This window comes from Trichosurus vulpecula, chromosome 7 (genome assembly GCF_011100635.1).
Source record: "Trichosurus vulpecula isolate mTriVul1 chromosome 7, mTriVul1.pri, whole genome shotgun sequence".
In the NCBI taxonomy this organism is placed as follows: domain Eukaryota; kingdom Metazoa; phylum Chordata; class Mammalia; order Diprotodontia; family Phalangeridae; genus Trichosurus; species Trichosurus vulpecula.
The window spans coordinates 20,931,028-21,073,921 of NC_050579.1; the positions used below are offsets into that span (position 1 = coordinate 20,931,028).

Here is a 142,894-nt window from a genome sequence, read left to right on the forward strand (position 1 = left end):
AGATCCCTTCTCTGTAAAATTAGGGGGCTGGATTAGATGATCTCTGAGGTCTCTTCCAGTTCCCAGTCTCATGTGAACAAAGTAGTATTATCTGCATGCATTGGCATCTGTGGCCCAAACGGAGCCCATCTGGAAACACAGCTCTCCAGCCTGACTGAAGAGGTGTCCTCCCCTACTGCAGACCAAGCCAAAGTCATTTGTACTCCCCCATGACAATAAGGTGAGTACCCTCCAGCCTCCTGCACTGGAGGGGTACATAGGGGTACACAAAGCTGATCCCATGCACCAATGAAGCTCCAAGGATACCTGAAGCTTCCTGAGATATGGTTTGGACTAAGGTGGACCTATGGGACCCAGCACAGCCCAAAGCTGCCACATCAGGGTCTACCTCAGCCCCAGGGCTATCCCAAGTTTTAGGAATGTTTTGGAACCTGGGGAGGGGGTTGGAAAAACAAATAGTCTTCCTAGGGTGCACTATCCCCAACCAAAATTAAACAATTTCTGGATCCTCAAAGCTGTGAAGCCTCAGTGATCCCCAGATCCCAGTGAGATCCCAAATAGAGCTATAGGGTCCTGGTATCAGAAGAATAGGGTGGGATTAAACATTATCATTCGTCACTACAGTCCCCACCTTCTGGCCCTTGGATCCTGACCAATGAGAACCATGCCTTCATCAGGCCCAGAATGAAAGGTCTCCAGAAGCATCTCATCCCTTTATTCCCAGTTCCATTTATCCTTCTTTTCCCTACTCTCTTCCTTGGTTATCTCTGCTGGTCTGTGCTTCTTAAAGAAAGATGTCCACATTTTTAGAGCTATTAGGACTCCATACAGAGACCCTCCTGAGGTCCTCACTTAGACTGCTGCCTAGGGAGTAGCAAGCCTCCTTTATGGAGCAGATTCCTCTGAACATCAGTGAGCTCAGTCAGCTGAAGTAGGGTGTCAGCTGTATTATGAAAAGGGCCCTGGATCTGGCTCCAAACCAGGCCTCTGTTGCTCTGCTACAGACTGTCGCTTCCCCTCCCTGGGCTTCAGGGTTCCATCTGTAGATTAAAGAGTTGGACTCTACATTGTTTTTGTGATCAAAACCTTATGAAACAACCCCAAGGAAGGGCAGCGCAGACATTGTTATCTCGCTTTACAAATGAGGAAACTGAAGCTTGGAAAGGAAAACCTTGGAAAGGACTAAGGGTTGAAGCCAGGTTATTCCTGACTGACCGCATGACCAGCATGCTTTCTGCCCCACAAATTGCTTTTCAGGAGAAACGTCTATAATGTGAAATACAGGGAGACCTAGGGCATTTGGGATAGTTAAAACGCCTTATCTAAGAGACAGGACAGCACAGTGGGTAGAGTGCCAGCCTTGGAGACCTGAGTTCAGGTCCTGCCTTTGGCCCACACTGACTGTGTGACCCTGGACAAGTCACAATGACCTCTTAGGGACCCCCCCCACCAAAGCAATTCTCTAAGACTGTATGTTGCAGAATTGCAATTCTATTTGTAGAGAGAGATTGCCCACTGGGAGTTCTCTGTGCTAATGAAATCGGAGATCCAGTCAAAAACAGACCCAAACCAATCCCTTGCCAAAGCAGCCACCAGCTGCTCCACAATTATGGCCTTTCCGCACTTTCCAGATCTCAGATATCAAAGAGAGATGGACGTGTGGAAGTGGGGGGTAGGGCATGAGGATCTGCCATAAAGGACAGAGATCCCTCTGTGAAAGAACTTTTTCCCCCCTTTGGAGGGGGGCAGGCAAGGCAGTTGGAGTTAAGTGACTTGCCCAAGGTCACACAGCTAGTACGTGTGTCAAGTGTCTGAGGCTGGATTTGAAGTCAGGTCCTCCTGACTCCAGGGCGGGTGCTCTACTCACTGTGCCACCTAGCTGCTCCTGCAAAAGAACTTTCAAAAGGAGGCAGACACATTTGGGGACCATATTCCTTTATGGTTTCTGGATCGCATCTTCATCAAATCAGGAAGAGATACAGAGAAAACCATGACTCTCGGGGGCCTCTGGATTTCCTCCTGGGGCAAGCCTGCAGAGCCTCCAAGACATCCAGCAAGATGGCCAGAAGGCAAAGTGGATGTTCCTCTGTGGGGGCAGCCAGAGAGTATGAGCTGCTTGTGTTCAGCAAGGTTTCAACTCCCTTTAACTTTTAGATCAGGGCTTCTTTACCTTTTTGTGTGTCTCTGATCTCTTTGGTGTCTGGTGAAGCCTATGGAGCCCATCTCAAAGTAATGTTTTTAAATGGGTAAAATAAAATACATAGGATTGCAAAGGATGCCAGTTATGTTGAAATAGTGACCAAAATGTGGTTTTTTTAAGTTTATGGACCCCCAGGTTAAGAACACCTGCTTTAGACAGAGAATGTTTGGTAGCACTCATTGGAGAATTGGAAGCCAAGCCAGCAGAGGAATGAAAAATTGCCTGAGACATTGATGAGGACTCATCAATGAGAGAAAGGAGCCTAGGTGTTCCTGAGTGAAAAAACCACAGGTGATGAGTAGAGATTCAGACATTCGCCATCGTAGCACTGTCCATTTAGTGCTTCCAATGTGTGTTGGTCAAACTGAACTGATCCAACCATTTAGAGAGCAATCTGGAATTATGCCCCAAGAGTTACAAAACTGCGTGTGTCCTTTGACCCAGTATAGCACTACTAAGTCTGTTTCCCAAGGTGGCTAAGGAAAAAAGAAAAGAACCTGTGTGTTCTAAAATATAACAATATAAGCTCTCTTTGTGGTGGCAAAGAACTGGAAATGACGAGGATGCCCATCAACTGGGGAATGGCTGAACAAGTTGTGGCATAAGATTGTGATGGAATACTGCTACACTGTAAGAAATGATGATCCAGTTGGTTTTAGAAAAACGTGGAAAGATGCATGAAATAATGAAAAGTGAAATGAGAACCAAGAAAACATTGATACAGAAATGGTTTGAAGAACGCTTATAAATTATTCTGTGTATGATAGAGACTCGAATCAACTACAAAGGACTTATGAAAGAAGATGCCATCCACCTCTAGAGAAAGAACTGATAAATAGAAGTAGGCATAGTATGATTTTACACAAACACACATATATGAGCCTGTGTGTGTGTGCGTGTGTGTGTGTGTGTGTGTGTGTGTGTGTGTGTGAAATGGTAGCCTCTAGTATGGGATGGGGAGGGAAGGAGGAAAACAACTGAAACTTCAAATGTAACAAAAGAAATAAACTTTTAAAAAAGATATGTGATAATTTACCTTTGACTTCTCTTTGGAAAGCAAGATTGGGGAACCCCTATAGGTAGAGGCCAAACCAATTTCAATAAATTGTGATTTTTTCCCCCTTAATTATTTTCTTTTTTTTACTTAGTATTGTATTTGCCCCAGTTACAAGGGAAAACAGTTAACCTTCATTTTTAAAACTTTGCATTCCATATTCTCTCCTTTCCTTCCCCCTCCCGCCCCCCACCGCCACTAAGAAAGCAAGCAATTCGATGTAGGTTATACATCTGTAGTCATGAAAAACATTTCCGTAAGAGTCATGTTGTGAAAGAAAAACCCGACAAAAATAAAGTGAAAAAAAGTCTGCTTCCGTCTGTGTTCGGACTCCATCAGTTCTTTCTCTGGGGACGGAGAGCATTTGCCATCCCAAGTCCTTCAGAGTTGCCTGGACCCTTGTATTGCTGAGAAGAGCGCAGTCATTCACAGCTGATCATCCCCCAATGTTGCTGTTACTTTGGCCACGGTACATTTCACTTTGCGTTAGGCCGTGCAAGGCTTTCCAGGTTTCTCAGCTTCCTGCTCATCGTTTCTTATAGTACAATAGTATTTCAATATAATCACTGCTACAACTTACCTAGCCATTCCCCAATTGATAGGCATGCCCTCAATTTCTAATTCTTTGTCCCCAGAAAAGAGCTGCTATAAATATTTTTGTATATGTAAGTCCTTTTCCTTTTTGTTTTTTATCTCTTTTGGGATACAGACCTAGTATTGCTAGATCAAAGGGTACACATGGGTTTATAGCCCTTTGGACATAGTTCTAAATTGCGCTACAGAATGGTTGCATCAGTTCACAACTCCACCAACTATGTATTAATGTCTCATATTCCCCACATCCCTCCATTTGTCATTACCTTTGCTGTCCTAGGAGCCAATCTAACAGGTATAAGGTAGTACCTCAGAATTGCTTTAATTTGCATTTCTCCAATCAGTAGTGAGTTAAAGTATCTTTTCATGTGGCTATAGATAGCTTTGATTACTTCATCTGAAAACTAATCATATCTTTTGATCATTTATTAATTGGGGAATGGATCTTATTTTTATAAATTTGACTCAGTTCTCTATATGTTTGAGAAATGAGGCCTTTATCAGTGAAACTTGCTTCAAATTTTTTTTCACAATTACTATTGCCAACTGTATTTCCTATTCCCCGCCTTCTCTCCTTTCACCCTGTCCCTCTTCAAAAGTGTTTTGCTTCTAACTATCTCCTCCTCCAATATTTCCTCCCTTCTATCACCCTCCCCATCCCTTTCCCCTTCTACTTTCCTGTAGGGTAAGATAGATATCTGTACCCAATTGAGCATGTATGTTATTCCCTCTGACTGTTAAAAGTTACTATGGCGACAAGGAAGATCAAACTCTTTTAGGAGGTGATCAATGGATTCTTTCCATTTTTATATTACCCTCTAGGTCTAGAATATCAGGGCAGTTTTCCTTGATCATTTCTTGAAAGATAATGTCTAGGCTATTTTTTTTAATTGTGGCTTTCAGGTAGTCCAATAATTTTAAAATCTATTTTAATTTAAATTTATTTAAATCTCTTTATTAAATTATTAATGCAGTGGTTTGCCCCCAGGGTGGCGAGACATAGAAGGAGTCATAAGACTTGAGCTCAAGTTCCAGTTCGAGAAATCTATTCACTGTGTGATCCTGGCCAAGTCGCACAGGCTTCATCTCTCTGTGCCTGTTTCTTATCTGTAAAATGGAGTCTAGTCAAATCAGGTCAACAAACATTTACTGAGCACATTCTATGTGCTAGGCACTGAGTTAAATCCCTAGAGATACAAAGGAAGGCAAAAGACAGTCCCCACTCTCAAGGAGCTCACAACATGCAAACAGCCAATGTATAGACAAGCTGCTCTTCCAGGCATGTCTAGTCCTTCCTGATTTTAAGTACAATTCTATTCACTGTACCATGTAGCTGCCCATCCTGTATTCTTATGACCAGAGGAAAGGGAAGGTAGGCTGCTCAATTAGTCCAGTGTTGTTGATCAGCTGGTGAGTCAAACAATACACCCAAAAGCTCTTTTTAAAGCACCTGCTCTGTGCTAGACGCTGTTGTTATTGAGTTGTTTTAGTCATGCCCAACTCTCCATGACCCCATTTGGGGTTTTCTTGGCAAAGATGCTGGAGAGGTTTGCCATTTCCTTCTCCAGCTCATTTTACAGATGAAGAAACTGAGGCAAACAGGGTCACCCAGCTAGTAAGCAAATGAGGCCAGATTTGACCTCATGAAAATGAGTGTTTCTGGTGCTCCATCCACTGCGCCACTGCACTAGAATTAAGGGGAAGTGGGAAAGGCTTTGTTGTAGAAGGTGGGATTTTAGCTAGGATTTAAAGGAAGATGGAGAAGTCAAGCCACAGAGATGAGGAGGGGATTTTGGCACAAGGGAGAGCCAGTAAAAATGCACAAAGTTGGGAGGGATTGGAAGACTGGAAGGTGGGGGGGAGGTGGGAGGTTATGAAGGGCTTTGAAACCCAATGGAGAGATTTTATATTTGATCCTGGAAGCCATAGGGAGTCACTAAAGTTGATTGAATTTGGGATGGGGGTGCGGAGTGGGGGTGTAATTAGAGTGGACAGACCAGTGCTTGAGGAACATTGGGTTGAGCGGAGGAGGGACTGGAGGCAGGGAGGCCAAGCAGCAGGCTATTCCTGGTACAGGTGAGAGGTGATAAGGCCTGGACCGAGGCAGTGGGCACGAATGGGATATGTGAAGGTAGATAAGAATAGCACTTGCATGTCACAGGGGTGTTTGTAATAATGATGATGATGATAACGTGCTTTACGGTTTTCGTAGCATTTTACAAATATCCTCAGGTTTTACAGATCCCCCATTTTACAGATGCAGAAACTGAGGCAGAGAGAGAGGGTGACTTGCCCAGGGTGTAAGTGTCCCAGGTAGAATCTGGACGCAGGTCTTCCTCACTGCCGTTCCTGGGCCATTCACTGCCCTCTAATTGTCTCACGGGGCGGGGGGAGGGGTCATAGTTTCAGACCTGGTAGAGCCCTCTGAGGCTTTGCCCAAGTTATACAGGGAATGAGCGGCAGACTTGGGATTTGAATCCAGCTCCTCTGCCTCTAAATCCCGCGCTCCCTCCTTCCTCTGTCCGTGTATCTATGCCCGGCACATAGTAGGCGCCTAAGCAGCGCCCGCGCATTGATTCGGGGCAGGACGGAGCAGCGGCTTAGCCTGTGTTCGAGCCCGGCTTCAGACCCCGGCTGGCGGCCAGCCCCGGCCACAGCACCCGCCTCAGTCTTCTCCCGAGGCTCAGCCCGGCCGGAAAGCAGCGCATCTCTGCATCCCCGGCCACGGGCGGGCGGGGGACGGGGACGGGGACGGGGCAGCACGTGAGCCCCGCCTCCCCAGGCCCGGGCCCCGATTGGCCCAGGCAGCGGGGGTGGGGCCCGCCGAACTCGAGGCCCCGCCCCCTCCCATTGGCCGCCGGCAGCGGCGTGGACCCCGGAAGTGGACGGCGAGGACGGCTGCGGCGCCGGTGGCGGGAGCGGCAGCGGCGGCTGGAGAAGAGGGCGAGGGGCGCGGGGCTCGGCGGGGGCAGGGAGCGGCGGGGCCTTCATGGAGGGCCCCCCCGCCCCCTCGGTGGGCGCCTGCCTGCGGGACTGGGACGAGCTGCAGCGGGACTTCCAGAGCATCCAGGTGAGCGGCCGGGGCCCGCCCCTGCAGCCTATTGGCCGAGCCGGCCAGGTGCGGGCCCCGATTGGTCAGCGTAGGCTGCCCATCCCGAGGGTCGGGACCCTCTGGAGCTGCCCGCGGGCCTCGCCTAGCCGGGCGGAGAAAAGGGCTGGCTGCCGCGTGGAGGGAGGCGGTGGGAGCCCTGGTGGGAGTGAGGGAGAGAGCAGGGCAGCCCCGGACGACTTTCCGGCCGCCCCTGGCTGCAGAGGTCCGTCGGCCCCGCTTGAGTCCCCTGGTTTGACCGGTTAAGAACACCCAAGGTCTGTTGGGGGAACTGGCGTTCGGAATCCGAGTGCCTGCCCCTGGTGAAACCATATCATTTTACAGATGAAGAAACAGGCCCAGGGAGTGGGGGGTTGGGGGGACTCACACCGGAGTTCCACGAGCCGAGCCAGGACGTCTGACTTCCTCCTTCCATTCTCCCTGTGGAGCCCAGGGTTCCTGAGTCCCCACTCCACCCCCACCCTGTCCTTCCTGGCGTTTAAAGCCGTAGAATGCTCATCCGAGCTAGAAGGAACCACAGAAGTCTAGGGCCACCCTCCCGTGCCTTGTCCAGGGTCTCTCACACACGCCTGGGACCTTAATCTATAATCGAAAGGGTGGAAACAGGAAGGCAGGACAGCCCAGAGGAGTCGTCCATATGTGGCCATTGACCCCTATGGAGTGAGCCCTCCCGTGGGCTCCCACAGGCATTTCCAGATTGTGGCTGTTTGCTTGGAAAGCTGTCATTAAAAAGCAGGCATTTGTCAGCCTTCTGGAGGGGCTCGAGTGGGCGGCCCAACTCCATTGCCCTCCTTGGAAACTTTATGTCTGACACACTTGGGTGTCAGGAGCCTCTGGCCCATCCCACCTCCTGCTTTTCGGAGCTAACCGGCCCTACTGTGCCCCCCTGACCTGGCTGCTGGGCACCAAGCCAACCAGCCCATTGGCCAGCTAGACTACTGTGGGAGTTGGGCCAGAAGTCTGGGGAAGTGTCATCAGTGTGCCCCTTGACCCATCAGGCTGGTGGCCTTGCAACTGCTTTGAGCAGGCCAGTGGGCCTTACCCCCTGGGCTGCCAGGCCACGCACCAAAGGGTCTCCTGCCTTCCTGTCCACCTGCCTAGGCCAGCCACAGCCCAGATTCAATGGGAACTGGGGACTGAGTCGGCCACACCTGGAACCCTTGCTCAGCCTCCCTCTCCCCTGGCACTCTCTGAGTGTTCCTTGTCAGGGAGCTTTCAGTCCTGATTCCTGACCAAAATGTATGTGCTGGCATTTGGGGGTAGCTTTATCCAGAAACATGGAGGCTCTCCAGTTTGGGTAGTGGTTTTCTCTGGCCCACTACGGCCAGGACCCTGGAGAATTTGCTCACATTGACCATTTGCCAATCCCAAATCGAGAATCTCTTCTAAGAGTCCCACCCCCAAGGGCAAAGGGCCCCTCAGCAGGAACTTGGGTGAAGGTCACATACGGCCTGTGCCCAGGGTGCACTGAGGCTCAGCTTTGGATGTGCACTAATTGGTCCAAGGGCTGAAAGTTGGCAAACTTTAATCCACAAGGGCAGGGACCAGTGAAGGGAAGCTGGAATGTTTTGTTTCCCCCAGCTATCAGTTACTGCTCCAGCTTTCCCCATTACCTAAAAGCAGGAAGCCTCCGGGGGCACTAACCAGGTGTGATGGGAGGGGAGGGAGGCAGGCACTGGCTGAAGGTGAGCCTCCCCTGTCCACACCCTTTGTGGCCCAATAAGGCAACTACCCAGTTACTCACCATTGCAGATGAAGGGCCCGCTGGGCCCAGAGCCTTGTGTTAGCACTGGAAATGAGGCTTCATTTTCATCCTTAGGGAACTCCTGATGCGTTGAGGGAAGGCACGATCCCTGCCCTACCCTAATGCCAACTTCTGTCCCCTTAAGTCATTAGATATTTCGAATGGCCTTTTAAGGCAGAATATCCAGGGCCATCCTTGTTGCTGGGGAGGCTTGGGAGAGACCTGGCAGGGAGGGCCTCTAGCTCACTGATAGGAGGGACACATGGATGGGACTTCCTCTGGATCCCTGGGCCGGGGCGCAGGCAATGGGTGGAGCTGCCTCTTTGGAGGAGGTGGCCTGCTTGGCCAATGGGCTGGTTTCCATGTTACCCAGCACAGATACAGTAGGCCTTAGATGCAGGAGATGAGACAAGGCACAGAGGTTTGGGGACCTCTTGTGTTTATACCATCTGGAAGAGATGACTGGGGGGGATGCTCCTTCCACCTGCCTGGAGATTCCTTGCTTTATATGTGCCCTGATATTCTCTGTCCCTATACTCAGTGCCTCACCAAGGGAGTGGCAGGAGAAATCTCTGTTCTCCAAGAGTTAAATGAACATGGCCATGGGGAAGAAGGTAGAGCCTCCCTCAGAATGGCCTAGCTTCTTTTGTCATTTCCCCCTTACCTTCCCCTCAGGCAGCAGACCCACTCCAGGGCCCAGACTGAGCCAGTCATCCTGCCCCCAGCATGGCAGCCTCCTCTGCTGGCTGATGGGGATGGTATTTGGTGCTCTTCGGTGGGCATGGGGAGGGCCTGGAGGGCAGCCTAGCCAGGGCACCCCTGGGAGCCAGATGTCTGCAACTCCCTGGCTCCTCTCTTGGTGACTCCAGGCCCTCTGAGGGGCCTTCAGGAATCCTTCCTATTTCACCTTGGAAGTCCTCCCCCTTGGTCCCCAAGTCTTGTCCCCTGACTCAGCCCTGGCTTCTACCTTGCCCCCAGGAGACCCACCGAGAGTACCGCCTGCAGCTGGAGCAACTGACCAAGCTGCAAAGTAGCTGCTCCACCTCCATCGCCCGGCAGAAGAAGAAACTCAAGGAGCTGGCCTTGACCCTGAAGAAGTATGTGACTGTGGGGGGCTGGGTGGCACCAGCCCAGTTCCACTGCCCTCTCTGATCCAGGGGAGGCCCCAGGGCTGTTGCAGAGAACCCAGCCAGTCTGGGCTGGGCTCCACCTTAACCTAGAGGCAAGACAAGGAAGCCTGACCTCTGACTGGCTGCTCATCTGTAAAGTGGGGATTCCTGGCCTGGAAAGGAGACCGGCGGCCAGCGCTTTGAGAAACCTGAAGCCAGCTTTGCATGTCCCAGGCTGATCAGGGTGTCCTACCCTAGCAGCGGCAGCCCTTTGGGCCAGGAAGGGGTGGTGTGGAGGTGGGGGGAGAGTGACTGACTGCCAGGTTTGCTGAAACTCCTGCCTTTTCAGCCCCTGCTTTGGCCAGAGCTTCTCGGCAGCTGGGCCAAGCCCCCTTTTCCCCACTGTACCCTGCAGATGCAGAGGCTCCATCCCATCCGACAAGGAGGAAATGGTACAGGAGATAGAGAACCTTATCAAAGAGCGGCAGGGGGTCTTCTTTGACATGGAGGCGTATTTGCCCAAGAAAAATGGGTACGGAGATGGGGCCGGTGGGAGACGAGTCCCTTCTCTGCAGCCCTCCCTCTCTGGAGGCAGCAGCAGGAGGGGAGCCTTTGCCTTTCGCCTCTCCTTGTAACCCCACTCCATTCGGATCCCTAAAGTCAGGGCTGTGCTGGGGGTGGGGGAGGACCATAGCTGCCAAGGGCTCCCCCCTGGCCTGATGGGAGAGGATGGCTGCCACGCCCCAGAGGGCCCAAGGTTGGGAGGACAGAACCAGGGCCCCTCCTCACTCCCATCCCCCACGTCCCTCCTTCTAGGCTGTACCTGAGTCTTGTCCTGGGAAGCGTCAACGTCACACTCCTCAGCAAGCAGGCTAAGTAATCTTCCCCTTCCCCCGCCACCTAGCCCCATGTCCCTGTGGCCAGAGGGCGTCCAGAACCTTGGATTTCCCTGGCCTGCTCCCCATGTCCTTCTTGAGCTCGCCCCTTCTAGAAGGGAAGGCCCACAGGTTGTGGTGTCAGGAGAGTTGCAGTAGAACGCTGGCTCTGCTCCTCCTAGCTGTGTGACTTGTAGCCAGCCCCTTGCCCTCTCTGGGTCGCCTTGTTCTCCCACTTGAAATGAGGGGACTGAATCATGCTCCGCTCCAGCTCCTTCCCTGGGCCCACAGTCCCCTCCCCCAGCCCCCTGACATGGGTGTCTCAGCCTGGCCTCCTGCCTACAGGTTTGCCTACAAGGATGAGTATGAGAAGTTCAAGCTTTACCTCACCATCATCCTCATAGTCATCTCCTTCACCTGCCGCTTCCTCCTCAATTCTAGGTACCCCTTGGGGCGTACCAGGCCTGAATAGTGGGTGGCTGGGTGGGGACTCCTGGCCAGGCCTCCAGCCCAGGGCCTGATGAGCTTCCTCACATTTTCCTTCTTCTGTCCCTGCCACCCCAAGCTAGATTCCAGTTCCTCTTTCTCATCCTCAGGGTGACAGATGCAACCTTCAACTTCCTGTTGGTGTGGTACTATTGCACACTGACCATCCGGGAAAGCATCCTCATTAACAATGGGTCCCGGTGAGCCCCTCCCTCCACCCCCAGACACACCTTTGGCCTGGCCCTTGCCCTCCCCTCCCCTCTTCTCTCCTTCCTTCCCCTGCCCTCCCCTCCCATCCTTTGCCCTTCCCTCTCCTGCCTTCCCTCCGTTCCTCTCTCCCTCCTCCCCTTCCCTCCTTTCTCCTTTCCTCCCCTCTCTTTCCTTCCCCTGCCCTCCCCTCTCATCCTCTGCCCTTCCCTCTCCTGCCTTCCCTCCCCTCCCCTTCCCTCTTTTCTCCTCTCCTCCCCTCCCCTCTCCTGCCTTCCCCTGCCCTGCCCTCCCCTCCCATCCTCTGCCCTTCCCTCTCCTGCCTCCCCTCCCCTCCCCTTCTTTCTCTCCTCTCCCCTCCCCTTCCTTCCCCTGCCCTTCCCTTCCTCCCTTCCCTTCCCCTTCTTTCCTTCTCTCCTTTCCTCCCCTCCCTTCCCCTTTCCTCCCCTTCCTGGGTTGGTTACTGCATCTTTCTCTCCTCTGATGCCCCAGGTGGAATTCCATTAAGAGGTGGGTGGATGGGAGTGAGTAGCCTGTCCCTGTCTTCTCACCAAAGTCACCAGGAAGTGGTTGGAAGGATTTCCTTTCCCCCATGTTACTCTTTGGGAGAGGTGGGTGAGGGCGGAGGGTATGAGGGAAAGGAAGCTGAGCAGTCCTTCTACCCCCATGTCAGGATCAAAGGCTGGTGGGTGTTCCATCACTATGTCTCCACCTTCTTATCCGGAGTCATGCTGACGTGGTGAGCCCCCTCGGGATTTCCTACCTCCTTCCTGGGCCTTTCCCCAGAGCCACTGAATGTCAGAGCTAGAAGGCATCTGAGGTCATCTCATCCAGGGATCACATTGTATAGGGAAGGGTGGCAGATGGAGGGAAGAGGGGTGACTTTCACAGAGTCCCACAGCCAGGACTCAGACCCAGGTGTCCCCATCCCCAAGTCTAGTGCTCACATCGAGGACCTAGGGCCATGGGAGGAGGGAGGGGAGACGGCCCAGAACCGGGCCAGTCATTCTCTAGGTCATCCTCCTCCCCTGTTCTCTTCCTCTCAGGCCCGATGGACTCATGTACCAAAAGTTTCGAAACCAGTTCCTGTCCTTTTCTATGTACCAGAGTGAGTGTCTCAGACTGTGGCCAAGGACCTTCAGCACATGCCTCCCCAATCCCCCATCACTACCTCGGGGTAGAGTTGAGAATCTCTTTGCTACCTGCCCCCCTTGGGGAGTGCAGGGAGCCACGGGGGTGGGGTGAAGGATGGTGTCACTGTGCCTTCCTAAGTGCCAGGAGGAGGAGGCTTAGGAAGAGGATCCTAATTCCCCTCGGTAAGCACCTCTATAACAGGACTGCCTTCACTCTGGGCCTTCTTTGTCAGGCTTTGTACAGTTCCTTCAATACTACTACCAGAGTGGCTGTCTATACCGCCTGCGGGCCCTGGGTGAGAGGCATAACATGGACCTCACTGTGGGTGAGTGGAGCCTCTCCTTCCTTGCCCCCTCTTCTCCCACCAATCTCAGAGACCCCTGGATTGGCAGAGGGGCCTGGCTTTTGGCAGCCAGCACCCTTTGGGTGCTGCTGCTAACGCTGGGTCCTTTCTTTCTGCCAGAGGGCTTCCAGTCCTGGATGTGGAGGGGCCTCACCTTCCTCCTCCCCTTTCTCTTCTTTGGTCACGTGAGTCTGCAGGCCCTTTACCTTCCTCCCAGTCTCAGTCCCCCCTAGCTCTAAGTCCAAAGCAAAAAGCTGGGGACAGGTTTGGGACACCCCTCCTAAGGGGCAGGAGGCCGAGGGCAGGCCCAGCCTCAACACCATTTCTTCCTCTCTAGTTTTGGCAACTGTTTAATGCTGTGACCCTGTTCCAACTGGCCCGAGAGCCACAGTGTAAGGAGTGGCAGGTGAGTGCTGCCCGGGGAGGGGAGGAGGCCCTCCAGGGGCCACTCTACCCAACCAGAGGTGGCTGACGTCTGCCGTGCCTCCCTTTCTCCCTCCAGGTGCTCATGTGCGGCCTCCCTTTCCTCTTGCTCTTCCTTGGTAACTTCTTCACTACTCTACGGGTGGTTCACCAGAAGTTCCACAGCCAACATAGAAACAAGAAGGACTGAGCCTGGGGCCAGGCACAGGACAAGCTCTGCCCCAGTCCCCTGGTCTTGCCTTGAGCTGAGGTCATGGCAGTTGCCACCTTTTCCTTGCCCAGAAGAGTCCGTAACTGAGCCCCAAATGAGCCCAGGGCAGCCCTGCTCTCCCTCCTTCACTCCCCTACCCCCAGTCACCTGACCAAGCCAGTGAGCCACAGGGATGATGGAGCCTTGGGTAAGGGCAGGTACCCTACCTGCCTCCCCAGCTACACCAGACTGGGCCCCTCTGCCCATAGCCAGCTCCTGTCCTGAGCCTTGTGGGGTCCAAGGAAAGATTCTCTTATTATCCCTCGTCCTCAGTGTTCCAGATCTCCCACCTCCTACCCTCAGGCCCTTTGTGTGCCTTGGTGCTGAAGCAATAGGAGTCGAGAAGCATGGCCATAATAAAGGGATGGACTCGGGCTGGAGGCAGCTGGAGTGGAAGCCTTTTCATATTGGCCCCAGAAGGGCAGCCCCATGTTGGCAGTGCCCAAGGTGGGCCTGCTAGTCCCAATCGGCCAGGGACAGAGCAGAGATGCCCAGCACTCCAGGCCAAGGCAGCACCTATGGTCCTGGAGACAGACACTCTGGGCAGCTGGAGGGAAGGCCTGGGCTTCCCAGGGACTTGTTCTTGGTGTAGGACAACATCTCCCAAACTCCTGGGCTCAGTACATCAATGGAACCAATAGGGGGGCAGGGGAAGCAGCAGGGAAATGTTAGCTATTTTCACAGTGAACAAATCAACACAAGGATATTTGATTCAGTTTTCACATTTAATATTTTAGAGGAGGAACATCACTAACAAAGCCCTCTCATAACCCCTATTCACACCACAAGGAACAGCTGGGCTGCACGAGGTTCCACAGCTCAGTGCCAAAGCTGTTCACACAAGTAAAAGCTACTTCAAGGACAGATACAGAAAAAAACAATTTTATTCCAAGGGTCAAGGAGATCTCAAAATTATTTACACTCATTGGACATTCTGTGGTACACACCCAGAGTTCTCTTTCCAAAGCCTGGTTCTCAGCTGAGGCCAGGGCCAACAGGAAGGAAACTCGGGAAAGGAAGGAGGGCCTGGGAGCCATTGAGGCACTAGGATCGCCTGCATCGGGCACAGGCCCTGAGGCTGAGGCTGCCCCCACCCCTCTCCCCTCCTACACCTCCCCATTGACAAGCCTTGGTCTTTCAAGGCCTCGGGAAACAGGCCAAAGGCCTCTGGATTCTCAACCCACACAAAGAGGGAAGGAGGTGGGCACTTTGGGAGAGGGAGAGCAGTGGCCAGAGGCATCCTAGACTCAAAGTCACTGGGGTAGGGATCAGCCTAATCCCTTCCCTCCTCTTCCAAAAGGAAGGGGAACTGGGCTCCCTACTCTAAATCCCAGTGGTACTTGGGAGTTGAGGTAGAGGGCCACGGCCTGGGGCAGGAGGCAGGCTTTGCTCTGATCCCCACCCCCCCACCACATCCCCAAGAGCGCAGAAGCAGCCATGTTGCCCCCTGGGGCATACTAAACAGTGACCGTTAGCTAGGACTTGACAGCCAGTGGGCTGTGCTCCAGTGGTCCCCTCGGCCTTCCTGGTCAGGCTTACCACAAAAAATTGGCCCTTCACTCTCCCCCTCCCCCATGGTCAGGCCAAGTGGAAACAACCTAGTAAGAGTGAGAAGGCAGTAAGAAAAGGACTGATTACTCGGTACAACAGGTCTAGTGGTGGGCTGGGGTGGGAGGGGGTGGGCGGGGTGGGGGGCTGGGAGCAGTCCCTAGGCCTCCTCCTCCCCGCGGCCCTTCTCAGTCCCCAGCGAGGGGCGGGCGGATCCTAGCTCCAGACATCCAGGGAATAGCGCCCCTTAGCCATCAGTTTCTTGATGAAGTCCACAGCCTGTGACTGGTTCATGCCCCCGAACTCGGACACGATCTCGCAGAACACATTCTGTACGTCACGAGCCATGTTCCGGGCATCCCTGGTGGAGCGGAGGAAGGCGATACAGCCAGCGGCCCCGCCCTCCTCCGGCTCCGGCCCCGCCCCCTCCAGCCCGACCTCACCTCCGGCCCCGCCTACGTCTAGCTCCGGCCCCCCGCCCCCCCCACGCGCCGCACTCACCCGCACACATAGACATGCGCGTTGCCCTCCTGGATCAGTCGCCAAAGATGCTCCTTGTTCTGTTTCATCAGGTGCTGCACGTAAACCTGGCCAGGGGAGGGCGGGGTTGGGGCGCCGGCTCAGCCTCGCCTCCCCCTCCCTCCGGGCCTCGCTCCCGCCCCCATCCCTCTCTCCTTCCCCCGCGGCCCCACCTTGTGGTCCTGCTCCCGGGAGAAGGCCACGTTAAGCTGGGAGAGGACGCCATCCTTCTGGAACTGGGCCAGCTCTTCCCGGTACAAGTAATCCTCGTCCGAACGCCGGCAGCCGTAGTACAGAACGGTCTCGCCGACTTCCTTACCTGGGGGCACCAGAGCGGGGGGGCTGACCACAGGCCCCCCCCTCCCCCCCGCCACGACCCAGAGTGCTGCAGAGCCCGGTGGGCTGAGGACTGGCACCAGCCTAGCCCCCCGTGCCGGGGGAGGAGGGGGAGAAGCCTGCCTTACCCTGTTCTTTCAGCCAAGCCCGCTCTTGGATGAAGCCTACAAAGGGGGCGATGCCGGTGCCCGGCCCAATCATGATGACAGGCGTGGTGGGCTTGAAGGGCAGGCGGAACTGTGACTTTCGAACAAACATAGGCACTGTGGCCTTGTGCCCATTCTCCACGGCAGGCTCCTTGGCCTTGAGCCAGTTAGTGGCCACACCCTTGTTGATCCGGCCAGACTTGGTCTCGTACTCCACAACCACAGCACAGATGTGAACGGAGTTGGGGTGAACCTGGAGGGGCGGCAGGAAGAGAAGGGGCTGTCTGGGGAAGGGCAGAGACCTCCACCATTGCCTCCCAACGTGAGCCCCAAGCACACGGCTGCTTGCTGTCCTTCCAGCTCCCCAATTCTCCTGCTGAGACCCCTGCTCAAAGGACCAGACACCAACCCAAACAGCTTGAAATCCTTACCCTCGCCGTCGCCCTGCTCTCCCAGAGGCTGCTCCAAACCTTCCCTTCCCATCAGACCAACAGGCTACCCCATTCCCTGGCTAGGAATCGCTTTTTACTTTACTGAGGAAACTGAGGCCCTTCACCTTTTCTCCCTCCTGTCTAAGCCCTTGGCATCACCTCCCTCTCTTCTCCTTTTCCCCCAGTCTCTGAAATTGGGGAGACAGCACAGAATTCATTGTCTCTCCCCTCAAACCTACCCCTGCTCCCATCTCCCTTAATTCTGGGGAGGGCGCCACTCTTCTTGACATGCCCCCCCCACACACACACACAGAGCTCCCCCTCCCCATGTCTATTCAAACATTTTTCACACCCATCCCATCTCTGCCTCACAGAGCCAACCCCCTAAATTCAGAGCCTCTCCTCAGCCTCTTCTTGGGCCTCCCTGCCTCCAAGACATCCTCCATACCAGTGCCAGAAGAATCTTCCTTAGACTCCAGGCTAACCACATCCTCCCCTCCCTCTATGTTCCAGCGGCTCCCCTGTCCTTCAGTTTGGCCTTAAAAGCCCTTTGTCCCCTGGCCCAGCCATGTATTCCCTCCTTGTCTCCCCTCACAGACTCTGACGAACAGGGACTTCATAAAGCCTTTCCTGACTGCCCCACCCCGAGCACCCTCCCTCCCAAAGTGCCACCAGGTGAGACTGGATGGAGGGCCGGGAGAGCATGCCTCAGGCCCTGCCCCTGAGCAGTTCGCTTCATGGAGCTGGGGAGAAGGTACCAGTGTGCCTGGGAGTTCTCTGTCACAAGGAAATCACCCCTGATGTGGCGGGGGCAGCTTCACCTGCACCTGCATCCCCAGAGCCTGGGGACGGAAAGGGTCTGTCTTGCCCTGGGAGGTCAGCAGTCCCAGCGCTCTTGCCATCTTACTGTTAAGAAGCCAGAGGCAGTCAAGGGCTTCACCAGCCCAGATGCTAAGCAGCTTCGTGCCTGCCGACTCGGAGCCCCCCCCAGAGGGCTACCTCCCTCCCACCAAAACTCTCACTGAGGAGCTTCCGTCTCCCCACCCCCTCCAGACACGGACTGGATGCCTACGAGCTGGGCACTGGGCCAGGCCACCTTGAAGGGGCAAGAAAACGAAGCAGGAGGCTGTGGGGTGCAGGGTGAGAGGACAGCACTGGGGTATCTGCGCTTGTTAATCCCATTTTACAGATTCGGAAACTGAGGCTCAGAGACCAAAGGCTCTCCTGGGCTATCCGGAGAGGACTCCGGCTCTCGTCACTGAGCAGCACAGAGGACCCACTGCTGCCGGCAGGGTGGCCTTGGTCCAGTCCCTCGCACATCGGGCTGCCTTTGATCCGTCTCACACCCACCTTGGAGGAGGAGGCGATGGAGTAGTAGCGGGCCTGCAGGCGGGGCAGCAGCTCACACAGGTGGTCAATGGGGGGCCGCAGTGAGGGGGAGTCCTGAAGGATGGCCAGGATGTTCCTCCTGGCTTCCACCACCCAGCTCAGGTACAGCTCCTGTGGAGGGAAGGGAGAGGGGTCAGGAGCAAGGCTGCCGGCAGAGCCGAGGAAGCAGGGTCAGGCTGGGGGCCGGGGAGAGCTCACCTTGCCCTCGCCCGACGAGGACGCCATCTTGCGGAGCTGCTCCTGTTCGGCTGGCTCCCCCGCGTACTGCGCCAGCTCGTAGAGAACGTTGGTCCGGGGGGGATTGGTGATGTCCAGGTAGTAGGTGAGTGCTGTGCGGTAAGTGGTGGGGCAGGGGAACGGGTGCTTCTTGTTGGACTCCTCTGCAAGACACACAGACCCATGACTGGTGGACACCCAGCCAGGCCTGGGACCTGTCCCCTGCTGGCCTGATTGGGCTCAGGCTGCCAATGAAGGCACTCTTAAACACTTTCACACACACACACACACACACAGCCGTCGCACATACATACATATAAACACACATACACATATACACACATTTACACTATGCATATACTCACACACATGCATATTATATACAGACATACACATATGTGCTTACACTCAAACACACACATACATGTACTCACACACACATATTCACACAAACATGCACCCCCATGGCCTAGTCTCACACATATAAACATACATCTATGCACACATACATATACACACATGTACTCATATATGCACACACATACATATTATATTCACACACATACATATTATATGCTTACATATATACACACACACTCATACTCACACATACATATATACTTTGTATGTATACACACACACACACACACACAAACACACCCCAGGACCATGTCACAAAGCCCCATCTGGAATACTGAAGCTCCTAGCTTCCTCAGCCTTTGTGCTCCCAGGCCGGTCACTTCCACTCTTCTCCCTCGTCTCTCTCCTGGGGGTTTCTCAGGGCCTGAGACATCAGCCTCCACCTGCTTGGATGCAGCTGGCTAGGTTGGTGGCCTCTGGGACCAACCGATGCTTGAGCCAACCAGGAAAGGCTGCTTGGCAAAGCAGAAATGGAGGCTGGGTAAGTCTCTCTGTGACTCGAGGCAATCCTCTTCCATCTCTGGGCCTCAGTTACCTCTCTGATAAATTAGGGAGTCGGACTCCCAAAGAAGCTCTCCGGTCTAATGCTGGGCAGTTCTGGGGCTCCTAAGCTGGCCACACTAATTCCATGCTCTTCCCTCCTAACTTGCATGTGTGCTAGTAGATTATACGTAGGGAAAACTGCTTCTCTCAAGTGGAAAAAAATCCTTCTGCCTACATGGATGGCCCACACAAGGCAATCCTAAATGCTGTGTGTAGCTGGTGAGAACAAAGCCTTGAGGCATTTAGGGTTTCCTAAAAAAGGCAATAAAATGAACACCAAAGGGTGATGCGACACTGAGAATGTTACTTCATTGAGCAAACTGAGTTTGAGGAGAGATGTCTCAAAAAGACTCTCAAAAAGCCAAACTTATCCATCCAGAACAAAGGACCCATTGGCCCCTGCAGCCTTCAAATAGATTTGGCTGCTGAATCCTGGTTATTTCTGCTTTCCCAAACTGCCTGCAACCCAGTGGGAGGCCTTTTCAGCACAAGGACTAAACGACCTCCTCCATCCAGGAAGGGTGAGGAATAAGCAATGGGGACAAGGGCCCCTCTGCTCAGGATCCTGAGTGAAAAGGGAGATTTCTCTGGTGGGAGGGGAGGGAGGCATTAAGCAAGAATTTGGACGAAGCAGAGCAGGAACGAACATTTCCCAATTCCTGGGCAAGGGCTATCACAAGTGCTGATGCAGCCCTCTGTTTGGTTTTAGGGGTTGTGGATTCCCATGCCTGAGTTAAGTGCTACAATGGGATAGGGATGTTGTCCTGAGTTCAAATCCCTCCATGGACACTTACTAGCAGGGTGATCTCGACAAGTCACTTAACTTCTGATTGCTTCAGCTTCTATAGAATGAGGCTAGTACCTACCTCACAGAGTTGTTGTAAGGATTAAATGAGATAATATATAGAAAGCTCCTTGCCAACCTTAAGGAACTATAGAAATGTCAGTTATTTCTTTTTTCTTTTTTTGGAGGGGGGAAGGCAGGGCAATTGGGGTTAAGTGACTTGCCCAAGGTCACACGGCTAGTAAGTGTGTCAAGTGTCTGAGGCCGGATTTAAACTCAGGTCTTCCTGACTCTAGGGCCCAGTGTATTATGATTATCTCTTTGTCAAAAAGGAGTCATATTTAGACCTTTTTTTGCTCCTGAATGTAGATGCCCTGAAGATGAAGGCCAGACTTCACTGTGCACCACAAAGGAAAGAGAATCCTCCCCACCCTCCTTCCAACACATTCCTGCCTCCGACCACACAATCTCCCTGGCAGAACAATTTGTAAGATCACCCTAGGCTTTCTGCAGCTAGTCACACTCCAAGAGCCAATTTCACAACTGTTTGGTGGCACAGAACCAAGGAACAATTAAGGACAATGGTCTGAGAGGGCCAGGAAAGAAAGTGATGGAGAAAAGGCCAGAAGAGTGCAGGATGATCTTGCCCGCAAACTCTGCGTGGAGCTGGCCACTGCCTTGGGCTCACAGGGATCTGGTTGGGGGCTCTGGTTTCCTTAGAATTTGGCAAGTGACCTGGTAATCCAATAAGCCTATGGCAGACAGCACTGATTGCTCTGTGCAACCCAGGGAGCCACAAAACCAGAGATGTGAGATCTGAATGGGGCCTTAGAGACCATCCAGCCCCCTAATTTTCACCTCCCCTTCACAGAATCCCTGTAGGGTCCAGCTCAAGCACCACATTTCTTCCACATAAAACTTGCCCCAGCTAGCTGCCCCTCCTCTCCCATTTAACTATGCTGAATTGACTGGTGTTTAATCTCTACAGGTTAGTTCCTCTGGACAGAGCGTGAGCTCCCAGAGGGCAGGAGGCAGGTTTGTGTGGCTCAGTTTGGGGTTTGCCCCAGCCTGGCACTACGGGCGCTTACTAAGTGCTCGTTGACTGACCAACTGTCCCGCACGCCCTGCTGGAGGAGCTCTAGCTCAGAGCTTTCTTGGGCTGCTATTTCCTGACCTCTGGCTTCCAGCTGGCCCAACGCCCCGGCCCAGGCTCTCATAGAAAGGAGACAAGAGAGCCGAACCCCTGCCATGCCGGCTGCTGGAATGGGCAGACTCACCATCCAGGTTGTTCAGAGACATGACCACATCCAGGTCGGCACCCAGGATCTCTCCAAGCTGATTAACAAGTGAAGCATCATTGGCTGGGTACACAGCAACATGGTCCCCAGACTCGTACCTGGGGATGGAAAACAAAGCTGGAGCATCTAAGTACCACTCATTCATCTTTGCAGATGAGAAGCTGAGGCCCAGGGGCAATGACTTCCAAGGCCACACGGATGTAAGAACTCCGAGCCCAGCCATGTTTCCAAGGGGCATATCCAGGCTGCCTCTGTCAGCAGCAGGAGGGTGCACCGGCTCCAGAACTGATGTGGTCAGAAGGCCCAATGGGTGGGGTCTCCTACCTGATTTTGGAGTTTGAGATGTCTAACTCCAGGTGCATGAGGTGGCGCTCCCCTCCCTGGTTCAACTTCCGATTGGTGGTCACGGTAGCCAGGAATGGATTCTTGGCATCAAAAGGCCTGCAAGAGAGAGAACTCCATTGGCCCATCTGGGATTCAGGTGTCCCAAAGCACAATGACAAGGTGGGATGAAGCCAGGACATACACAGAAGCGCAGCCAATGGCAGCTAACAATCCCAACCTGCCCCGTTCTCTCTGGGCCTCCTCCAGGATGGCCCCAGCCATGGACCATAAATCCCACAAGACCTCTTGGGCCAGCAGAGTCACCTGCTGGGTTGCCTCCTCTCTTCTCCCTCTTAGTCGAGGAGGGCAGCTTGAGCTTACGTCGCCCCCTCAGTTTACAAGGCATCTTTCTCACAAACGCCTCTTTGGGAGACGAACAAATGAAGAGCCTCAAGTCCTCAGAGAAGCTTTCTTAGCCATAAGCACCCGGGTGGCAGCATCTGTCAGAGTCTGAGGCCCCATTCTTTCCTCTGCTCAGGCCATCCTGCTTTGGGGGAGGGGGTGGTTGGACAGAGGGTGGGCAGCCACAGGGCAGGGAGGGCCCAGGAAAAATGTGATTTCCACTCTTGCTACCAGGCCAAGTTTTCTTCCCTCTGTGGAAGTGAAATGGCGCAGTACACAGAGCGCTGGGCCAGGACTCAGGAAAACATCTGCCCTCAGACACTCAGGAGCGGTGTGACCCGGGGTCATGAAGTCCTTTGCCTCAGTTTTCTCAGCTGTGAAATGGGAATAATAGCCCCAACCTCCCAGGAGCCAATGAGATCCTGTTTTCGGGTGTTTAGCCCAGAGCCTCGCACATCCTGGGCTCTTAATAAATGCTTCCTTCCTTCCCTCCTTCCCCCTGCCCAGCACCCCAGATCCTCTCCGTGGAGCTCAGTTTAGATGGTAGAGCCTATCCCCGAAAAGAGCAAATCTACGAATTTCCCTTTTAGCTCATGGTGAAAGGCTTTCTCAAAGCCCAAATAAAATAATCACAGCACTGGGTACTCCACTGCAGTATCCCTTTCCTGATGAAACTGTGTGCTGCTCCTACTGGGTGATCACTAGGTGGCAGCAGCCACCACAGGACTCAGTCAGCAATACTGCTGAAGAGAAGGCCACGGGGAAGACCTTCAGTCAGGCTGCACCTCCGCACTGAACCCAGCTGCTCCCTGTTTGTTAGCTCCAAAGGTGATTGCAGGTCAGCTGCCTCTGCACACGTGCCGGCTCTGTGTCAGAGTCATTCAGCACAGACATGGAGTCCAAGGACCCGGGGAAGTTTTGGCAAATCAACCCTTTGATTAGGTTTTGATTAGGAATCCAACTCCCTTGACACAGACCTTTGCCCTTGGTATCATTTGCTGGACCCCAGTCAATGCCTTTAGGGACATAATTGTAGGCTTATGTAGCCTCCTGGACCTCACAACACAATCGCTATCGATGGGACCCTGAACCCGAGAGAGAAGGTAGAACAAGAAGGCCACGGGGCCGCCTGACTCACTGTTGCACTGGGCCGCTGGCCTGGGGTCAGGGTCCTGAACCAAACCCTCTAGATCCCTCTGATGAGCCTCCCTTCCCCCAGCTCCTGCTGCTTCCCATGAATCTCGGGACAGCCTGTGCTTGGGCTTCTCTCAGAGAGAGACACGTATGGACGAATGGGATCATCTCCAAAGGCAGAAGATAAAATGGTTTCAAAGCAAACACAGGCTGTTTAATCTCAACCAAGGCCTCAGTCTGGTTGGTGGCTAAGCGTTATTATCTTCTAGGATGTGGTCATATGTGCACATGTGCATGCACCAGCACACACATACAAACACACACATACACACACACACACCCCTCCCCTGTCCACCCCGGCGGGGGAGGGGGAGCATAGCCCCAGATAGGCATGCCCAAGGCAGGGCAGGTCCTAAAGGGCAGCCCCCCACTTCGACGTTGGCGACCCTGACTTACGGTTTCTGGTTCTCGTAGCTCTTCAGCCGGCCCATTTCCCCAGTGTACACTTTGTTCATGTTCTCGTCCGTGTGCACCACTAGCTCATACTGGCGAATACTGGAAGGCAGAATTGAACAAGTCAGGGAACCAGGACTCACTGCCCATACACTAACCCTGGTGGCTGAGGATCACAAAACAGAAGGTGGGGGCTGGGTGAGCCCACTAAGATTTTGGGGTCTACTCAAGGAGAAAGAGGATATTCCTCAAAAAAGGACTTCCCATGTGCAAAAAATGAATATGAAGAAACACAAAGTTGAAGGATGAGGACGTAAGGAACAATTGAAACCAGGGGGAATCAACAGGAGGCAGTTTCCTTTTGAGGTAAGACCAGGCTCAATGTAAAAGAAAAGGGAAGTAAAGTTTGATGTCGAGATATGGAGGAAATTATCACAACTATTTGAGGCCAAGAATAATTCCCCAACAGGTAAGTGTGCAGTGAACACGATCAGTTCTCAAAACAACTCCAAGTGATTAATAACTACATGAAAAAATGTTCTGAATCACAACCATCACGCCCACGATGTGGCAGCTGCCTAAGACCAGAATCTGCAGATGGGCACACGATTATCAACTGGTTCAATCATTCTGAAAAAATTCCAACACTGTCTAATTATGGGCAAGAAATGGAGCCAAGGTGGGCCTGTCAGATTGCACACAGTATGCCCAACACAGTCAATGCACTGACCAGCCAGAGCTTGTTTTTCCTTTGTTGCCAGGGCAGGCTCCCTTGGGAGGTGGGCATGGGGTGGGGGGAAGGGAAGGAGAAGAAGAATGTGATGTGAAAATAAAACCTGGGGGAAAATAAGGAGGGGGGCGGGTCATAGGATCTGGAGCCAAGGGAGCAGAGAGGTCTTCCAAGTCTGACCACTGATTTTGGAGAAGAGCAATCTGAAGCTCAGGTGAAGTGGCTTGCCCCAGATCACAGGTGATCACCAGCAGGGTGAGGATTTGAACCTAACTCTTCTCAACTGAGTGCTACTGCGTGCCAGGGCAGGCCCTGTGTGACAAAGCAAGTGTGTCCCAGGCAGGGAACAGCAGGAGATGAAGTTTGGCTAACTAGGCCTCTAAGCCCAGGGTGAGAGTCTGCATCTAAACCAAGGGGCATTCCACAGGAGGAGATGGCAGAAACAGTGCTTGAGGATGGTCAGTGCTGCCCTGGGGGAAGATCCTGAGAGCTGAGAGAGGCCCAAAGGAGGTGCCTGAAATCTCTGAGCCATAGGCCAGTACCCAGACACTTCACTCACTTCACTATAACCATGGCAAAGAAACACTTGCTTTCCAGCTGGTCCTCCCAGAGAAAGGGCAGTGGTCAATGGCCTAGAAGGCTCTTTTGGAAAGCCCCAGGCTCACCACTAAAGGGCCCTCCAAAACCTACATATGGGAGTAATTGCTTCAGAGGGTGACGAGACTGGGTCATGCAAGGGAAGGCCTTAGTCACAGGCTCTTTAGATTTCAACAGTTTCTCACGCTACCTGAATTTCAACACAGCTTTGTTCTTGTAGACAAAAGAGAGGCATGTGGACTGCAATAGTGAGAGGGATGTGGAGCTGGTGGGTGTGGTGACTAATAGATTAATACTAACAGGGAGAGAAGGCGTTAGTGGAGGGCCCCCAGGAAGCAGCCTTGGCAATATCCCAGCTCAATATCTTTACAAATTCACACTGGTTTTTCAGAAGGCAAAGCGGAAGAATAACTTCCATGTTGGATGACACAACATTAAAAAAAACCCCAAGAACTTGCAAGTGCTAGGAAGAGTGAACCCAAAGCAAGATGTTTGATAAGGTCACCTCTAATGTCTCACACGCACACAGTTAAAAAAATCAACTGCATAAACAGATTGGAAGGGAAAACCTTTTCCTATGTGTGGTTCATGTGAAAAAAGAGGTTTTAGGCAAATGCCATGATGCCATCTTGGGGTCTTATGATGGTGTTTTTGCTCATTGTGAGGCCCATAGGATCGATGACAGCCCCCGGCACAAAGGGGGAGTTTGTGGACTTTGTGGAGTCGGTGGAGCTGTCTGGCCAAGCAGAAAGGGTCAGGCCCAGGTTGGACCTGGTCAGTTAGCTAAGGTGGAAGGGAAGGAAGAGATACCACAGGGTTAAGTCCCCTATACCTCGCATTGGCCAGAGCACATCTTAAATGCTGGGAACTACATCTGAAGAAATGATGACAAAGTAGAGAGCGTCACAGCAGAAGGGGAGGAGCACTGTCTTAACGAGGGGCAGAAGAGAAGAGCGTTCCCTTCAAAGATTGGAAGATCTCATCAGAACTATGGGTGTTAATGGTAGACGCTGGGCAGGAAGGACCTCATGGAAATGAGAGCAGCCCTTCCCTGGGGGATGGCAGGTACTCTTGCCCTGGAGGTAATGGGGCGCTGGGAAGGGAGGGGATGTACTACATTCCATGAGGCTCCCAGGGGAGCAATTCGTTACCACCCCAGGGATGTGACCTGCTCAATGACAACGTGGCCTGAGGAAAGTATCTGGTTTCCTGTAAGGGCCATTATACGTTTGTACCTGGGACATTTTAAGAAGAGTACAGACCAGTGGCAAAAAGGCCCCTCAATAGGACTCCTGCGGGGGCCACACCCTCAGTCCTTCCCTAGGACACAATCTCATCCCATCAGATTCCCTGCTGCCAGACACTGGGCTGAGCAGAACCACAAAGCCCAGGTACAGTCGACTGCTGGAGTTACTGGGCTAGAGGGGACCAGAAGCCCAAAGTGTCACCAGGCTAAGTCTCAGTTCTGCCCAATGGCATCAGAGGACCAAGGACAGCCAGCTTCCCCATGGCTGGCTGAGGGTGACGGGCTTCCTCGTTCTCTCCAAAAGTACCTGTCCCAACTATCCCAAGCCCTCTTCCCCTTCTTGTTGTCCTGTCCTCTATGGCAGCTCACCACGCTCACCTGGACTCCTCACCAGTAGCTTCGACTCCAAAATGTTCACAAACAGCTGGCCAGAACTGCTCTCTCCAGGTGATAAAATCTTCCTCCAGGCTGTGAAAAGCCAAAGAATAAGCCAAATGTCATTGCCAAGGAGAAAGAGAGGAGAAAGACAGGGGAGGGGAGAGAGGGGGCAGGGGAAGGGAGGGAGAGAGAGAAAAATGAGGAGGGAATGGGGGGGGAAGGGAGGGAAACAGACAGACAGACACTCAGACACAGATGGGGAGGGGATGGGGAGAGAGAGAGAAGGGCCTTGGGGCTGGCAGGCTCTGCTCTACAAACAGGCATAAAACTAAGAACGCGTCCAAGTAGGACAGGGGAACCACATTTACTTTTGTTTTTAACAGAACAAAGAAAAATAACCCTTAGACAGTGACCCCAAGGCCCTGCTGTTCTCTTGTGAACAAGGACCAAAGGAAACAAACATGCAATGCTTGCATCCCAGCAGCCCAAAGAGCACTGCCCAGTTTGGGGGTTACTTCTGCAAAGCTGTAATGTCTGGCCATGGTCAGGGAGCCCCTGGCTCTCAGGAAGCCAAGAAAAAGGAAGAGTGAGAGGATGCCCTTAGGAGATAGAGAGGCGCCAAACAACAGTGAGGTTTTGGAGTGAATGTGGGAGAAATCACCCCGAAGGGCACAGAGGGACCCTCGGAACTTCGGAGGGAGTTAGCGCCCTGCGCTCCTCAAGGGGGCTCTTAGCTCTGCCAGGCCCAGGCCACAGGCCTCCCCAGGTGGGGTCTGGGCTTACTCACTTCCCATCGTCATCCCCTAACCCCACTTCAAATATCCGCTGAGCGCCCAGCTGCTCCAGCCGGCTGTCCACGTATTTCCCCATCGCATTGAAGTGTTCGTAGGTCTTGTTCCCTAGAGCGAACACCTGCAGAAAGAAAAAGCAGCAATAACACCGCATCCTGTGGCCATCTTGGTTTTGTGGGAAAAGACGGATGGAGTTGGGGGGGATGGGGAATTCAGAGTCCAGCTGGGAGAGGGATGCGATGGGTTTCCAATGTGATAAGACTCTTGGCTATTACATAACACATCCAAACTGATAAGACAAGGCTTTCATGCTAGAGGTGAAGCTTATGGAGGAGGGATTGAATCGTCACAGAGATCACTTCTGGTCCCACCCAAGCTGACCAGCAATCAAGGGTTAAAGGCAGGCCCCTGACACCCCTTTGCTGCCCCTCAGAGAAAAGCCAGTTCCTGATTTGCCTGGTATACCCTTCTGCCCCGCAGCTGTTCCCACTGTAAGTGAAGTGTCTGTTTCCTTGTGGCTCCAAACATGGCCCCCAGCAGTGGTCCTCCTTGACCCAGGGAACCCTCTCCTCTCGGGTCCAGTCTGTAAGCCCCCAGGACTCCCCACGAGGCTCCAAACCCTAGACGCCTGTACCCCTGCACAGCTTTGACTTATGCCCCGCAAGGGAGATGCAGGATGGGTTTCTATGAGAGGCTGCTCCAGGTGACCCCCAAGGCTCCCCAAGATCAGGACCCTGCATGTATACACGCTTCCTGTTGGCCTTCTCCTCCTACCGCACAGCCCTCTCCAGTGTCCCTCTCACACAGGTGGGGGTCACCTGAGGAGGATGTAGACCAGGTGTCACTCATCTCCCTTCCAGGTGTGGGCCTAGGCTTCAGGGGGGAGCTCAGAGCCCCTTCTGCCAACAGCAACACCAATGATTGCAGTGATGACAAGGGAATGACGGGTCATTATTTTCCAAACAGTGATGGACTCTGGCATCCCAGGTCATCTGCAGTGAGACAGCAGGGCCCTGCAGCCTAGGATTGGCACATTTAGCCAAGGGTCCCAGAGCACCTTGAATCCAGCCCACAAGCCCTCAGAGAATAGTGAAAATGAAGGGGGCGGGGGGACAACTTACCGCAAATTTGACACCAGAGAGATCAACATCTGTCTCTTGTAGCCAGTCATAGAAGTCCTGGGCATTGTCTGTGGGGTCCCCCTCCCCATAGGTGGCCATGCAGAACACTGCCAGGGCATTATCTATTTCCGGAAGGCTGCTCAAATCCGCCTGAGAAAAGAGGAAGGAGAGTCAGGGCCAGTGATGCAATAGCCAAGTGTCGGGGGGAGCTCTGCGTGCCTAGGAGAGCACAGCACTCACCCAGTCAACACCGAGTGACTAAGAGTTGAGAGAGTTAGGTAGTACATACCAAAACTTTTACATTCAAATGAATGATGTCCTTCAAAGGCCAGATGCTTACTCCAATGATGCTCAGTCCCCTCCTGGAACTTCTCCCATAGCCAGTTTTTGGTTCATACAAGAACGTCCATTTTTTATGGCTCTAATTTTTTTTTTTGGAGGGGGGAAGGCAATTGGGTTTCAGTGACTTGCCCAAAGTCATACAGCTAGTAAATGTCAATTGGCTGAGGCCGGATTTGAACTCAGGTCTTCCTGACTCCAGGGCCGGTTCTCTATACACTGCACCACCTAGCTGCCCCAAGAACATCCATTTTGAATTCAGGTTATCTGCCGACTGGGTTCAGCAGCAGACCTGGTTCTTCCTGATGTTGTAGCCGGAAACTTTGTTTTCTTTGAGTGACTCAGCTTGCCTCGTTGAGCTTCCCTGGACGCTGGGGCTTGCTCTTCCGGGGCAGGACCAGAGCTTCCTGTGTGATGAGTCGTGGGGCTGGCTGAGGGGAAGTATGTTAACGTGGTCTACGCTAGGGGAGGGGCCAAGTCAAGAACCAATTGGCCCTGGTCGTTCAGGCGGCGCTTGATGATGTCAAAAACTCTATAAGAGGGGAGAGGACGGCTTGAAGATCCTCCTTTCCTTTTCCGGTTGGAGCCAGAGACACCTACAGCCAAAGCTGAGCTGCCGGTAGCAGAGCTGACTAGAGGCTAGTGGGTAATCTTCTTACCGTAGAGGGGAAGCATGTATACGATTTTGCCTTATACCATCTCGCTTCTCTGTGGCCTCCTGGTTACTCTTATAAGGCGGACTTATTGGGCCTGGAAGCTTTTGATGAAAATATCAAAATGGGGACACTGGTTTGTGGGCTTGTTATTGTGGAGTGTAAATACATGCTTTAGTTCTCCTGCCTTCTGCCTAGAGAATTCTTTATATCCTGCGGTTCCGGACCTTTTAGGCACATATGAGATTCTCTTTGAAATCATAAATTCTGCCTTCCTAATATATTTGGCGACAAGGTGGATGGGATCGCTAGATATAAGATCTCTGTTCAGAAGCAGAAGAACTTCAGAGGAAGAGATGAATATCCCAGGGTGGGAGGATCCATTTTATTCCTCCTTAGCAAAGGAATTGGCTAAAAAAGCCGGACCCTGTGAAAACTGGGAACCAAGGCTACAGAAAGGAGATCCTAAGGATTTGGAAAGGTGTTTACAAGAGGTTGGGATTCAGTCAGGGGCATCACTATCTAGGCAAAGCTGGATAGTGTTATCAGCCTACCGGCTAGTATATGAAAGATTGAGATTAAGTGAAAGAGATGGGGGCACTCCTACCCCACAGCAAGAAGGGGAATCTCAGATAGCAGGAGAACAAATTGCTGCTCAAGAACCCACTGACTCAGATGAGAACTTTTCTATTAATGTGGCTAGGAGCAACAGGAGGCCAAATAAGCCAAGAGTGCATCCCAACTCAGCCCAGACCAAGCCTGATTGCCTGCTTCGTCCTTGCCATGGTGGCAGGGGAAGCGAGTGGGGGGAAAATGAGACAGTATTAGGGGCTGAGACAGAAAACGCTACTACGGTTCAGGACATCCCTCGCACAGAGAATGGGAGATGGTTAAATACTCAGACAAGCGTTCGTCCCGTAGAGAGGAGGAGGACAGAAACCCGAGGTGGCAATTTAGTTACGAGGGAATTTCAGGAAGATTTCTCACCACAAGAGGTCACAGATATTTTGAGAAGATTCAGCCAAAGAGTAGGAGAACCATTAATATCTTGGATGGTAAGGCTCAGTGATCAAGGGGCCGGTGGAATATTAGTAGATAAGAGGGACTGTATGAGATTCATAGATATCAGCCACGATCCTCTAGTTCAGCAAGCTTTTAGGGAACATCATCAGCGAGGAGATGATGCTAGCAGGACTACTCTGTTGGCATTAGCTGCTGCGGGATGCAATAAGAGATATACTAATGATTCTATGTGGCCCACTGAGCACAGACCCTGGTATTCACTTAAAGATTGTATCATGAGACTAAAGGAGGAGGTAATGAAGACTGCTATTATGACAGGAACTGCAGACAAATATTACAATGATCCCATAGGAATCCCTCATAGGAATTTAATAATTAGGACAGCTCCCCCTGCTTATAAACAACTAATTTTGAATCTGTTACTTGGGGAAGTAGGGAGCCATCTTACAGAGGTGATAAATAAGATTTTACAGTTACATGACTTAGGAGACTGGGGAAGGGACAGATCTCCTCGAGAGAGAAGGGTGAACAGCCAGCAAACTTGGTGCCAAAATGGAGTGACAAGAAAAGAAATGTTCACTGCTCTATTGAGAGCAGGGGTAGGTTTTGAAATGATAGATGGCATTCCAACCAATGAACTGTACGGGATGTACCGAGATAAAGGACTCGATAACAGGAGAGATAGGGAAATAAGAACTGCTCCTGCAAATGCTACAGATGGTGAACCTTTATACCCAAGTGAATCACATGCCAGGGAATACTAGGAAACAGGCCAGGCCCCAGCCCAAATTAAGGAAATACGTAAGCTGGATTGCAGACCTCACATTAACTTGACCATATATTGGAAAAATGGGTCAAGTACAGTAACTAGGGCATTGATAGACACTGGGGCCGAGGCTACCCTTATCTATGGGAATCCAGACAAATTCAGCCATGGAACTCCTATTACCATCACAGGACTAGGAGGGACTGAAATATCAGCCAGACAAGTTAAATTGATGATGAAAATTGGACAGTTGCCCAAGAAAGAATATAGTGTGGTTATTGTGCCTATTCCTGAATATATCATTGGAACAGACATTTTGAAGGGTATGACCTTAAATTTACCTGAAGGGAAATACCAATTTGCTGTGAGGAAAATAGGCATTAATGCAGTCTTAGTGGGGAAAATCAAGATGGATCCAATCACTTTGCCCGAACCTTCTGAAGTAATTACTTTGAGGCAATATCGTGTGCCAGGTGGGCAAGATGAAATTGCCAACACTATAAGAGAATGTGTTGAGGCAGGAGTGTTAGTCCCTACAACTACTCAATGGAACAACCCTGTCTGGCCAGTCCGAAAGTCAGATGGGACATGGAGGATGACAGTAGATTATAGACAGCTGAACAAAGTGACTCCTCCCTTGTATGATGCTGTTCCAGACACGGTTACTTTAATAGAGAGAATACAAAAACATGAAGGGACTTGGTATGCAGTTATTGATTTGGCCAATGCCTTCTTTACAATCCCAATAGACCCCAAGCAATGGAACCAGTTTGCTTTTACTTGGCAATGCCGACAGTATACATTTACACGCCTGCCACAAGGATATATTCATAGCCCAACTATTTGCCACAGGATTGTAGCTGAGCATTTGGATGAATTAAAGCTACCTGGTGTACAGCTTACACATTACATAGATGACATCATGATACAGGGAAAGAATATAAAAGAAGTGGAGGAGAGTTTAGCATTATTAACTGACCATATGAAAAGCAAAGGATGGGAAATCAACCCCGCAAAGGTTCAAGAGCCAGCTCAAACTGTAAAATTCTTGGGGATACAGTGGAATAGAGGACTGCGAGAAATTCTCCCACAAGCTCGACAAAAAATTCAGGATTTTCCCACCCCTACTAATAAGAAAGAGGCCCAAAAGTTCATAGGGCTATTTGGTTATTGGAGACACCACATCCCACATTTGGGACAAATTTTAAAACCCTTGTATAAAGTCACCAGAAAGAAATATGAATTCGATTGGGGCCTTGAACAAAGTAGAGCTTTTGAGGAAGCAAAGGCTGCTATACAATTAGCCCTGGACTTATGGCCTATGCAAAATGGGCCAGTGGAGTTACAAGTGACTGTACAAGATGACTATGCAAATTGGAGTCTGTGGCAAAAACAACAGAGCTGAAGTGTACCTTTAGGCTTTTGGTCAAGGAAACTGCCCTCATCTGGAGTGCAGTATACACCTTTTGAGAAGCAGCTGTTAGCTGCATATTGGGCTTTAGTAGAAACTGAGCAACTAACCCTGGCTCATGAAGTGATATTAAGGCCTGGAATTCCAATTATGACTTGGGTAATGAGTACCCCAGCTTCTCACAGAATTGGACATGCACAAGAGGCAAGCATAATCAAATGGAAGTGGTATATTCAGAATAGGTCCAGAGCAGGCAAAAGTGGAGTTTCGGCTTTACATGAATCGGTGGCGAACACTGGCACTGAGAGAAATGAAAAACCCCTTGAATGTAAGCAACAGATGGTGCCATCCTTAGTGAAATGGAATAATGGGTATGATGGACTAACTGTAGAACAGAAGAAACATGCTTGGTTTACTGACGGGACAGCAAAATACTTAGGACAGAAGAGACATGGGAAAGCAGTAGCCTATAACCCCTGTACTAGGCGAACTCTGGAAAGTTCTGGGATAGGGGGAAGTAGCCAATATGCTGAATTGATGGCAGTACATCAGGCCATCAGAATGGAGAAGGGAGGACAGTGTCATATATTTACTGATTCATGGGTGGTAGCTAATGGATTAGCTACTTGGATGCCTATATGGAGGAATCAGAATTGGGAGATTCATGGCAAACAAGTTTGGGGTAAAGAGTTATGGGAAAATATATGGGACATGTCTTTGGTTACGGAATTGTCAGTTTTTCATGTTGATGCTCACGCGACCCTGACCACACCAGAGCGTGAGTACAATGCACACGCAGATCAACTAGCAAAGATTGCCACTGAATGTATTGTCCCTACTCCAACTCCAACCGATGACTTAGCCTTAGTGAGATGGGTCCACCAGATCGCCGGCCATTTAGGGGTCCAGGCCACCCACCGATGGGCACAAGATCGAGGTATCAGTATCTCTCATGCGTTGTTAAAACAAATAACAGAGGGGTGTTGTATATGCCAATTAGAAAAAGAACGAACTCTTCCTAGGATAGTAACTGGAGAAATAGCAAGGGGAAAAGTTCCAGCCCAAATTTGGCAGATAGATTATATTGGCCCACTACCCCAGGATAAAGGATGTAAATATGTATGTACATGTGTTGACACCTATTCAGGTGTCCTAGTGGCTTGTCCTTATAAGGATGCAACTCAGAAAAACACCTGTAAAACCCTAGATATTTTAAGTTTATACTATGGAACCCCAATGCAGATTCAAAGTGACAATGGGTCACATTTCAAGGGCAAAGAAGTGAAAAGATATTGTGTGTTGAACAATATAGAATGGATATATCATATTCCATATTACCCACAAGCATCTGGGCTGATTGAAAGAATGAATGGATTGTTGAAAGAACAGCTGAGAAAATTAAGCTCTAATAATTCATATCGACATTGGAAGGATAATTTGTCTATTGCCTTACGTAATTTGCATAATAGGCCCTTAGGGGGGAGTACACCTCTAGCCAGAATGATGACCCCAAATTTGCAGATTAGAGAACAGCAAACACGTGAGATCCAAAATATTGAATTTTGGACTGTGAGGGAAGATGTCCCCCTACCATGTCCAGGAACACCTGGTTCGGCAGGATATGATTTACATTGTATAGAGAATTTTAGGTTGAATAGGAAAGAGATAAGAAAAACCCCTACTGGAGTATGTATGAGAATCCCCAAGAATCATTTTGGACAGATATTACCTAAACCAGGATTAGCAGCTCAAGGAGTACATGTATTGGCTGGAGTGATAGATTCGAATTATCAAAAAGAAATTGTTGTGACACTCCAGAATCTGGGTGAAAAACCTGTACAATTTGGTAGGAATGATAGGATAGTTCAAGTGATTATTATCCCCTGTGAAAAAATACCCTTTGTGAAAACTGACCCGCCTCCCAAAATAACTACTAGAGGGGCAAAAGGGGCTTGCTCCATTGATAGAATAAAGTTGGGAGCTAAGGTATGGGTAAAACGGAAGCCAGATGATATTCCAAAGGCTGCAGAAGTCATAGCCCATGGGAAGAACAACACTGTAACAGTTGTCTATTCAGGGGAAGATAATTACCAAATCGTGCCCCTGAACCATATATTTTACCGTGAATAGGGCTATAATATTAGATTCACAGACCCCACAGGTATGGCTGATGCTGGTAATTGACACAAGCCACTCAGAGGGAAGGTGACTTTGTGTGATTAACGGATGAAAGCTTGTACATCTGGGGAAAGTCTGGGAGGACAACCCTAGTCTATCTAGGATGGGATCCTCCTGGTTTCCCTTGTACATCTGAGGAAAGTCTGGGAGGACAATCCTAGTCTATCTAGGATGGGATCCTCCTGGTTTCCCTTGTACATCTGGGGAAAGGCTGGGAGGACAATCCTGGTCTCCATCTAGGGTGGGATCTTCTTGGCTTAGTTTCCTCATTGTGTTCCATTTAAAAAGAAACATTTCCCATCTGAGTTTGGCTCTGATATTGGATCTCTGCATAACTGAAATTTCAACTAAACTGGAGATGATTTTATTTAAAGGATAATAGCCCATACTTGCATACTCTTTTTGTTCTCTGTTTTAGTTAACCTTGTCGCTAGTTCTGTCTCCTGCAGGTTTAAGCACCCTGCAGTTTCCGGTGACTGCCTAAGCACGTAGCATTCTTGGAATTCCTGCCAGCTCGCTAAAGAACTGAACTCTGGAATTGGACTCTTTGGGGCAGGGACACCTCTACATCCAATTTCAGCAAGAAGAAGCTATGGAAAATGAGACCTTCACCCCTTACCCCAAGATTTTGAGCCCCAATTGTTTGAGGGGGGGATGATGATAGTGTTCTGTGTACTTATTTTGTGTTATCCTTGCTATATTGTTTTATTGTTATGATATTATTGATCCTATGTAATAGATACGAAGATCTAGGGGTGGACATTTGAATTATTAATATTTATTTTGGGATGATTGATTGAAGAGATTATCTGGCTGGGATCTAGGGGTGGATCACATTTGAATCGTAAACCAATATTTGGGAATGTCACTGAATGATATGTTTTGCTTTATTGTGAATGATGTTTTAGTTTCCTGCATAATTGGATCACAATGTTCTAGGATATATAATTTAATTTGAATTATGATTGGATTGTGCATCCTAGAACATTGTGAGGGGTGGAGTGTAGCCGGAATGCACTTTGTTTTCTTTGAGTGACTCAGCTTGCCTCGTTGAGCTTCCCTGGACGCTGGGGCTTGCTCTTCCGGGGCAGGACCAGAGCTTCCTGTGTGATGAGTCGTGGGGCTGGCTGAGGAGAAGTGTGTTAACGTGGTCTACGCTAGGGGAGGGGCCAAGTCAAGAACCAATTGGCCCTGGTCGTTCAGGCGGCGCTTGATGATGTCAAAAACTCTATAAGAGGGGAGAGGACGGCTTGAAGATCCTCCTTTCCTTTTCCGGTTGGAGCCAGAGACACCTACAGCCAAAGCTGAGCTGCCGGTAGCAGAGCTGACTAGAGGCTAGTGGGTAATCTTCTTACCGTAGAGGGGAAGCATGTATACGATTTTGCCTTATACCATCTCGCTTCTCTGTGGCCTCCTGGTTACTCTTATAAGGCGGACTTATTGGGCCTGGAAGCTTTTGATGAAAATATCAAAATGGGGACACTGGTTTGTGGGCTTGTTATTGTGGAGTGTAAATACATGCTTTAGTTCTCCTGCCTTCTGCCTAGAGAATTCCTTATATCCTGCGGTTCTGGAACTTTTAGGCACATATGAGATTCTCTTTGAAATCATAAATTCTGCCTTCCTAATATAGATGTCTGGCTCAAAATCTAAAAGACTGGCTTTCAAAGATACAAGCTGACCAGCACTGAGAATACTCAAAACAAGGTTCTAAGATCCGGGGTTCTTAACGGGGCAGTGTACCCAGAACAAGATCAGAGAACATACTTGTCCAGAGACACGCTGATCTGATACAGAGGACTTTCAACTCAAAATAGAGGGAGAGGAGAAAACTAGGCAGGTACAATGACCCACTCAGCCACTCAAGGGAGCAACAGAGGCATGTTCCACAAGATCAAGGGGCTTAGCAATGAGGAAAGAGGCAGAAATGACCCTCATGGCTTCAAGTGTCCATAGAAGAATGACTAACACTGGCACCGAACTCAGTGACTTGGAGAGGCAGAAAGGCTGCCAGGCCCTTGCAGGTGGGGATGCCTGAGCCTGTCTGGGAAAAGGGGATAGGCCCAAGGAGCAGCCCTGCATATCAGATAGAGGCTCTCTGCCGTGGAAATCTACAGAGGACAGGAAGCAAACACAGCAGAAAACTTGAGGAGAAGATCACGGGAAAGAGACCAGCCAGCCCAGAGAGCACTGGAGCTTGGGAGGAAGACAAAATTGGCCAGAGGCAGGTGGCAACTGCCTAGAAACTGCACCCATGACTCAGAATAATAGAGCCCTTTCAGGGATATAACATGCTTTTCCTGCTCAAAGTCCCTCTTTGCTAAAAGCAAAGCACCTGACAAACTTTCTGCCTCACCTTGCTGTTGGAATGGGTAGAGAGCCAGCCTCAGAGTCATGAAAACTTGGGTTCAAACCCTGTGTGACCCTGGGCAAGTCAGTGAACCCCCCAGAGCCCCAGGCAGCTCCCCAAGAGTGTGGGTTCAGAGAAGGTACCAATCTGCACTGATGGAGGGAACTTCCTCCCTTCTACACCAATACCATCACAGGCCCAGTCCTTCTCCACGAGCCCTGCCTAAGATAATTTCATCTTTCAGAAGGCTTAGGAAGCAGAAGTGCCATTTGGGATGATGGTGCCCGTCTCTTTAGAGCCCGGGACACTTTAGAAGGATGCAGTGGGCACAGTCTCAAGAGAACCCTAGACTTTAGGAAAGTGAATTCCATAGATTCCAGGAAGGTCCAAGATCCCATGATCTGAAACTTTTAAAGATCATCCAAAGCACCTCAACAGCCATGGGAAGCATCTGCGAATGAAACCCTGCTGATCAAGCAGCAAATGATCTTTTTAAGGAAGAAAGGAGAAGGCGCCAAATGATGTGGCTGCAAGGAGAGCATCTTCAGAAACCCAGCTTTGGTCTGATTTGATTTTTTAATAATTTGACCTCTTTCTTTTCGGTTCCACATTCTCTCTTTCCCTGTCTCCTTCCCTTCCCAGTAAGAAGGCAAAAAATACAATCCCCAAATCAGGCAAAACATTTCCATGTTAGCCATGTTGCCAAAAAAAAAAAAAAGGCAAGAAAAATAAATAAAGAAAAAAAAATCTGCTCCCATTTGCACTCAGAGTCCATCAGCTCTCTCTCTGGAGGTGGATAGAATTTTTCATCATGGGTCCTTTGGAATTATCGTGGATCACTGTGTTGACCCGTTACTAAGATCTTTCACAGCTGCTTATTGTTACAACATTGCTGTTACTATGTAGGTTATTCTCTTGGTTCTGCTTACTTCACTCTTTATCATATAAATCTTGGCAGGTTTTTCTGAAACCACCCTCCCTTCATCATTTTTTATAGCACAATGGTATTCCATGACAATCATCTACCACAATTTGTTCTCCAATTAATGGACAGGCATCCACTCAGTTTACAATTTTTTGCCACCACAAAAAGAGTTGTTAAAAGTATTTTTGTACATACAGGTCAGTTAGGTGGCTCAGCAAATCCTGCCTCAGACACCTACTAGTCATGTGACCGTGGGCAAGTCACCTAACCTTTGTTTGCCTTAATCCACTAGAGAAGGAATGGATAGCACTGATCCACAGGGCCATGAAAAGTTGGACATGACTGAACAACACCAGGAGTCCTTTTTCTTTTTCTTTGATCTCTTGGGGAAACCCAGATTTTAAAGAGGACAATAGGGAAGGTAACAGGATTTTTTTGTTTTTAAAGAATGCCATGGTCCTCTAAGAACAGGTAAGAATATTCTAAAGAGTATTATGAACTGAGCACTAACAACAAAAATGAGCTTTTGTGACCCACGTTTTGAGCAAGAGAAAACAGGGCAAGAGAGAAATGAAGGAAATGCACAACAGCTATTTTAAGTGTATGGGATAAAAAAATAATGGAGAGAGGGAAGTGGTACTAGCAACATTTATTTGGTTTCTGCTTTTTTCTAGTAAGGAGAACAATCTTCAGAATAGGAGGTTTAAAATAAAAATGGTCAGGTGACTACAGGGTTGGCAAAATAACACTTAGCTGCCCTCAATTAATCTGAGTCACCAAGCCTGAAAGAAGAAGACCCCATGAGTGCTACAGGAAGATCGGACATGTGTGCTGCTATGCTACTGGTGACCTCTCAGGAAGCACGAAGAATAAGAAGTGACCCAAGGAAGAGAAATGGGTGCGTGTCATGCCAGTTTTCAAAGAGAAGGAGGTACACCCTTAAAGCTATATGCCAGTGAACCTTGAGTAAATTCCTAACAGAATTCCAGGACTGCTTGAGGCTATGATTGGAGAGCATTTAGAATGGAGAGTGGTGATCACTGTGAGTCAGCGTGGCTCCCATAAGAACAAGTCATACCAGACCAACCTCATTTCCCTTTTTGACGATACATCAGAAAAATCCTGCAGATCCTATTTGGTTTAATTTCAGAAAAGTCTGCCAAAGTTTAGATTGGACAAAGTTTAGATTTTTGATTGTTATCCCTACTCCAGGGTAAACGGCTAGGTACCGAACAGTTACAGGGACTGTGAACCAATTAAACCATGATACCCAAAGAATGCCATCAATGTCCACCTCAAAGGAAATCTCCCCAGGAGAAAAATAATGAGCAGAAAGGAGAAGGGGCCAATACTTTACATGCAAGCACAAAAGGCATACATTAATTAAATGTATGGATAATATAAAACTGGTGTCATAAAATAAAACACTAGTTGACAGAACAAAGATTTTAAAAGATCTCAACAGGCTAGAATTATAAACCAAACCTACCAATTTTAAATATTATAGGGACAAGGTCATCTTACTCCATTGCCAAGAGCTGTTGCTGTTGGGAAAAAGAAAATATGTTCTCAAAGAGAAAGAAGACAGGAGCGACCCTCTTTTGGTAAGGAAGAGATATTGCTGATGCCTATTATCTCAGCTGGGTCTCCCATTGGGATTGGCAGTTAAAAGGGACCTTTTATTCATTCAAGTACTTATTCAGTACTTACTGTATGTCTAGCTCTAAGCTGGGGACCTAAAATCCCTCAAGAGAGTTTCTGCTTAACAGATTTCAGAAAAACCTGGAAAGACTGACATGAATTGGTGCTGAGTAAAGTGAGCACACTGCACACAGGAACAGCAGTACTGTTCGATGACCAACTTTGATAGACTTAGTTCTTCTCAGCAATGATTTAAGACAATTCCAAAAGATTCACAACGAAAAATGCTATCCATGTCCAGAGAAAGAACGAAGGAGTCTGAATGCAGATCAAAGCACACTATTTTCACTTTGTTTTGTTTTTTGTTTTTTCTTTCTCGTGGTCTTCCCTTTTGTTCTGATTCTTCTTTCACAACATGACTAATGTGGAAATATATTTAATGTGATTGTACATAGCCTATATCAGATTGCATGCTGTCTTGGGGAGGGAGGAGGGAAGAGAGGGAGAAAAAATTTAGAACTCAAAATCTTATAAAAGTGAATATTGAAAACTAGAAATAAATTTAATTTTAAAAAAAGAGAAAGCCTCTGCCTTTGAGGAGTTTAAAATTGAGTTGAGGAGCAGTAAGGAAATTATTCTGCTAGGACAGAGTATCTGTGCTGGGTAGTCAGGGTACACAGGGCCAGCAGAGTGGGGTAGGCTAAGGAAGTTAGATTTGCCCCTGGGAGTAGGTGGGAGCCTCTTCAGGTTTCTGGGCAGGGGAAGGCACGTGATCAGAAGTGTGTGTCTGAAACATTCACCCGGCAACAAAGAGTCTTTAGATTCCACATGCACCCTGGCCCAGCACTACATAAATCTGAATAAGTTACAGCGACTGAATGTGATGGAATACTATTGTGCCATAAGAAGTGATGAAAGGGATGGTTTCCGAGAAAACTGGGAAGACTTGTATGCACTGATGTAGAGTGAGGAGAGCAGAACCAGGGAAACAATTTATACAATAACAGGAAGCTCAAGACAAAAGCTTTGAAAGATTTCAGAACTAGAGTATAAATGCAGACTGAAGTTTTGGCCTGTGTCTTCTTTCACAGCATGAGTAATATGGAAATACATTTTGTCTGACTGCACATGAATAACCAATATCAAATTGCTTGCCTTCTCAATGAACTGGGAGGGGAGGAAGAGAGAGGGAATTTGGAACTCAAAATTTTTAAAAATGAAGGTTAAAAGTTTTTACATGTAGTTGAAAAACTGCTAAAAAGAAAGAAAGATTTCAGAACTCTGTCAATCACCAGTCATGATTCCAGAATGCTGATGATGAAGAACGTCTCCAACCTCTGGCCAGAAGGGATATGAACTCAAGATTCAGAATAACGAATCCATTTTGGGGCATGGCTAATGTGGGAATTTGTTTTGGTTGGTCATGCATGTTTGTTACAAAGGCCACAATGGGGGCCCATGTTATTATCCCTCCCTTCTCCCCTTTCCCCCCCAAAAAGAGAACAGAAGGAATCACAGTTGTAAGAGGACAGTTTTGAAATTTACAGATGAATTGATCATGTACTTAAAGAAAAACAAACTGTACATAAGAGAATCAGGTTCCTGAACAAGCTTCTTCTGCTCCAGTGTATATGGAAATTTGATTTGCTGTTTGTTAAGTTCAAAATCAACTGAAAATAAAAGCTGAACCTGGCACATCTCCTATTGTGGGCAGGGCCAAGGGTCAGGAGCCCACGTGGCGTTCAGGGTTCAGATCACGGCTGTGACTCTCTGGCCCTCAGGCCTTCCCCGTAAAGGGCAGGTTTGGGGCCTCCTGGCTCTCACAGCACAGCCATGTCCTCTACCTCCTCCTGTATAGACTCAGGTTCTACCTTCTCAGCAGCTTTCCTCCCACTCTCAAGTCAAAGCATCAGTGCAACTACTTCCTGCATCCCCATGGACTGGGAGCGGGACATCTCAACACTCCTGCCTCAACCGTACTGGAAACCTCCACAGAGGCCACAGACATTGATGACTCTCCTTGGTTTCCTCGGTTGCAGTCATTGAGCAAAGTGCCATCCTGGCCACTTCCTGAGCTCTTGCAGCATGGAGGATGCCAAAACCCAGGGACTGAAGGGTGACAGGGATGCTTCTTTTGGCCTAACAGTGCAACTCTGATCCCTTGAGGACAAGAAGGGAAAAACACTCGATCTTGAGTCTTGCTAGCACTACAGGGATTTGTCCTTCATGTTCTCATGACTGAGAGAGGTTGTAAACTAAAAAGGAAAACAATTATAAGCCCCTCCTTCTGTTTCTTAGTCTCACGGCTGTTCTCACTCAGACCTTAGCATGCAAGGCTCCTCTGTTTGTTTTCCAAGGAATTCTGTAATGCATTAAAGATGCCTCTGAAGGCAAGGCAGAGGCACAGCTTACCAAATCATACTCTTCGGGGTCAGCGGCCATGCCCCGCATTCCATAGCGGTGAGCATCTTTGGCGAGGCGGTTAGCAAATTCTTCAGCAGTGCCCGTCTGGGAGCCATAAAACACAACGATGTTCCTGCCCTTTGGGAAGGCACATGAACACATGTTAGACAGAAAGCAAAAGAGAATCCCTGCCTGCGATTAAGCAAAGGCTAATGGAGAGCAGTTCAGGCATTTGGGCTGCGTGTTCTGGAACATTTCCTCTTTCCCTTCTCCCCTCATGCTCTCCCCCAAATTGCCACTGAAATGACTTCTCTTGTGTGAGAGGACTATGTCCTATGAAAGCAATCAAGTATGTGAGCAAAGAATATATCACAAAATCTCTACTACTGACAAAATCCCTCACCTAGTGAGTTTCTACTCTATTTGGAGACTCAGACAAGGGTAAATCAGCTCAATAAAGCATGGAGAACATCAAAAGGCCATATATGATTGAGTGCCAATGGATGACAGACACAACGCAAGTTGTGAGCTAAAAGGGTACAGATCCAATGGTGTGTCACAGGGAAGTAAAATGTCGCTGGGCCTGTGTTTCAGGCTTCATTCTCCTCCTTCCTCCCCACCTGCCAAAGAGCTCAGTCTGCTGAGGACAGCCCCTAACACAAATGCCACACTCAACCCTCCCTTCTGCTGTCTGCCAGAATGTCAAATACCCAAGAAGCAAGAAATAAAAGATGCCTCACCGTCTTCTTCATCTTCTCCACAAAGCTGCTCTCTTTGACAGGAGAGTGTCTGAAAAAGACAAATTTTATCAACAGGCTTAGGATAGACTAATAGTTGCTTTTATTTGCTGTCTTTTCCAACTGGTCATTGAGAGAGACACAGGACTCAGTCAGTGCGTCCCTAAGCACTTATTAAGCACCTACTATGTGCCAGGCACTGTGCACTGGGGATACAAAGGCAAGAGACAGTCCCTGCCCTCAAGGAGCTGACAGTTTAATGGGACTCTCCATGATAGCCTCACTGCTCTCTTCTCTGCCCAAGCCCCACCTGGCCTCTGTACTCATAGCTGGACTTCACATTTTATGGAGGATATCAACAAACTGGCCCCATTCAAGCAGGTGGCCAGGATGGTGGAAGGACCTGAGACCAAGCCACTCAAGGGTCAATTTAAGGAACAGTAGCACTTAGACTGGAGAAGAGACGATTCAGTGAGAGCCTAAGGACTGTCTTCAAGCACCTGAAGGGCCATTATGTGGAAGTGGATGGAATAGACTTGTTCTGCTTGACCTCAGTGGGCAGAACAAGGAGCAACTTGTCCAAGTAGCACGTTGAGTCAATGTCAAGAAGACCTTCCTTGCTAATAGCCTCGATCATTGAATCCAATTCTGAAGGCTGAAACAAGACGAATAGCTAGCACATAGAGTTCGCTGGAAAGAAGCCTTGGGTATCTGGTGACTGGATCAGAGCCCTCTGCTCGGCCTCTTCACAGACTCCAGTTAAAGACCTAGGAAGGCATGGGAGACCCACTGCCTCTCAAGGACATTTACTTCACTCTTGAACATCTTTAATTGTTAGCAAGGGAGCTCTTCTGACATTAACTCGACAGGCTGCTCAAACGAGCACTTCTGTAACAAGACAGACAATCTAAAACAGAAGCCCAGTCCCTCCCCACCCAGTCCCTCTCTTCTTCAGATGTAAGCTCCTCCGATTCCCGCTGCTGCCCCTGTCCTTTCACCTCGGTCCCCTTCCTCTCCACACAGTTCCTCCTGACAAGTCTGATGAGCACAGTGTCTGGCAGAAGTGTTCTCTTTGCTGGGTGGGCAAGCTACACACGGCTTACTTGAAGCCAACAGCCTGTGCTATAGGCTCAGTCCTCAGGGTCCTTTTTGCATGAACTAATGTTTAAAGGGCTCCAATACTGAACCCGCAATTTGATTCTTCACCCTATAGGCATCTGTCATGTTGGTTTCCTCACATCATTCCAACTAATTAAAAGCTTTTTTAAAAATGCTGCCACCTCTAAGTGTGGTAAGCATGCTATTCTTCCTTAATCGAAGGCCCTGATAAAAATGTCACATGGGACCAAGCATAGAGCCAGGAGGCCTAGCAGCCAAACCATATATAGAGAAACTATAAAACTAGCCTGTGTTTCTTCATCTCATCCACCAGCACACAAAATGCCCTGCTGAAATCTGCAAAGACTGGGTTTGTGGCCTTCTCTTGGTCGGCCTAATAATACTTGTGAGGATCAGATGATACAATATTTGTGAAGCACTTAGCACAGTGCCTGGGCTTTGTACATGTTACAGAAACACTAGGTGAGGGTGTATAAATCCTCCTCCTCCTCTTACTACTTCTAAGGACATGTGGTTCATCTGGCATGCCTTAAATTGGGAGAAAATCTTTACAACCAATGTCTCTGATAAAGGCCTCATATCTAAAATATATAGGGCACTGAGCCAAATTTATAGGAATAAACATCATTCCCCAGTAGAGAAATGGTCGAAGGATATGAACAGGGAGTTTTCAGAGGAAGAAATTAAAGATATCTATAGGCATATGGAAAAATGCTCTAAATCACTACTGATTAGAGAAATGCAAATCAAAACAACTCTTAGGTACCACATCTCTCCTGTCAGTTGGCTAATATGACAAAACAGGAAAATGATAAATGCTGGAGAGGATGTGGGAAAATTGAATTAATACATTGTTGGTGGAGTTGTAAACAGATCCAGCCACTTTGGAGAGCAATTTGGAACTATGCCCAAAGGGCTATAAAATGTGCATACCCTTTGACCCAGCAATACCACTCCTAGGGCTATATCCCAAAGAGATCACGCAAGTGGGAAAGGAACCTGTATGTACAAAAATATTTATAGCTGCTCTTTTTGTGGTGGCAAAGAACTGGAAATCAAGGGGATGCCCATCAATTGGGGAATGGCTGCACAAGTTCTGGTATATGAATATAATGGAATACTATAAGAAATGGGGAAGATACAGATTTCATAATAACCTGGAAAGACCTACATGATCTGATGCTGAGTGAGCGGAGCAGAACCAGGAGAACATTGTACCCAACCATAGTCATATTGATTCTGTGATGACTAACTTTGATAGACTTGGGTCTCCTCAGCAATACAAGGTTCAGAGACAGCTCCAAAGGACTCGCAATGGAAAAAGCGAGCTACATCCACAGAGAGAACTGTGGAGTCTGAATGTAGACAGAGGCAAACTATTTGCTCTCTTTTTTTTTTTTGGTTTTGTTTCTTCTTTCTCATAATTAATTCCATTGGTCATAATTCTTCTGTGCAACTTGACTATTGTGTAAATAAGTTTAATGCGAAGGTTTATGTAGAATTTATATTGGACTGCATGCAGTCTTGGGGGGCAGGGGGGAGGGGAGGGGAGGGAAGGGAAGAAAATTTGAAACTCAAGAAACATGTAAAACTAAGTGTTGTAAACTAAAAATAAAAAATCTAAAAAAATAAAAATAAAAAATTTTAAAAATAAAATAAAATACATCTGGCATGCCACGTTCTTGGGGAAGCCATACTGCCATTCATGACCATCACTGTGAGTACTCAGGTGGAATACCTCATCCCCAGGTACACACCCTGCAGACTTCTGCACTGTCCACTGACACCGTGTGGTCAGGATGGCCTTCTGGGGAATGATTTTTAGCTAAGTTGGTGCTCTGTGTTTCCATGTTTCCCTGAAATAGATAGACTACTCCCTTAATAATCTTAATTATGCTGTTAATTTGCTTAGTGATGCTTTGCTGGATCATCATAGTTCCAAATTAGAAGGGTCCAAATTAAGAAGGTAAAAATGTTTATTTCCATGTAAGTAAGAGAGCACGTGAGGAGAGGACTCCAGCAGAGATGTTGGAGGGCAGCATAGAGGCCAACCTTCATAATCTTTGGTCAGTCCCCTAGGAAACAGTCCTCAGCCTTCAGGATCCAGGTTTAATTAATGGGTAGGTGAGCAAGAAGATGAGGCTACAGATTTGCTCCCTGAAAGGGACAGTTGAGCTGCTCTGTGTTTCCAGCCACAGACAGAAGCCCTAATCCTGGCCAACAAAAGTGGGTGTAGGCAAAGGGGGAGGGGGAGAGGGTAGAGAAGACAGAAGACAGTTCCACCAAAATCCACTCTCAAAACTAGTGGGAAAAAAGAAAACAAAACTCTACTGCAGTGGTCTGAGTGAATCGGCAGCATCGTTTTCATGGTTCAACATGGTTTCAGGCTTCAACAAAAGCCTGAATATTAATTAGTGACCTAAACTGAATTGCTTTCTCCATTTAAAGAGAAGGAATGAAAAATTGTCTTTTCTTAACCTCTTCAATCCCACATTCTCCTTTGGAGCTACTAGGGAAAGAGGCAGGAAGAAGGGAAAAGACAAAGTTTCCAAACTGATGGGTCCTAATCTCATGTTTTTAAAATAAATCTTATAGGCGTGGAGAAAGGAGAACACAGTCCCCACAAGACTATGGACGCCAGTCTAGAAGCTCTGCACTTCATTCATGAGGGGATAATTATAGCTACACAAACAGAACCCAAGTCTCCAAAGTGAAATGCCTACCATTTTTCAGTTAGATTAGCAGCCACCAATGCTATTTTAAGGCCTTTAGATTGAAATAACTCTGCAAAAGCCCCAGAGAGGAAAGGAGAGGGACATTAACCAATGAGAACTCATTTCCTCACTAAGCTCTGCTCAGCTGAATATCCAGGGAATCGATCCCTGGAACAGAGGCATGATGCACTAGCAATGATCCCAGTGGCCATTTTTCTCTCATCACAGGGGATGGGCAGGGGGACTTAGGACCGCTCTCCATTTTGTCCTATGTGCTCATTTCCCTACTAGCTCGGGATACTGCCAGTGTCGTCAGAAACTGGTTCTTCTTTCGGACGTCACCATTTCTGTCAAAGCCACAATTTCCCCAGGTCTCCAGGGTTGGAGGCTTGGAGGACAGCTTTGACTCTTCCCTTTTTCTTGCCCCTCTACATCCATCTGGGCAGATGCCAAAACCCTGCGAATTTATCCTTTAAAATGCCCCATTGCTAGCCACCCCTTTCTTTCGATTCCTACGGCTACAACCTGGTTCAGGCACTTAGCTCCCACTTTGGATCCCTGAAATGACCTCAACCTCTCCCCTACAAGGCACCAAGGTTCTAGATAAACAATGGTGGCTCTAGTCATCGGCCAGTGGTTTGGGGATCTCCATAAATACTTGTAGATTCAATTCAATGATGAATGAAATTGGCCCCTGCCCTTACGCAGCTTATACGTATATACACAGAACATTTGTATTGGTATAAATGGAAACCACCCACTTATTATATAGCATCCTCATACTGAAAAGGCCCTTTTAAATTCAAGTCAACGAGAACTTTTCAAGCACCTGCTACGTGCCAGGCACAAGAGAGTATAAGGTGTCACCGAGATGAAGGGCACAGCCCCATTTTACAGATAAAGAAGCTTGTGACTTATGACTTGCCCAAGGTCACGCCTGGCTGTTGGGTCTTCCTGATGCTAAGCCCAGGGTTAAGAGAGGCCCAGAACTGGGGGGCGGAGCCAAGATGGCTGCATGAAATTGCCGGAGCTCTCTCACAAGTTCTGTCAGATTCCTATAAAAAAGTGAATTTGAGCAGATTTGAGAGAGTTAGAAACCACGAGAAGTCTGAGTGGGGCAAATTTCCCAGCCAGGAGAGTCTGAAAGGCTGAAGGAAAGAATCTGTGGGCTAGGAGAGCGCTCAGTGTGTGGAGCTGCTCCAGACGGGACCAAAGTGGAAGCGGCTGGCTGGGAAACCCACATGGGAGACAGGCTGGGAGAAAGCTGGGCGCCCAAAACCAGCAAAGATCCCCAGGCCTCCCAACACAGGACAGCACTCTGTGGAAGCAACGAGAGGTAGTGCAACGCCACCGACCGCAAGATACCAACTCCTGAGGCTTGCAGCCCAAAGGTATGAAACACAATGGCCAGGTAAACGGCTCTAATCCCTCCCCTCCCCACCCAGAGAATTCCTCAGGGAAAAAAAATGCCGGAATAGAGGAGACAGAAGTGGGGCTTCAGTAGCCGAGTAGTGGGAGTACCTGAGTTCCAGAGGGGCAGAGCCAGCAGGGGTCAACACCAGGAGCCCAGACATACTCTTGCTCCCCCAGGGGAAGTGCCAGACACCCAGCTCAAACAACAAAGAGCTGAGACCGTTGCTGAAGAGCAACAGAGCTGGAGAACAACCCCAGGGGAAGAGGAGATTTCAGGCAGCCAGACCCTCTCCCCCACACCTCAGGAAACTGAAGGCTGTAATTCACAAAACCAACAACGAGACTCACAATCCCCAGAATAAGAAAGCTGGGACAGAGAGCCCTGAGCCCCAAAAGCAGAAACTTATTGTAAAGCCAGGTAAAGGCTAACCAACATGAAGAACACAAAAAAAACCGAGGACCACTGACTCTTTTTATGGAGACAGGCATGATCAAAATACCAATTTGGAAGAGGATAACAATGACACTATACCCACATCTGATACCTCGAAAGGTAAAGAACTAAAGGAGGATTTTAAAAACCAAATTAGGGAGGTAAAAGAAAAAATGGAAAAAATGGGAAAAAAAATGGAAAAAATGGAAAAAAAAATCCACTGACGAAATCAAGTCCCTAAAGAATAAGATTGGCAAAATGGCTACGGAGATTCAGAATCTAAATAGAGAAAATGACACCCTGACAGGTAAAATCAACCAATTGGAAAAGGAGACTCAAAAGCAAAATGAAGACAGTAACTCATTAAAAATTAGAGTTGAGCAAGTGGAAGCTAATGACTCTATGAGGCATCAAGAAGTAGTAAAACAAAATGTAAAGAATGAAAAAATAGAAAAAAAATGTGAAATATCTGATTGGGAAAACAACTGGCCTGGAAAATAGATCCGGGAGAGACAATTTAAGAGTTACTGGTCTACCGGAAATCCACGATGAAAAAAAGAGCCCTGACAGTATCTTTGAAGAAATTATCAAAGACAACTGCCCAGAGGTCCTAGAACCAGAGGGCAAAATAGTCATTGAAAGAATTCACCGATCATCCCCTGAAAGAGATCCCAAACTGAAAACTCCAAGAAATATTATGCCAAATTTCAGAATTACAAAATCAAGGAGAAAATACTGCAAGCAGCCAAAAAGAAACAATTCAAATATCATGGAACTACAGTCAGGATCACGCAGGATCTTTCAGCTTCCACTTTAAAAGACAGGAGAAACTGGAATATGAGATTCCGAAGGGCAAAGGAGCTGGGACAACAACCAAGGATCAACTACCCAGCAAAATTAAGGATAATTTTTCAGGGAAGGAGATGGACATTCAACAAAATAAGGGAATTCCAGACCTTCCTGATGAAAAGGCCAGAACTCGACGGAAAATTTGATCTCCAAATACAAAACTCAAGAGATACATAAAAAGGTAAACAGGGGGGAAAACCCCCACAAACCTTATTAATCAATAAGGGCAAATTATTTGCATCTTTATATAGAATTACATCATCTTATGTATGTTTTATATGTATACATATATATATCAATCTTGAGAATAGTACAGCCATTATGACAATTGAAAGGGATACACATAGAATGTGAATGTCTGTATAAAATAACTGATATAAGGATAAAAAAACACAATTAAGAGATGTAAAGGGAGGGCTTTGAGAGAAGAGGTAAGGAGGTAGTAGAAAAGGGTAAATTACACCAAATGAAAAGGCACAAAAACACATTTTAGTAGAGGGCAAGAAGGGAGGGAGAAGAGCAGTATTTGATCTTTACTGTCATCTGATCTGGTTCAAGAAGGGAATAACATACCCTGATAAGTATAGAAATCTAACTTGTCCTACAGGAAGTAGGAGGGGAAAGGGGGAAAAAAGGGAGGGGGGTGGTCAGAAGGAAGGGGAGAAGTAGCAAGTGGGAAATGGTAAGACAAGGGAGGGGAATAAAGAGGGAGGGTAAACTGAGGAAGGCGGCAGTCAAAAGCAAAACTTTGTTGAGGAGTGGAAGGGGAAAGGGAGAAATAAAAGCATAAACAGAGGGAAATAGGATGGAGAAAAAGACACAGATAGAAATCATAACTGTGAATGTGAATGGGATGAACTCTCCCATAAAACGGAAGCAGATAGCAGAATGGATTAAAAACCATAATCCTACAATATGCTGTTTACAAGAAACACATTTGAAACAGGGAGATACACACAGGGTAAAGGTAAAAGGCTGGAGTAAAATATATTGTGCCTCAGCTGAAGTAAAAAAAGCAGGTGTAGCAATCCTAATCTCAGACAAAGCAAAAGTAAAGATAGATTTAATTAAAAGAGATAAGGAAGGACACTACATCCTGCTAAAAGGCACCATAAACAATGAAGCAATATCATTGTTTAACATTTATGCACCAAGTGGTATGGCATGCAAATTCTTAGAGGAGAGGTTAAGGGAGTTACAAGAAGAAATAGACAGCAAAACTATAATATTGGGAGATCTCAACCTTCCCCTTTCTGAACTTGATAAATCTAACCTCAAAAAAAAAATAAGAAAGAAGTTAAGGAAGTGAACAGAATTTTAGAAAAGGCAGATATGATAGACCTCTGGAGAAAACTAAATGGGGATAAAAAGGAATATGATTTCTTCTCAGCGGTACATGGCACATACTCAAAAATTGACCATGTACTAGGGCATAAAAACCTCACAATCCAGTGCAGAAAGGCAGTAGTAGTCAAAGCATACTTTTCAGATCATGATGCAATAAGAATTATTTCTAACAAAGAACCATGGAAAAATAAGCTAAAAATTAATTGGAAACTAAATAATCTAATTCTAAAGAATGAGTGGGCCAAAGAACAAATCAGAGAAACAATTAATAACTTCATTCAAGAGAATGACAATAATGAGACAACATACCAAAACTTATGGGATGCAGCAAAAGCAGTTCTTAGGGGCAGTTTTATATCTCTAAATGCTTACATGAATAAAATAGGGCAAAAAGATCAACGATTTGGGCATACAACTGAAAAAGCTAGAAAAAAGAACAAATTGAAAATCCCCAATTAAATACCAAATTAAAAATACTGAAAATCAAAGGAGAGATTAATAAAATTGAAATCAAGAAAACTATTGAATGAATAAATAAAACAAAGAGCTGGTTTTATGAAAAAAAAAAACAATAAAATTGATAAACCTTTGGTCAATTTGATTAAAAAAAGAAAGAAGAAAATAAAATTACCTGTATCAAAAATGAAAAGGGTGAGTTCACCTCTAATGAAGAGGAAATCAAACCAATAATTAGGAATTATTTTGCCCAATTATAGGCCCATAAATTTGACAACCTTAGAGATATGGATGGATATCTACAAAAACATAAATTGCCCAGGTTAACAGAAAAGGAAGTAAAATTTCTAAATAACCCCATCTCAGAAAAAGAAATTGAGCAAGCCATCAATGAACTCCCTAGGAAAAAATCTCCAGGGCCAGACAGTTTTACATGTCAATTCTATCAAACATTTAAAGAACAATTAATTCCTATACTTTGTAGACTATTTGGGAAAATAGGTGAAGAAGGAGTCCTACCAAATTCTTTTTATTACACAAATATGGTACTAATACCCAAACCAGGTAGAGTCAAAACAGAGAAAGAAAATTATAGACCAATTTCCCTAATGAATATTGATGCAAAAATTTTAAATAAAATATTAGCAAAAAGATTGCAGCAACTTATCACCAGAAGAATATACTATGACCAGGTAGGATTTATTCCAGGAATGCAAGGCTGGTTCAATATTAGGAAAACAATTAGCATAATTGACCATATCAACAACAAAACTAGCAGAAACCATATGATCATCTCAATAGATGCAGAAAAAGCCTTTGACAAAATACAACACCCATTCCTATTAAAAACACTAGAAAGCATAGGAATAAATGGAGCCTTCCTCAAAATTATAAATAGCAGCTAACTAAAACCATCAACAAGCATTATTTGTAATGGGGATAAGCTAGATGCATTCCCAATAAGATCAGGGGTGAAACAAGGATGTCCATTATCACCCCTATTATTCAATTTGGTACTAGAAACGTTAGCTGTAGCAATAAGAGAAGAAAAAGAAATTGAAGGAATTAGAGTAGGCAAAGAAGAAGCTAAATTATCACTTTTTGCAGATGATATGATGATTTACTTAGAGAATCCTAGAGAATCAAGTAAAAAACTACTTGAAATAATAAACAACTTTAGCAAAGTTGCAGGATATAAAATAAACCCACATAAATCCTCAGCATTCCTATACATTACTGACAAAGCCCAACAGCAAGAGATAGAAAGAGAAATTCCATTCAAAGTTACTGTAGACACTATAAAATATTTGGGAGTTTATCTGCCAAGACAAACCCAGGGCCTATATGAACATAATTATGAAACACTTTCCACACGAATAAGGTCAGATCTAAATAAATGGAATAATATCAGTTGCTCATGGTTAGGCTGAGCTAATATAATAAAAATGACAATTTTACCTAAATTAATCTATCTATTCAGTGCCATACCAATTGAACTACCAAAAAATTATTTTACAGAGCTGGATAAAATAATAACAAAATTCATCTGGAAGAACAAGAGGTCTGGAATATCTAGGGTATTAATGAAAAGAAATGCTAGAGAAGGTGGCCTAGCCATACCAGATATTAAACTGTACTATAGAGCAGCAGTCATCAAAACTACCTGGTACTGGCTAAGAAACAGAGGTGTAGATCAGTGGAATAGGATAGGTACACAAGATGGAGAAGTCAATGACTATAGCAATCTACTCTTTGATAAACCCAAAGAGGCCAGCTTCTGGGCTAAGAATTCACTATTTCACAAAAACTGCTGGGAAAATTGGAAAATGGTAGGGCAGAAACTGGGCATAGACCAATATCTTACAACATATACCAAAATAAAGTCAAAATGGGTTCATGATTTAGGAATAAAGGCTGAAACTATAAGCAATTTGGGAGAGCAAGGAATAACTTACCTATCAGAATTATGGAAAAGAAAAGAACTCATGACCCAACAAGAGATAGAGAGCATTACAAAATGCAAAATGGATAATTTTGATTATGTTAAATTGAAATGTTTTTGTACAAAAAAAAGCCAATGCAACAAAGATTAGGAGGGAGGCAGAAAATTGGGAGAAAATGTTTACAACTAGTGTCACTGATAAAGGCCTCATTTCCAAAATATACAGGGAACTGAACTAAATATATAGGAATACAAGTCATTCCCCAATTGAGAAGTGGTCAAAGGACATGAACAGACAGTTTTCAGAGGAAGAAATTAAAGATATCTATAGGCATATGAAAAAATGCTCTAAATCACTACTGATTAGAGAAATGCAAATCAAAACAACTCTTAGATACCATCTCTCTCCTGTCAGATTGGCTAAAATAACAAAACAGGAAAATGATAAATGCTGGAGAGGATGTGGGAAAATTGGAACATTGTTACATTGCTGGTGGAGTTGTGAACTGATCCAGCCATTTTGGAGAGCAATTTGGAACTATGCCCAAAGGGCTATAAAATGTGCATACCCTTTGACCCAGCAATACCACTCCTAGGGTTGTATCCCAAAGAGATCACACAAGTGGGAAAAGGACCCATATGTACAAAAATACTTATAGCGGCTCTTTTTGTAGTAGCTAAGAATTGGAAATCAAAGGGATGCCCATCAATTGGGGAATGGCTGAACAAGCTGTGGTATATGAAGGTAATGGAATACTATTGTGCCATAAGAAATGGGGATGATACGGACTTCATAACAACCTGGAAAAACCTACACACATGATGCTGAGTGAGTGGAGCAGAGCCAGGAGAACATTATACACAACCACAGATATATGGATTCTGTGATGACTAACCCTGACAGACTTTGCTCTTCTCAGCAACACAATATGCAGAGACAGCTCCAAAGGACTCACGATGGAGAGTGCTATCTACATCCAGAGAAAGAACTATGAAGTATGAATGCAGATCGAGGCACACTTCGTGCTCGCCTTTTTCTCACCCCTTTTTTTTTCTCTCTTCTGTATTTGTTGTTGCGTTGTGGTTTTTTTTTTTTTTGGTTCTGTTTCTTCTTTCTCATGATTCATTCCATTGGTCAAAATTCTTCTCCACAACTTGACTAGTATGTAAATTAATTCAATGCGAAGTTATACATGGAAGTTATATGGGATTCCATGCCATCTTGGGGAGGGAGGGGGGAAGGAGGGGAGAAAATCTGGAACTCAAAATTATGTAGAACTGTGTGTTACAAACTAAAAATAAAAAGAAAAAATATATAAAATACAAAAAAGAGAGGCCCAGAACTGCTGCCGAGTCCCCCCAACCTTCCATTCACCTCTCACTTCCACACAGGGGCAGACTTCGGAAGCTATGGTACTGCTGTGGTTGGCTCGGCCTAGTGGGCAGCACCACTGACCCCTCACCCTGGGCTTTCAGTCACTCATTTCCTCTCCAGACTCCATCTTCAGAACCTTTCTGCACACTGAAGGAGGGTCTGAAATGGGAGGCTTCCTTGTAGCACACACGACCGGACTCAGCACCAAATCAATTCTCTACATACCAAAAAGGGCAGGATTCTCTGGTATTAGAAACAGATGCACTTATAAAGACTAAGAGGAAAAAGTGACCCTTGTAAATTCCCAGTGTATTATATAAGACGACCACCTGCCTTGCCCATCCCTCGTCCCAGCTTTTAGCACCTAGCTCATCTCAAGGCAATCAAGCTGGAGCGAATTTCCTGCACCCTGAGAGGTCCAATTTCTGGATTTACTACCATTGAGGGCAATCTTCCAGATGACATCCAAGCAACTAGCACAGCAAAGGCCGGGCCCAATTAAAACAATCTTGAAAAAAGAGGAGAAAGCGCTTTAAACAAAGAGATCAACCCAGTGAATGGGGCTTCTAAGCGGGACTCATCATTCCTACAAACACCTATCTGAACCCAGGCACAGGGAGAACCCTGGCAGGCAGTTCACCTGCATGCTTCCCCAACAGGGACGTGTACAACAGCAAGGCTGCTCTGAGCCTATCTTTGGGGCTGAGCTCACAAGGGTCTGCTCTGCTTACTTGGGCCTCCAAGGTTGGCACATCATTACCTCTGCAGTCCAGGGTGGCCCTACTAGGGTGACTGCCCTCCTGAGTACGGATAAGAGCCTGGCCACTCTGTCTCCTCTACCGGGATTCTTGTCTCTGCTCTCAGACGCTCCATGGCCTAGAATCTCATTTTATTACAACCTAATACTATCTTAGACACAGATAACAATGCCATTGTCTCAGCTGCATGAACCTGTGATTCCACATGCCTGTTGGTGAGCAGCTTCCCCCCAGTGAAGATGAGTACCTTGTCTGAGACATGGTCTTACGGCGAGGGGCCCAAGAGCACCGAGAGGTTCAGTGACTGCCCAAGGTCTCCCAGACAGGAGAAGTCAAGGACCCAGGTGTTCCTGAGCTCAAGGCCAGTGCGAGGCCACTAGAGACAGCCCACTGCCTCACTGTTAGATCCAGGAAAATGTTCAGGAAAAGAAGGCCAGAGGGAACAGGGGAATAAGACAACTTCTTGTTCCCATCTTGTTAAGTCTTCTGTATCTCACACACACACACACACACACACACACACACACACACACACACACACTTTGTTTCTTTTATATGTTGATAACGGAAGAAGTTTCCTGCCCAATCCCTTTTTTTCTTGTTTGTCTATATGACTGCCTTTGTTGACACCCTAAGTTTAGAATAAGACACAATGGCAGGCTCTTTGGGCATCACAACTCCCATCTGGCTAATCCTGACTCGAAGGCTCAAAAGGCCTCTTTTTGGGATTGCAACCAAGTAGCCATGTCCAAGTCTTGAAGCACCCCCTTCATTCACTTACGGATATTTACATCACAGATCCCTCCAAAGGATACATTTTTCTTGGTTTTCTTCTGATAGTAATGTGAGTAGGGAAGAGAATAGTGCCCTGCTGTTAAAAAGCTGCAAACCTCCCAGGCATTAGCATTTCCACCTGCCATTAGGTGGCTAGGACTCCAGTGGGCTGAAGAGCGATGAGAAAGGAGTTCTGCTGTCCCCACTCTGCCCATGGTTCTCTGGAAGGATCGTTAAGCTTGGTTCCTTTAACTTTACAGATGCGGACTAGGGAGGCCAAGGAACTTGCCTGGGTTACCTGATGGTCAGTACCAGGGGCGGGAGGTGAAACTAGGTCCTCTGACTACAGAGGCAGGGCTCCTTCCACCATACCCCGGGCAAGGGGCTAATTAAAGGTACCAACACCCTCTTCCTTAAAGGGAGGTAGCTTACAGTAAAGAAAAATTAATTCTAATGCACTGGTTCTTTCTCCCATTAGGAGGCAAAAACAATTGCCTTAATCTCCAAAAAGAGGGCTCTATCTCTCAGAGCCATAGATAGACAAAGCATTTTTTAAGTGCTTTCTGTGTACCAGGCACACCCTGCTCTCAAGGAGCTCATATTCTAATACAGGAAGACAAAACATAAAGAAAAGCAGGAAATTTATGAACGTTAGATTCTAATGAGGTTGGAAAGGCGGCTAGCTAGTCGGACTCATCTTCCAGATGAGGAAAATGAAGCTCGGGAAAGCTGGGTGACACGCCCAAGGTTACACATGAGCAGTAAGCTTTAGAAGCAAAATTGGAACCCAAGTCATCAGACTCTGAAGCTAAGGCTATTTCCACTGCAACAGGCCACCATCAAGACCATTCCAGCCTCCAGAACATCACTGGCACTGCCAACACTGACTGGGCATCTGTGGCATTCAGGGCACTGTATGCACACACCCAGGGATAAGACTCAGGCCTTGCCCACACATGTCGTATAGTCTGGCTGATGAAGAGAGGACATATAAGTAAAAGCAACTGAGGAGTGGGAAGAATGTAGAGGGAAGAACGATAGGGTGGGAATCAGGAAATCTGGGCTCGATTTTCTGCTCTGCCAGTGGTAGAGATGGAGCTTAGACTTGGAATCAGGAAGACTGGAATTCAAATTCTGATTCAGATATTCACTATCTGTGTGATGAGGGGCAAGTTATATAACCTTGTCGGCCTTGATTTCTTCATCTGTGAAATGAGGGGCTTAGATGAGGTAAATGTTAAGGTTCCTTCCAGTTCTGATATAATTTTAATTCCATGATCCAAAATGAATTTTTTTTCAAAGACCATAAATCGCTAGTTGGAGGAGGCCTCAGAGGCCACTTGGCTCATTCCCTCATTTTGCAGAAGGGGTCGAACCCTCTGCTCAAGATTGCATAGGTAGCGGCAGTCAGAAGCAGGATCAGTCCCAGAGGCCATGCACTCCACTGGACCCCATAGCCTCGAGTCTGTAAGTGTTCTGTAGAACCTTAAATAGATTTTCAAAACAAGCTATTAACATTTTTCTTATTCAGAGTCACACGGAGACAGAAACAATTAGTATCCAGGTCTCCCAGTTAGGTGAGGGCTGTCTCCATTATAGCATGCTGCCTTCTAAGAGAAACTGACATTTATTGAGAAATTTAAAATTTCCGAGTACTTTACACAAACTATCTTGTCTGAATCTCCTGACAACTCCCTGAGGTCAGAACTACAAGTATTATTCCTATGTTACAGGTGAGGAAACTGACTCAGAATTAAATAACTTTTCCACTGTCGCATGGCTACTAAGTGTCAGAGGCAGGATGGAACGTAGGTCTTCCTGATTCGAAGGATAGCTTTCTACCCCTAAGCTACACTGCCATCAAACACTGAATGCTCATAGGTAACCATCAGATGGAGTGACTGGGGACAGCTTCACAGAGGAAATGGACTCTATCGGCATCAGGAAGTTTAGAAAGCCAGCCAGCCAGAGCCATCTCTTAGCTGGGAGTCACACCATCGACCATCTGCAGCTGTTTCTTTGGGCAATTGGAGCCCCCGAGAGCCTAGGGTAGGAAATGCCATGGGACTGCCTCCTACCACGTCTTCCCAAAGCAGCCACCCTAGGCTGGATCAAGCTGCCGGGAACAGAAGCCCTCCAACCACCAAGGGAAAAATTTGGCTCCAGATACAGACAGAACTGTTTGAGGTAGGGCCCCTTCCCTCAGGAGAACTTTGTACAGAAGTAAAGTCTGTTAGCAGCCAAAGATTCTGCCCAGATACAATTTTTAAAAGGGGGGGGTGGCTCATAGTGATGGGGTTGGGAGTGGAATCTACCAAAAACAGAAGAAACAGGCCCTGGGGCTCGGGCCACAGCTCTTTTTCCAACCCTCACCAATCCATTCCTCAGTCTGGCTTAGCTAATGCCCCTATCTGTATTCTAGAGCCAGATTCTGGCTGGGGGAGACCCTTGATCAAAGCACTTACACAGTCAGTGGCAAAACCAGGACAGAGCCCAGGGCAATCTTCACCCCAATATGGCCTTCTGGTTCTCACTCTCTCCCTCTGCCTACATCTATCTCAAAGGAAAGGTTGTAAAATCCCAGACACTTCCCTTTGGTTCCCCAAACACAGCATGCTCTCCAAGCCTGTGGACAATTGCTTCCAGCCCAGGAGGAAGTTTAGCAGTACATTTGAACAGTCCTTCCAGGTCTGGTTTAGCTAAAGACTGTCAGGAATAAGGGGATGTGGAACTAACCTTCCCAGGCTGGACTCCTCCTGCGGTACAGAGTACACACACCCCATGGCCCCCAAGAACACCGCTCCGAGCACCAAAAGAAGAGAGGCTACAGCTCGTGCAAAGGGCCCAAGAAGGGACGGTCAGGAACTTCCACTTTGTCTGCTGATCTCTCCATACTTGCTGCTGTTTCTCCAGGGAACTGGCTGGCAAGTTCCGCCCCGAGTCCCAAGAGTGGTCAGTCTTCTCAAAAGTCTTGGGAAGTACTCAGCGCCCTGCCACAGAGCCCTCCAAGCCTCCGAACACAGCAACATCTGGCAGCCCCAGCAGAAAGGACTCCGGAGTCAAGAATGAAATCTCCCATGATTCCCCCCACCCCCCCACCCCCCTCCCTTTCTTTCATCTGTATGGAACAAGACAGAAGGAGAAGTATTTTCCTCCCTATTCATGTCGCCTTGGCAACAGTTTATATCATTGACATTCCCCCCCCAATTTTTTTTTTAAAGGAAATCATGTAGGCTGAATGAAGCTATTGCAGACACCAAAAAGGCTGCTCTCTCCCCATGTTGCTATGGCACTGCTGTCCTTCATGAAGAAAGCCTGTATTGATCACAGCCACTGAGCTCCTTGAAATCATATTCAATTAGGCCAGTTCCAATCTTCCCCGACACAAAAGCCAGAGGAAACAACTAAAGAAATGGAGTGGGAGACAGGATGGAGGGAAGAGGCAGAGTGCTGAGGGCAGGCCCAGAGGAATGGCCAGAGCCCCTTCCAGCCTCATCAGACTTGGGAGCAAAACCCCCAAAGTGCCACAACCCTGGTCCGACTCCCTCCCCAGCCCTGCCAGGCTATCAGGAGGGCTATCCCTGAGTCCAACTCAGTGATGCTTTTGCTGTGGGACAGGTAATCCAGACCTCAAAATAAACTGTGCTACAGTCGAGGCTACCTGAATCTGTAGCCGGTGACCCAGATGATCTGCACCAGGCTGGCGGGTTGTGATGAGCCCCGCATCCCAATGCTTGGCAAGCAAACACAAAAGTTTCCAACTAGAATTTTCAAGTTGGGATTGAAATCCTCTCTGGCTCAACATTTTAGAAGTTCAGCTTTGTCCAACATAAAAGCAGATGTTATTAGGGATACGACTGACTAAAAGGAGGCCCCAAAAGCTTAATGAGTCATTTGGATGAAGTTCAACCAAGTCCTAGTTTTTGACCTGGTTTTTCCAGCTTTCAACAATGGAGAAAGTTGCCGAAAGCTGCTAACAAATCTCCCAGTTTCAGTGCCGGGAGACTGGTTTCCCTTCTGGGCTTTGATTTCCCCTCCCACCACAGATGAGGAGAGCTTCCTTCTGGAAAAGCCCTGCATCTGAAGGCGGGCAGCAAGCTTCCTCAACCCCCAATTCCTTTCTCAGACATCCCAGGGTGGCGGCCAAGGGGTTTGGTGTAACTGATGAGTCACAGAAGGTCAACCCACTGAAAGAGGCTCCAAGAAGCCTCTCAAATGAGCTGGGCCTTCTAGACCACTTCACAGACCTGCACTCCAAAGCAAAAGAATCACCTGTCTTAGGAAAAGGAGGCACCTCCAAAGATTATCTGGTCTTGCTCTCTGCCTTCAGACACGTTTGGCATTATTAGCCCTCTTCATAGATGAGGCAACTGAGACCCTGAGAGATTCAATGCCTTGTTCAGAATCATAGCCAGTCGGGAGCAGGGGAGCCAGAAGTGCAAGCTTTGATTTTCCATGATATAGTGAAATTCCTAGTGAGAGTAAACACATCCACTGGGGAAGTGACAAAGTTGAAGCTGAGGGGTGGAAGGGCACTGTTCTTCCTAGGCCAAGGCTTAAAGTCTCCATTTATCAGCAGACTTAGATTCCAACCTTCACTCTGCCTCTGACCCATCTCGTCCAACATCGGCCCTTGGTAGGTTAAGGCCCCTCTGCGCCCCACAAGATTGCTGACACTCACCTTGCCCCTTCACCAAGGTATCATATACTGCATGCATTTTCAGACCTTTTCAAAGCATCACTCAGGCTGATTTATACCACTTTCTCTGTTTTCAAAACACCAAACCCTTCTTATACAGGACAGCTCTGTGGGAGGGGAAAGGGAGAATACTAGGGAAAATCACAATGATGTAAAAAACCAAACCAGACACAAAATAGCATCTTATTTCAAAAAAGAGAAGATTTCTGAGATTATGTTATGGCAATGATGCCAACAAAATTTCTTGCTAAAAGGCCTGAAATCCAACAGCCCCAAAGAGGAAGAAATTGCACTACCCCCGGGGGGTGGCTTTCCTACAGCCTCCAAAGCTTTTCGGCCTCGGACAATCTGCTACACGCCTTGGTCTTTGACTTAAGGATGTGGACTAGAGCTGAAGACTCCTTAGTGGCCAGCCTACTATTCAGCGCTCTTGGCAATCGGACATATGAGGTATTGTGATCTGTCTTTTTTGGATAAGGCAAGTAAGGCTCCGAGAGTCTGTGCCATGCTCAGGGCTGCACAGCTGTGAGGTGACAGAGAAGGAGGGAAGCAGATAAGAAGACCCTCTTTGGGGACACTGGGCTGCTGCTCCCTGACTCAAAGAGTTAGGGATAGCAACCCAGGCAGTGATGAGAAGAGCCACGGGACCCAAAAGGACAAGAACAAGAACAACAGGGCAGAACGGTTTCTGAGAGGCCCTCATTACACTCCAAGGAGGCAGGCTGGGGCATGTGGGAAAACTGAGGCAAGAGTCAAACACACCCTCCAAAGGCCATTCAGTGAATCAATGGACTGCAAACAGAAACCGGTCACTCCCTTGCTGCCTTCATGTGTATAACCAAGTGCTTCAAAATTAGAAAGAAGAGCAATGTGGAGGAGACTACTGCACTAGGAAATGGGTGCAGGCTCTTACCACCCTCCCCACTTCACCACTGGGTGACCCTGGCCAAGGCTCTGACATCTGACCCTTGGAAGATACAGCAAGTCATCAGTCAGAAGGCTGGGCAGCCAGCTGGATGTGGATCCAGAATCTCAATCTTCTCAGACATCTTCCTCCCCTAGGACTTGATACCAGGGCAGGAGTTAAGGACCCTAGACAGACAACCTAGCTATGCACGCAAATCCTGAAGCCCCTCTCAGCTGGGAACAGTGGATAGGTATCTAAACCTCTGGGAAGCCATGATTTTGTGTAGAGCATTGGTGTTGGAGTCAGGAAGACCTGAGGGCAAATCTAGCTTCAGACTCCTTCTAGCTGTGTGATCTTGGGCAAGCCACTCAACCTCTATCTACCTCAGTTTCCTCAACTGTCAAACAGGGATAATAATAGCACCTACTCTGCAGGTTGTGAGGATCAAATGGAATGATAATTGTAAAGTGCTTAGCACAGGGAATACATAAATTTCTCCTGGCATACAGTTGGCGCTATATTATTATGATTATTACTTTGTCAGGCATAGATACTCTCTCCATGGATGCACCCTTCTTGGCTGTAGTAGCCAAACTTCATGAGGTGCTAGGGCCGAAAGCCTCCTCTCCATTGGCATCCTCCAGAGATGAGTCTTCACGAACTTGGCAAGTCTTGTGCTCAGAGCCTTTCAAGCTTGAAAGGATGAGACCAAACCAAGACTATTCAAGTATAGCATTCGAGACTCCAGAGTAAGTCAGGAAACAAGCATTTGTTAAATTTTTACTATGCATCAGGCACTATGTTAAGTGCTGGGGATACAATAAAAGGCAAAAGTACAGTCCAACTGGCCTCAAGGACCTCACAGATGACATGCAAAAACTTAAACATTCCAGCCCTATAGAACGTAAATGGGACGTGATATACTCACACAGTGTGTATGCATGTGTGTGTGTTTGTATGTGTGCATGTTTGTATGTGTGCATGCACATTAGTGGGCACTGGAGGGCTGGAAAAGGCCTCCTGCAGAAGGTGGAATGTGAGCTGGGGCTTGAAGGAAGCCAAGGAAGCCAGGAGTTGGAGACCAAGAGGGAGAGTGTTCCAAGCCTGGGGGCCAGCCAGTCAGCCAAGGAAAAGGGGGAATGGAGTGTCATGGTATAAGAACAGTGTGTGAACCAGCATTCCTGGAGATTAAAGGGTAAGACCCCTAGAAAGGTAAGGAGGAGACAGGTTATAAAGAGCTTTGAAAGCCAAACAGAGGATTTTACATTGTATTCTAGAGGGAATAAGGAGCCATTGGAATTTACCGAGTAGATGTTAGAGGATATGTTGGAAAACTGGGACACAAGTGCACTGTTGGTGGAGTTGTGAACTGATCCAACCATTCTGGAGAGCAATTTGGAATTATGCCCAAAAGGCTATAAAATTATGCATGCCCTTTGATCCAGCATTACCACTGCTAAGTCTATATCACAAAGAGATCCAAAAGAGGGAAAAGGATCTATTTGTACAAAAATATTTATAGCAGCTCCTTGTGTTGGCTAAAAATTGGCAATCGCAGGGATGCCCATCCATTGTGGAATGACTGAACAGGCTGCAGCGTACGGTTGTAACAAGGTATTATTGTGATATAAGCAATGATGAGCAGAACGATGAAACACACTATGCACTTCCAGGGGAAGGACTGACAGACTCAGTACAGACTGAAGCATGCTGTTCTTCACTTTCTTTTTTTCTTTTAAGTCTTCTTATATAAAATGACTAATATGGAAATATTTTACGTAATTGCCTATGTATAACCTATTTCTGATTGCTTACCATCTTGGAGAGAGGGGAAGAGAGGGAGAGAAGGAATGATAGAATTTTGAACTCAGAACTTTAAATAAAAATGTTTTTTAAAAAGTATTAAATAAGAGAGAAAGCTTTGAAGGGATTTTTTTTCTTTTAGGCAGATTAGCTGAAGCAAAATTGGATGGGTTGCACTACCTACTATACTATTGGTGAAGCTGTGGACTAATCCAAGCATTCTGGAAAACAATTTGGAATTATGCTTTTAAAAAAGTTACTGAACTGTCCATCTCCTCTGACGGAGATCTATGGACAGAGAGCCCAAGAAGACCAAACACAGAAAGGTCCCTATGTACCCAAATATTCAAAGCAGCACTTTGTGGCAGCAAAGTACAGAAAATGAGGCCCTATCATTGAGGAATGGCTGACAAATTGTCACATTTGAATGGAATGGCAAAAGGAGTACACAGTAAGAAATGATCAACATGAGGAATCCAAAGAAATGTAGAAGACCTGAAGCAAAATGAAGAGAACCAGACTGGCTACAACAAAGTAAACAAAAAGCACCATAAATGAAATCTGAACTCTGTGTAACTGGGATGCTGGATGCTGGCATTCCTGTCCTCTTTGTGGAGAAGATGGAGACTGCTGTGCACAGAATGCTGCAGGTGCTGTCAGACAGTAATCATTTGTCTGAAATATCACAGAGGGAGTTTCTTTCTGGTCAGGGATGGATTGAACCAGATGATCCCTGGGGTCCTTTCCAACACTAAGAATTCCTTCTGGAATTCTTCCTTCTGGAAAGCTTCGGTATCTGTGTTGGTAGGTTCAGTTTATCTTTAAACTTGCAAAGAGGGAAGGCTAACAGAGGAAAGGGGAAGGGGGAGAAGCATGTATCTTGAAAGCACTGTGATGTTTGAAAAAAAAAAGAGGCATCAAAAAAACTGCTTAAAAACAGAATGCACTACAGAGTGTATGCTGTGTTTCTAAAAATCAAACTTATATCTGAAAGTGGAAGGGAAGGGAGAATGGAACAAGCATTTGTTAAGCACCTGCAATATGCTAGGCACAGTGCTAAGTGCTTTACAAATATTATCTCATTAAATCCTAACAACAACTCAGCTTATAAATCTCTGAGTCTGCATTTGAACTCGGTTCTTGACTCCAGCGCTCTGTGCCATCAGTTGCCTCAAAACTGGGAAGAAAAGTACAATTACTGGTAAAAGCCAAGAATCTCTGAGTTGGCAGGGGACCTCCAAGATCATCCAGCCCAATCCATACCTGTATGGAGGTGTGCCTTGGTGTCATCCCTAATCAGTTCTGAACTGTCCCAAGCACCTCTAGGGAGGAAGGCCTAGCCAACACCCAGGCCTAGAAAGGCCCTAGTCCCAACCTGGTGATGGCAGCCTCAGATGAGGTCTCCATACTGGCCTCAACCTCAGAGTCTGTGACATTTCACTATCTATATTAAGAGAAGGTGTTTTTGTTTCCCTCCTTCCTTCCACACAGGCCCACAGGCCCTCACAAAGGTGACCTTGAGCTGGACATGCCATCTTGTGCCACAGCACTGCAGGAAGCTGAAGTCTGGCCAAGAGAGTTTGTAGCCTAGACATCCAGGCTTCTCATGCTTTTATAAGTTAAAATCAGCCTTGTACCAAGAAAACAAAAGAGGGCTGGAGAAAGTTATTAGTCCTCTCTTCCAGAGTCAATTTCTAAGAACAGAAATAACACCTCAAAGACAGCTATGAACATAGGTTTAAACAAAGGTGTACATCTCTTATGCAAACTGGAACTCAAATCCATTCTGTTAGGAAAGCATCATGACATGGCATGATCTAGTCCCATGATGAACCTGGAAGATGAGTTGCTTTTGCAAGAGTTCTATTGAAGGTAGTTTTCCCCAAAGCAAAATGCTCATTTTCAGTAATGTTGATTAAGAAGTTGATTAATTCAAGAGAGCCTCTGCAAACAGTCTCCAGTCTCTATTCTTCCTCTCCTACCTTCCCCAAAAGGATTTCCTATTGTTATGGGGCAAGAGAAGGACAAGTTGCACCCTAACTCTAGCTAACAAGCTCAATCTCACACATTCCCCTTGAGGACAGTCTTACACTCCTCCTTTCCGTCTCTTTCTCTACTGGCATTTCCCTTCCTTCCTTCAAACATAGCTAAGCCTCCTCTATCTTGAAAAATATTGGCTTGACTCTGCCCACCCTCTCCAACTTTCCTTTCACAATCAGTGTTCTATAATGAATACTATTGGTCTATTTCTTCAACACCCATTTCCTCTTTTAGCCCCAGAAATCGCTATCTCCTAGTCCACTAAAACTACACTCTCAAAGGTCATGAATGATCTCCCAGCTGAACAGAATCTGTCTACAGAATCTTTGACCTCTACCATTTAATTCAACAAACATTTAATGGATGCTAAACGTTTAGGAGGAACAATCTTACAATCTAGTAAAGTCAAACAGATACACAAATAAAAAGACAAAGTGCACAAGACGTAGGAAATGCTATGAAAGTTCCCAGGAAGACTTTCAACTGAGGTAATTAGAAACTTACATATATACTAGGTACCACTGGAACCAGGCCTTGAAGAATGGAAATGATTTCCACTTGCCTTCCCTACCCACAGGCCACTTCAACCAAATGCCACATTTTCTGTCCACAGCACTACCATTTCCCCATTTGCCCAAGCTCAAAACTTCAATCATTGGATTCTCTTTCCCTAACCCATTAGAGCTATGTATATTACTCTCATGGGCCCCTTTTGCTGTCAGCAGCCAATTCAAAAATCTCTGTTGCCTGTGGGTTAAAATCCAAATTTCTCAACCATGCAGTCGATACTGTCAGCAACCTGACCTCATTCTACCTATCCAACTTTATTTTCTGCTGCTCCCCAGTGAGGATCCCCATGTCAGCCAGGTGAGTCTCCTTTTACTCCCCTACATGTGCTATGAGCACTCCTCATCCCAAGCCTTTGGTGAGGCTAACCAGGCTCTGCCCACCCTTCAGGGCCCAACTCAAGCCCCTCCTCTATTCCTACAATGATCTCTCCCTAAATGTTCTGAATCCTAACACTTAACTATCTGCTCCACACGTTTGACATTTAATCACATTCTGTCACCTTAACTGGCTCCTACTGGTAAATCTGGTTTGTCAACTGGAAGACAGGGACTCTATCACCCCTTTTTTATTTTATAACCCCTCTATGTAGTTAGCAGAATGCTACCTATAGGCAAAGAAACTCAAATGTCTGTTGAATACAAGAGGATTGGAGGAATGATGAGAAGGGGAAAGACAGAGAAGAAAGTCACGGCCCTGCCGGGTGAGGCCGAACAAGAACAGCCAGCCTTTCAGTTGGATTCTTATTGGGCTCCTCGGTAGCTCAATGGTCACTCCTCAGCCACTCCCTGTGATCTGTGCTGGACTCTGCTGCATGTTGGCACTGAGTCATCAGAGCCACTACTGTTGGCTAGCTGGGATGCTTCAATGAAAGAAGTATCATTAACGCAAAAAAAAAAAAAAAAAGCCCAAATTCACTTTCACCCCATTCCTGGAGGGCAGGACTTCCCACAAGCCTCTATTTGATTTCCATGATGTAACCCCAGAGAGAAACAGTTCACCAACCCCATTCTTATCTATCACTATGTCAGCAGGAGTAACAGGGAAACTTCAAGTACAAGGCCAAAGTACAAAGAAGACTGCCAATCTTAAAAACACGTCACTGTGGGTCAGAGTTCTACCCCACAGAACACATTCACTCTCAGTCTGGATGAAAACTCCTAAGGGGGTTTTAGAGGATGGCAATGCAGGGACCTAATGGTGGGGAGGGGACAGAGAGGTGCAGACACACCTACTGCTGAGACAGCACTAGTCCAAACTAAGGAACACTGAGGGGTGAGGGAGCAGACAGGGAAGGCGATCACACCAAGAACTCCAACTTCCTTATTTCAAGGTTTCTTTCCATTCTCTATAGATCTGGTTTGCAGAGGAATTTGGTTGTCTGGGGGAGGGGAAGGAGGAAAAAACTTCTGAGTCTGTGGGCTGTGAAATGGTTACAGGTGTTCAACTAAAAGTCAGTCGGCTTTGAACTTCAATGAAGAGCTGACCTATTCTCAGCATCTACAACAAAGATCTGAAGAGACACAGAGGATCGAGGGAAACCTCCCTGCTGCTGGCTAATAAGCCTCACTTTTTTTAAGAATATGAAAATATCCAGGAAGAGAAATTAGTTGGAATCCTCTAGATTAAGGAGACAATGCCCTCTAAGAGGCTCCCACATTTCAATCTCCTCTTCCCAAAACTAAACGAACAGTGATGCAGCCCAGGTGATAAGTAAGAAACATGCCTCACCCCACAAAGGAATCAATCCCAAGGGAGAAGATCTGCGTTCCAGTTATCTACTGAATACCAGATGACCCCTGGGAGACAGAGGTAACAAGGCTTCAGACTGATTGTCACCAAAATTCAGAGACTTATTTCAGGACTTCTAGTTCTAATCCTGAAAGACTCAAGTGCTAGACTACTTTAAAGTCAATGAGAGCTCAAAATATTTCAATTTTCATTATTCAAGCCCCAAACAAGCACATAGCTTCCTAGCTAGGTGGAGGAGGTTGAGCTTTGATGGGCCTTGATCCCATGGTAGTCAGAAACCATTGACTTCATTTTGTTGTTGTTAACACGTCCATATATCAAATTAAGAAAAATTGACCAAAAAAGGGTAGTTCTAGATAAAAGGTGGGAGAGTATCCACATTGGAACAAGAATTTTAACTTCTAATTACATCATCTTTGAGCTAACATATTCAAATAACTTTTAGAAAGTGTTATAAACAAATCACAATAGGCTACCCGGCAGCTCATTCCTTACCAATACTTCCAATGCAACGCACCAAGGGCAGTTCTTAAGTAGTGAAAAAGAGTTGGCCGTGACCTGGGCACAAAGCTCTCATTACCCAACACCAACAACAATAAATTCCAGGGCTAAATTAAAGAAGTATATGCCTTTTGATAAGGCTTGGTCAGGGCTTAGTCCAAACCCAACTGCAAAACCACATCAGTGAGCTTCAAGGATATTCTGAAACAACCAGCTTTAAACAGCAGTAGGCTGTCCTATGGTATCTGAGTAAATAAGGCCAGGCGAGTTAAGTAAATTTGCCAAAGGGCAAACTAGTAGGAAATGGCAGAGCTGAGGCCTGAACCCAGATTTTCCAACTCCAATCTAGCACTCTTCAGATTTGTTATAACCTGAAAAATTATCTCAAAACTGAAAAAAATAGAAAAGCTTGCCTTCCTTTTCCAAGCTAAAAAGCAAGAGGATGACATCGCAATGATGAGACGGCAATTACAATGGACACAATTAGAAGGAAAATCCAAATGAAAGGCTAGGTCCCAAAGGGACACAAGTGGTCAAACGGGAGGCCAAGGTCAAAGTTCCAGTGAGTTGGACAGAGATTGATACGGTGAGCATGGAACCATCTAAACTGGCTTTTGATAGAGGTGCACATCTCCTTTTCCTAAAGTACATCCTGACCATGTTCCTCCCACCACACTCCAATTCCTGCGGCTCTCCATTAGCTCCAGGACCAGGTATACAGTCATCCCAATTGGCATTGAAAGCTCTTCCCATCTTTCCAATCTTCCTACAGTCTACTCCCCTCTTCAAGTCCAGCCATACTGACGTTCTGCTGTTGCTCACACAACTCCCATCACCAAGCCTTTGCCCTGGCTCTTTCTTCCCCATGCTCCGGATGTTTCAATTCCTAGAAGCCCTGGCTGTCTTTAAGACTCAGCTCAAGCATTACCTCCTTTGATCACCCCACCCAGTGCCATCCCCTCCATCTCCTCTGTGTATATCCGCATTTCTGATTTATGTCGTTTCCCTTATTAGAATAGAATCTCCTTGAGGGCAGGCACTGTTTATTTCTGTATCTCTAGGGCTGAGTACTTCATTAAGCACTTGACAGATGCTTGCTGACTAACATTCAAAGGAATCCTTTAAGACAAAGACGAAGAGGCAGCAAGATCAATTAAAAACCTACACGTAATTTTAAAAACACTACACTTCACGCATGTCTAGATAAGCTAAAGACCTAAGAATTCCATCTTTAAAAGAGATCGCTAGATCCTCCTACCCTGCCTTGGATTCCATTTCTCTGAGCCGTGCAATGGTGAGAACTGACTTTGAAGTCAGAGGGCCAGGTCTGCCTCCCGGCCTGGCCACTTACTCCTCGTATGACATTGGCCAAGTCACTTCCCCCTCTGGGTATCATTTTCCTCATCTGTAAAATGAGGGGCTTGGACTAGATGATCTTTGAGGTTCTTTCCAGCTCTAAGTCCATGATCCCCTTAATTACTAACTTCTGCTTGTCTACACCAGCCCTCTCTCCTCAATCCCTCCTCATATGGCTTCCATCTAACACATCCCCACCCCCGAAAGTCTGCCAATGGCCTTCTTCTCTTCCCTCTGTACACCTTCCTCCACTCCTCCTTCACCACCACAGTGGAGCCACTACCACTACTCTAGGCAGATGACTTCCAAATCTATTATCATCAGTTCTGACTTCTGAGCTCCAGGCCTACCTAGAGGACACCTCTACCTACATGGTCCACAAGTTCCTCAAACTTACCATGTCCAGAACCAGGCTTGTTACCTTTGCCTTTAAACCTGCTTCTCCCTCTAACTTGACTCTTACTGACCGTGGAACCACTATTACATGGTCAGTCATACTTAAAACCTTGGGGCCACCTCTGGCTCTTCCTGCTCCCTTACCTTTTCTATCCAATCGGCTCCCAAGTTCAGTCAACTCCATCTCTATAACAGCTCTTGCGTCTTCTCCCCCTTTCCATCTGCATTACCAGCCAACCACTAGGACTCTTTCAATAGCCTAACAGGTCTTCCTTCCCATTTTTCTCCTCTGCCCCAACCACTCCTTCAACCCTGATGCTGGAATAACCTTGTTCACACAAGGATCTGGCCATATCGCTGCTCTGTTTAAATATCTTCAGGGACTCATAACTGCTTACCAAAGACAATTCGAACCCCTTTACCTAGCATTCAAGGCCCTCCACAATCTGGTACCACCAAATCCCTCCAGTCTTATCTCATCATATGACCACCTACAAACATTATGCTCCATCAACACTGGACAAACATTTCCTCCCTCATCTCTACCAAGCTCTCAGGCCTCTCTGTTCCATGGATCATACTCTTCCCTATCTCTGCTTGCTTGGTGAATTCCTACCCCTCCTCCTTTAAAGCCCAAATCCAATGTCATCTTCCCCATGTATCTCCATTTGACCTGACATAGCACACTGTTGTGTAACTTTCTAAATGCACTTAACCATAATACATTTATTGCATGAAATCCCAGTTTGTCTCAATCTGCCTGTAAACTCCAAAAAGCAGAAGAGACTGTCTTATCTGAACTGCTTCTCTCTTTCAATCACTCTTCAGGACAACGCTCTGCATGGTGCTTAATCAATGCTTTGGATTGATCTGCTGATGTTTATTTTTGGTTGGTTTTTTAAAAAGTCTTTGCTACTATTTTCACCTCTTTTGTTTTTTCATTCTCTTGGTTTTTTGCTTTTGTTCTGATTCTTCTTTCACAACTAATGTGGAAATATGATTAATAGTACTGTATATGTAGAACCTCTATCAGACTGCTTGCCATCTTGGGGAGGAGGAAGGAGAAGTAGGGGGAAGGGAGAAAAAAAGCATGGAATGCAAAATCTTATAAACATGAATGCTGAAAACTTTATACATAATTGGGGATAAATGCTATTTTTAAAAAGTCTTTGCTATCATCTCTATGAATATACATTTGCTGCAGAATGATAATATAAGCTTACATTTTTCATTAAACAAAACAATATAAGGGTATGTTCTGGTTGATTGCCTGAGACAGGAGAAAATATAGCCCCAGAGAATTGGTGCTAACTAATTGCAATAAAGATACTTTATCTCCTTACATCTTTACCAATATCCGCTTAAATTCACTTTGGTAAATGAGTAACTCAGTGCTCACAATTACAAAGCTGATCCATTCAATTTCAGATTACAAGAATAGCTTAGACAAGCATTTTCAAAGCCCCTGCCTCAAGAGGGATCTGGCACCTCACTGCTCAATTTCCTAGGCAACTCTGGGGGTTAGGCAGGTGGGTGTGGTGTGTGGATTCCTCATGAGGGGTCCCTAGACTAATAAAATCATAGGTGCAGACCCCAAAATCAAACAAAACACAAAATGAGTGTGAGGTACACACTTTAGAATATTTCTTGGGTCCTTTCTCAAAACAAAAGCTACTTCCACCTCTGGATTCATTCATTCCACAAATGCCCACCCTGTCTAGAGCCAAGGGCTAGGGGAGACCCAAATTTTAACTAAAGCACAGTTGCTACCCCCATGGAATTCACAGTCTTGTCGGGGAAAGGAAGGAGACCCCAAGAGCTTGGCACTCTGGTGGCTCATGGATGCCATCATTTTGGCTATATCCATAACAAGGCAGACTTACTAAGACCCCTGTCCTTGACCTCCCCTACATATGACACCAAGAGTTGGTCCACCCAAGGTGCTGGTGGCGGGGGGACATCCCAGGAAACACTCACCCACAGACTCTCAAGCCTCACCCTCAACCATGGCCAGGCCATCTTTTTCCATAACACATTTCCCCAATAATATCTTTGATGCCAGTTCTTTTTCAAAGTTTCCTGTTCATGGGGACCCACAAAGCAGGTATATATGAAAATATGACATTGCAAAGTGCTAGATAACATAATGACAAAGGTCAAGAGGGCAAGGTGAATGTAGCAGGATCTATGTTAGGATTTGGTCAAACAATCAGAATGCATTTTTTTAAACTTTTTGTTTGTTTGTTTTTGAGGGGGGAAGGCAGGGCAATTGGGGTTAAGTGACTTGCCCAAGGTCACACAGCTAGTAAGTGTTGTCAAGTGTCTGAGGCCAGATTTGAACTCAGGTCCTCCTGACTTCAGGGCTGGTGCTCTACTCACTGCACCACCTAGCTGCTCCCAGAATGCATTTAAAAGAAAGAAAGATAAAAAAATTTAAAAAACAAAAAATTTTAAAATAAGTAAATAAATAAAAAGAAAGAAAGATGTCATCTTCCAGTTGAAGGCTTTTAAAGCAACATGATTTTTTTTTTAAATAAAACACACCTTACTCTGCCTATGTGCTTGGGCTGTCTGTGATGGTCTGACTTTGTACTTTCCCTACCCAAGGCTGGGGAACCTGTGGCCTCGAGGCCACATGTGGCCCTCTAGGCCCTCAAGTGCAGCCCTTTGACTGAATCCAAACTTCACAGAGCAAATCCCCTTCATAAAAGGATTTGCTCTGTGAAGTATGGATTCAGTCAACAAATCTTGTTCCCTCCCCCTCCCTATCCTGTCCACAATGATTTGCTGTCTTAGGCTGAAAGTTCTTCAGGCACAGGGAGCCTATACTGGGAACTCAGTCCTCTTTGTACAGCCTCCTTCACAAAGGCCTCTGGGCTCAAACAATAAAAGTGGTGGTAAAAGCACAGGACAAGAAAGGCTTCTAGTTGAAAAATATGCTGTGACTTAAAGAGAAAATGGTCATGCACGTGTGGGTTACGGAGACCCATCTCGTCTCTTTCTAGTGAAGGCATTCTTGGCCTAGGAGCAAAAATGAACCAAGACTAAGCCTCGGAAAGCTGGGTCCCCACCGAGGCTGGTTCAGAACTAGGTATATGAGGCCAGGGCAGGGGCTGTAGGGAATGGGAAGGAAAGGGAAGGGGAAAATTATAATCACTTACTCCGGAGCCTGAATTTTGGTGAACTCTGGGATGTCTTCCTTTTTCTTTCTGAAGAAGAACCAGTAGGTCAGGAGGCCCACAATAAGTGAAAAGAGAAACATGTCTGTCACGCTGAAAAGGGAGATGTCCTCAGCTCCAGCTTCAGACGCAGCGGCACTGGTGTCCATGTCTGCCATGTTGATTTATTTTACTGAGGAAAAAAACAAGACCTAAAGTCACAAAGAAGCAAAGATTAAGGTCCTTGGCCCAAAGTCAGCAGCAAGACTGTGCCAATGAGGCCTAACCCTCAAGCATAAATGGCTCCCATGGGTTCCAGGACCCCATCCCCCCCAATCAGGATATAGGCCAGGATGATCCTACAATGCTGTAAACTGAGCTATTGGAAGCATTTGCTTTCTGCAGCACTCCACTGTATTCAGCTCCATGACGACAGCACCAGGGATGGCTATGTATTGCAAATGAAGGACCTTGCAGAAAAGCAAGGCTGCCTGTCTCCTGTCTCATCACATACCAGAACTGGCTTTTCCACCTTCTCAAACCTGGCAGGCAGGTGACCCTGACATGAGTCAGCAAAGCAAGAAAAGCCATGTATGAAACCTCTGAGACCCCATTTATCTGGCTTATTAACAATGTGTCACTTTATACTTTCCCTGAGTTACTGAAACCAATCTCTCTAACAAAATCGAGGAGGAAATGCCTCGTGCCAGGAGGAGTTTCTTGTACAAATGAGTATTTATTACACAGGACCTTTGAACCACAAACTGGGACACAAAAGGGACATCAGAGGTCATCGAATCCAACCTCCTTATTTTACAGAAGCCCGCAGAGTTGAAGTGACTTGTGGCACAGCCAGAATTTGAACCCTGGGGCCTCTGACTATTCTGCTGTGTCACATTCCATTTCTGGGACAGCAGCCTTTTCACAAGACAGCCTCCTAAGCTGAACCAGCCTGGAAGACTTTAGGTCTAACTCCTCAGCACTCTGACATCACTACTATACCACAATCAATGAGCTCAACCGATAAGGGCAGGCAAAGTCTATCTGACCTTGAACTTCCAACCCAGAGGTTTTTTAGAAATAATTTTCCAAGCCTGCGATACTTTTCCGGTCATTAGATCACAAGAGTCTGATTCTTTTCTCTCTCAATAACTAATATTAAAAGTATGTTTCTAAGTACATTTTTTGAGGGGGAGGTAAGTGATCAAAAAAAAAAAAAGGTACAGAAGGGATCTTTTCAGAAGCAAAGGGGGAGGGGGCTGGGAACCTTCAGCCAGCTTCTCCTTCCACCAAATCATGTTTACTTGGACAGTTCATGATTAAAGTCATTTACCAGTCACCCAGTGACATCACTGTTCACATCAGTCTGCATCAGTGACATCAGACGGGGACAGGAGGTTATCCTGCATGGCACCCCACTGATAGCCAATTAATAAACATTTTTGCAATTTTAGAAACTCAAGTTCTTTAGAGAGATAACTCACTCATTCACCCAAAAGAGGAAAAAAGTAATTTTCCTCACGTTTCAAGTAAAAAATTTAAGGAGTGAATATCTCAAGGCAACAGGTCTGTTAGAGCCCAACAAAACCCTGAGGTCTGTGCGGCATTAGTTTTTTCTTCTGCAAAATTAAAATAAAAATTCAGAAGGAATGCATCAACAGGTACATGGCAAAGAATTGGAAAGAATGTAGATGCCCAGCCATCAGAGAATGACTGAACAAGTTGTGAAATGGAAGTGGAACAGAATGTTATTGCGCCATTAGAAATCAGCCAGCCAACAAGCATTTATTAAGCATTGTATCTGGGCCAGGCATTGTGCTAAGTGCTGGGAACACAAAGAAAGGACACAAACCCCTCAACAATCCTGCTCTCAAGGAGTTTGCAGTTTAATGGGGGAGACAAAGGAAAAGCACTCAGTGCAAACGAGATAGAGGAGAAATTGGAGCTAATCACCAGAAGGAAGGCACTGAGGTTGAGGAGGACTGAGAAAATCAGACTCTTGTGATCTAAACCACAAGAAAATGACTTCGGGATTAGAAAACCATTTCTAAAAATCTTCCAATTTGCAAGTGTACGCTCTGATAGATTTTCATACACTTCTAGAAGGAGGGACTTGAGCTGGAATTTGAACAGGAGGAAGCCAGGAGCACTACCACAGGAGCCCAGAGAAGAGAGTAACGAAAGATGGGAGGGAAAGAATAACAGGCATGAGGAACAACCAGTGAAAACCTATGGAGTCAGGAGATGGAGTTGTCTGAGGACCAACAAAGAGGCCGGTGTCACTGGATCACAGAGTACAAGAGGCAAGCAAGGTGAAAGCGAGCTGGAGAGGGAAGAGGGAGGAAGGGGTCCAGCTTACAAAGGGCTTTGAAGGCTAAAGGATTTTATTTTTGATTCTGGAGCAGATTGAGGTTCACTACAATTTATTGAATAGGGAAGTGATGTGGTCAGACTCAAACTTTGGGAAAATCTCTCGTGGCTGAATGGAGGATGGACTGGAGTGGAGGGAGACCTGGGGCAGGCCGACCCACCAGCAGCTACTACAATAGTCCAGGCATGAGGTGATGGGGGCCTGCCCTAGAGTGGTGGCAGTGATGGGGAAGCACTGAAGAGATGTTACAAAGGTGAAATCAACAGGCCTTGGCAACAGATTGAACATGAGGGGTGAGGTAGAGAAGAGCTGAGAATGACTCCTAGGTGGTAAGCTTGGGGACTGGGAGGATGGGCTGTCCTCTACAGTAATAGGATGGTAGGTGCAGGGAAGAGTTTGGGGGGAAAGAAAATTAGTTTAGTTTTGGACGTGATGAGTTTAAGATGTCTGGGGGACATCTGGTTAAGGCAGCTGAAGATGAAAGACTGGAGAGAGAACAGGGAGGGAGAAGTAGATTTTGAGAATCTTCAGCAAAGGGATGAACATTGAATCCATGGGAGCCGAGATCACCCAAAGAAATGATCCAGAGAGGGAAGAGAAGAGGACCCAGGAGAGTCCTGTGGGACACCCAAGGTAAGCGTTTGTGACCTGGAAGAAGATCCAGCAAAGAAGACTGAGGAGGAGTGGTCAGACAGGTAGGAGGAGAACCAGGAGGGAGCCGTGGGGCATAAACCTAGAGAAGGATCGAGGAGAGGGGGATGAACAGTGTCAAAGCCTGAAGAGGTCAAGAAGGATATGGATTGGGAAAAGGTCACAGATCTGCTGATTAGGAGATTCTTGGCAACTTTGGACAGAGTCGTTTCAGGGGAATGACAAGGCGGGAAACCAGAGGGTTAAGAAGAGAGGGAAAGGGAAGGAAGTGGAGGCATCAGTGGCAGAGGCTTCTCAAATTTAGACACAAAAAGATGGCAAGCTATGGAATGAGAACCTGAGGGATGGATGGGTCAAGGGAAGTTGTTTCCAGGATGGGGAGACATAGGCATGTCTGCAGCAGGAGATAGGAAGAAAAGGAAGACAAATGACAGAATGAGGATGACAGGACAATCTGCTGGGCTGGAACATACAGAAGTTTGCCCTGGCAAGGACATGTGAGATGGGGTAAAGGAAGAGAGAGTGGCAGAAGGCATATGGACAGTGTGGAAGTGAACTAGTTCACCAAGGGGTCAAGATGGAAGGGAGGCAGCGATGACAGCCTGGTGAAGAACTGAGAGGTTGAGGGACTGGAGGAAAAATTCTCATCAGCCCCTGTCAAGACTTTCTAGCCTAGATGGGAGCTTGCTACAATGCAGAATGAACCAAGTAGTCCTCAACCCCCACATTATTGGAGGTCATTTGCCTTTGAGAGCCACCTTGTAGCAGCCCTGACAAGGGCTTTCCACTTAGATAGATGGGAAAACACCAACCTCAGGCTTCTGACTCACAGGAGAATATGATTCTATGTCCATTAGTAAAGAAATCATTCTCTGTCACAAGAAAGATCCAAGAATGTAAAGCTAGAAGGGACCTGGCAGACTGTTTAGTCCAATACCCTCCCCCTCCCCCCCACTTCTCCCTCCAGAATTAAGGTGATGAAAAGAGAAAAGAAAGACCTCAACTTAGACCCAGGCAAGGAAAAATTGGGGGGAAGGAACATGTGGGTAGGTGTACCTGTGCCAAGACATGATAGATCTAGAAGCAGAGAAGGGAGAAATGAGCAATGTGACCTTGGACAAGTAGCTTGACCTCTCTGGGTGCCTGGTGTGCCAAGTGAGCACAGTATACCTTGAGTTAGACCAGATGATCTTGAGGCCATCTAGCATAGGCACAGGCCTAGCAAACAGTTCTAAACCCATGACTGAGCCAAGGTCTCCAGAGGAGCTAGTGAGAGGAGACCAGCCCTTCGGGCCCCAACATTCAAGACCTTCTGACCCAAAGGAATAAACCAGGCTTACCTTCAAAGCCCACTGAATAAGGCAAGATATGATTTGGGGGAATGCTGAGTGAGAAGGCAGCTAGCTAAGCTGGAGAGGGAAGAGCAGAGCATCACAGAGAAAGGCGCCCAGGGCAGAGAACACTGAGCACTAACAAGGGACGGTTTTTTCTTTTTCAGCTTCGGGGAACAAAAAGAACTCGATCTGCTTGCAGCGCTGCTCCAAGGCAGCTAAAGGAAGTGTCGGGTCTGCCTGCCTGCTCCCCCACTCCTACACACACACACCCTCACACATCCATATACACACACAGCCTTCTCTGCACCAGAAAGGTGTGGGTGCAGCTGCTCAGCATCATTATTAGTTGTAACATAAGTAATGAGAGTTCCTCTTCCCATAAGGCTCTAAGAAAATCCAAGTATCGTCCCTTGTCAGAAAGGAGCAAAGGGAAGACAAACACCTTGTTCCCGATTCCAGGAAGGAAGTGGTAGCACTGATATCAAAACTCACACAGGCCTCAACACACACACACACACACACACACACACACACAGACACACAGACATACACAGGTTCACACTGGCCCGAACAAACACACACAGAGATGCACACAGGCTTGTGAGCTCAAGCACAAGCACACACATGAATACAGGGCACATAGCCCCCCCCCATAGATGCACAACAGGCTTGCTCATGCACACACACAGACCTACACACACAGATGCATGTAGGCTCTTTCACACACGTACACAAGAACACATTAGTGCACAAGCTGGCACACAGGCACTTTCAAAAAGGAAAACAAATAACAGACCAAAGAAAAGACTCTCTGCTTCAGGGTGGACACTCTAATACAAACAGGAATGAAGTCAACGGTACCAAAATAGGACATTTTAGGTTCTTTTCAAGCTGCTTTTATTTTAATGCTGCTTCTACTAAATCGAGAAGAGAAAGAAAAGTCTCTCTGGCTCCTCTTAAACAAAGCCTCCAAGAGCACCGAGCTCCCCAGAATGAAGCCTCTTTCCCAACATCAGCCAAGCTGAGGTGATCGGCAGCTGCCTGAAGGGCACATCTGGAAGAAGGAAGCAGCTGCTCTGTTTTGCATATAATTTACTTCAGCCTGGCTTTACTTTTACAAAACACTGTCATCTAGCAGGGGAAAGCCCCAGCAAGTTCCTGGAAGTAACCGCAAGATTTGACCACCAGAAGAGTCTAGTCCTGTCTCCTGGGTCATCCCAGCTTCTAAATGCCCTTCCCCAGGACAGCTCTGCCATTCATATTCTCCCTAAGCAAGGCAACTAGGAATCAGAATGAGACACAAAGATGAAAAACCTGCTTTTAAAAAAGCACTGTTTACCTACAAATGAGAGTAGAGAGACCTGTCCCCCTACAGTGAACGGAATCTTCACTGAGGCCAACAGCATCAATTCACTGGCTTCTTGGGAAAGCCCTCCCTCTCGTGCTAATAAACACCACTTCACAATTCTTGTTGATTTAAATCAATCAGTAATAGGTTCAAAGCTTTACACAGTTAAGAGAATACACAATGAAGCTACCAAGGATTGATCTCTGTCCAGAGGGTGAAACTTGAAGCTATATCCTGGCCAAGCTCTGCTGTTGCCCCACCCACCCCGCTCACCAAGGCTCAAAGGTTCTTCCACCAAGGTCTGCTCCTCCACCTTCTTTCATCTAATCAAAACAAAACCCCTACCACCAAGCTGGGCTCAATAGGGGCTGCCACATTCACTAAGACTGTCTTTGGCCCAGCCTGGTTCCACATGAAGGCAGGTAGCATGTGTATCACATCTACCAATGATCCAAAGCTAATGGTAGAGTTTGGATGGCAGATCACCAAAGAGCACAATGGGATGAAACAGAGGGGCAGGGCCAACAAGAGAACAAACAGGGGTAAATGCCGATGTCTGAATTTGGATCACAAGACGCACGGAGTGGGGGTGGGGGGTGGGGGTGAAGAGAAAGAGAGAGGGAGGGAGAAGGGGAAAAAGAGAAAGAGAGAGAGAGAGAGAGAGAGAGAACACCAAGAAGGCAGATGTTAACAGTTTACTTACAAGTCAGTAGTCAAAACAAAGGGAAGATTCAAGCAATCCTCATGGAATTGAAAGCAGGAAAATGGCAAAAGCCCAGATTTCACAGAATGCTTTTTTATCCACATTTGAGCATTTGAACATTATTATCTGGAGTTTGCACATTGCTGACTCATGTCAATAAAACATGTGTTAAGCATCTAGACAAGTGTTTTAAAAATATTTAGTATTTTAAAATTTGCCAAGTATTTTATTGCATTTACTCCTCACAACGACTTTATGAAATAGTTTGTGATCATAACCATTTTACAGGTGAGGAAACTAAGGTCCAGAAAGGTTAATGACTTGTCTGGGGTCACATAGCAAGTGGGGGTCTGAGGAAGGACTCATACTCAGCTCTTCTTGACTCCAATGCTCAATCCACTAGGCCAAAACCAAACCAGTCTGTGCCCAAGAGTTTGGTCTAGTAGAGGGATTAGAAATGGGGCACAAATAACTAGACTGCAAGTTTGTAAATGATTAAATACATAGTACCTGCAAGTCACAGGAGCCTAAGACACTTAAAAAGAGAATGGAATCAGAGCAGGCTTGATGACAGAAGTGACCTGAGCTGGACCTTGAAGGAGGAGGAAAAGATAGCAACAGGTAAATCCTGAAAGGGGGAAGAGGAGGGAGAAATGTTCTATGCTTAGGGGCCAAACTTTCAGAATTCGTGGGTGGGGAAAGAGGCCAGTGTGGCTGGGATATAAGCTTTGTAGAGCAAACAAGCATTAAATATGGCTGGAAGGGTAAAGTGGAGCAAACTATTTAAGGCTTTCGGTGCCAGGCTCCAGAGCCTGCATTTTGTCCTACAGGTAGCACAGCCCCATCAAAGCTTGCTTCGATAGGTGCATGCCAATCAGCCCTGTGCATCAGAAGGTTACTCTGGCACTAGAACAAACAACGAAATGGAGAAGAGAAAGGCCAGAGGGCACCCACTCAAAGACTATTCCAATTGTTCAAAGGGGAGATGAGGGCCCAGACTCTGGGAATGGGAAGTGGGGTTGGAGATGAAAGGTACTGTGGATGTGAGATTGAGAGGACCTGGCAAATGACTAGATTTGGGAGGAAAAGAATCAAGAGTGCCACAAAGAATATAACTCTTGAGGGAAGTTAAGAAGACTAATAATTGGAGAATAATATAACAATAACACTCCCTAAACTAATTTATAGATCCAGTACAAATTGCCAAAAGTTTACTTTATAAAACTGGGCAAAATTATAGTAATTAATATGGAGGAAGAAAAGGTCAAAAACCTCAAGGGAAACTAAAGAAAAAGGAAAGAGAAGACCTAGCAGCAGAAGACTTAAAACTACACTGAGAGCAGAAATCATCACGACTATTCGGTTTTCATTAAAAACAGAAAGGTTAATCAACAGAACAGATCAGCTAATACTGATCCAGAAGCAATTGAGCCCAGAAGAATACTGCTCAATTAATCCTGAAACACAAGATATAGGAGTAAAAAAACCCACTAAGACAAAATGGAAAGAGATCAGGAGAAACCAGCCACAGAGAGCTCAACGTCCATACTACATACCACAATGTGCTCTATAAGGATGTAGGCCCAAGGTATAAACAGTTACATCATAAACAAATTAGAAGAGAAAGGAAGGAGACACATTTCACAACTATGGATAGGGGGAAGTGTTCTTAACCAAACAAGGGATCAAGAGGAGGATCAAAGGACAGAAAATGGACACTTGGAACTGCAGAAAACTGAAGTTTTTATGCCTCCCTCCCCCCAAAAAAAGCAATACAGTTTGAACTGGGAGGAAAATTGTTGCTGTATATTTCTCTGATAAAGACCCCATATCCTAAGATATAGTGGGGATTGATACAGATCCAAGAACAAGCCACATTCCAATAGATAAATGGTCAAAGGATATGAAGTGGCAATTTCCAAAAAGCAATGCAATCTGTTACTTTCCTTCCTGCACTTCTCTCTCTTCTCAGTTCTTTGCTATCAGGCTCCCAACCTCATCATTCCACCAAGACTGCCCTCTCCAAAGTTCCTAACAATCTCTCAGTTGCCAAAGCCAATTGCCTTTTCTCAAGCCTCATCCACCTTGACCTCTCTTTGGCCTTTGACATTGTGGATCACCCTCTAATCCAAATTTGATCTCTTTTCCGTGCTTCCTCCTGGTTCTCCTCCTACCTATCTCACTAGTCTTCTTCATCCAGATCCTGCCCACTAACCTTGCATGTCCCCCAAGGCTCTGCACTTGGCCCTCTTTTCTTCTCCCTCTCTATTTTTCTTGGGAGTTCTCCTCAGCTCCCAGAACTGGATTCTCATGTCTGTGCTGATGATTCTCAAATCTAGTCCAAGCCCTAACATCCAGAAATCACCCTGGTAGTAAGTAGCAGAGGCCAAGTTCAAATGCCAGCCCTCCTGGGGCTTTCCACTGCACCACAAAACAGTTAAAACCACAGGACTGGTGCCCTGCAGGGAGAAGTACAGGCCAGAGATAGAGATTCAGTAGGCATTCCCCAGGGGAGAGGAATGAATCACTATGAAAGAAAATGAGATTGCCAAGGAAGAGAATATAAAAGAAGAGGAAAGAAAAGGCTGAGGGAGTCTTGGTAGATGCCTACATGGTAAGAAGTAAGAGGAAGAACCAGAAGAAGCTTCTGAGTAATGGCCACACTCCTCTTCCCTGAGTGACTCTTCATCACACTCCTTACCACGTGGAAGGCCTGAATTAGGTGACAGGTCCTGAAGGAAGGTGGCAGCTATGAATGCAGAAAGATGATGAAAAGAGAATTGCTGGTACTTGGCCAGTGACTGAATATGGAGGAAGAAGGCTATCAGGGATCACGGATGATTCCAAATTTATGAACCTAGGTGATAACCATCTATCTAACTACTTTGTGTTTATGAATATTTATTCTCTTTATATTTAAGATAGAGATTTATTGCCTCTTCCCCATTCGAATGTAAGCTTTTTGTGAGTATCTCGAGCTCCTAGCACACCACCTGGCACATGGTAATTAATAAATGCCTAATGGCTGATTATTGATTGGGAAGACAGCAGTGCCCTGGACTGGGAGCTTGGAGAAAGGGTAAGTAGGTTGAAGGGGAAATATTGTCAGTTACATTTTGGACATGTTGAATTTGACATGCCAAAGGACTATTATCCACGTAAAGATGGCTAGAAGGCAACTGGTAATGAGGCACTAGATTTCAGATGAGAGAGTAAAGGATGTATAAATTTGAGACTTATCTGCAGACAGGTAATAGTTAAACCTATGGGAGTTGATTAGATCAGCAAAGGAAAGAGGGTAGAAAGGTGAAGGCCCAGGAGAAAGCCTTGGGGTCACTCAAGCTTAGAAGGCAGAAGATGACCAGATCAGCAAAGAGGAGAACCAGGAAAGATGACTGTCAAAGAAGCCTAGGGAAGCAAATGTGTCTGAGGAGAGGGTTAAAATTCTTAAAGATGGTAACTATACGCAATACTAAAGAGATGAACTAATTTACAGTAGTCTTTCTTTTTCAAAAGTAGATTTTTATCAATATATTTTGTTTGTACCTCACCTATATTCACCCTGTATCATTCCTTTTCCCTTTACCTCCCACCCCCAACACCCTCAGAGAGCCATCCCTTATAACTAAGAGAAAAAGAGAGGAATAAGGTAGGGGGCAGGAAATCAGCAAAGCCAGTCAACACATCAAAATAACCTGATTGTTATATGGCGTTCGTTTTGCGGTTCCCCTAGTTGTTGTCACTAGGTATATTGTTTTCTTGGCTTCGCTACCTTCACTTTGCATCAGTTCATATAAATCTTTCCACGCTTCTCTTCATTTTCTTGTGGCACAGTAAAAGTCCATTAAATTAATGTATCATAGTTTATTTAATCATTCCCCAACTGATGGGCAGAGACTTCACTTCCAGGTCTTTACTGCCACAGAAAGAGCTGCTACACTGGGGCACAAGGCCTTCCTTTTGGCAGTGACTGCCTCAGCCTCTGGATCCTGGGGTCTTTCTTAAGATGAGATAAGGATTGGGACATTTGCTTGGCCAGACAGGTGCTGAAACATGCCAAATCATCTCAGGTCTATTTTCATTAGTCATCTTGCCTCAGAGCCAGCATCTGGTCTTGGGGATTGCCTTCCTCTTTCTGATCCCTTGTGTCAGACACAGCAGAAGTCATGTGCCTGTCATGGAAACCACTAAGAACGTGACCCAGCTCATCCTGCCTGTTTTGTGGAGAAAAGATCAGTGGGCAAGAGGTGCTTAAGGATAATATTCAGGGAAACACTCCCTAATGCACAGAGATTTTGCGACATTGTCTACAGTGACCTATGTATGTCCCTGCTGACTGTGCATGTACAGTGATACACACATCCATGTCACTACTCACAAGGCATATGAAAATCTATTGCCTAAAATCCCCACTATCAGCCATCGGGCCTGTGCTCACGTATTTTTGACTTCTAGCCTTTTGGCTAGAGGTGAACTCAGTGAGCCGCTTACTTTGTCTGGCTCAGTCAGCTACAACTTCATTAAGGTGAGTGGAGGCTGCATTGTCAAAGCCCATTCGTTAAATATCCTGCCACACACTACAGCTCAATTTCTTTCCATCATTTTGGAGCTGTCATTTAAAGTCTGTAAAAGGAAAAATAATTCCCTTTACAACTCTACATTTTCCTCAGCAATGTTAACTATTAAACACAAGGGGTTCAGCCACTAAGTACTGTCTACTCCCCTCTAGTTTAAAATCTTCTATGCCTCAAAGTAACTTTTAAAGAAACCAGAGGGGGCTGAGAGACAAAAACGAGGGAAAACACACTTCCGGTTAGGTACAAGTCAGCCCTCATCCAAGTTTCTCTCATCAGTGCATACAACCAGAAATCAAAGAACTTCAGCATTCAGAGCATCAGACCGGCTGGTACACATCGCTGCTGAGCCCAGCCTCACACCCTACCTGCATCCTCACCAGTGATGCGCTCAGAAATCTGAATGGCAATATCATCTCATCATCAATTTTCCTGTTGTACTTCTCTGTTTACTCCATGCTGCTCTAAAAATCTTTATAGCTAAATAAAAAAATGTAAAGGTTCAGGCATTCAGGTTTCTAAGTCATCCGGAGAAGCCAAAATGCAATTCAGTATATCAGAGAATCCAAGAACTAGAAGGGACTGTAGAAATCACCTGGTCCAAGCCTATCGCCTTGTAAAGGAGCAATGAAGCCAGGCCAGCTGCGACCGTAGCCAAGACCCCCCTGCAGCAGACTCAAAATCCTTTCCAGTTCTAAGAGTTGAGAATTCAGATTCCCAGTGCAGTGCAGTACTCTTCAGACTAACTAATCCTATGGCACATCGGGTGAAAACCTCAAATTATTCTGACTTATAGGTCTACTCCAGGCAGCAAAACAATTCTTTGGCAGCTCCCTTCTGTTAACTCCTTGGGGCTCTAGGGCTGCCTCAGTTGGAGAAGCAGCAGGGTACATCGGAAAACCTGCTGGACTTAGAACCAGGAAAGACAAAGATTCCAAGTAAGTCTCTGACACTTTACTACCGGCCTCAGTTAATCTCCTTGAGTTTGAATTATGACCTCTGTAAAGAGGATTCTACCTGAAATACATCCTGCAGGGTTGTCCTGAGGATCCAAGGATAAAATGCAAAGAACACTCTGCCAACTAAAAGAGCTCTGGAAATCTCAGCCATGTTGTCAAACTGACTCCTAGATTGGGTGTCCTTAACCTGCGATCTGTGAATAGATTTCAGGGGCTCATGAACTTGGATGGGGGAAAATTACATCTTTATTTTCACTAGCCTCTAAATGGAAATTTAGCACTTCTTTCAATCATGAATGCAGGCAACAAACCAGTATTCTGAGAAGGGGTCAATAAGTTTCATCAGACAACCAAAGTGGCCCATGACACAAAGGTAAAGAAGCCCTGGTCTTAAACACTCACATCTTCCATCACTATGGATTGACCTCCCTGGGCATTCACACCAATTTCCTAGCATGTCCCTATCTGCTCAACCTCATCAAAGGGCTGGCCTCCCCTACTCCATACCTCAAAACTCCCCATGGACATTCCCCATTCTCAACCTTTTCCTTGTTAAGGCTAACCCTTCTTCTCATGCTCTTTACTCTAGTTTCTCATTTCCTTCGAGTACATGCCCCTGAAATCATCTCCTCTTCCAGGTTTGATCTCTTCTTATCCACTGTCTCCCTACCTGCTGCCTAGGAACATGTCCATGTTTCCATCATACTCAAGAAATTTTTTACCAAATAACACAATTCTTGAGAGTTGGAAGGAGCCGCAATGATCAAGTTCAGAAGTGTCAAATGCGTTGCCTGGGGGCACTCGTGGCCCACCATACTTCCAAGTACAGCCCAAACCAGATGAAAATGTAGTTGGGAAATATTTAACAAAATAAATAAAAGTACAATAAAGCACTGACATTATTACATTTTAAAACTAAGTCAGCTTAATCTAATATCTCACACCTATCAGATTGGCTAAAATGATACAAGAGGAAAATAACAAATGTTAGAGGGGATGTGGAAAAATTGGGACATTAATACATTGTTGGTAGAACTGATCCAACCATTTTAGAGAGCAATCTGGAATTATGCCCAAAGAGTTATTAAACTGCCTATAACTTTTAACCCAGCCAAACACCACTACTAAGTCTGTTTCCCAAGGCGATCAGGGAAAAAGAAAAAGAACCTATATGATCTAAACCATCTATAACAGCTCTCCTTGTAGTGGCAAAAAACTTGAAATTGCAGGGATGTCCATCAACTGGGGAGTAGCTGAACAAGTTGTGGTATGTGCTTGTGGTAGAATACTATTGTGTCGTAAGAAATTATGAACTGATTGTTTTTAGAAAACACAGAAAGACTTGCATGAAATAACGAAGAGGAAAATGAGCAGAACCGAGAACGTTATATACAGTAACAGCAATATTGTTTGAAGGATAATCATCAACAGCTAACTTATTCTAAGCACTATAAATACTCAAAGCAACCATAAAGGACCTATGAAGGAAGATGCTATCCATCTCTAGAGAAGAAACTGATAAATAGAAATATACATGGTATGGTTTTACATATATCTATAAATCTACATCAAATGGTAGCTTTCTCTAGTGTGGGGTGGGGAGGGAGGAAGACAGACAGACAGAACTTAAAATGGAACAAGAAAATTAAATTAAAATAAAACAAAATTATGTCAGTACGCAGCCTGTAGGGACCTTTACACGGCCCTCATTTCTATTTGAGTTTGACATCACTGATCTAGAGCAACCCATACAGGAAACCAAGCCTACTCTAACAGATCCAGTCAGCCAGCCTCTGCCACCCAGGCAGCTGAGCCCACTGGGAGCCAGTTCTCTTTGACAGGAAGTTTCCCTTTGCCCCTTTGAAACTTACATTCGTTGTCCCAGTTCCCCTCTCTGGGGCCAAACATTACAGGTGTAATCTCTCTTCCACATGACAGACCTGAATTTGTCCATCATGGCTTCTTTGAGTCTCTTTTCCAGGCTAAAATGTCATTCAGTCAATAAGCTTTCGTTAAGCCCCTACTGCATGGCAGTCATTGTGCAGGCCTCATTTTTTAATTGATCTGAATATGTTAGGAACTCAATGTCCGTCACATCCTGGTTGCCTTTCTCTGGAATCCTGCGATCCCCTCAGCCTAGTGATTGTTCTAGACCTCTTTCCTTTCATAGTCCAACTTCTAAAGGGTCATCTATGGTTACATAGCTTACTGCCCACCATTTACCAGTCCTGGCTTCCACCCTCCTACTGGACTCAAACTGCCCTCTATAAAGTTCCCAATGATTTCTTAACTGTGAAATCCACTGGCCTTTCCTCAGTCCTGATTCTCCTTGACCTTGAATCACCTTTTGATACTAACCACCCCCTTTTCTTTTCCCTTGGCTTCGATGACACTTTCTTGATTCTCCTACCTTTGTGAATACTCCTTCCATTTGGAGCCTCCAAATATCAGGAGATTACTCTGGTGTAAAAACAAAAAGCTATTAATTTTTATAAAACAACCAAATGTATGCCTCCTCAACTTTGCCTTTACAAGTCAGGACTCATTTAGTTGAAGTTAGAGCATTGAGCTGAGCGCTGCCTGGGATGCAGATAAGACATAGTCAGCCCGACCTTCAAGAGCTTTAAAAACTGGTTGGGGGATAATATATACAAGCATGAAACAGGGAATAAAACAGTAAATGGGCTACGCAAGTCTGATACCACACAGGTAGATAGGACGAGTTCTGAGAAGGGATGAATCAATGTGATTTGGGAGTTATGAAACGACGTATTGAGATCAGTAATAGGGATGGTATTCCAGGTCTGGAAAACAGCATGGAGCTGGGAATGGGTATGGCTTCTGTTTCCGTGTCAAGGGGGCAGTGAGTGACTAGCGGGGAAGATCTGTATTGGGCAGTAGCAGCAGCAGGAGTCAGACACAACTATGGCTCACTGCTGAGAGGCAGCCTCCCTTTATAGTGACTGGGGCATTTGGAGCCTATCTAAGCTCAAGCCCAAAGAGGTGCCCGAGATGACAGAACTGGATATCCTGGAGCCGGAACTGGAACCTGGGATTTAAGGCTCTTTTTACTACTCCAAACTGCTTTGTTAAGTCTTATTTTGGAAGAACAATTAAACAGATAATGAATAAATAAAGAAAATGAGGCAGAATTTTAGCTACCATAGCTATCATAGGTTCTAGGGGAAGTGACAATAAAGAAAAACTGAAGGAGCCATACAAAGCCATACGTATGGGGATTCAGATCCAAAACTGTTGATCCAGAGCCAAGTTGGTCCATGTCCTCCCCAAATCCTCACAGGAAATCTGTCCAAAGTGCTGAAGGCATTCTTCCAGATCTCTGATAATGCAGGCAGAACCACACAGGCTATTGTCCCAGTGACTGGAGCATGCCAGACTCCCTTTTCTTACCTCATGATAAATAAGAGTCAACAACCATACAGGGAATTTGTGGAGTAACCTTAACAACATGCTCTAGTTCTCACTCTCCCTTGCCCTCCCACAGCCAATTGTTGGTTCTCAGTGAGTACTTTCTCAAGCAAGTTATTATTTAACAAAAACCTTATGAAATAGGCACTCAAACTTACTAAAGGCCACAGGATGAATAAGGGGGAAAGCTGGACCTCCACCCAAGTCTTTTAGGTCCAATGATGTTCCCACAATGCCACACCATTTCTCTAGCAATAAGGGGCCTGGGCAACAGTGCTAGTGGCAGGTAGGGAACAGAGGGGGCAGGCAAGAGAGGAATTTGAAAGCTAAGAATCAACTCTGTGACTGAATGATGAAGAAAGGTGAAGGAACCAAAGGAATGTCAAGGTTACAAGACTTTGCCACAGAAAGAAAGAATGCTGGTGCCACAGAGAACTGTAGCTTGTCAGGGGAGATATCATGGGTGGAATGAACTTGCAGCACCCCTCAAATCACATCACAGAGATACCTGGGTGCCACTTCTCTGGCTAGGAGCTACCAATTTAAAGGACCATGGCTCCAACAAGCAATGGCTACTCCTTGCTCCAAGCTTCTTAAAGCAGTGCTCAACAAACCCTGGATCCCAGATTACCAGCCAATTCCATCATGGTTACTTTGGACAGACCAGGGACCAGGGATAGGTAAGATAGGCAGATTTTGCTTATGCCAGAAGCTTTTCTTTGTGACACATAGCTATTTACTTAGTGAAAATTCAAACTGGATTGTGAGAGTAAAGATTCAAATTCTCTGAGGGAAAGTAACAATGGGTACAATTTTGAAATCTTGAACGTCTTGGGGGCACAGTCTTATCAGACCCTTCAGTAGGGCACTTTAGTTCCTCCTCATATACATCTGGGCTTTGCTCTAATTTAAAAGGACTCCCACCAAGTGGGGCCCCAGGCTTAGAGTCCTGAGACTTTAGACTTGCCGACTCCATTTATAGTGGGCTCTGCTACATGGAAGAACTCAAAAGCAGCAGAAAGAGAGGTGGGGAGAAGGCCTACTCAGGATCAGGATTTCTGCTAGGACCCTATATATGGCCCTAGAAGCACCCTGGTCAGAGGTACTCAACTGACTCTTTTAATCTTTCCCAAAGAACCTTCTGAAAAACTCCTCATTCACTGTTGGTGGAATTGTGAACCAATCCAACCATTTTATAGAGCAATCTGGAATTATGCCCAGAGAGTTATTAAACTGCCTACGCCCTTTGACCCAGCAATACCACTACTAAGTCTGTTTCCCAGGGTGATCAGGGAAAAAGGAAAGGAGCCTCTATGTTCTAAACTATTTATAGCAGCTCTCTTTGTGGTGTTAAAGAACTGGAAATTGAAGGGATGCCCATCAATTCAAGTTGTGATATATGATTGTGATGGAATACTACTGAGCTATAAGAAATGATGGGCTAGGTGGATGATCTTAGAAAAACATGGAAAGACTTGCACGAAATAATGAAAAGCAAAAGGCGCAGAACCAAGAGAACGCTGTATACAGTAACAACAATATTGTTTTAAGAACAACTTGGAGTGAATAAGTCATTTTGACTATTATAAATATCCAAATTAAATATAAAGGACAAAGACACTATCTGCATCCAGAGAAAAGAACTATTAGATAAAAGAATGGCTTTACATATATATATAATTATATGTATACACTTATACATATATTTGTGCCTAATGATAGCCATGGGGGGGAGACAAAAAGGGGAAAAAAGAAAGTTACATGATAACTTTATTATATATTTAAAAGGAATAGCAGGTTGTGCATAAGAGATTTGCAGTTTCATGTGTAATCACCTTTTTTTCTATTCTACTATGTTATGGAAATGCTTGTTTTATTTCTTAAGTTCAGAATAAAATAAACAAAAATTTTGAAAAAGACTCTCCAGAAATCCTGCTAAGAGAACCTGGATGGCCCCAAATATGGGGGCTCAGTCTGAGGAAGAGAATCAACATACTCCCCCACCCCACATCTTTCCTTCAAAGCCAAAAACTTCATCTTGCTCCCAAATTCAAGGTCTGCCTCCTCAAAGCAAACATATCAAGCGCTGCTCTAAAAAAAACCTTTACCACTGCATGCCCTCAGAATTCCCACCCACTAACTAACCCAACCTCATCTACTCTGAAAAAAAGGACTAGTCCTAAACTAGTTCTTCTGTGCTTGAGAGCACCAAACCATTAACACCCAGAGAGAGTGCCTCAACCACCTAGCCTGCTGTTTTTCAGGGTAGACCCTGAGCCCCTACTGAACTACACATTTTGAGCAGGCTGATAAAGACAAGGTCACTGGGCAGTTCATATAACAGCACAAAAATGTACACAGTGAACATATGAAATGCATCTTACACTTGCAGCCCTCAAAGCTAAAAGGAAATGTCAAGATGTCATAGCCCAGCACTGTGCTTTGTAGGTAAGGACCCTACAGAGAGAGAACCTTTGTACGGATCTGATTTACATAACTCAAGTAGCTTCTGGGTAAGCCCAATTTGGAGCCAAGTTTCCTATCTTGGGGTTATTTGATAGCCACTTCTATAAACCATTAGGTTTAGAGGTTCCATAAGAGGTTATGTTCTCAAAACAGAGTAAAGGTAGTTGACCAGGAACACGCTCTACTCACTAATTATTAAATGGAAGAGCTAAGACCAAGAAAACACAGAGGGATTAAGCAATTGCACGGCCCTCCTACTGCACTGGTATCCTTGCAACATCAAGAGATCAGACCCCTGGGCAGAGGGCCTGGACTTCCAGTGAAGGGGGAGGACTAGAGCTGCCAGAAGAGGAAAGCTATGAGATGTGGGTTTTGGTTTGCATCGCTATGGAGGAGGAATCACATCACTGAGTTTGCAGCAGCATTTGTTATATTCACCTCTTCACTTAAAAGGAAAATTTTAAATGATTTTTGTTTTATGCTTTTCTTGGAATGTGCTCAAATAAAACATCCTGCTAGCGGCCTGCAAAGGAAGCCATGAATGCTATCTGAAGGACAGAGGACCATCCTCACTAAACAGGGGCTTCTATGTGCTAGAGATTTAATTCCACTTCCCCCAAAAGCCAAGCATACCCTGTAGAACCTGCTTCTTTACATGTCTTTACCTGGTCATAAGTTACTCTGAAATAAAAATGTAAGCACCATTAATTCTCTTTAGCCACCAGCCCAGCAAATGTGCCAGGATTGCTATAATAGTAAATCTGAAAATAAGTTTCTTCCCTGATCCATTTCCCTTTCCCTAGTCCATTTCATTCCCTGATCTTAAATGAAAATAGACTTGAAATAATTAAAACATCCAACTAAATATTTTTGGATCTGCCATTTAGTTTCTAATTTCTTATGATCCTATAACATTTAGTACTTCTCAAGGTGTGGTCTGGGACCCTTGCCTGAGGTCAGAATGATTTTCATAATAATACTAAGATGTTTTAACTTCTAATCTGGCAACTACTGATATAATGCACAGAAATAAAAGCTATTTGGAGAGTCCTCAATCATTTTTAAGAACGTAAGGGGCACTAAGACTGAAAAAATTGATGGTCTTCATTTTACAAATAAGGAAAGGAATGCCCACAGAGATGAAGCCAGCGCCCAAGGTCACACAGCTAAGTGATGTCAAAGCCCAGAGAAACCTGGTTTCCTAACTCCCAGTCTTTCCGTTATACCACAGGCCAGTCCACTTCTAATTCCTCATGTGCCTCAAAATGGAATGAAAATGGAAAGGATTCTTTAGGAGGAAAGACGATTCCCAGTACAATAAAATCAATTGTCAGAAAAAAGTAGTCTATAATGTACTTAATAAATTAAAATGTTCATAGATTAAGATCTGATTAAGTTAATATCAACGGTAGTCAGCTCCACAAGTAGGGAAAGGACCTTAATTATCTCTGTACCTACCTTCAGAGTATCTAGCAAAATACTTGTTGTACAAATAGTTTAATGTTTCATGAATGGATAAAAAACCTACAGATAGTTCTGGAGAGGCATCATGGGATAGAGCAGGGGTAGGCAAAAGATGGTCCCCAGGCCAAAGTGGCCAGGATCAGGTTTTGCATGGCTGAAGACCTAAGAACAGTTTGTCTGCAGGTTAGATTTGGGCCTAGTTTGTACTAGTCTGCCAGCATTGGGTGTAGTAGTGATTGATAGAGTGGTAGACCCAGGACTGCGGAAATCCTGAATTTAAATACTGCTCCTGCTACTTTGTAGCAGTGTAACCACAGACAAGGTATTTCATAAGTTCCTTGTAATGCTGACTAATGGATAATTCCCTCACAGTGTCATTGTGAGATTCCTGTGAGACTGTACTTTGCAAAATTGAAATTAGGATCGCATATCAATTATAATTTTAATAAAGAACTCAGAATGTGTATCTACCAACTCTCCTAATTTTCTCATAACTCTCTGGAAAATCCTCTATTATTTTCACCTTCTATACAAACTTATTTTGCTCCAGCCTTATTCCATTTAATTCCTCATTAATCTTTTTTTTCAAGCAGTAAACATGGGAAATGTGGAAGTTATGTGAACTTGTTACTACTCCTTCAACAGGACAATTACAATTCTGGCCAAATACTCCACAAGCCTATCAATCAACCTACTTGAAAAGCTGATAGGCCATGTGTAGCTTTGGAGGGGAGTGTTTACCTTTTTGGTTTGCTCTGGAGGCAATCAGGGTTAAGTGATTTGTCCAGGGTCACACACAGTAATTGTCTCAGGCCCAATTTGAACTCAGGTTCCCCTGGACTCCAGGGTTCATGCTGTATCCACTGGGGCATCTGCCTGCCCCTGTCTTTTTGTTTTTTAGCAAGAGGATCATCTTTTAATTTTCCCCCTCTTCTCTAAAGCTGACTTCTCCAGTAGCTACCAAAATTCAAGTGCCAAGTATCTGAGGAGGTAGTCCCACTCTGAATCATGAATGACCAAAAGACTTCTTTTCCAAGAGATGGAAGGAACATTTAGTTTACTTTGCCACCGATTACTCATGAACTTGGATTGTACTCAAAGAATCACACCACCATAGGGGGAAAAAGTACAGAATGTCATACCTAGAAAATACTAGGAACCACTTAGCCCATTCCTCTCATTTGAGAGAGACCCAGAGAGATTAATAGTGACCTTACAAGTGCTTAACGCTTGATTCCAAAGATCTTTCAAGTAACATCATTTGACAGCTGTATATTGCTTTCCACAAAACACTTTCGCCTACTCATCCATAGAATGCGTTATCCCCATTTTCTAGGTGAGGAAAGAAAAGTTCAAGTTCAATGACTAAGCTTAGGAACACAAGTGGCAGAACCAGAATCTGGTCTTGCCTGTCTCCAACCCACCCTTCACAAGGTTGCTAAATTGATATGCTCAACCCATAGGTCTGACCACGGGACTTGCTTCCTCAAGAAATATCTGTGGCTCTCTATGGCCTCTTCGATACAGTCCCACCTGTCTTTCCAGGCTCACACTCTTCCCAACTGTCCTTTCGACTCCCTGCACCACATTCATCTCTGTGCCTAGGCACGTACAGGGAGGGCTGTTGCCTAGCTCACGCTAAACCAGAACAAAATTTAAAACCGACACACCACAGCCACAGGTGTTCAGGAACAAAAATACCGTCCCGAAGTCACTCGCATGTGACTTAGATGTGACACGCTTATGTGCCAAGAAACTCACAAAGGCTGGAACCAAGTTCAAGCCTAAATCTTCCCCCCACCCCTCGTTCTGCCTCCGGGCAAGGGTCGGCCAGACTAAGACGAGACGCTCGGACTTCAGTGGGAGTCGGAGCTGTCCAGCTCCTCGGATGCTCCAGAGGGGAAACTGAGGACCAGAGAACACAAGCAGCCTGGTTCACAACCAGAAGCAGAACCTGGGTCACGGAAGCCGGATGTCCTCGAAGGCCATCTAGTCCGACCTCTTCATTTTGAGGCCCACAGGGGCAGATTTGGGGCTGGAAGGGCCCTTGGAAGCCCCCTGGTCCAACTCCCTCATTTTACCAGGGTGGGAAACTGAGGCCCAAGGAAGGGAAGTGATTTGCCCGAAGGCTCCAGGAGTGGAAAGCAGAGGGTCCTCGGGCTCCTGCTTCACTCCTGGGAATGGGCTCGGTCCAGGCAGGAGTCGCTGCCCCTGCCGGGCCTCAGTTTCCCCGTTGGAGCCTCAGGCCTCCCCGCCCCGAGCGTCCGAGACTGCTGGGGCTACAGCGGAGCAAGGCCCGGCCCGGCCTCCCCGGCCCCTGGGGCCTTGCGGCTGCTGAGGCGGCGGGCTCCTAGTCTTCTGGCACCCCACCCCGGACCTCGGCCCAGTCCCGGCTCCCTTCCGTCTGCCCACACTCACCCGCGGCAGCAGAGATAGCTCTCTCCCTCCGTGCCTCCGAGGGCCCAGCACCGAACCAGCTCCTCTGGGATGCTGCCACTCGCGGGGGTGGTCGGGGCCGGCGTGACGCGACAACCGCGGGCTCTCTCCCGTCTCAAAGAGAGGCGCCCCCTCTCACGCGATGGCCTTGGTTCTGCCCGACTCCGCCCACGCGCCGCTCGTCCAAGCAGTCAGCTGGACCCGGTGGGGGCGGAGCGGAGGCAGAGGTAAAGGGCAGGGAGCGGGAGGGGGCGGGGCCAAGGGACACGAGAGGGAGAGAGGCGGGGCTAAGGGAGCAGAGAGCGGAAAAGAGGCGGAGCTAAGGGACCCGGAGGTGAGGGGAGAGAGGGGGAGGAGGATCGGCTGACTGAGAGCAGCTAGTGGCCGCGCTGTTTGTTTTGAAGTCAGTCAACAAACATTAAGTTCCCCCAACTGAGTTCCAGGGACTGCGCTAAACGCTGAGAATACAAAAAAAGGTAAAAGACAGCGCCTGCCCTCAAGCTCAACAGTGTAATGTGAGACGTGCGAATAGTCAATAAATATTTCAATCACATTTATAAAACACCTACTATGTGCCAGGTATGATGCTAAGCGCTGGGAATACAAAAAGACGCAGAGGACAATCCCTGCCCTGGAGAAGCTTACAATCCGATGCATTGTACAACTATACACAAACAAGGCGTATGCAGGGCTAGTCTCAGAGAAAAGGCACTGATATGGAGAACCAGGAATGGCTTCATACGGAAGGTGAGATTTTAGCAGGGACTTGAAGGAAGCCAGGGAGGGGGAGATGATGAGGGAGAGCATTCCAGGCATGGGGGACAGCCAGAGAAAGTATCTGGAGTCTGGGGATGCAATGTCTTGTGCAAAGAGCAGCCGGGGGCCCCTGGGGCTGGATCAGAGTAAGTGGGGAGGTGTTCAAGACCAATCAATTAAACAAGCGTTTATTTATGTGTTTGTCAATGTAAGGTCCAGAAACTGTGAATAAAGTTTTTAAAAGTGAAATTTCCTGCCTTCCACCTTCTCTCCCTCCACCCCCCACTCCTTTTTAGATTTGGTAGTGATGCACCTCCCCCTCCACACCCCAGAAGAGGGAAAGGATGTCCTGAGGCTGGACTCAGCTTCTCATTATTAAATGTTTGTAAAAGGCTCTTGTAAATTTTTACACCCCCATAAAAAGGTATTCAATTTGTTATGGATACTGACGTTGTCTAATAATAACAGCCTCATTTGTGGATTCCAAAGAGTACGTTCCCAACCCTTTGAAGTCAATAGTGAAAGTTTTGTAACTTTTCCTTTTGGGTAAAGTCGGACCCAGAGAGGTCTAGGGATTAATCCTGATGGGAGACAGAGGGACTTGGTAGAAAGCCCTAAATTTGAAGTCAGACAACGCTGATGGGTTTAGCCCTACAATTTAAGAGCAGTGTGACCTTGGACGAGTCATTTAATCTCTGACCTTTAGGATCCTCATGTGTAGAATAATATTTCTACTCCCTAACTCATGGGGTGGCTGTAATTTGGTCAGGGATAGGGAAGGAGGAGGAAAGTCCTCCACCAGTGACATCTGTGTAATTTACATGCTTAAGAGGGCAGAGATAAAGTTGCCTGCCCTCTATGAGCTCACGTTCTGTTGGAGAAATAAGGATTGGTAAATACAAAACAGGTCATTTAGGAATAGCTGTGGGTGGGGGAGGAGAGTGAGAAGGAGCTTCAAGTGAAGGTGGCACCTGAAAGTAGGGATTCTATGAAATGGGGAACTAGAAGGCAGAGCCATGGGGGGAAGGAGGCAAGTTAAACTGGTCAGAGAACATGGAGGAGAATCGTGGGTTATAAAACAGTGAAGGTCATTTGGGGCCAGGCTGTGAATGCCAAACCAAGGACTTGATGTTTGATCCTAGCTCAAGGGCTCTTAACATTTTTGAGGCCATGGACCCCTCGGACAACTGAGAGAGGACTATGGACCCCTTCTCAGAATCACATTTTCAAGTGCATAAAATAAAATACATTAACATAAAATGCATAGGTTACAACTAACTATATTGAAATAGTCATCAAAAATGATATGATGGACCCAAACTTTGAAGGGTTTTAAATGCCATGAGGAGGAGCTGGTATTTCACCTTGAAACAATAGGTAGTCACTGAAAAATCCTAAGCAGGTGAGTGACATGGTCAGAGTTGTGTTTCAGCAAGATTATTGTCACAGCTATATGGAAGAGGAATTGAAGGAGAAGGGACTGGAAGTAGGAAGAATATTAATAACCCAGGCAAAAGGTACCAAGGACCTGAACTAGAACAGTGATTATAAGAGTGGAGAGAAGGGGATGGATGTGAGAAAGGTTGTGAAGGGCCAAGACATGACTGTTGATTGGTGGGTGGGGGTGGGGTGGGGGGAAGAGGAAAGAGAGGGTCAAGGATGACCCAGGGTCACAGACATGGGGGCAGAAAGATCCTGGTGCTTTCAACACATATTGTGCTCCTGTCCACATTCCTTCATCTGTACCTTTGTCCATACTACCTTCTCACTTCTCTACTCTTCCCACCGAGGTGCCTTCCTTTCCCCTGTCCAGATGCTATTCATTCTTCAAGGCACAGCTTCAGCCTGCCTTCTCCATGAAGCCTGGCCCACTGACCTTTCCTTGACTGGCACATGCCAATGTCTAATGCTTCCCCCCATTCCCACCATAGAATTATAGATGGAAAGCTAGAAACAACCTTAGAGATTATCTACTCAACTCCTCCATTCTACAAAGGAGTAAACTGAAGCTCAGCCAGGTGAGTGACTTGCCCAAGGTCACACAGATAGGGTGTAGCTACTGCATATTGTAATGAGGATGTCCTCTCAACATTCTCCTAACTGCACATGTCCAGGAGGATTTAAACATCTCAGCTCTGGAACTCCCTCCCTGGGAACCCTACTGTCCTGATTCATGACTACCTTGCATGGGCCACTATATCCAGGATGGCTTCAGCCCCCCCCCCCCCCCCCCCCCCCCGCTAATGCCTTCTACTTTCTAGTTCTGGAACCATAAGTCAAAACTGATTGGTTCTTGAAGGGGTGTGTCAGCCTAGTCCCTTCAGGCTCCACTCATATCCCTTTTAAAACTAAAATATCCCTCCTTGGCTACTGCTCCCCATAGGAGTTGTCTTCCACTATAAGAATATAAATCCCTTGATGCAGGGACTCTCTCACTCTTGTGTCTGTGATCTCAGTGCCTAGTAAAGTGCTGGGCACACAGAAAGAACTCAATGAGTGCTTTTTCATTCTTCCAATAGAACTTAAGCTTCCTGAGGACAGGAATCTTTGCATCCTCAGCACCCAGGACAGTTCCTGGCACAAACTAGATGCTTAATAAATGGTTATTGATTGATGGATTATAGATTCATGTTCACCTTCAGCTGCCTTTTACTGTTTTATGAAGCAGTGTTCTAATATCCCCCTCTATATATTTGTATGATAAGTTAACATTGCCCCCAGGTACCATATGTTCCCAGGAGATCAAGTGTTTGGTAGCTGAAGCAGTTTCCGGGTTGGTTTGGCCTCCTTGCTATAGCAATATTTTTATATGTGTTAAATTTCTCTGGAAAATGGAGGCGATCAGAGGTAAGGTCTTCACTGTTGTCCATTTCCCATTTTTAGCAGCTTGCTTAAACATGTTGTTATATACCAGCTGTAATCACATGCAATTGTCTTCTCATCCTTATCCTTTCTTCTAAATAGGGTATTATTTTGTAAAAACAGAAAGGAACTGCCCAGGGCTGAGATATGATTTATATATTTTTAAAATTATTTCTTTGGTCATTCATAGCAAAAAAAAAAAAATCAGCAGCTAAGCAGCCAGGTTTCCCTTGGTGAGCTTCTCAGGTACTAGCCTTTCCAATTTGTGCCACCAGGAGGCATCAAAAGAAAACTTTTATAATGAGCTGTTGTATAATGAGGTGTCATTAATGTCTTGTTTTATTCTTTAGACTTCTGGAGTGATATTCATTTGCAAAATGGAGGTATCAGATGAGATAATCTCTGAGGTACCTTCAAGCTCAAAAGGAGGAGAGAGGAGAAAGCATTTATTATATGCCAGTCACAGTAATAAGCTCTGGGGATACAAATCTAAAAACCAAAGTAGTCTCTGCCCTCAAAGAGCTCCCATTCTAATAGGGGGAGATAACATTCATGGAGAGTGGTGGCAGGAGTAGGATGTTTGGTCCAGGAACAAATGCTCGGTTTGTTTCTTTCATTGCCTGGCTCAATTGTAGATCATAATTGTAGATTATAATTGTAATTTATAAATGAGTGTATGAGGGAATGAATATTTTGAAATGCCTGATTAGTTTCTGAGCTAGAACTGGAATCCAGGTTTCCTTAGTTACCTGCTGGTAAAAAAATAAAAAGACCAGTCCTGCTGGGGAGGTACAATTGTCACCCTAAATTCAACACCATCTTCCTCCCCATCCCCAGTCAGAATCCCTAGATTAAAATCTCTCTGTAACGGTGTTAGAGGCACTTAATATTCCTGTTTGATACCAGGCCAAATTCCCAACAGTCTTTCTGTGGCTGTTGCACTGGCCTGAGGGTCAAGTATGTCCCTGGGAACAGGAAAAAATATAGATTTAAGACTCATAGCTCCTGTCCTAAAGCTGACAATTGATGCAGGAGGAGAGGAGAAAGAGAAAGGTATGATCCTTGTGTCTGCAGGAAGGGATGCAGATAACCAGACAAGATTTGTTTTATTTTATGTGTTCGTTTCCCTTTCACCTTGCACCTAGCACCTAGTGTGGGTGCCTGGCACAGATTACATGATGGAATAGGGTTGAACTAACTTTGAACCTAAGTTATTCCACCTTGGTTCTAAATCATCCTAGGACCGCTACAGTTGGCAGAGAAAGTGTAACATATCACAACATGTATCAAGGAAAAACTCATCCTTTGATCCTTTTCCAAAAGGTAGTTTTTCTCTCTGCAGTCAACTGTTTGTGTCCCTGTCTCCTTAGCGGCAACTGCCTGTCTCTGATGTTATTCAGTCATTCCAGTCATGTCCAACTCTGAGTGACCTCATTTGGGGTTTTCTTGGCAGAGTCACTGAAGTGGTTTGCCATTTCCTTCTCTAGCTCATTTTATAAATGAGGAAACTGAGGCAAACAGGTGAAGTGACTTGCCCAGGGTCATACAACTTGTAAGTGTCTGAGGCTAGATTTGAACTCAGGAAGATGATTCCTGACTCCAGGCCTAGCACTTTATCCACTGCCCCACTTAGCTGCCCTATACCTATCTCTACCATAAATCAGTTACATCTTTTTTAAAAATTTATTTCTTTATTTTTGCATGCATTCATAATATGCCCCCTAATCATCAACAACAAATGAAAAGTGAAAAACTCTGATCAACATTCTCAATCCTACAAAACAAATTCCCACGTTGACCATACCTGAGCATGCACATCTCTCTCTACATTTTAAGTCTATGCCCTCTCTGGCAGGAGGTCAGTGGCACGTTTCATCTTCAGTCTTCTGCTCTCAGGGTCTATCATTGTATTGATCAGAATTCTAAAATCTTTCAAATTTGTTTTTCTTCTACCACAATCATGTGTAAAATGAAGATAAGAGCCCCCACCTACCAGGGCTAGTGTGAGAATGAAATGACGTTTGTAAACGTGAAAGTGAAATCTGGATGCTTCCGACACCCATAGTGATGATGCTGTCATTGCATAAACTCCTGCTTCTGCTCTTCACTCTGCCTGAGTTCATAGAAGTCATTTCCAGCTTTTTAAAGCGGCTATTTCTTAACTGTGAGCCTCAGGTTTTAACATTCCTCTAGCTTGTTAGTGTAGCCAATCAGATTACAGGAAGCATTTCCTCTGATCTTGTGCATTTCCTGTATAAGTTTTTACCCTGGGGTCCCTGGATTTGGTGTAAAACTTTTTGATAGCTGTATTTCAAAATTGTTGATTTCCTTTTTAATACTATGGTTTTGTTGTGTGCATTTAAAAATATTGTGTATATATATATATATATATTTCTGAGAAGAGGTCTTCCCTTTTCCTGCCAAAGGGGTCCAGGACACACAAAAAGGTGAGCCCCTGAAAGAACAAAAGCCCAACAGTAAAATCTAACAGCACCTCCCTCCCGAGGTTGTTGGGAGGATGAAATGAGAAAATATTTGTAAAGAGCTTGACACGTGCCTGGCACATAGTCGGTGCTGTAGAACCATTTTTGTGGTTGTTATTTAAACTATACTCAGATGCACTGATCTGTGTGCCTCTCCTTTGCTTTCTAAGTTAAAAGGCTGTTGGCTAATGGCTGCAGGAATTTTTCTTTTAAGTACCATAGCGGCGCTTAATAAATGTTTGCTAGCTAGCTTGCTTGCTTACAGCTAATTCATTCCCTGCCCAGGGGAAAGGACTGCTCAGGCCCTGGCTTGGTGGGCTGTGCTCATCCACCAAGACTGTCTGTCCCTCAGTGGTGGAGGCTTTGGAGCAGAGGGAGGGAGGGATGTGGAGTGGATAGGCAGGGGGAGGGCAGTTATTCCTGGCCTGGGGCCCAGTTGGGCAAAGTGGGAGAACAGCTCTGGGTACTGGAGGGGAAATAGGACACAGGGGTGGTGTGCCAGATGGAGTGTAATCTGGAGAACAAAAAGGGCAGGACAGGGCAGGCTCCACCCCCACCCCCACCCCACAGCACTTAGGACTTTCCTGGCTGGGCTGCAGCCATGTTACCTAACTTCCTCCGGAGCACAAAGTTAGGGAGAGCTTTGGGGGTTTGACCTTCACTTCTCCGCCAGGACACTCTGAGTAGGCACATGCCCAACCCTGCCCTCCTGAAAAGGAACAAAAGTGAGCCTTTCTAGTGCTAATCACCCTTTCACTCGTTCTTTTCCCCTCCTGTTTGATCTCTCTCTTTTCTCAGGTTTTTCCTCTCTTCCTCTCCTCCTCTCCCTTGGCCTTTCCATGCTTTTCACTTGCCTAACACTCTTTCCCTTGGTCTTCTTTGTCCCCCTCCTACCTACAGTCTTCCTCTTCACTAATGTTTGGGGTATTTTCTCTCTCCCAACTATCCTCTACCCCCCTTTCGCTCTCCTTTCCTCATCCTCTCTTCCCTTTTCTTCTTCTCTTTCCCCTCCCCACTCTTCCTTCCTTCCCTCTCATCTCCCCCCTCCTCTTCCCCTTCTCACTCTCTCCTTCGTTTCCCTTCCTCTTTTCTTTCCCCCTCCTCATCTTCTTCCTCCTTCATTTCCTCTTCCTCTTTTACCTTTTTTCCCTCTCTTTTCCCCTCTCCTCCTCTTCCCTCTCCTCTGCCATAGTTCTTTCTCCTTTTCCCATCTCCCTTTCTGCCTCCCTCATTTCCTCTCCTCCTCTTTTTGTCTTCTTCTCTCTCCCTTTACCCCTTCTCTTCCCCCACCCCATCTCTCTTCCTCCCTCTTATCCCCTTCCCCCCAACCCTTTTCTCTTCAGGTTGGGTGGCACAAACACAGCTAAAAATGACTTTTCGTGACCCAGCTGTTGGGGGTGGGGCACAGTTGGCTTCAGAACAATAGCCTTTCCTCTCCCTTGTTGTCCCCAGGTTCCAATCCCTGAGTGGGTGCTTCAGCTCCATTAATATTTGCTGCTACCCCACCATTACACAACATGATTGCGTTTCAGGTTGCAATTCAGAGAACCAAACATTTATTTCTGCAAAACCTTGCCCTGCTATCCATTTGCCTGCAGTTATCTGGAGAACTGGTTTAGCCACTGTGAAAGAGACTTTGCTTTGTGGTACAGGCCAAGGCCTTGAAAGGTGCCAGGGGCAGCCCCTAATATCTCCCACTGGGGACATTTCTTTTTGCCCCATCCAATAATCATAGGATCCTAGATCTGAGGATGGATGGGACGCTAGATATTGTTGAGTCTAACCCCGCCCCTCCTTTTGAAGATAATGAAACTGGGCCCCATGGAGGTTAAGTGACTTGCCAAGGGTCACACAGCTAGTGTCAAAGCCCAGTTGGAAGTCAGGGCTTCTGACTGGAGAGCCCACATGCATTCTTCCCAACCTCATTGTGCTTCAGTTTCCTCACCTGTAAAATCGGGATAATACTAGGTAATATGAAATAATGGGAAGATGACTAGACTCTGTATCAGTGGAGCAGCCTGGTCATGAAGTGGATGGAATGGAATTAGAAACTCCTGAGTTCAAATCCTGCCTCAGACACTAGCCATGTGACCCAGGGCACGTCTCTTAATGTATTTCAGCCTCAGAGTCCTCATGTATAAAATGGGGATGATAACAGCATCTACCTCCCAAGGTTGTTGTGAGGACCAAGTGAGATGTCCTTCCTAGGTAAAGCACTTTTATTACTGTTGTCGTTATTAATAATAAGGAGGCGAGTGACTCAAGTTCAGTCCCTCCCTGCCATTTACCAGCCATCACTACATGTGTTCCCAGAAGGCGGGAGATATGTTCATTTTGGCTTTTGTCCCTGGATCTTGGCACAGAGCCTTGCACATAGTAGGTCCTTAACAAACTGAAGTCAACCTGAACCTGAGATTCTGTTTTCTCATCTGTAACACCTATAGGAAAGGGACTGGACCTTGGGTATTCTTGGTATAGGGAATTCCCAATTGTGCAGGCCAGCACCTTCCCTTAGGGAGAGCTGCTCAGAGCAGAGAGTTTAAGTGACTTGGCCAGAGTCACAATGGGGCAGGCAGAACACCAGGTCTTCCCGGTTCTGGGGCCAGCTCTCTAACCACCAAGACATGATGTCTTCCTGTCATAGGTTAGGCTTCTTGATACCTGTGGTGCTTACCCAACAGAGTGCTGAGAAGCAAGATAGCGCACATAAAGTACTGTGCAGGGCACACCCGGAATGATCCTTAACAACAAATAACAACGTGGTGAAGACAAACAATGAAAGACTTTGGACCTCTGATCAGTGCAATGACCCATCATGATTTTGGAAGTCCCAAGGTGAACAATGCTACCGCCTCCAGCCCGAAGGGTGATGGACTCAAGAAGCAGAAGAAGAAGTGCATTTGTAGATGTGGCCACTGTGTGAATTTGTGTTACCAGGGTTTGGTTTGGTTTTTCTTTTTTTCTAGGGGGAGTGAGGGAGTGGAAAAGAAAATAAATGCTTGTTAATTGGAAATTTAAATTAAGTTGAAACACATAAAGTGTTCCATAAACCTTAAATCATCTTATTACCCAGGGCTGTAGTAAGAATTGCCTTTTTCTACCTTTAAGTACCGTGTTAAGTGACTTGTTAGGCCATGGGGGGTGGGGGGAGGGGAATGGTGGGAGGGAAGAGCGTAGATTTCTGCGAATTACTTCGATTCCTCAAATGAATACTTCAATGATTTCTGTGAGTTCTTTAAAGGCATAAGTGCAGTGACTTGTGGGGTAGGGGCGGGGGATGCGAGGGGTACATTTTAAAGTCAGTACGCAGGAACGGAGACTCATTCTTCAAAACCTCTTAATTGTCCAGAAAGTACAGCATGGTATCTTTTAGGAGCTACAGGTGGTAAAGAGTATGGGTCTCTTTAAAAAGGAGGGCAGTCGATGAGGTCAGGAGGGTTCCTAAGAATACAAATGAGTGCAGTGGGTTTTTGTTGTTTTTTGAAAACAGTATCCAGCTGAACTATCGATCTGGGCACTGTTGGGTAAAGATTCAGTTGGCAGGAAAACTGATGATTAGGGGACAAAAATAATCTTGAAAACACGTGATAGCATGTGTCTGGGGACAGGGTGACCTCATAACTGTTCCTTGGGGACAAGAGAAGACCCAAGTCATGAGCCACCAGAGATGCCAGAAATAGACTGGTTGGGGGATATGATGCAGAAAAGATCGGAGGATTCTCCTTTGTGTGCTAGGACGCTCACACGGAGAGACCTCAGGGGACAGGGCCAAGAAACTTCTTAAGCTCACTCCCGAGCATCCCCTAGGAGCCAATATCTCTTACTTCGAATGGTGGTTTGTTTCTATTTTTGCCACCGAGCACATAGAGACACTACCTAAGTGTCAGCAGGTGTGAAGAAAAGAAAAGGAATAATTTGGGCTGGGAGAGACCAAAGCAGACCTAGTCCTTGGCCTCCCCCTACTGTTGATCCCTCTGATCAATTGACCCTATTGAGAGTTTTTTTTAGACCAGACTTATGATTTTGTTGGAAGGAATTCATCCTGAGAAATCCCCCTCAACTGAGGCAGACCGGCCCTGGCTCTTGCTGAGCCATGGAGAGATAAAATGATGTGCTCAGGGTCATCTGGACAACATGTGTCATTGGTGACATTTGAACCCAGGTCTTCCTAACTCAGACCAGCTCTTAGACCTGCTTCTTAACATCATTTCCCAAGTACTTTTCCCCTCATAATGTCCTAGAAACAGTGCTGGCCTCAGGGTCCTGGTGCTAGCTTTATCACTATGAGGTCTTACATAAACCCCCTCATAGTGTCTCAGTTTCCTACTCTGTCTGGACTATATGAGCTCTAAATTCTCCTCCGGCTCCAGCATTCTATTTCCCCCCTGTCTTTATACCAGCCCTGGGTGGCAGGGGAAGAGGCAGAGATTGTTTTCCCCAGTTTACAGTTGGGGAAACTGAGGCATGGGGAAGTTGGGGGGGAAAGGTAAATTTATATTTAATGGAAGAAATAGAAAAATGTTAGAAATGTAAACTCCTTGAGGGCAGTAACTATGTGACTTTTATCTTAGTATGTCCCAACACCAGTATAGTTCCTGACACATAGTAGACATTTAATGCAAAATGACTGATTAACTGATTCAATGACCTTGACTGGGCCACCACAAGTCAGGAATGGCACTGGGGCTGAGATAGGCCTTCATTAGAGAATCTCACCAATTTCCTCAGTCTCCTCACTTGAAAAAGGAGCGAATGGCCCAAGATGGTCTCTGAGGTCCTTTTCAGATCTAGATCTGTAATCGGGCTGACCTTGACCCTCTCTTAGAGCTCAGGGAAAGACAAATGTCACCTAGTCAACCAAGACGGAGCCAGTAACTCTAGCACTCTCCCAGAATGAGAGCCTCGTTCTACCTCAAGGCCATTCTTTTCTGGCCCATCGGTATTTTCGTTTTAACTAGATTTCCTCCCTCTTCCTCTGCAAAGTCCTGTTCCCTGCTCCTTTACAGGCATGGCAAGGCAAGCCGGTCCTTCACCCTTTGCTCTGGAATCTCAGATTGCCTGGGCAGCAAGAGGAGGACCTCAAAATTTGACAGGGTAATAGCCTAGCTTCCTCTTCAGTCTGGGATAGTGAGAAAAGCCTGGGATGGAGCAGTGGAAGGCTTGTGTCTGGCTCTTGGCTCTACCACTTACTAACTGTCGACCTTGAAGCAAACTGCTTCCCCAGTCTGGGCCTTTGCCCTCCTTACCAGCCATTCATTTCAGCTAGCATCACCAGTGGTGGTTGCTGGTCAGGCCTGAGGCCATTCTTGCTCAGGTTCAAATCAGACTAAATAGCCTCTAAGCTCCAGGGCCTAAGACCTTGGGCATCTGAAGGGACTGCTCTCTCCCTTGAACTTTCTACCTCCTATTCAGCTCCTCAGAGTCTGGCTGCTAGCTCTATCACTGTGTGGTCTTAAATAAAACACTCTCTCCCACTTCTCCCCTTCCTCCCCGGCTCTTTCTCTTTCTTTGCCTGTGGCCACCAACTTCTACCAAAACAGTCTTTATGATGGGGAAATTCATTATGCAAAGACATAGTAGTGATCTCATCCCAAGGTCTTGCAGAGGAAGCTTGAAATAGCTCCTGGCTTTCACTTCTATGGCCTGGAAATTGATGTTTCATAATCATCCATGGGTCAGAGATTGGAGCTCCATAAGGGCATGATAATCTCTGTATCTCCTCCCTCCGCAGATAAGCACTTAATAGTTGTTGAGGTTTCAGGCAAACAGCCAGGGCTTCTCTGAGGGTGTGTTTGGCACAGCCATGGCCAATGGCTGAATTGGGGTTGGAATGAGGAGGGAAGCCAGTACTGGGCCCAGAGCTTAACAAAAATGTATGGATTACAGATGTGGAGCAAGAAGAGACCTCAGACTGTCTAATCCTAGACTCTCATTTTACAAAAGAAGAAAACCTAAAACCTGGGGAGGTTAGATAACTTGTCACATGTCACCCAGCTAGCAAATGTTTGGGGCAGGATTTCAACATAGGTCTCCTGAAACCTAAGCCAGCAGACACACTACCACAAGGTCTCTTGCCCTGAAGTAGGGCACTTTTTCTTTTTCCCTGGAGAAGAAATCATCCATGGGTCAGAGATTGGAGCTCCATAAGGGCATGATAATCTCTGTATCTCCTCTCTCTGCAGATAAGCACTTAATAGTTGTTGAGGTTTCAGGCAAACAGCCAGGGCTTCTCTGAGGGTGTGTTTGGCACAGCCATGGCCAATGGCTGAATTGGGGTTGGAATGAGGAGGGAAGCCGGTACTGGGCCCAGAGCTTAACAAAAATGTATGGATTACAGATGTGGAGCAAGAAGAGACCTCAGACTGTCTAATCCTAGATTCTCATTTTACAAAAGAAGAAAACCTAAGACCTGGGGAGGTTAGATAACTTGTCACATGTCACCCAGCTAGCAAATGTTTGGGGCAGGATTTCAACATAGGTCTCTTGAAACCTAAGCCGGCAGACACACTACCACAAGGTCTCTTGCCCTGAAGTAGGGCACTTTTTCTTTTTCCCTGGAGAAGAAATCTTTATTTTCACCAACCTCTAATGGAAATTTAGCATTTCCCCAGACTGCCAAAGAAAGTGATTCCAGATAATCCCAGACTCCTAGCATGAAGAAGTCAATGCTAGAAAGAGATGGGCGGAGGACCAGAAGATGGTCCAGAATCCAGGGCTAACAGAGACTCAGGAATCCAGAGGCTCAGACCCAGAAACAGCTGTCTGGAAATGGGGCAGTGGGAAGATAGGGGGGCCTGTAGCTACATACCCTTTTCCCATTTTTCATGCGTAGATCTGATATTCTATCATTACTTGGATCGCTTGGACCCTTGCATCCAGGTCTACGTGTGTGTGTGTGTGTGTGTGTGTGTGTGTGTGTGTGTGTGTGTTTTGAATGAGAGCTGGGAAAGAAAGTACCTTTAATCCAATCAACAAACTTTTATTAAGCATTGACCAAGCACTAAGGCACAGTGGTCTAAGTGGGCTCCCACACTGCTCAGGAGTTGACAGTGGACAAATCACTGTCCTTCTCTGGGCCTCTGTTTCCTCATTTGTAAAACGAGGGGTTGGACTACATTGGCCCATGGATAAATTTCAAAGAGTCCATGAATGTGAATGGGAAAAAAAAAAAACCTCAATTACGTCTTTATTTTCTACTAACCTTTAACAAAAATCTAGCATTTCCTTTAATTATGAATTAAAAAAACAACAAACACCACCACCATGATGCTAGGAAGAGTTCCACAGGTTTCACCCAACTGCCAAAGGGGACCGTGACATGAAGTTAGAAGCCTTTGTGGTCTTGGGAACTGGAGGTCCTGAGCACCAACCTTCCCTGGCAGTCTTTAGCCCCTGGCTCCCCCTTCCATTCCCCTCACTGTACTTCCCTACCCACCAGCAGCATTAGACACAATGGGAAGGGACACAAGGAGCTGCCCCTTCAGTGGGGCAGAGCAAAGTGTGTGAAGAAGGGACCCAATGGGCTGACTGAGCAACTCACTCACCTGAGGCTTTCTTGAAATAGTGGCTCAGCAGGACTTTTTCCGGGGTCAGAGGGAGCTGCACTTGACCTAGGAGTGTCCAAAAAACTGAAGCAGTCTCCTCAGGAGGTAGCACTCGGACAGGCCTGCTGGACAAAGACCATAACCCTTCTCAGGGCAAAGAGAGTGGAGCAGTTGACAGGGTTGAGTTATCCTGACTTTTCCAATCTCTGATCCTTTGACTGACTGCCTTTTTATGGGAGGAGAAGGGGAGGGACTAGCAGAGATTATGCTCTCCAGGCCAGCCCCCTTCCCTCCCCCTTCATCTCCCAGGAGCAGGCTGTTTCCCTGGAGCCACCGGGCCAGCCCATTGTGCCCCTGAATTGACACACACCAACAACAACAACCTCGGAATTCCAGGGACATTGTACCGTGATGGCCAATCAGCTTTCCTCTTTCTCCTCCTCCCTTCACTCCAGCCCCACAGAATGCTGTTGGAATTGGGATGGGAAGAACTGGGAAGTTTTTTCCTGGATCAAGGGGGAAGGCAGCTAGGACTTTCAACATGAACTGAGGCTTTCTCTCTATGAGCTATGAGCCGAATGCCTCAGGGGTGGGAGATGGGGATCTGCAAGGGATCAGGCCTTGTTGGAGAAGAGGGGTCAGTCAACCAGGGCCTCAAGACCCTTGACATGGTGGCAGGGAAAGCAATCGGTACTGGGAAGAATCCTCATTGCTGCTTACTCCCTTTGTGACCATGGTGAGCCAATTCAGTCCTCTTCACTTCATGGAATCTAGAGCTGGAAAGGACCTGGGAGGCTCTCTAGTCCAGTCCCATTCTTTTACAGGTGAGGAAGTTGAGGCCCAGAGAGCTTAAGGGATTATAACTTTAGAATTGAAAGAGACTTTAGAAGCTGTCCATCCAGTTCATCCCTCATTTTATAAGTAGGAAAACTGAGGCTCACAAAGGCTGTCAAAATCTGGTCCACGCTGTACCTGAGCAGGAACTTCCTACATAAAATAGCTGAGGAGGTGTCATCCAGGCTCTGCTTAAAGCCTACCAGGGAGGGAGGGTCCACCACTGACCAAGGCAGCCCATTCCATGGATGAAAGGTAGCTCTAAGTGGGAGCAAGTTTTGGCTTATACATGGTGACTTGCCCAATGTTACATGAGTAGGAAGTGTCAGAGGCAGCATTGGAACCCTGGACCTCTAAGTCCCAAACCAGCACTCATTCCAGTGTACCAGGCTGCCTCTCTGGTATCCCCACTGCCAACAATATATTCCTTTCAGTGACCCAAGTCAAGGAAACCAGGACCTAATAACATTGTAAAAGGAGGTGAGTTTATTTGGGATACCTTGCCCCCTCCTGACTCCCTTCCTCCCTTCTCCCCCTGCCTCCCATTATCTCATGTGCTCTCACAGTTGGTCTTCTTTCCCCAAATTGGACCATTCTCTACAATTTCTCCTTCCTTTTCTCCTATCAAAACCCCCCATTCCAATAGGACCACGTTATTAGGCAATTTAACTAGGTTAGGATAGGAAGAAAGAAAGAAAAGAAAGAAAGAAGGAAGGAAGGAAAGAAAGAAAGAAAGAGAAAGAAAGAAAGGAAGGAAGAGAGAAAGGAAGGAAGGAAGAGAGGAAGGAAGGAAGGAAGGAAGAAAGAAAGAAAGAAAGAAAGAAAGAAAGAAAGAAAGAAAGAAAGAAAGAAAGAAAGAAAGAAACAAGGGAGAAAGAAAAGAAAGACAGGAAGGCAGGAATCTAGCCAGTAAGCCCCAAATTAATTGGGGAGCTTCTGGCTCTCAAAATTTACCTTCCTTTAGAGAGGAGAGGGAAAGGTCAAGCTGAGTTACCCACCTGACTGGATTGCCATTCTGGCAGCCCGGACTATGCACCAATTGTGTTTGTCCTTTGTTCTCAAAGAGGACCATGACATTGGGGAGATGATGACATGACTTGCAGTTAGTTGACTTTGATTTGAGTGAGGGAGGGCTGTGCAAGGTTACCAGCCTCACTTTTTCCTCCAGATCCTTCTGGGTCCAGGATCCTGATATTCACCAGGATGACTGGAGATGGCCCAGGATGCAATGAGAGACCTTGGCTCTTTTAGGCTAAATATTTTCAGGTTCTCACTTTGAGTGAGGTAACACCTCACTGAGAGAGAGAGAGGGAGGAGAGGGAGAGAGAGAGAGAGAGAGAGAGAGAGAGAGAGAGAGAGAGAGAGAGAGAGAGAGAGAAGAAAGAAAGAAAGAAAGAAAGAAAGAAAGAAAGAAAGAAAGAAAGAAAGAAAGAAAGAAAGAAAGAAAGAAAGAAAGAAAGAAAGAAAGAAAGAAAGAAAGAAAGAAAAGAAAGAAAGAAAGATAGATAGATTACACTGATCTGTCTGGTTTTGGAGATGAGGAAGTCCTAACTTCCAGAGCTGTCCTGAGACACCAAACAGTCCAGCCACAGCATCAAGCCTATGAGTGAAAAACATCTAGTCCAGAGTTGAACCAGGATTAGAGGCACCTCCAACAAGGGGGCCCATATAAGTGGTTTTTGAGTGATTTCATGTCCAGCCAGAGTGAAACTAGAGGTGTGAGTTGTGGGGAGGGGAAGGAAGGGAAGGAAAGAACAGAGCAGGGCAAAGGACCAGAAAAGAGGACAGAGGGTGGGAGTTATTGCCAGAGCAGGCTTTCTGCCTCCAATTGGTCCCCTCCTCTCTCTGGGCCCCAGTTCCCTCTTCTGAAAAAAAGGGAAGGTTAAACTAGATGACCTCCAGGTATCTCTAGTGTTTGCAGAGTATCGTTGAGCACAGATACTCTGGGGCTTCCGCTTCTGATTCTTAGAATAGAAAAGACAAAGTCTGGTCACAATGGGAAAACCATTGGGTTGAGAGTCACAGGACTTGGGTTTAAATCCTGCCTCTGACACTTCTTCTGTGACTAGTCACTTAACTTCTGCTTGACTCAGTTTCTCCATCTGTAAAATGGAGATCATAATAGCATTTATCTCCAGGGTTGTTGTGGGGATCAAATGACATAGTAATCATAAAGGGCTCAGTGCCACATAGTAAGTGCTATATATGTATTAACTATTATTAATTAATGCTGGTTGACCTGAAGCAACGTAAGCTTCTTTAGGGTAGCCATCATATTGTATTTCATCTTTATATTTCTATGAGATGACAACATGTATTTAGAGGGGCACCTTGTAGAGCTGGCCCATCAGTGGATGTGCATGCACGCGTGCGCACACACACGCACACGTTTGTGTAGGTAAAGGTATAGGTGAAGGTGTGTGTATGTATATATGTATATGCATGTATGTTTATGTGTGTATATGTAATGTTGTGTTGTATGTACATATACATGCATCGTGCACATACAGAATGTATATATACATATATGTACGGGTATGTATATATACTATATATCTTGACATATCCTAATATATTGATAGCATATATAGCATATACTTACATATACACATACCGTATATGTATATCTCTATACATATACATGCACACACACACTATTTTATGTGTAAACACACACATATAACATCTAGATATATGTAGATGGTGCAGTGGATAGAGCGCTGGGCCTGAAATCAGGAACACTTGATTTCCTGAGTCCAAATCTGACCTCAGACACATTCTGGCTGTATGATCCTGGGCCAGTCACTTCACCCCGTTTGCCTCAGTTTCCGCATCTGTAAAATGAGCTAGAGAAGGAAATGGCAAATCACTCCAGTGTCTTTGGCAAGAAAACCCCGAAATGCATTCACAAAGTGTCAGACATGACTGAAAATGACTGAACAACAATAAAATATGTTATAGATGTGTGTAGATGCTTAAATACACACACATGCTATATATATGTATATATGTTCTATGTAGATATACACTCCATGTGTGTATCTGCAGCGTATATCTCAGCACATACTGATACATGTTGATATAACACATACACACACTCACACGTGTAGAACATGTTACACAGAACACGTATATTAGGCTTTATATACATCTTCACAGTGTGTTTATGTGTGTGTAAATGTAAAATATAGACCTTAACTTATACTAATATATGAGCAGCACAGATTGATGTCATACACGTGGCGTGTATTTGCACACACACACAACGTTCCACAAGTGTATTATGTATATACACGTGCAGCTCTACATGTACTGTGTGTATGTACACTATGTATCTTGCCATACTGATGTATATTGATGGGATACATAGGATATATATCTGTTATTTTTATATAATAATTAAATGAAAGGGGAGCAAACTGGATTGCCTTTAGGAAATTGCTAAGTTCCATTGAAAAAGCTTCTCCTTCTCCCAGAAGCAAAGACTTAGATTTTTTAAAACTGTTTTTTTTATTATTTTATTATTTTGCTTTTTATTGCACCTATATTTCCCTCTAGAACCCTCCCCACATTACCAGCCTTTATAATAATAAATAAAAACAGAGTAAGTAAAAAAAGTTCAGCAACACTAGCCAATATATTGAGTCTAACATTATATGCATTGTTCCACGCCCATGGCCTCCCACCTCCATTTATATTCTTTGGGAAGCCTATCTTTTTAATACTGAGATTTGACAGCTACTATAGGCAAGATGTGGAACGTAACCATCTTTGCCCCAAGGAGAACAGGGAAAAGTATGTTATAAAGGAATCCAGGATAGGCAGGAAATATGGTGTTGCTGTTTGTGTCCTTCATTCTCAAAGAAGATCATGACATCAAGATGATGCCATGACTTGCAAATTGATTGGATTTAAGTGAGGGAGGACTGTGCAAGGTCACCAACCTCACTTTCTCCTCTGGAGTCATCTGAGTCCAGTGGTGAGATATAGATCAAGACAACTGGACATGGCCTTCAGCAGAAAAGATAGAGAGCAACAGATGGGATGTGGGCAGCCAGAGGGCTTGACTGGTGCTCTCTCAGCCTTGGAATATTGGGAGGAATGAAGACAGGCCTCCAGACTTCTGGGTGGAGCCCCTGTGCCAAGCTTAGGGGAGGGAATGGGTGGGGATGGATGGGCTTCAATCAGCACCGTGGGAAGGAACTTCCCAATGGAGAATATCACCTTGGAGTCTTTGTGTATTGTCCTGACCTAGCACAGGGAGAATGATGTGGGAGGAAACTTATAGCACCAGGCCTCACCTGCGACATTCCACATGGGTGAAGCATCCACCTAAGTATCAGCATGCCAGAGGCAGGCAAGAGCATTCCACATTCCACCATTCCACCATCATACACCTGCCCTCAGAGCACCTCCCTTGTCCCTCTCCCTCCCTCTGTGAGGCTGCCTTCCTTGCTGCTCCTTCTCTATACTCCCCTGGCACTGTCCTCTGGTAGATCCCCTGCTCCTCCCCCACTTGTCACCCTTCCAGTCCATCCATGCTGCATCCTTCAACCCCCCTCCCTCCGGAACCCAGCTCCCCTTCATCTCTTAGCAATAACTGTAAATTCTTCATGACATCATGTTTTCAAGGCCTCTTGCCTTCTGAATTGCTCCAAAAGCAACGTTCTCTTTTAGACAGCAGTGACCCCAGGATTTATGAGTTAACAGGCATTTATTAAGCCCCTACTCCATGCCAGACACTGAGTGAGGTTTGGGGGATATGACATTCCAAAATGAAGCCAGAGCATCATAGATTGGAACTGGTCTTACAATCATTTAGTCAGACTTCCCCTTGTTTTACGGATGAGAAAACTAAAATCTGGGGAGGTGAGGTGACTTGCCCAGGGTGATATAAAGCACAAAGGTGCAATTTAGAAGAATAAACTTGCAGTCAGAATTCAAACTGAAGCCAGAGAACAGATTTAGAGATGAAAGGAGGCTCTGAGGCCCTCTGCTCTGTCCAGACAGAACCAGCCTCTAACCTGTGGATGGCCAGAACCGAATACAGCGGCTAAAGACAAGGAGAGTCAGGAATCAGACAGAAGTTTAATTTCAAAGTAAGGGAAATGACTTAGAAGCAAGGCCACATGTGCTGGTGCCCACCCCTGGTGGGGGGAACTGAGACTGTGTGGGGAGATCTCAATACTTATAACGGGGTGGGGAATCTGTGGCCTTGAGGCCTCAAGGCTACACATGCTGGTGCCCCACCCCTGGTGGGGGGACCCAAGGCTGTTTGGGGAGATCTCAATACTTATACCAGGAGTGGAGAATCTGTGGCCTCGAGGCCTCAAGGCCAGATGTGCTGGTGGCCTGCCCCTGGTGGGGGGACCCAAGGCTGTGTGAGGAGATCTCAATACTCACACGAGGCCTCAAGGCCACAGATTCCTCACCCCTGATTTATACCAATAGCTGTGCAGTGAGCTGCAGCCCTGACAGTGAGGATAATGGCAACAATGAGGCAAGTTTGATTCATAGCAGAGCTTCACGACCAGAACATGGGTATAGGAGGTGTTTGTCCAAGCTCAGAGAACACCTGGTGCTGGTCAAAGCAATACAACAATTATATAAAATAATTCTGGGATTTTGCTGTGGCTGAGATCATCCAGAGGGTGAGTGAAAAGGACTGTTGTTAGTCCAAGTTCAGGGCACAGCCTGCCTACTGGACCTTAGCTCTGGAAAACAGGGCATCTCCTAATATGCTGACATGCCCAACCCTCTTATTTCACGTATGAGGACATGGAAGCTCAGAGATGAAAATTTGTCGCAGGCAACACAGGTAGCAAATCACAGAGCAGGATTTGAACCCTGACATGTTTGTGTGTCACGATGATGATTAAGTTCAAAATTTAAAAGGACAATGTAAAACAAAGCAGAAGTTAACCAGCCTCCATGGTGTCCTAGCTTACTGAAATTAATGTTCCTTCTGATATGGGAGTGGGAATTAGTGAAAAATGGAACAGCTGAGATCACCAAATAGGGGATGGATATACCTTAGAAGAGTTTGTCAGAATGATGTCATAGGACCAAAGAGGTAGACCACTTTATCCAGTTCCCTCATTTTCACAGATGAAGAAACTGCAGCCCAGAGATATTAAGTGACATCCCCAAGCATCAGAGGTAAGATTCAAACTCAGGTTCTTTGACTCTGGAGTCAGGGATCTTTCTACTCTACCACGTTCCTCAAGGACTGCCATATCTTGCCTCCTCCCACCCCAATTTTTACAACTCTATCCTTCCTTAAATATCTTATATTTGAGGTAAATTTGAATATATAAATATATAAGGTACATAAACACCATATTATATATACATACATATAATATGACATGTACACAACTCACTATATATGTGCATATACTGAATGAATATATACACAGTGTATGTATGTATATACATACAGATACAATGTCTATATGCATCTAGACACAGTGTCTGTATGTATACACACTGTATGTGTGTGCCGTACACTGAGTATGTGTATACCCACATAGACACTGTGTCGAGATGCATATAGACACTCTATATGTATATACACTGAGTATATTGTATAAATACATATATATTATATCTATATGTATATACACTGAATATATATATTGTGTATATATATATACTGTATCTCTATATACTGAGTGTATATATACACATATAGACAATGTCTATATATATACATTGTTATCTATATGTAGATATACTGAGTACATATACATATATATACTGTATCTATCCATATATATATATATACACATACACTATATCTATCTACACATATACACAGTGTGTGTATAATATTTACACATATACCTATGCACTGAGCTGTATACATGTGATACTGCCTCAGCAAAGTAGAACATGAGGTTCTTGAGGGCCGTGCCTATTCTATTTTTGTCTTTGTTTTGCTGGCAGGAAGGGGGATTGTTCACAGCAGGTGCTTAATACATGTTTGTTGAATGAATGGATCCCCAGGATGCTGCCATCTTCCCCACCTAATAGAGGCTAGGGAAAGAAATGGAGAAATGGCTCTTACACTGTTTCTTAAACCACCAGTTGCATTCTCTGGGACCAGTGCCAGTTCTCACCCTTGGCTCCTTCAGCCCAGAAAGAGTTTATTTAACACCTCAGTGAGAGGAAGGAACTTAACGAATGTTTGTCTGTAACCTTGGATTTCCCTTTTGTTAGGAGGACTCAGATTGAGGGCTCCTGGGGGAGAAGGGCTCATACTGCTCTCAGAACGCCTATAGGACGGACTGGCACCAGAATGCCAATTTAATCATTGACATTGAGAAAAATTCCTGATAGACTAGATATTCACATTGGCCTTGACAGGATGTCCCTTAACTATGTAAAAGATGAGAAAACAGACAAGTGCCTGGTAAACATAAACAGAAGGCTATGGCTCAACTTATAGGGAACATTTGAAAATTTTCTTTATTTTTTATTTTCAATTATCTATTTAGTGTATATTTATTTTTCCCCAATTACATGGAAAACAATTTTCAATATTCATTTTTAAAATTTTAAGTTCCAAATTCAAAGTGAGCATTTTTATTAAAAAGTGTGCTACAGCCAGCAGCTCCCCTTTCTCTGACACTTCTGGCTTGGCAAAGCACTCTACTCCCAACAACTCTAGGGGGCAAGAATTATTGTCCCTATTTTGTATTTAGTTATTTTTGCAGGGGGGAAGGCAGGACAATTAGGGTTAAGTGACTTGCCCAAGGTCACACAGCTAGTAAGTGTGTCAAGTGTCTTGAGGTCAAATTTGAACTCAGGTCCTCCTGACTCCAGGGCCAGTGCTCTACTCACTGTGCCACCTAGCTGCCCCCGTCCCTGTTTCGTAAATGGAAAAACTGAGGATGTGCAGGGGAGTGAATTCAGACAGCTAATAGAGGTCAGAGTTGGGACCTGTACCCAGGCCTCCTAACTCCCAAGTTGAGCCCCCTTGCCACTGTTGGATCTCAAGCTTTCCTCCTCAATCTGGGAACAATTCCACTGGGGACAAAGGTGAGATTCAAAGCCAGCTCTCCTACTTCTACCTTCAGCCTGAGTTCAGCAGATGAGTCAATTTTTTTTTTCATTTTCTAGGCCAACTAGGTTTGTACATTGTCTGGTCAGGGTTTTCTCTCTTCTCCCAAGTATTAGAGAAAATCTGGCCTGGACTATTGCAATAATCTTAATTGTTCTCCCAGCCTCAAGCCTTTCTCTTCTCCAATCCTTGCTACACACAGCTGCCGAAAGGATTTTTCTAAAGCACAGGTCTGACTATGTCACTCCACTGCTCAAGAACCTTCTATTATCTCTAGGATCAGATACGAACTCCTCTATTTGATATTTAATTCCTTTGCAACTTGGTCCCAACTTATATTTCCAAATTTGTTATACTTTCCTCCCCTTGATGCATTCTACCATTCAGCCAAGCCGGCATTCTTATCATTCCTCATAGATGACATTCCATTTTGACCCAGGTGTTTTCAAAATGTCTGTCCCTGATGAATACCTGGTCACTGGACCCAGATGGCTCTGGAGGAGAAAATGAGGCTGGTGACCTTGCACAGCCCTCTCTCACTCAAATCAAAGTCAACTGCAGGTCATGTCATCATCTCCCTGACACCATGGTCCTCTTTGAGAATGAAGGACACACAACCCTGATGACAGAAATGCCCTCCTTTCTCCCCTATGTCCCCATGTCCCTAATTTCCTTCAAGGTCCCATTCAAGCTCCATCTTTTAGATGACTGCCTGTCTTGGTCTCCTAGTCATCTAGTTTGTATCCAGTTACATATATGTAACCCCAGGGCACAAGTCCATTGCACAAGACTCATTGATGGAAAATGATTACTCAATGCTCCATGCCTGTATGAAGGGGGAACTTGGCAGCTTGGGAGAGGAGAGATCCTTGTTCTTCTGGCTTCCTGGCTTCAAGAGAGGACACATTCCTCCCAGATTCTCTTTAAGAAGAGGTCCCTGGAGGGAGAAAAAGACTTCAGGAAGAAGCTGACATGCAAAGTAGCTGACATCTCAGTCGTGACCCTATTCCCATCTTATCACACTAGAGACTTCAGAGAATTTCCCCTTGGGTGAAACCCACGATCCTCTTCCTTGAGGTGAGACCACAATTGAGGCCTGGCTTACTAAGGAATCTTTTGTTTTAAATTATATTTTTAAAATCAATAAACAAAAGACATTTCAATAAGCAAAGCAATAAGAGTTTATGAAATTATGAATTTCCATATTTTTCCATATATAGTTTGTTTTTAAAAGGTACATATTAAATTTAAAAGGCAGTGCCCAAATTGTCCTACTTGTTTATGCCCCCTAATAAATTTTTGGCTTTCTTCTGCGTATTTTTTTAATGTCTTATTGGGTCTTTTCTTGTGATGGCTTGCTTTTGGGGGGAAGATATTCTATGAACGGTTAATCCTCTCCATAATAAGTGAATTCTTTTTATCTGCAGTGATAGAGGGTGACATTTCCTGAACTTGTCCCTGGATATTGGGGGTTATGGTAGGAGCAGTATTTTCTAGGGCCCTGCCATATGGAATGATCTAGCATTTGATGTCTTTTGACCCTGCAGGCTAAGCTAGGTTTTCCTTACTAGCTATTGAAACTGTCCTTTAAATTTGATTGGCCCAGAGGACTAAAACTCAGGCTGTTGATGGAGTTTCCAGGTGGGATGGAAGAAATTGGAGTTCCAGACCTGTTATATCTCCCCCCCAAAATTTTAGGGTACTCTCAAGAATGGGTGTTTCTTATCACTTCCATCAGTTCAAGTTCCATTGCTGTGTTCTCCCCACTTTAGGGTAGTGATTAGCACCTTCAGTTCCATGTAGCCCACTTAAAATTGTATTCATTTTGCTTCAAAGATGTAGCAAGCACAATATACTAACATTTTCCTCAATACCTCAGGGGCATAATTCTCCCAAAACCACATTGGTTTGGGATGGAGGTGGGGATTAGGTGCAAAACTTAGCTCCTATACAGAAATAATCCCACCAAGTTGTCTGAGCTGAGTGCTGGAAGAGCCTGTGTCTTGGCTACTGCTGGACTGGACTGGACTGTGGAAGATTGTTTGCAGGAGTCAGGCATTGGTGCTGTGCTGGCTGCAAACCTGAGCTCTGCAATGACAGGATGCTGAGGAACTCTCTGGATCTTTTGAATTCACAAAGTTGTAGGTTCCACTAGCTTCAGTGGTCAATGAGCTTCTTCAAGAGCACTGAAGCAAAGAGACCAGAGGCTGAAGGTGTAGACCCTTTCTGAGTGACTCTAGCCAATCACAGAGCCTCTTTTTCATCACATGGTCAGCTAACCAGAATCAATTAGAGGATGTCTGCATGCTCCATAGGCTATCTCTTGACAATGTGTCCCTTACATATCATCACAATTCTCCTAGACATAGCAACTAGCATCCTCCAGTACCTTTGTCAAGAAAACCCCAAATAGGGTCATGGAGAGTCGGACATGACTGAAATGACTCAACAACAACTGTACGTGCAATTTGAAGGGCTTAATGGGCAGTTGGTGATGCAGAATTGAAGCCTAGGGGATATCTAGATCTGTGAGTCATCTGCCTAGAGTATAATTAAACCCCATTGTAGCTGAAGAGGTTACTGAGAGTTGTAAAGAGAAGAGAAAAAAGAACCTAGACTGGAGTCTTAGGGAGCTCCCTTAGTTAGTGAGCATGACATCGATGATGAGTCAGGAAAGGCTGAAAAGGAATGGTCAGACAGGTAGGAGGAGAGCCAGGAGAAAATCCCGTAAAAACTCCCCAAGTCAAGAATATGGAGGGGAAAGTGCTCAAAGCATCTATGGCAGTAGAGAGGTCAAGAAGAATAACGTCTAAGAAAAGACGATCAGATTAGGCAATTAAGAGATCACTGGCATTTTTGTAGAGAACAGTTTCCATCAAATGATGAGACTGATGAGGACTGAGTTAAAGGAGAGAAAGTGATGGCAGTGAGTATAGACACTTTGTTCTAGGAGTTTGGCTGAAGGGAGGAAGAGAGATACTGAGTAATAGCTTGAGAGAATGTTGGGGTTCAGGAGTGTGCTGGAGTCAGCTAAAGTCAATGGAATCAAACTGAGAGTAATTGTGATGTTTTTAATGTGAGCATTTTCCCTCAGAAACCAGCAGATGCCACAAATCAGGGCATGATTTACTGTTTTGATGGAAAAAATTTTAATAATGCAAATTAAATGTAAAGGTGTGTCCACTGTACATTTTTTCCCCCAGTGAGTTGTTTGTCAAATATTTACTAGCATACCACTGCGGCTAGTGAAGGTTTTTTAAGGACAGGAGAGAGCTGGGTGTGTTGGAGGCCATAGGAAAGACATCAAAAGATAAGACTGACATACTTGGGGTCGCACAGCTAGTAATATTGTCTTATTGTTATCATTTTCTTTCATGAAATATCAGTTGTTTTTATAATTTATTCTTTTACCCACTCACTCTTTAAGGTTATTATTTTATCTACAATTAATTGTAATGGTTTCTTCAGTATCTATTAAACATGCTTTTATTGCATTGTGATTTGTAAAATGTGTTTAATATTTCTGCCTTCCTGTATTGGCTTGTGAGGTTTTTATGCCCTAATATATGGTCAGTTTTTATAAAGGTGACACACACAGTTAAACAAGTGTGTTTCCTATAAACCACATATTATTGGATCCTGCTTTTTAATCCTGTTGGCTATCTTTTGTTTTATGAGTGAGTTCATCCCGTTCACATTTTCAGTTATGATTGCTGTATATTTCCCTCCATCCTCTTCTCTTATACAGTCAATCCTAAACATTTGTGTATTTAACTCTTATAACTTTGAGTATTTGTGTGATTTACACTTACTCTGAGCCATCAAGGCCCAAACAATGACCAAGCGAAGCTTGGGCTGGGACTAACTGTTGGCTGATCAATGAGAGTCTGAGGGATTTGGGTTTAGGGCAAGGTCCTTACGAAAGAAATCTAGCCCATAAATCCCAAGATATCTTGTGAGGCTTCAGCAACCAAAATTTATATTCCTTTGGGCAGGTAAGGATATGATTCCCTATGTGGACAAAGGTAGAGGAGCAAGGGAAGGAAGGAAAGAAGGAAGGAAGAAAGGAAGGAAGGAAGGAAGGAAGGAAGGAAGGAAGGAAGGAAGGAAGGAAGGAAGGAAGGAAACATGAAAGGAAGGAAAGAGCAAGGAGCTCTATTGCCCAACTGGAACTGGCCAGTTGGGTCTCCAGCGGGACAGCTACAATTACTCACAGGTAATTGTTTGTCCTTTACTCTGGAAGAGGACCATGACATCAGGAAGGTGATGCCATGACTTGCAAGTGAATTGGATTTAAGTGAGGAGGGCTGTGTAAAGTTACCAGCTTCCCTGGAGTCCAGTGGCAAGATACAGATCAAGACAAATGGAGATGGCCCCTACTAGCTATGTAACCCTGTGCAAGTCACTTAACCATGTTTGCTTCAGTTTCCTCATCTGTAAAATGAACTGGAAGAGAAAATGGCAAACCACTCAAGTGTCTGCCAAGAAAACCCCAAATGGGGTCACAAAGAGTTGGCCATGACTGGAAAACAACTAAACCAGGGATGGGGAACCTGCAGCCTTGAGGTCACATGTGGCCTTCTATGTCCTTAAGTAGAGTCTTTTGACTCAATCCGAGTTTTGTGAAGTTTGGATTCAGTCAAAGGGTTGCACTCGAGGACCTAGAAGGCCACACGTGGCCTCGAGGCTGCAGGTTCTCCACCCCCGAACTAAACTATATCTGCTAAAAGGAGGAAAATATTTATGGTACTGTGGATTGTGTCATGAAGAGTGAGTATTATTTGAAGCTAATGTTTTGTTTTATTTTCTATTTGTTAGCACAAAGGATCACAGAATTCTAGGGAATTACTAGCAAGAAAAAAACATTTTGCTGTTACCAATTTTATTTTGCGTATTGCATTTTATGGGTTACTTCATGGTTACCATGTTAGGAAAAGTGCCTATTATCAAAATTAATATTTGTTATAAAGAACTATGGATAGAAAAGATTATTTTCCTTAATCTCTAGTGAGAGATTAGTTTTTGTTGGTTGCAGGAACCTAACTCTCTATTTCCCATAAGTTTCCATGATGTATCCACATTCACATTTTTTATTTCTGAGCCATTTTCCAGTAATGTTGCCTACAAAAGGTCAGGGTTAAGTATACTTGTTCTTTGTTTTCCACCTCCTCTTTACAAAGAAGAGGGTGGTGAGTGAGGGATGTGTTCAGCACTGATGCTGCAGGTTTAAAGCAATCTATCCCTGCTCCCTGCCCCCTTCTCTTTCCGTCACCCAAAGCCATATTCTCCAACGATCTTTCCTCTTACACATCTCCTTTCGATCTACCCTTCATGCTTAGAGTTTGTTTCACTTATGACTAATACCTCTCTCGCATCTCCTCTTTCTTTCCAGTTTCCCTGTTGAGTGAAACGTATCTCTGCATTCAACTGTGTGTGTATTCTTTTCTTCTTTAACCAGTTCAGATGAAAGGGAGGTTCAAATGTCAGCAGCTCCCCTTTCTCCTAGTTTTGTTTAGTTTACACAGTCTTCTATTTTCACACCCTGATTATGTGAGATAATTTCCTCCACCCTTCTCTCACTCTCTCCCCGCCTTTTCCCCTATTCATTTTCCCCTCCCTTTTCTTTCTTCTTTTAAGATAGTCAAAACATAACAAAACCACTCCCAGGCCCTCTCTCTAATTAGATGATATTAGAGTTCTGAGGGCACATTTGTATCATCTCCACTTTATACTTGTTCAGTCCCTTGCAAATTTTTGTTTTTCAGTCATTTCATTTGTGTCTTACTCTTTGGGTCTGTGCAATGCACCTGCGGGCTTGCCCCTAGTTCTCACTTTATTCTACTGCTGCCTGGCAATAGTTAGCAACCAATTCAGAAAGAAAAGACTACAGGCTCCTTCCTGCTTGTTCTGTTTGTTCTGCGATAGGCTCCAGACTGGTTTGAAGGCTATATCTGAGATCCTTCTCCATTTTCAGAGTCAGAGACACACAAGTGATGTTCATTTCCATTCCTTCTCCTTGCCCATGCACAGACACATGACTCTCCTTGCTGTGGTCCACCATCCTTAGACAGTGGGCTCCTCCTCAGTCTGCATTAAACCTGTAACCCAATGCTAGGGTCTGAGTGGCAGAGCTGCCAGTTGGCCTCTCTTCTTGGTCCCTACACAGAATCAAGTCCCTCTGTACTGCATAGTAGACTTTTTCTTGCCCCCGTACACACCTGCAGGATCCAGTTCATGCCCCATTCTGGAAGACTCTGTGTGGTACCCTGCTGACTAGGCCTTATCCCCAGTGTTTGAAGACCCCTGCCTGTTCTTTCTATGCCAACCTGGACTAGAAAAATAACTCATGATTTTTCCTTGAGTTTTCTCAGTAAGACTCAATCTGATTCATTTTGTGGGTCTTTGTGGAACAGTTGTGTTGAGGGGGCTGAGCCGGAGTGTATTCGCCTACTCTGCCATATTGGCTGGTCTCTTGAATGACTTGTTTTTATGCATTTAAATCAGTTCCTTATATGTCTTGGATGTGAGACCTTGAACAATTAAACTTATTGAAGAGATCTTTTTCTAGTTATCTGTAAATTTTAATTTCATGGGTTTTGTTGCTGCAAATTTTTATGTGATCAAAATTGTCCACTTTCTCTTGTGTGACTCCCTCTCTCCCTTGACTGGCCATGAACTTTCCCCCTATCCAGGGGAGGGAGGAAAAACACATTTCTAAAGCACCTACTATGCGCCATCATTTGATTGTGAGATAGGTGCTATTATTATCCCCACTTTACAGATGAGGAAAGTCAGGCAGACAGTGGTAAGTGGCCAGCTAGTAACAGCTACGAAGTGGAGCTTGGGTCTTCCCAACTCTAGGCCCAGCCCTCTTTCCAGTATTATCCCTAGTTAGATGAGGCATCTTCTTCCTTGCTCTTCTAAATTTGTTTATGATGAGAGCTTACCATCTGATAGGAAAAAGACAACTCATACAAGGGAAGGGCGACTGGGAAGAGGCATTTTGGTTTGGCCCAAAGACAAAGAAGTGACTTGCTAGAACACAGCCACGGAACAGAAAATGGAATCCAATTTGGTGGAACAGGATTTGCACAAATGGGAGTAGAGCGAAATAAAGCTGGCTGGAGCCAGATTCTGAAGTGAACTGCAAGGTGTCTGCACTTTATCATCAAGGCCAGAAGGAAGCACAGAACATGAGGGGTGCCAGCTTGTCAGCTGTGTGGAGGAGGGATTGGAGGCACTCGAAGCAGGGAGACCAATTAGGAAGCCCTGGTCCAGGCAAGAGGTGATGGGGCTGTAAAGGAGGCAGTAGTGATGAAAAGAAAGATACAGATTCAGAAAATATTGTGGAGGTGGAACTGACCCCATCACTCCACGGAGATGACCCTCTCCAACGTTACCGATGAGTTCTTAATAGTCAAATCCAGTGGCTATTTCTTATCCTCATCCTCAACCGCTCTGAAGCATTGATTCCCTTTGCAATCCAATGTATAATTGATTTTATGCATTTAAAAACCTCAATTCTGAGGAAAGGTCTGGCACCACGGCACTCACTGGAATGCCAAAGGAGTCCATGCCTCGAGAAAGGCTTAAGAACCCCTGTTGTTGTATATTATCTCACTTGGTCATCTCATCGGCTCCCATCATTTTGACGATCATTTCTAGGGAGGTGATTCCCAGATCTCCATAGCCAACCCTAGTATCTCTCCAGTCCCTAATCACTGACTGTCTATTACAAATTTTGACCTGGATGTCCCAATTACACCTCAAATTCAACATGTCCAAAAACACCAGAAACTCATTATGCTTCCTTCCAAACCCAGCCCTCTTATACTACAGAGGACACAAAGATCCTTCCAGTCACCGAGGTTCATGACATCACTGCCATCCATTAGTCCACACGGCCCATCGATGGCCAAAGTCTTGCTGTTTCTCTCTCCACAATGTACCTCACACGTGTCCCCTAATCTCCACTCAGAGTCGTCACCAAAGTTCATGCCCTTATTGCTTTTCTCCAGTAATGTTGCAATGATTCATTTCAATAAACATTTATTAAGTTCCTATGTTCCAGGCACTGCGCTAAAGGCTAAGAATATAAATAAATAAAGACAGCACTTGCCCTCGGGTAGCTCAAAATCTAACAGGGGAAAAGGAAGGTGGGGGAGGGGGATATCCACCCAGGTGAGGGGTTGTTCCGTACAGGGCAGCTGATGGAAAAGGTAGAGTTTAAAGCTCCTCCCTCCAGCCCTCCAGTGAGAGTGGAGAGGCAACTGAAGGAGTGGAGGAGGTATTGAGTTTCAAAAGCTGATTTCAGTTGATCACCTTATCCTGGGGAAGGTTTAAGTACCTGCAGTGCAGAGTTTAACCAAAGTGAACCCTTGATGGAAACACCCTTTTCATGGTCTACTTACCTGCAATCTCCCCTCCACTCAACTTTTTCCTAAAGCAGAGATCCTACTTTATAACTCCCCTTACTGCTGCCGACTAATAGAGCCCAGTGGCTCCTTGTTTTCAATGGGATTGAATGATAAACTGTTTGGCGTTTAAAGCTTTTCACAACCTGGCCCCTTTCCGACCTTTCCAGTCTTCTTACCCCCCACTATCCACATAGCTTGCAGTCCAGCCACACTGGCTTACTTGCTGCTTCATAGCCGGAACGTTACAAATGAGGAAACTGAAGCTTGTGAAGATTAAATGATTTGTTCAATGCCAGACAACTTGTATCGGAGGCAGGATTTGAACCCAGATCCTTGGACTCCAACACCATCACTCTTCCCACTGTACCACACCATCTTTGACTTGCTCTCTTCTGCACAGAATACAGATATCCAAAGGAATAAGCATCAGTCTCCTGAAGGTGGGGACAATAATCCTCATCTCCATTCTACTCTGGCTTGGAGGAAAGATCCAGGAGGGTGGAGGCAGCAGCTCTGATCTCCTGTCTCTGAAGACTCTAGAAAAAGCCATGCCATGACCCACATTATCTAGCCCCATCCTTTGTCCACAGCACCTGTGTATGCACACCTGGCTAAGCCCAGCAGCTCCTACTGGGAGCCCCTCCTTGCCCAGCCCAGGGTGGGGCCAATTCCACCTCCAGGGATGAACACAATCCTGAGGGCCTTCTGTTATTCCTAGGGAAACTGGGGAGCACCATACCAAGGGGATCAAGGGTCCAGAAGGGAGAATCCCCAGGTTTCTCCCACCACAAGAGAGCAGCCTGGATCTACAACAGCAGCACCCCTTGGAAAAGTAAGTAGATAGACTTGGAGAGCCATTGATTGCTAGGCCCCCTTTCACCCCTATCATTCTGAGCTCCCAGGCTCTAAGTTGTCAGAGAACAGTATCTTTGGGAGGAATTGGGGAATGGGCTCTGAGGGCAGGACATCCTTTGGGGTTCAGTGCCCAGGCCGAAGGCTAACTGTCAGGGATGAATTGTAGGACTGGAATTCCGAGCTGCCAGGGACCTTAGTAGATTACTAGTTAATAGAGTAAAGATTACTTAGTAAACCGCCTCATTTTTCAGAGAAGGAAACTGAAGCCCAGAGAGTGAAAGTGATTTTCTACAATCACCCTTTGTAAGGAGCAGAGCCAGGATTCCAATTCAGCTCCTCTGACCTCAGAGCCAGCAGACTTTTCACCACATCCCCGGTGCCTCAGGCTTAGGGATGGCTGCTTGGTGCTGGGGCTGCTGGCAATGAGGGCCCAGCTCAGGAGGAGGGAGGAGGTACTCTTTGCATGGGATGAATGCTTAGTGTTAGGATTAAGGAGTCATTGTTAGGGAAGTGGGAGAAGAACTGGGGTGACAAGGGCTCAGAGCCAAAGATGTCCGGTCAGCACCACCCTGCCCACCATCAAGATAACTCCTTCCTGGCCAGCAGAAAGACCATGATCGTCAGATTTACCTACCCTCCCTGGTGTAGTGGATTATATGCTGCACCTGGAGCTAGGAAAACCACAAGTTGGAATCAGACTCAGGTTCTCACTAGCTTTGCCACTCTGGTCAGGTCAGTTTGCTCCTCTCTGCCTCAGTTTCCATATTTGCAAAATGAGGATAATGCTAGCACTTATCTCACATGATTATTGTGAAAATCAAAAGAGACAACATATAGAAAGCACTTCCCAAACCTTAAAGAACTAGATGACTGTCGGTCACTGTTATTGTCATTGTGGTGGTTGTTTTTGCTTCTGGGGACCTGAGGGGGTGAAGGGGCTGGCTGACTCTGCTACACTGATCTCTCCTGTGGCTGCTACATCAAACCTGTTTCCCTATAGAGTGCAAGTAGCTTCCCTCACTGGCTTTATCTCCCAAAGGTCTGGCATATTTATCCTACCTAAGACAGGCCTAGGATTATCCCAGTAGGGAAGGCCAGCAATTGAAACTGGTGTTGTTTGCCACTCCCCTTGGAAATGACGGTCTAAGGGACTCCTGACAAGGTCAAAGTGGTCCAATGGACCAAGGAAGGGAGAGAAACTTGGGGAGGGGAGAGGAAAGAGAGAAGAAAAGCAACGGATAGATGAGGAGCTGACTTGGCTTTTCCATCCATACAGTGGGACTAACAAGATCAACTCCTCTCAGAATGCATAACAACAATACCTTAATGTGATGCTTGGGCTCCAAAGGATGCTAAGGGCTCATCCAGTTCCCTGCCTCTGGTCACAATTGTACTCCGGCCATTATCAGCTCTTCTTTACTAAGGCTGCTCTGGGGTAGGGGTAGGGTCATGCAGGAAAAGAGGGAGCAACAGTATGGTTGAGGAGAGTTGGAGAGACAACAACACAAGGCAAAATTACTCAGGTGCTAAGTCCTGGATGGGGACAGCTGGAAGGAACCAAAGAGGCCATCTAGCCCAATCCATATCCATCAAGGACACCCCAAGAAGTGTAACTGAAGGCCTTTCAGGAAGAGGAAACTACCACCTCCCAGATCAATCCATTCCACTTTGGGGCATTTCTGAGCATTAGGTTTTTTCTTCTAGCAAATCAGGTCTGCTTCTCTGTGATTTCCCATTGCTCCCACTTCTCTCTAGCAACAAATAGATCACATCTAATCGCTTCTCTGTGTGCCAGCCCTTCAGTTTTCATGTTCCCCCCAAGTCTTTTCTCCCTCCCCCTTCTCTCCCCTAAACATCCTTCCATTGATTCTGGTGTGGCATGGTTTCTCATTCTCTCACAACCCCGGCCACCCTCTCCTTAACCCTTTCCGTATATTCCAAGCCCTCCCTAAAATATATTGCCCAGAATGGAAACTAGTACTCCTGGTATAGTCATGATCTGAGAGAAGATCTCAAGAAATGTTCTGATCCAGTCTCCATCTGATGCAGCAACTAATTCCCCAAGTTCAATAACTTGCCCAAGATTACAGAGAAAATAAATTGGGAGGGAGGTGTTGGGGTAGGGGGGGGGACTAGAACCCAATTTTACAAGTTTCAAAGGAGAGAGGCAGTCAAGAAAGGTCATGGGACTTGAGCTGAACCCTGAAAGATGGGTATATTCTAGGCAGGCCATGGATAACTGAAGAGTAGAGAAGTCATTCCAGGGGTAGTAAACAGCATGAGCAAAGGAGTGGAAGCTGGAATAACCACGGCAAGTTCAGGGATCATAAATTTAGAGCTCAAAAGGCTCTCAAAGGGCCTTTTGGTCCAACTCTCTCATTATACAGATGAGGAAACTGAGGCCCAGACTGACCAAGTGACCTGCCCAGGGCTGTAAGTGGCAAAGCTAGGATTTGACTGGCCAGGCTAAAATAGAGGGTTCACATAAGGGGTATAGGAGCTAAGACTGGGAAAGCAGGGTGGGTTCTGATTAGGAGGGTCCTTGAATGGTAAAGTAGAATTAGGACTTTGCCCCACTGGTTGCCCCATTGAAGTAGAGTGGTGCTTGCAGAACATGAGCCTGGCAGAGAGGGCTAGAGGGACAACCAGCAGGGTCATTGGCTCCTGTGGGTTGTCTCTCTGTTCCCATGGGGTCTAGAAGGAAGTGACTTTCCTCAAAGTCAATAGAACCTGGGGGAAGGAGCAGTGCAGTGGTTAGGGACATCCAAACCTGGAAAGCTCTATGTTCCCCAACGGGACCCAAGAGAAACTGGAGGTCCCTGGTAATCCAGCCTGGGTGACTTTGGAGGCTTCCTATGCTACTAGAAAGACAAAAGGAATCCTTCCCTAAGGACGTTTGCTCTGTGCCACCTGCGGCATTGAATTGGCTCGTTTCCCAAAGGAAGATTCCCCTGCCCCCCCTTTTTTTCAGATGAATCCTCTGCTTTCTGCCCCCTAACAATCCTGTCCTGGCCACTGGGCAGAATCATTCTGGTCGTAGACTATTTAGGTGGGAAGGGACCCTCCAGTCCAAGGCCCTCCCTGAAACTGAAGCCTAGAGAGGGGAAGAGGCTCCCCCAGTGAGGCATTAGCACCACTCCAGGCTCCCACACTGCCCTCTGGGCATTCAGTGGTCATCGAAGCCATTCCTCAAACACACTCTGCGTCTGCACGGTCTGCACCGGCTTTCTCCCATTCCTGGAATGTTTTTCCTCTTCATCTCTGCCTCCCGGCTTCCTTCAGCCCTTTTCCCAGCCTCAGTCCCTTCCCTCTGTGAGGACTTTCTAGTTATATTCTATATCTCTTGTACAAATCCATTAGAGTGGGAGCTCCTTGAGGGCAGGGACCGTTACTGCCTTTTTTTATATCCCTGGCATCTAGCATGCTGCCTGGCACACAGTAGGTGCTTAATAAATGCTCAAGGACATTTCTGTCACCTCCACTCTGTCATTCCATGCTCCTCGCCTCCTTTACTTTCTTCATTTCCCACCCCCAAACCTTTGCATCCACAGGTTGAACCCCACCACCTGAGCTCACTTACCACTTCCTACAAGAGTTTCTCCCTTAGCCCCCCTTTTAGGGCTCTCCCTCCCTGAATCATCTTGCATCTATTTTCATCTATCTACAATGCCTGGTAATAAAGAGAGCCAACACTTACATATGCAAATATCTCATTTGATCCTCAAAACAACCCTGAGAGGGAAATGTTGCTAATAGCATATTATATTATATATAACATATAATAGGATTGTATTAGATATAAAATATGTAATACAATATAATTATAAAATATATAATATAATATATAATCATATTAGAATTATATGTAATATTATAGGATAATGCCCCTATTTTATAAATGACAAAACTGGGGCAAATGAGATTAAGAACTTGCAAAGGGTCACATAATTAAGAGGCTGGATTTGAACCCAGGTCCTTCTGACTCCAGGCCTGGCACTCTATCCATTGCCCTGTGATTGTATGTATTATATATGTGCGTGTCTCTGCTCCAGCCTCCCCCCCTTCTCTCCAGAGGGAATGTTTATTTTCTGTATTTCTACCTCAGTACCTAGCACGGTGCCTGGTACACAGCAGTAGCCAAATAAGTGCTTGTCGATTGACTGAATTATTCTACTACGTTAGGCACCAGCCTTGCTTTCCAGGACTATCGACCCTCCAGAAGAGAGACAACAAGCTGCAATGGACCTGGTGTCTGGAAAGAGCTGAGATGACGTTCTGTCTCTGACACTTACTAGCTTGCCCCTCTGAGCTGCAGCTTCCTCATCCTTTTTCAGTCATTTTCAGTTCTGTCTGACTCTCAGTGATCCCATTTTCTTGGCAAAGATACTGGAAGGTTTGTCATTTCCTTCTCCAGTTCATTTTACAGATGAGACAACTGAAGCAGATTTGAACTGAGGAGTCTCAGGAGGAAGAGGAGTCTCCCCGACTCCCGGCTCAGCCCTCTATCCTCTGTGCCACCCAGCTGCCCCTTCTTATCTTTACCTCAGGGAATAACGTGTCAATTACACCCTATGGTCAGGTCCTTCATGGCTGCTCCAGAGAACACAGAGAGCACCAGCAATAAAGAACTGCTTTCCAAAAAGGTAACCTTTCCTACTTCCTTACCTCGGCCCTAAAGAATTGGGGTCTGAGAAGGGGGACCTAGAAATCTGAAAATATATGTGTGAATTTCTTCTGAATCTCAAGATTCAGTGGGAGTTTCATTATTTTTTTTGTCAGAGGTTTGAAGTCAAGGACGGGGGCTCAGTTTCAGGGGCTAAGAATCAAGTATTAGGACTGGGAGCTCAGTTCCTGGGTTGGAAGTTTAGGGTCTGGGATCAAGGATGGTGTCCCAGGACTGGAGATGGGAATCTCAGATAAGGGTTAAAGGCTTGACATCAGAGCTGGGGGCTGAATTTCAGTGATAGGGACACAGAGGCTGTATGAGGAATGGGATCTGGGAGTGCAGTTTCAGAAAGGAGGGCTCAGTGTCAGGAATGGGAGAAGGAGGCATTAAACTCCAAAGAGTTCAGGAACCCATTCCTTTTTCAGCTCAGGCAAGGCCCAGATTACTTACACAGATGGTCTACCTGGCCTACAAAGAAGAGGGAAGGGCCAGCTTCCCCCCTCCCTGTTCCCTTGCCCAATCTCCTAATCTCTTCACCAGTGTGGTCTCCGGTCCTTAAAAGGACACTTAATTTTCCAGTTCTTCTTCTGAATTTCTCATCTCATTCCTAAAGCACAAATGAAGTGGGCCATTAGTTGTCAAGCACTTATTAAGTGCCTACTGTGTACCAGAAATTAAGCTGGGTGTTGAGGACACCCATGTACCTGATTTCACCCAGGAAGCTAAATGAAGAAATTTAGGAAGCCAGTTCTGATCCCCAGCCCAGTCCTTCAGGGCTGAGGATTAAGGCAGGGTTGGTCCCTTGCCTCCTATTTGCCCCCCAGGCTGGGCCCTCTAGACCACATGAGGCGAACTGATTGCCTGGCTCTGGCCAACCCGGTACAGGGAACCACCCATAGAGGCCAGGCCAGGAATCTGAGCTTTGCCACCCACCCCTACCCGTTGTGTCGCAACTCAATCTCGGGGGTGAGGCTGTGTCCACAGGAAACCTGACCTCCCCTCCCAGCTGTGGGAGAAGTTGGGGAGGGCTGACTAATCCATCTGGGGTGCTTAGATAACCAGGAGAAACAAGTCTGATCTAATAGAAACTAACTTGACATCTGAATTACACAAGAATTGTTTAAAAATTCAGTAATTTCCCATCCACAATGGACACATGGACAAAGAATATGAACAAATAATTTTCAAAAGAGTAAACACGAATTTTTAATTGTTCCTTGAAAAAAATACTCAGCCTTGTTTTTCGTTGTTGTTGATAACAAACACAACCTGAACCCTGAGGGTCTTCCCTTCCCGGTTTGATTTTTTTTTTTTGAGTTTTGATTAAAGGGGCCATCCCTTCATTAACTTCTTAAAGAGGCCTATTCACTGAATGGGTGTTACCTCACTCAAGGTGAGAACCTGAAAAGGTGAGAACACTTCAGGTGAGAACCTGAAAAGGCCTTAGCCTAAAAGGGCCAGGGTCTCCCAATGCATCCTGGGCATCTCCAATCACCCTGATGAATATCTGGTCCCTGGACCCAGATGGCTCTGGAGGAGAAAGTGAGGCTGGTGACCCTGCATAGTCCTCCCTCACTCAAATCAAAGTCAACTGCAAGTCATGTCATCACTTCCCTGATGTCATGGTCATCTTTGAGAACGAAGAACAAACACAAGATAACCAAGGTTGGTTCTGTAGGCTGGCTGAGGTGGGGAGGAGGCCTGGGGCCAGGCAGAGTGGAAGGGAGGGTTTTCAGCCATAAGGCACTCTCCCTTCTACTGCCAAGGGAGGCTGAGGAAAGCCCTGGGTGGTTGGGAGGTGGATGTACCCAGGGTCACACAGCTAAGTGTCCGAAGCCAGATTTGAACTCAGGAAGATGAGTCTGACTGCCACCTTATGTGGCTGCCATCTATATACACATGCATAGAAACTCAGTTTACACAGTCACATAAGCTCACAATACACAAGTACAGGTTCATAAGACATCAATATACATGTTTGCACAGACTTGCACACCAGCTCATACATATATCCTCACATGTTCGCATGGACACAGATGTGTAAACTCACAGTGATACATGTGAGTTTGCACAGACACACAGACACACATGAGTTTATGTGGATACCCAGATAAACAAGGTCACACAAATATGACTGCACAAGTTCACACTGACACAAATACACACAAGTTTGCATTGAGACACACACACACACACACACACACAAACACACCGGGGCACATGTAAGCACTAATCCCCAGAGTGTCTCCCTCTCCTATTGAGTCTTACATGGCCTTCTCAATACACACCTGAGAGAGGAGGGGGACAAGGAGAAGCTGGTTACAGGTGGCATGGCCCAAGAGTATCTCATCTTGTCCCCAAGAGGCCTGCCTAAAGACCCTTTGCTGGTTCCTGTGCCAAGAGGTCCCAAAAGGTGGGTGGGGCCCCCCTTCTTGGCTCCTTCCTCAGCCCCATTAGCTAGGACTTCCCCACCCCCTCTTTTGTTTCCTAAGGAGACAGCCTAACTAGATCCAACACCTGCAAGTTATTACAAGTTGTCTCCTTACAGGACAGAGGCTGGGCTCAGGCTCAGCTTTCACCGCTTTCCCCTTTTCTCTTCACTACTCCACCCCACCCCCCACATTCAGCTCCTCACCAAGGGAATCTTAGGGACTTTTCACCCTCTGGCAGAATCTGAGAGCAGGGGGAGACTGATAGACCCACATCGATTTTTGAGGTCACTTAGTCCAACCGTCTCATTTTATGCATGTAGCAACTGAGTTCTGGAGAGGTTAGAAGGCCACTCAGTGCAGGGAGGAATTTGGACCCAGGTCCTCTGATTTCAGATCTCCCCTTTCCCGTGCCATATTCCTTCCCTGATCAATCAGCAGTATTGTTGACTGCATCTGTTAAGTGCCTACTATGTGCCAGGCACTGTGCTAAGTACTCGGAATACAGAGGAAGGCAAATGCAGTCTCTACCCTCAAGGAACTCATGTTCTAATGGCATTGGGGTTGGGGGGAGGGGAAGACAAACAAATTAAGTAGATGGGTGAGAGAAAACGTACTGAAGCTTTGAACAGAGATTTGGAGTAAGCAGGAACCCAAGAGTTGGAGGTGGGGAGGGAGAACACTCCAGGTAGAAGATGGATTTAAGAGTGCATTGTGGGAAACATTGGAAAGACAGGAAGAAGGTGAGTTGTGGAGAGCTTTAAACGCTCGAACGAAGGACTTCATATATGATTCTGGAGTTCTAGGGAGCCACTAGTTTATTGAGGGCTGTAGGCAGCCCCAAACTTAAGAAAATCACTTTGGTAGTTGTGTAGAGGAAGACTAGGAGCAGGGAGGGGCTTGGAGGGGGGTGCCCAGTTAGAAAGCTATTTCAATGGACTGGGCAAGAGGGGCTGAGAGTCTGAATCAGAGTGATGGCTGTGTGAGTGGAAAGGAAGGGGCACAGATAAAAAATGTCAGGAGGTAGAAATGATGAGATCTGGCAAAGGAATGGATCTGGAGCGGAAGGAGAGTGAGAGTGAAAAATCAAGGAGGCTGGAAGGTTGGGATCCCGAGTTACTGGGAAGATGGTGGTGTCCTGCAAAGGAAGAGGGAAAGCTGAAAGACTGGGGGGAGGGGTTGGGGAGGTTGGGAGGAAGGTAATGAATCATTTGGGCTACGTCGAGTTCGAGATGCCTACTGGACATCCAGTTTAAATGACAACCAAAATGTCCTTGGCTCAGGAGAGAGACCAGGTCTGGGAATCACTGGCATAGAGACTGCAAATGAACTCATGAGAGCTAGATGACATTAAGTGAGAAAGGAAAGGAAAAGGAGGACCCAGAACAGAGTCTTAGGGGCATCCACTGTTAGTGAGTCAGACATTGATGAAGAATCTGCAAAGGAGACTGAGAAGGAGCTGTCAGAAGGGGAGGAGGAGACCCTTGATGTCTGATTGACATATCAAAGAGGAACTTGGCAGGGGAGGGGAGTACAAGAGGAGAGGGGCTCATTCGTTTGGCCATGAGACTTCTAAAGTGGGCAGTCCTTCCCTCCTAGGGGCTGGGAGTTCTGGTTTCCATCTGGTTCCAGATTGCTGCAGGGAATCCATGGTGTGTGTGTGTGTGTGTGTGTGTACTCTAAATGAAAAGGAGCCACTCCAGAGCCTTGAGAACAACAAATAAGTAGAAGGATCAAGAGCTTTAGCTAATGACAAAGAACCACAGGAATGCTCCAGATTTTGTGAAGAAATGGGGAGTGACAGACCAGTCACATGTCAGCATACTTCTACCCCACAGGTCCTCAGAGAAAGCCTGGAATAACCCTTATACCTACACAGGCTCAGAAAAGGGACCTGTTCTCCCTGTCATTGTGATGCTAATTGTTGCTGGCCAAGTACCTCAGTTCCCTTGTCTAGTTGAGCCGGACAATCTGTAAAAACCCTCCCAACTCTTCTGAACTCCTCAGTCCCAAGACCCACTACAAACTGATACCTTTGCTCCATATCATCTTGACCCTCATCTCTTTTGAGGCCCCAAGATGTTATGTAGGTACCCTAAAGTCCCACTGTAACACGCATACTGGGGCTGTGGCTAAGGGTCCAAATGGCTAGAAGTAGGAATGGGCAGAGGAGCCCTGACCAGCCGTTTGACGCTGTTCCTCTTCTATATGGACAGCATGAATATAACTCATTCCAGGAAAATTTACTGAACCAGTGCCAAGAACTGTGCCAGGCATTAAGCTTGAGAGGTCACCCTTTCCTGTCCCAACCAAGAGCTCCTCCTAAGGGGTTAACAATCTTACTTTAATCCAGCATACAAATATCATTCACTTAGCTCAGGGGAAAAAGCCAGCACCCTGAACTTCAGAGCAAACACAAATTACAAACAAATCTTCATAACTGGATGATTTTCTTTACCTGAGATATTTGGAGCTGCCTCTAAGCCACAATGCCCCCCAACCCTGGACCCCACCATTGACTACTCTTTCTAGACTCCTCTGACCCCTACTTGATGAAGAGATTCTGTGATCTTACCTCTAATTGTGGGTTTCTAGCATTAAGGGCTGTTGGGGTAGGTGGGCCCTCCCACCCCTACTAGGTCCAAGATGGCCCCTCCCTCATTCACAGAGACTGAAATCTATCTGGAGAGATGAGGCACGGGCCCTGGGAGAGCCCTGGATCTTTAAAGGTCAGGAGGCCTGGGCCATCATCCTGACTGCCTAGGACTCCCTGACCAGCCCTTTCCTTGGGCTAGTGTCAAAGGTCCCTTCCAGCTCCAACATTCTGGTGACATTCTGACTCCTTCCTCCTTCTTGGTCTTGCTAGCTTCTCCTAAGTACCAAGAACACTCCCTAAGGCTCAGTCTCAGGCCCTTATATTCCTATCTTTACTAGCTTCTCTCAGGACTTAAGTGTGGTCACCTTATCTCTGAGCTTTCACCTTGGACTCCCTCTACCCACATCTCCATCTTCCTCCGGGGCATTTCCCTGAGTATGAACTCAGCAACCCCTCCTCAAGGCCTTTTATCTTAGCATCACAGAGTCAGAGCTAGAAGGAACCAATGAATGAATGGATTAAAACATTTTATTAAGTTCTGGCTACAGGCCTGGCACTGTGCTGTGCTGAGGTTACAAATACAAAAGGCAAGACAACACTTGCCTTCAAGGAGACAGCATATAGAAGGGAGTATATGTGTTATACCACATAGACACACACATATATGTGCACAAATGTACACAATGTACCCATATATATATATACACATATATGCCAAGGAGGGGGTGTTTTGGAGTGGGAAGTCACAGGGATGGTGAGTGGAGCCATAGGGCAGTGGTTTGTTCTGTCCTTCCCGGGAATGGTGTTATTGATTTGGTTACCATTCTTACTGTAAGTTGGGTGAAGGGAGGGTTTCCCTGCAGCACTGAGGCATGAATATGAGAAGGAAGCATCGGGCATCTTGGAGGAGGGTCTGAGTTGGGCTAATTATGGAGAACCGTCGCCTATTAGGAGCTGGGGACTCCAAGGCTGGTATGGGAGAGCCTGGTGGACATGAAGATTGAGAGGAAAGCAGCAGCCATGTTGTCTAGAGAGAGAGCCAAATCCTACAATTTTACAAATGAATAAACTGAGGCCCAGAGACAGGAAGCTATTTGGTGGTGGTGTTGTCAGTCGTGTCTGACACTTCATGACGCCATTGGGGGTTTTCTTGGCAAAGACACTGGAGGAGTTTGGCCATTTCCTTCTCTCCAGCTCATTTGGCAGATGAAGAAACTGAGGCACAGGGTGAAGTGACTTGCCCAGGGTCACACTGCTAGTGAGTGTCTGAGGCCAGATTTGAAGTCAGGGAGATGAGTCCAGGCCCAACCCCTATCCATAGCCAGGCTGCCCCAGGTAAGAAGGCAGTAAATAGCCCCAAGCCCTCTAGGTTCAGGTCCAAGATTCCTTCCATTAAACTAGGCTGCTTACATGTTGGGTGTTTCTCTTTGCACCTTCTTTGTTCTCAGGTTTGTTCTCCCCAGGACACACCTCAGGACCCTTTGCATTCTTTCCTGTATCAATGCTTTCTTTCCTCAGGTAGGCCCTGGGCCCCAGGGGCGGGGAAAGGAACATTCTGTCTCCTTCCTTCCTATTTCCTACCTCCTGCGTGGGGCCCACAATAAGAAAGCCCTTAATCAATTCTTAGAGGAATATCCAGTGAAATGCTGCAAGGCAGTGTGTGAGTCAGAATGCCCTGGGTTCAAACCCTGACTGCCACTGACTCTCTGGGTAACCTTGCCCTACTTTCAACTTCATTTTCCTCATCTGTCAAATTGGGAAATTGAGCCAGATTTCCTTCCTTCATTCCACAATCACATTGATCGAGCCCTTCCTCTACGCCAGGCACTTGTGCTAGACGTGGGGGGAGAAAGAAGCCCAAACCAAACCGTCCCTGCCCTCTAAGAGCTTCATTCTTCTGAGGTAACACAGCATGCACGCATACAAGGAAGCCAAGCTAGCTTCAGAAGGGAGAGAGCAGCACCAAGTGTGGGGATTTCCACCGGCTTCCTGTAGGAGGTGGCATGGATAAGTCCTGAAAAATGCTAAGGCCAAGAAGCTAATGTGAGAAGAGAAGGCACCCACAAACACAGGGGTGGCCTGGACAAAGTCAGGGAGGTAGGATATGGAAGGCCACGTTTGGGAGTAGCAGAGAGGCCATCGGGCTGGATCATGAAGATTATGAAGAGGAGTGATGTAAATGAAGTCTGGAAAGGCAAATCGGAATGAGGCTGGCTGGAGACAGTTGGGAGAAGGTTCTTAGGTAGAGGGGTGACATGGTCAGGCCTGTGTTTAGGGAGACTATTTTGGATGGATTGGAGTGAGGAAGATACTGGGGCCAGGGAAACAGATTAGGAAGCTCTCCCAGTGGTCCAGGCTGTGTGAGTGGAGAGGAGTGGACAGACTGGAGAGATGGGGAGGAACTGAGAACTTGGATATGAGGGTAGAGGACTAGGAAGAAGGAAGCACTCAGAAGAACTGAGCTTGTGAACTTGGGTGAATGGAACAGTGGTGGTGCCCTCACAAGAAACCTGAAGTTTGGAGGACAGAGATTTGGTTGTGGGGTGGGATGGTGGTTGTTGTATGTTTGTCCTTCATTCTCCAAGAGGACCATGACATCAGGAAGATGATACCATGACTTCCAAGTAAACTGGATTTAAATGAGGGAGGGCTCTGCAAAGTGGTGATGGTGGAGATAAGGGCTCTATGAAGGACATGTGGAGTCTGAGATGTCTATGGGACGCCCAGTTGGAAATATTGGTGACACAGGACTGAGGCTCAGGAGAAAGATGAGGGCTGAAAGTGTAGACTTGAGAGTCATCTACATATAGATCATTGAGAGATACCCCTTCCTATCCTTTCCCTTCCTCTTCCCTTCTTTCTCCCTTCCTTCTTCCCTTACTTTGCTTTTCCTTACTTTCCTGTTCCTCTTTCCTTCTTCTCTTCTCTTCCCATCTTCTTTCCTCCTTTCCCTTCCCTTTCCCCTTCCTTTCCTTCTTCCCTCTTGTACAAAGGAGTAGGATAATTTAAAGGGGAGAGTGGAGAGACTAGAAGTCAGAATGTCAGAAATACTCACTGGATTCCCATTGGAGGGCTCTCTATTCCAACCTGAGAGATGCCCCCTGAGTAGGTCTCATGTCCTTAGGCCACCTGGTATACACCTGGCTGCAGATGCTACTGCTGTTTTGTGGAGGTCCTGACTGGGGTCTGTCTGCTACTGCTGGTGACTGTTCTCATCGCCCTACTCAGGTATTTCCTAGGTAAGGAGCACAGCAGGGCTCAGTGTGGGGCATGTCAAGGAGAAGGGGAAGGTGGCTAGCCTTAGAGACAGAAATATGGGAAAGGAGTACTCTTGAACCCTCAGTGGGCCCATGGGTATGAATTTGATGCCCCTGACCTTTAGCAGGGAGACGGGGGTTCAGTGTTGGGAATGGGATTTTAGTGTCTGTGGTTGGGGGTCTAGCGCCTGGGGAGGGTTTTAGGGATGGGGGCTCAGCCCCCATATTGCTCATGCTCCCCAGAAAGAGAACTCTCTTAAAGGATAAGAGGGCATGAGTGAGTTTTGTGAGACCCTGTGGGAAAAGGGCTAAGACCCATGACTCAGGCCACCCTTCCCTGGCGGCCCCCCCCACCTCCACCTTGGCCTCCTAGGTATAGGCCCTCTCAGGACAGATCACTTTCCCTGGCCTCTCTAACAAAAGCCTCCTGGTGGTGGTTGTTTTTTTCACAGAGTTTCCTGCCATCATGAAAGGATTTAGCATTCTCCAAAATGCCAACACAACCTCTGTCCCTAGGGAGTCCTGAGTCCAGAAGGGGCCTTTGGCAGGTCTCTCTCTGCATCTGGACTCCTCTGCCAGCAGCCAATCTCCCTCAGCACATAGTCAGCTTACCGGAGAGCCAGACATCCCTGACAGAGGCCCCTGTGCTTTTGGCCAGCCAGTTTTTAGGAACTCTGAGCTGTTTGTCTGACACCCTAGGCAATTCACATCTGCTATCAGTCAAGCCGGATCTGTGGAACAATGATATAGACAAGAAATACTGAACTATAAGTCTGAGGACCTGGCGCAGTAGTGAGAGTGCTGGGTTTGGGGTCAGAAGGCCAGGTGTGATTCTTGACTCTGCTGTTTACTGTGTGACCTTGGTCATTTCATCTATTGGAAACAGATTTCCTTGCCTGTAAAATAAAGGGGTTGGACGAGATGGCCTCTCAGATTCCTATACGCTCTGATTTTCTGTTACCAGGTCCATGGCATGAGGGCTAAGCTAAGCAGGGCTGGCTGGGTGGCAATCAGTGGGCCTTCCTGAGGGATCAGGCAGGCAACAAGCATTTATTAAGCATCTACTATGTGCTGGGGACTGTACTAAGAGCTAACTTTGGATTTTAGGACTCAAGTTCCACCTGTGCTTCTACCTAGCTTGGGACTCTAATGATACAGGGAACTCAGAGCCCCTGGAATAGGGCCCACAATGCCCTGGAGATTTAAGGGACAAGGTGACTGTCAGAGCAGAGGGGCGGTGGTCATTGGCCAGGCATCTGGGCCCTCTGCTGGCTCAGATGCCAGAAAGGCCCTTGCATTTTCCCAATGGACATTAGGGTCCCCTAACATCCTGGAAGCTGGGATCCAAGCCCCTGCACCTTCCTTACAAGCACTGGCCTTGGTCTGGCACCCTCACTCCCACCTCCATGCCTCTAACACTACCAGGTTCCAGGCCTGCTCCCCATCACTGATTCATCCTTCTCTTTTCTCTTTTTTTCCCCCCATCAGAATCTCCCCCTTCCCAAGCAGCCCTGCCTTTCTTCAAGGACTGCTGTGTACTGTCAATTTCTTGCAGGTCTGGAATAGCGTAAGAGAAAAAGTCTGGGGGTCCCCTGGTGTGGAGGATCCATTCTCTTTCTACCAAGCTGGAGGTTCCATAGCCTACTCTCAGAGATCCCCTGGTTTGATAGGGGCCTGAACATAAGTTTCTCCCCTCAGGGAGCCCCTGGGCTGGTAGAGGAAGACACAGTGCCTGGCACACAGTAGGTGCTTAATAAATGTCTGCTCTCAGGGAACTCCTGGTCTTATGGAGAAGTTACTCAAAAGGACACAACTTGGACAAGAAACATAAATGAACACAAATCAATGGCTTCTGTATGTGCTGGGGAGAAACGGTCTAGGAGACAGAGGTAGAGTAAAAGGAGGAAGGTCCAAAGACCACAGTCCCCAGATGACACCAAAGCCAAATTTTTGGGCAATGGCTTCCCCCTACAGGCCACTTAAGGTACTGCATCTTTGGAAATAGCCCAACCCCACCCAGAGCCAGAAGGATGTATTTCCATTGTTTGTCACTAGGTTCCATTTCTGGCTGTCTTGTCCATTTTCTCAGCACTTTCAGACTTGTTTGTATTATTAACAGCAGGTTACTTTATGCTCAACTAGACAACCTGGACAGAATGTGATCTACCCTGGCAGACATCAGGGCTGGCTGAGCAGAGTAAGCTTCCTCGAACTGGGATGGCTAAGCATTAGCCACAAACACGAACAACAGCCAGTACACTCAGAACTTAAACAAAGCAAGCCTCCAAATGTGGAACACACTGCCCTCTTCCTGACATTCCCTGTGAATCTGCTTTTCTGAGAAATCAATGGCAGGGGTGAGATGAGGTCAAGGCACCAGACACTTGAGTTCTCCTAGCCTTTGAAAACTCCCATTGGTCAATCAAGGAAAGACAAAAACGGCAAACACTGTAGGATCTGTGAGAGACAGGCATACACATGCACTGTTGGAAGAGCCATATGAATTGGCCCAACTGTTTTGGAAAATTTGAAATTATACTAGGCATATACTTCCAGGAAGTCAAAGACAGAGGGAAGGATAACAGATAAAACAATAGATATAGATATATCAACATATATATCCCCTCCCTCATTCATTCAGTGAGCACTTCAGCACTGGCAAAGAAGTAGACAGAAAAGTAGGTAAGGTTGATTGGCCAAAGGCAGAGTAAATTGTGGCATCTGAATGTGATGGAATATTGGGTCATAATGAGAAATCTGAAGAATCTGGAGAAGTTTGGGAAGACTTGTCTGAATAGAGCTAAGTAAGCAGAACCAGGAGAACAATGTTATGAGATATCCACAACAATGTTAAGGAAACCAATGATGAAAGACTTCAGAATTGTGATCCATGTGGTGCCTAATCTCAAGGTTGGCAACTGGTACTAGGGAAGCATCCCTTTGCTTCTCAGCAGAGAGAAAACATTTCACAAGTGGCCAAAAGGTTCAGATTTGCTTCGTCCTATTTGTTACAATGGAGGGTTCTACTGGGGAGAAATGGGCACATGACAAGGATGTCTTTTTAAAAAGCATCAATAAAGCAAAGGAAAAGCTTCACTCCTTTCAACTGAGTCAAATATTTTCTTGTCTGCTGTACCCAAATATACATCACCACCTCTCTTCCTGCTCCCCCAATCAGCATCACTCTTGGTTATGGGGTATTAAGGGTGAGAAGGGGACAATGTCAGACAACTCTTCTCCTTCATAAGGCATTTTACCCCTGGGATGGCTCGATCG

The 142,894-nt window shown here is 46.2% G+C and overlaps 2 protein-coding genes across 3 annotated transcripts; one reads left to right on the plus strand and one right to left on the minus strand.

The window, feature by feature from the left end:
- The first annotated feature begins 6,789 nt into the window (after window positions 1–6,789).
- Window positions 6,790–13,912, plus strand: TMEM120A (transmembrane protein 120A). The gene is made up of 12 exons (XM_036767464.1): window positions 6,790–6,918; window positions 9,680–9,798; window positions 10,226–10,342; window positions 10,627–10,686; window positions 11,031–11,126; window positions 11,282–11,371; window positions 12,052–12,117; window positions 12,425–12,486; window positions 12,745–12,837; window positions 12,976–13,040; window positions 13,193–13,261; window positions 13,358–13,912. Exons 1-12 carry the CDS (start codon window positions 6,838–6,840, stop codon window positions 13,466–13,468), a joined length of 1,029 nt encoding a protein of 342 aa, XP_036623359.1. The 5' UTR covers window positions 6,790–6,837; the 3' UTR covers window positions 13,469–13,912.
- Window positions 13,913–14,234: 322 nt separating this feature from the next.
- Window positions 14,235–108,853, minus strand: LOC118856910 (NADPH--cytochrome P450 reductase). 2 transcript variants are annotated; one of them, XM_036767462.1, is made up of 16 exons: window positions 108,500–108,853; window positions 73,123–73,312; window positions 42,764–42,812; window positions 42,033–42,161; window positions 28,335–28,484; window positions 27,210–27,334; window positions 26,423–26,512; window positions 23,475–23,573; window positions 21,483–21,599; window positions 21,138–21,256; window positions 18,096–18,277; window positions 17,859–18,008; window positions 16,060–16,330; window positions 15,769–15,914; window positions 15,578–15,663; window positions 14,235–15,437 (listed from the first exon to the last, which is right to left on the minus strand). In XM_036767462.1, exons 2-16 carry the CDS (start codon window positions 73,296–73,298, stop codon window positions 15,293–15,295), a joined length of 2,034 nt encoding a protein of 677 aa, XP_036623357.1. In that variant the 5' UTR covers window positions 73,299–73,312; window positions 108,500–108,853; the 3' UTR covers window positions 14,235–15,292. The 2 variants fall into 2 exon arrangements, with proteins under 2 accessions (XP_036623357.1, XP_036623358.1); XM_036767463.1 differs by lacking the exon at window positions 108,500–108,853 and adding an exon at window positions 94,837–94,966.
- Between the last annotated feature and the right edge of the window lie 34,041 nt (window positions 108,854–142,894).

Bases quoted from the DNA above. Each gene is read 5' to 3' on its own strand.
- TMEM120A (XM_036767464.1), top strand. From the start codon at position 6,838: ATGGAGGGCCCCCCCGCCCCCTCGGTGGGCGCCTGCCTGCGGGACTGG. The intron at 11,127-11,281 runs GTACCCCTTGGG...TCTCATCCTCAG, and splicing joins CGCTTCCTCCTCAATTCTAG to GGTGACAGATGCAACCTTCA. The intron at 12,118-12,424 runs GTGAGCCCCCTC...TCTTCCTCTCAG, and splicing joins TCCGGAGTCATGCTGACGTG to GCCCGATGGACTCATGTACC.
- LOC118856910 (XM_036767462.1), bottom strand. From the start codon at position 73,298: ATGGCAGACATGGACACCAGTGCCGCTGCGTCTGAAGCTGGAGCTGAG. The intron at 28,485-42,032 runs GTAAGCTGTGCC...CTCTTTTCTCAG, and splicing joins ACCCCGAAGAGTATGATTTG to GCGGATTTGAGCAGCCTTCC. The intron at 27,335-28,334 runs GTAAGTTGTCCC...TTCTTTCTGCAG, and splicing joins TCTCTGGTGTCAAATTTGCG to GTGTTCGCTCTAGGGAACAA.